Source organism: Cylas formicarius, unplaced genomic scaffold, assembly GCF_029955315.1.
Source record: "Cylas formicarius isolate icCylForm1 unplaced genomic scaffold, icCylForm1.1 PGA_scaffold_10__41_contigs__length_53128322, whole genome shotgun sequence".
Lineage (NCBI taxonomy): Eukaryota > Metazoa > Arthropoda > Insecta > Coleoptera > Brentidae > Cylas > Cylas formicarius.
In genome coordinates this window covers 19,226,335-19,370,513 of record NW_026844214.1, presented here as the reverse complement: position 1 = coordinate 19,370,513, position 144,179 = coordinate 19,226,335, and the positions used below count along the sequence as shown (strand labels likewise).

Genomic DNA, 144,179 nt, shown 5'->3' with positions numbered 1-144,179 from the left:
ACCCTAATTATGAGCTACCTTCGCGATAGAAAAGGCTACGCAAGAGATGCTTAAAGTAACAGATTACATTGCTTTGACAACAGACTTGTGGACCTCCGATAGCAGCAAAAGCTACATGACCCTGACAATTCATTTCATTTATGACGGCAAGTCTAAAACTTTAACGTCATCCGCCAGGGAAGTTAAGGATGCCCATACGTCAGAAAATTTAGCTCGAGAAATGAAAGATATATATACTGCATCATACCTCTTATTCGAGGAGTACAAACGGCACTAGGAAGTTGCAGTTCCAATTCCGAAGTCGCCAGCAGATTAAACATAAAATTACTGGATGTTTTCGATAGAAGATTTGGCGGTCATGAGATCAATAAAACTGTTGCTGAAGCAACATTCATGGATCGAAGATTTAAAAAAGCTGCTTTTGGCGTCGAGACAAATGCAGATAATGCTCAAAAATTTGTTATCGACGAGTTGATGATGTTGGAAACACAGGAATATCAAGCTCGATTCCAGGTACCGAAAGATCTCTACTGTCATCGACCTCACGTCTCGAAACACGTACAACTTCATCTTTAGATTCCCAGCAGATAACTTCAGAGGGGACTGGCGAGAATTTATGGGAGCATATAGATAAAAAGGTATTGGAATTTTCGAGCATGGAAAACCCCACATCAGCAATCGTCAAGGTGAAACAGTACGTGGAGCCACCGTATTTGGATAGAAAAGCCAATCCACTTACATTTTGGGAACTTGGCAAAATCACCAACAGCGGCCTTTATAAAATTGCTTTAAAGTATTTATGCATCCCAGCCACTTCCGTTCCTTCGGAACGAGTTTTCTCTACGACTGGACTTTTATGCAACCAACGCCGCAATAGACTGGAGCCCAAGAAGGTTTGTTTTTCATATTCATTTAGTTTTGTACTGTATTCTGGGTTCGGTTTAGGTAGTTTAGGTGGATACCTTACCAAACTTTGTGTTCTAAGCTATTGAATTAAGTGTGCCTACTTAATGTAAAGTTAAAAAATTTTTTGATTATAATGCTTACTATATCTAGTATTAAAAGAATTATTTAAAGCTGTCTCAAATTAATAGAATATTATCTAGACTCTAAGTTGAGAATTTTTTGTTTGCTCTTTGTTTTTATTTAATGTTTATCATTATCTTTCATTAAAAATATTGATTTACCCATTATTATTGTGTCAATGCTTAACCCTCTGGACTAGAACTTCCAGACTCGAATTTTGGACTCGAATTCTGGACTCGGATTTCCAGACTCGAGTTACTAGTCTCTAGTCCGCCCGCACTCGAGTCATATTCGAATACTAAACATAGAATTCGAGTACTGGACTCGAATCAGGGAATCGAGTCATGATTCGAGTACTATATAAACTGACTCGGGTCGACTCGATTCACCGAAACAGCGACTCGGCACAATTCTAGTTCGTTTACGTTTATCTGTTATATCTTCTACAGTTTTCTCAATCTTCATTAAATTTGTGTGATAATTTTTTCCATTCCATTTTTGTAGTTAGTTCAAGCATTAAAACAGGAAATGCACTTTCAAACTCAGACCTAGTCGATGATAGTGTTGTAACATATTTTGAACAATACTTTCGTAGTTTTCATCCGTAGAGTTCCCAACAAATTTCTCAATACTTCTTTAAATAAAACCCAGGCGTTTTTCTCGACATTGGTGATTGTGTTTTGAAAATCCTTGTCTTTCCACAATCTTCTTATCTGCGGCCCAATAAAAATACCTTCTTTTACCACAGCATCTGATGTGGCTGGAAATTTCTTGCCCAAATATTTGAAGCACAAACAAACTGCTTCATCAAGTCAAGTTTGATATGAAGAGGAAAACTTTTTTGGGGCCAACTAAGCTACCTTTTAATACATTTTTGCTACCAGGTGTAAGGCTTGTTCTAGAGGGCCAGTCTTTTTGAGGCCAATTTCTATCTCTTGAGCGACTATCCATCCTACTCAGAAATAAATCGCTGTTCTTGGTAGCTTATTTTCTTCAAAAGAAGTCCTAAATTTTAATCCCTTTCTTTTAAATATACCAAATGTGCAACAGCAACTGAGGCCAGTTGGCTACCATTGTGCAATAAAACACGCCTTTTAAACTACGGTTACTTGAATCAATAAACGCTTCTTTTATGTACCGCACATTTCCTAATTTTGAAACTAAGTCAGGAATATTGTTGCAATACACTAGCGGCCCTTCCTGAGTAAAATATTGACATAACTCATTTTCGCGATTCCGGTAAAAACTTGATGTGTCGAGAGTACAAGGCTGCCACGAAGTCTGGACACTAACAATTCGGATGCATCTTTTGAAAGGTGCATATCTCTAATTAAATCATTTAATTAGCTCTGGTTAAACACTTCGGACTCACTCAAATCTGAGTCATCTGGGTTGGAATTAGATTCTTCAGATTGGGATACGCAATTTGTTTCTAATTTGTTTCTAATGTTTAATCCTTGAACATGACACGAACAAAAATAACAATCGTCACTGTAACTCCTAGGCTCGCGCCATACCATAGGAACGCCAAAGGTTAAACATTTTTTCCTACCTTTTTGCGAGTTCCTTAATGCTTCAACGCAAACGGAACAAACAGCATAAGGCGCCCAGGACTCGTCTTTGTCGCCAATTTTTACACCAAAATAAGCGTGGTATACATTTTTCACACAAGAAGTAATAGTTTGTCTTTGCTTTACTACGACATATTTACAACAGATATAACAAAAGTTTGTTCACACAATGTCTTCTTTTCATATCTATACGCTCTAGAGCACTAGAAATACGCAACAAGGAAGACCACAGCCGTGAACACAGTAGCAGCAGGTTACAACGCTGTATGGACGCTTGCAGATAAATGTAGTATTATCCAAATTATCTTTACACGGACATCAATTTATTGACTTAGTGGTGATGCATTGGGGTGATTTATACTGCTGTTTAGTCACAACCAAGACTACCCTGGTGCTTGGTTATTTGTGAGAAATTTTAATGACGAAGGTGAAATAAATGTTAATAAAATAAATTCGTTCTAGTAACTAAGTATGTCAAATATTGCGTAATAAATTGGTTAGTTTCCATTAAACTAAATAAGTGTATACTTACCTCTACTATACGGAACCTTCATTTATGGCAGTTGCAGCGTCACAATAATAATATCAATCTCCGGTAACCATTTTTTTATAGCTTTTCGAGCTCTTTTCTCAAACAAGTATGCAATGATTGGATTATTTTTTAATTTTTCTGTAAGTATCTCATTGGCTGATTTTTTTTGTCTGGATATTCATTGGATTTTACCTTAAAAATTCTTCAGAAAGGCATAAACAAATCGAAGTGAATTGACTTGAATTGAATTCAATTTTAATTATTGTGGACAACTATCTGACAATGATAGAAAGAGAATTCTAAGAGTTTTCGCCACGTCATAAGACCCGAAGGCATTGTAGAGATGGTTATGGTTATCCAGTAAAGGCTTTCACAGACGTCTCAATAGCGAAGATGAAGAACAGTAAACGAAAGGAAAGCCGAAAATGTGGGGTGTTATGGTTTGCAGTGTCATAACAGTTCGAAGCAGGTCAGCTCTAGTTTTTTTGGACAGAAACATTAACTTTAAGCAAACTACAAAATATGTCATTCAATTTTAAACTAAAAAAATTAAATTATATAATATATTTGCTAATAAAAAACATCCGTACCTGCTTTCCATGCTATTCCAATCCGCATAAAATATTCGCTGCAAATTATGTTTATTTTAAATATGTAATATATTAACAGGCTTCAGCTTCTTCGCGATTAAATATCCTAATTATATTGATATCTTTACTCTAGTCTTATAGTTGTTCTTACTGCGCTTGATTTGCTTTGCTCGCTTTGATTTTATGTTTTCAATCGTGCTTTCGTATTTGTCAAATGTTGCGAATTATTTCAATTTCTTTATCCTCTTAGTATAAATCAGCACAAAGTTAGAATAATTATAGGAGACGATCCCGATGGATAAAATAGCGACGAATTCCACTCCCATTAAGTACAGACCATTTCATGGAGGTAGCACATTACTCTGCACAACTAGGTATAATTAGATTTGTGCGGAAGTTATTAAAAAGGAGTTCATGCGAGAAATGCAAATGTCATGAAACGACAACACACATAACAGTCAAAAACCACCTGGCTGTTTAGAGAGCAAGAAAAGCAGTAAACCTATGAGCGACAACAAAGTGTTCCAATTACATAGCTATTAGGTAATATAGGGTCCGTAATTATCGTAAAATTGATACGCTTCGGGCGGCAATAGAAGGGCGTGATTTTCTGCGCATGCCCCTAAATTTCACATACTGAGCTGCTAGTTGGGCCGTTTTCTTTCTAAGCATTAATCTTCATACACTTAACCCGTTTTTTGCTTGAAAATTTTATGAGGTCTGGGCTGGCCCAGTGTGATTCACTGACAGTTAGGTTTCAATTTTTTAGAAATAGCTTAACATCAAATAAATACTACCTTTAGTTGAGTGGAGTGGAGGAAATTACAAAGTTATTTGCGAATTACTTTTTACAAAACTTCTGGATTCCCCCTGCGTCGGTTTTTGCTGAGTCGAACATGCTGACGTTTCGCCAATCATCCTGTTAGCTTCTAGCTGTTAGCAAATACGAGCCAGTTTCAGTCAAGCTTTGAAGAAGCCAACAGAATGATTGGCGAAACGTCAGCAAGTTCGACGCAGGAGGAATCCAGAAGTTTTGTAAAAAATATTACCGTAGCCTGTGGAAGTTTCTTTGAAAAATTATTTGCAAATTCTTCAGCGAATTATTTGCGATTTTTTTCCTTGGAAGGGTTTGTTGAGTAATGCTCTTACATTTAAGCGTTACATTAAATTGAGAATTGACACCCTTATTACCCAATACACCATCACCAAAAACATGTCCGTTCAGGGTATCGTATTTTCGAAATTTGTGCGGGTTATTCATTAATTTTTAAGGAAGAAGAGATGCGTTAAAGAGAGGAGCAAAATAAATATCTGTCGGTTATCGCCAAAAATTTTTGATTAGGATCTTTTTTGACCCCTTGTTTTCCCAAACTTTCTATTTTTTTATTGATTTTTGAGTTTTGGTTAGTTTTGGAATTTTAGTTGGTTTTTGGAATTTTTGTACAAAACAAGATGTACACACTTACGATTATGTAGCGGAACTTCAATAAATCCTGGTTCCTTTCTTGATCCATACGTTTTTTACCTGCATACGAAAAATAAATGCTGCCTGCAGCGCATCAATTTTTACCATGGTAGGGCCACTATATTATCTAACAGCCATATTGCAGGCACGCTCTGATGCATACCCAAAATTCTTAGGACATAAACAAGGCCAAGCCCAATTCATTCGGGTCGTTCATCGCAATAGCTTGACTATCAAGTGCCGATGTATAAGTGGTTCTATCGTCTGATTTTGAAACTTCTAGTAGTATCTTAGTAATACTTCTCGATTATTTCTAGCTTTTTAGTAAATTGGTGATTTATTTTTTCCACTCAATGTTTCCTTTAGTCGTTTTTCCAATATTCACGTTTAATATTTAGTCGAAATTAATAGAACCATAAGACCTTGCGACTTCCAGCAAACAATATGGCCTCTGACAGATGTCGATGTCGAAATTCTATTAAGTTTTCACGAAAAAAAGGGGTTAAGCTGCGAAAAAGAAGTTTTTAAAGAATAGCTGTGTTTATAGTATGCAGAATTACAGCACCCTCATTGGCGTCAGTATAATTCTGCTAGGCAATTGGCGTTTTTGTTGTTTAAACCCTGTAAATACGACGCAATTTTTACATGTATTTTTTCATGTAAGCCTATTTTTGCTAAGTTTCCTTTTTGGGTACAATTTTAGATGCATTTTCAGTTTTTAAAATTTGTATTAGCTATTTCAGAAAAATGTACATAATGTCCTTTTCCGAAAAATTTCGGTGTCAATCATGGGCGCAAGTAAACGACATGAATCCGGATGGTTCTGCAGACTATAAAGAGGGAACTAATTTCATACAGTTAACTTACACAAACACTATTTTATGAAATTCGCCGCGGGAATGTGCAAGACAAAACACGATTATCAATACGAAAGACCTTAAGCTAGCGGTTGATCAAACTATTGAGTAAACGACACCAGAGGACTGGCGAAAAGTCAATCTCGACTACTTAGTCGATCAGAACGTCGCACAGAGGTCATTTTATTTTTTTTAGGAATAGAGTATTTTATGATGTAATGTTCAAGAAAACAGGAATAATATTTTTGTACGTTTGTTTTATGATAGTATTTGGCCATGACCTATAGAAAACTTTAGCTTTTTTTTGTAAACATGCAAATTAAAAATGTCATGTTAAACTTTTAATTTAAATACGCTATTGATAATATATGGTTAAAAATAAAATGGATAACATTATCATTGATTTGAAGACAAATTAAAAAAAAATATGTTGCTGTCGAACAATCGGAAATATTTAAGCTTATCAAATATGTAGCTATAGCTAGTTCCACAACTAGTTAAAACCTAAGATTTATTACCGCCTGAATTAGCATAAATGACCCTATACGTCGACCTGTTAATTGACAGTTTAATGACTGTATAATGTATTTTTTGCATAACGTTTAATAAAAAGTACTAGTACCTAATTATGGATACATTGATAAAAATCGGCAAAAATTGACGCAAGTCTGGGTACTACCTGCACTCGATTAGAAAAAGGAATTTTGCAATGAAATCAATGCCAATCAATGAAATTGAAATAAGTATTCGTTGAGTTTCCTAATGAAGTTCTATTACTCTACACCTTTCCGAATAAACTTCAGCTGTTTCAGTGTTAATTACGACTTGAACATTTTTAGTTTTATTATTTTTTATTTATTTCAACATGTCTTCTATTTCACCTTACCATATTCATAGGCTATTTTCCTTTTTATCTAAAAATGGTCTCTACTAGTTTTTTCTTATCAATTTTTTTAGCATTATTGAGAATTTCATTAAATTTTAAAACGGGTTCCTTAAATAAGTCGGTCCTCCAATGTAACATTTTTAAATAGTCTGAAATCGAGATTTCAATAACTCTTCATCAAATGATGTCGTCGAACTTAACGTTTTTACTAAATAATGGGAAAAGGCCTAGACACGGTGGAACCTCTGTACGTTGATCTCACTCTAGTATCGGCTAAAATAAAAGCGCAGCCAGGAGCCCGCCCGATTAATAAAACGCTAATTTTCGCAAAAAAAAATTGGACCGATTAATCAATAAAAAACGCATTCTCTCGTCAAAAACGAAAATTTTGTAATTTAAAAATAGAGGCCGAAAACTGCAAGAATAACCTTTTTAATTATTGCGACGCGTATATGGGTTTACTTTTCTGTACTTTGTTAGGTGTACCTGATACGACATAGAGGAAAATAACTTTATGGTCAAAAATTTTTATAAATATAATGATATCCTAAATGTCATAATTTCTTTGTCTGCGTCAAAAACAATCTTTCAGCAACCTTTAATTGGTAAGAGCGTTAATTAGTAGTATATTACGCAAGAAGTCTGACAAACGCGATTTTAGTCACTGCATGCTAGGTTATTAACATGTTGGGCATACTATATATTTTCTGTTTTTGTTTGTTGTTACTTGGCCGTCAGAATTGACAAACGTCAAAAAAAAATTCGTTGCTAAAATCTACCAAAAAGTTAGCTCGCTGGCAAATCTGTGATTAAAGCACCGGAAATTTCCGAAATGTGACCTTGAGTAACGAAGCAGAAATCTTGTATTGGCACTTTCGGCGCGGCACGGCAAAAATAAATCAAATTCCTCTAATTTCTCTCTTACCATGACAGACTAATAGAAACGCTCAACCAACCAATCTAAAATGCCGACTAATGAGTAAGCCAGTTCGTCTACACGTTTTAGCCATTTCTACTGTTGTCTAGTACAAATGATATACGAGTACAATGACATCATCACAGCGATCTGCCCTGCCAAGCCCTCTTCGCTTTCCTGGCATAACGAAGTATTTCCAAAACGAAGCGTACTATTGTGTACGTTTGCAAAAAGTACTCAACGAAACATTTATTATCCAGTTAATTAAGGTGATTACACTAGCAAACTAATAAAGGTTTTATTATGCTCGTTCACTCGTTTAGCTTTGCTAGTTTAGAATTTAAAAACCACAATACCTATGCTAATAAACAATCCAGATTTAAACCAGAAAATTAACTCCGAATACACGAAATGTTAAAAATTATTCACGAATATTTTTTTTTAACTTCAAGAATTATAACTTGGGAATTACTATACTGTACTTTTGTTGTCAATTGCTATTAGGTCTTAAAAGTGCAGTCCAGTATTATTTTCTGAAGTTCAAAAACAATTTCGTAAACAATATTTAACATTTTGCACCTTCTGACAAAAATATATCAAAGGTTTTGTTATTTTGTACTTTTAATATGCAAACGTAAGACAGACAGCAAAAACAGCCAATAAAATATTTATTACATTGTTATTATTATACTATATTCATTGCATTTAAACTTTTTGTTTGAGATTTGTGTCTGCATTTGAAGCAAAACTTTTAGTGGGTCTAAAATGGATCTCTGTATGCGTCTACGTCTAACTGATATTGCAGTCCAAAGTTTTCTCCTATGCTTCACTATCTGTGCTCTGATAATTGCTTTGTTCGTTTTTCCAGTCATCGAATCTTACCATTATTGTTTTATATTAAATATATTAATAGATCGCTTCCACTTCATAGATCGTACCATATTTAAAAGATTCATGAATGTTCATTGAAATGTTAAGTATAATATGTTTGAAGAATTTTTATATACAAAAGACATAGGGGACTATTTTCTTTTAATAATAATACAACAGAAGAAAATGAATTGCACAATGTCATAATGTTGTATATAACATTGAGTACCTTTTAATTTGAAAAAATGTTCGTGGTTTTAAGAAAATTAACTTTGACTATATTATCTTCAGTCGTTTTTCCAATATTCGCGTTTAATATTGATATCTATATAGATATATGAAGCCTATGCTGTCTATGGAACTCAAAAAAAAATTGAGCAGGTCCTTTCAACGTGCGCATGCGTGAGATTGAAATTTTCGATTTTAACCAATGGCGGCTCTAATTGCAAATTCTGACTTTCAACCCATAAGACCTTGCGACTTCCAGCAAACAATATGGGCTCTGACAGATGTCGATGTCGAAATCCTATTAAATTTTCACGAAAAAAAGGGGTTAAGCTGCGAAAAAGAAGCTGTTAAAGAATAGCTGGGTTTATAGTATGCGGAATTACAGCACCTTCATTGGCGTCAGTATAATTCTGTTAGGAAATTGGCGTTTTTGTTGTTTAAACCCTGTAAATACGACGCAATTTTTACATGTATTTTTTCATGTAAGCCTATTTTTTCCGAATGTGTGAGTGTAAATCTGCGTGAGTTTGCATAAAGTTATAGGCTATTTCAAATATAAATAAACTTCAAATCACGAAAGATATCTCTTAAAAGTCTAAATATAACTTTGAGATATTAGATATCGCACAGGAAACGTCAAGTGGAAGGTAGAAAAACGCTCATTCTTTTTTCGCAAGTCTAGTAGTTGCAAATGAAAGATGACAATTTGTTTAAATTAATATTGTTACAATATTTTATTCAGTACTCAAAGAAACATTTCTTATATACCAACGAAACATATGTGTGGTAAAAATATTTTTCTCCCGACTGTAAAATACCTAATTACACACCGACCTAGCGTGCGGGAAGCGTCACTTTACCACGACAGTTTCGTTTCCCACGGATCCGAGTCACTTCGGACATTTGCGCGATGTTACCGCACGAGTTTGAGAGCAATCGGATGTTTTCGAAAATATTTCCCACGCCTTGAATTTTGACGTTTGTCAATTCTGACGGCCATGTCAGTGAATGTATTCGTGTTGTTTTGCGAAAATGTCCCCAAAAACTAACGGTAGTAGAAAAATTATAGTAGGCAACATGTTCGGTTAACTTTTTAATTCACTGTTTATTAAAATAAACTCGTGAGTCAAATGCCGTTTACCGCACTTATTGCATAATATACTATTTTGCAAAAAGTTTAGCCATTTAAAATAACGGTACAAGGTATTGTTTATTTTATCAAAATTCCTTCAAAATAAGCAAGCCCATTTTGCTCGTGTCTTCCATAGAAAATTGCCAGTTAAAAATACATGCATTTTTAACAGCAATTGTGATCTGCTAAAAATACATACCGAAATATATGTAGAAATTGCACAGTGTCTACCGGCATTTACATCTTAATATCAATTCACACAATAATTTAGCTACAGTTTATTGTAATCTCGATTCAAATGTAGATGGGAAGATGGTTTGCAGGAATGCTTTAAAAGTGTAGACTCACCTGGAACATACTAAAAGCTGTCATAAAAATATTTTGTTTTCAGACGCACACTTTGTAGACATGACTGTGAATTACTAGCTACCATTGATTATAATTGCATTTTATAGGGTGTTTTATTAACTCGTTTTGAAGTTCACAGAAGATACAGTGCCACAATAAATACATAAATTAATTTTTACAAAACTTCTGGATTCCTCCTTCGTCGGTTTTTGCTTAGTCGAAGTTGCTGACGTTTCGCCAATCATCCTGTTGGCTTCTTCAGAGCTTGACTAAAACTGCAATAAAAACAATAAAATAAAAGCAGAATCCAGAAGTTTTGTAGTAGCACAGTAGCCTGTGGAAGTTTCTTTGAAAAAAAAATAAGATGGTTCAGTGTTACTCTATTAAAGGAACTCTTATAATACCTGATTTGAGAAAATTACAAAAATTCTTCATTTATAATAGATTAAACTATTGTTAATTATTATTAGAATAACTGAAGCAAAAATTTCGTTAGTTGTAAATTCGAAACAAAATTTAAATCAGCTGCGCTTTTAATATGTTACTGTGCCTTAAATTATTTTTACAAGCTGATAACCGATGGTTGTTTTGTGCCAAATCTCCCTGTAACTTGTCATCTTGTTTTGACTACCACTAACGACTAAAGATCTGCTGGTGTCTGTTCTAGTTTTACCTAGGAAAGACATTATTCTTATGAGTTATTGTGTGTCAAGATGGGAAGATATGCAAGACAATTTTCACATTGTCAACTTAAGTGTGGAACTATCAAAATTTTGCGAAACACATTATTTTAGACTGAAAAAAGTTGGTAACATATTACCAACAAAATAATATTTTTGAGTCGTCGGGGATGTGAAATTATTTGATAAATTTCTATCAGTCTTGTTAGATGTACACCGGAAATGAAGCAGTTAAATAAATATAAAAAAATAGAAAAGAAAGGCACCTTGGTAAATATGGACCGTCAAGTACCATCGCCAACCAGAATGAACAAGTAACCCGATGTACCACTGATAACAATATCTACCTAAAAGACACGGCACTGCCTAATTATGCAAGCGTTTAACACCTCTCCTGTAGCTTAAAGGAGTGAAGTGATCCCCGCATATAGATGCTCTTCCTTACAATTTCATCTTTTATTAAACTAAAAAATAAAATGTAATTTTTTTATTATTATTACATCAAAAACAGGAAACAGACATAGATGGGGGTTTCGAAAAAGCATGAGACTTGAAATGTAACCCCAAAACTTGTACTAAATCGTTATTTACACAAGGGAGGTAGGTGCTACTCACGAGTCAAGGACATAGTTTACTCTCGAGTCAAGCAAGGGTTGGGAAAATAGACAGAGACTAATCAAGATCTCTTCTTCGCAAGTTGTGCATATTTTTCGTACTCAAGTTGTCCCCCGAATCGACCAAGCAGATGTACAAAATTATTATTTATTGATAGGACTGTTTCAATTTAATCCGTGTAAAATTGTGTCTGTATATCTGCATTATTCCCTAAGGAAGTAGTTGACCTATCAATGAAATACCCTTCAGGAAATTGACTTGTAAACATTTATGTAAATCTATTTTCCAGTTTGGTAAATGAAAAATAAATAGACATCACTCATATTTCTCTAAGATCCTATATTGCCACATATGCTGTAATTTCGTGCAGGAGCAAAGTATTGAAAGTTTTTATAAATACTTCAAATTGACTTTTACATATGGCAACACTTACCTGTGTATCATCGCATTCTTTTTATTACAATTTTGACCACAAATTTTCAGGTGAGTCGACATTTTTATTAAAAAACACGAAAAAGGTACGGAGATAATAATAATTTCAGATTTCAGTAACGGATGTTATGGTCTTATAAAAATTAATCAATTTTCCATAAAAATTACGGCAATGTCACATAACTGTCAGCTAGAGAGGAATTCATGGATGCGCCAACCCATTCTCTTCGGAAATATAGCCACCTGCGGCGCATCAAGTTTTACAGTAATAGGACCACTATATTATTTTATAGCTATATGACTAAAACCTAAATAAAATCTGTTTAAAAACTGGATTCCGTTAATATTCATTTATTTGCAAATTAACATAACATATCCATGGGTATAATAACTTATTTACTGATACGATCGCGTATTCAGAGGAAGAAAAAGCTAATATTATGCTACTTTATTACTCTAATTTTACTAACGTATCATAAATTTTGCGAAAAATAAAGTACGGAAGCTATATCACTTTTTAAGTAATTAATATAAATAAAAAGTTATTTATGGACACATGGATTTACAAAAAATGTATTCGTCCAAATTACTATCAAAATGAAAACACTAATAGATAATAATTGCTTTATAATTATATTTATTTCTGAACATTATTAATAAAATTTGGATTAGTATTATTAAAGTAAACATGAACAATATTTTAAAACAATTTTCATAACTAAGCCTACTAAATGATATATGGTATTGTAATTAATCATAATTCCGCCATCAACGCAGATTACCAGCACAAGAGTCTTGTGTGTTTTACCGTTTACAATAAATTATCAGTTATACAGGGAACACAACGCTTTTGAAAAAAATAAGACGTGAAAGGTTCATCACAATGAAAATAAATAAGTATTTTAGTTTCTAGGAATATATCGATACTGGATCGACCTGAAGTGGATTAGTTACATACAGTCGATATCAACGAAATTCCAATACAAATATTAATTCATACAGTTGACATTTTTGATGGCAAGGAATTAATTTTAGATGGTATAATAATTTTTCTTTTCTTTGGAGTAAAAAATAGACTTACATAGCCACACACTATTGTAATGCTTTTTCGCCCAATAACGGTTTTTTTTTTGTTTTTAAGTAATCCAACATGAACACCAAATAAAAGTCCAAAATGAATAAAGTTTGGGGTATTAAAATAATTATAACAGAAACTTTACTTTTAACCTTCTGGTATCGCATCGGTGATATCTAAGTTCTTGAATATCGCTCTTCTTGTAGATAGTCTTCATTTTAACTAAGCACAACGATGACCTAATCGATCACTAATAAAAACAATAACAGCACTACCTCTGATTATGTACAATATTTTCACAACAAAAGTTTGTATTGTATGGGGTAAGTAGTGTAGTTAAAAAGAATTGTAACACATGTCATTTGAGAAACAAAACTTTGCAGTTTAACTAGACTTTGTAGACTAACCTCTGACTAAACTAACCAAATTCAATCAAATCTTACAAACGGTTATTTGACGTTTAAAAGAATACCTTCTAACCATATAAGTGGCCCACATATCTTAGAAGTGAAACTTTTTAAAAGCCTCGTATCATATAATCATTAATACTCCATGTAGTTAAGACTTCATCAGATATGGTGGTTACGTTGTTGGCGTATCAGAGAATTAACGTAAAACTTTAACTGCAACGGAGGAATTATTGAAGTATATCGAACAGAGTGATACTGATTGAAAGCATACGAGAAGACAAGCGTGAAATAAGAAACGTCGCTTCCAGTATGGAAAAGTGGGAACCATTATAGAAAATGAGAATCGACTAGCGTTCTTGCATAAGTAACTATTTATCAATCAATACCCAAAAATATTATTTTTTACGTTTTTTCATTTTTTATGGCCATGATTAAATTTGACCAACAAACTGTTATTCAAATAAGTTAATAATTGCGAAAGTACTTTATAGAAAATGGGAAGCCACTAGCCTTTTTGCGGAAGTAACTATTTATCACTCAACTCTCTAAAACATTATTTTCACGTTTTCTCATTTTTTAATGGCCCTGATTAAATTCGACCAAATCAAAATAACTACAAAATGACTTGTTGTGGGATGAATACATTATTTTATTAATTTATTTCTTGATTCTGCATAGCGTGCTCCAATTAAAAAAAGAGCCTCTTATATCGCAGTTGTGAATATTGGACCCTTTTTTGAGACATTCAGCAATAACATTTTGGTCATTGAAAAATACTAAAGGTGGTAAATTTATCATACTGGTTGCACATTTTTCTACTCGTCATTGCATTGCTTTATTAGTTATTTAAGAGGAACTATAGTAACATTTTCGATACAATTTGTATGCTTTATATGCATTTCCTATTCCTGTTCCTATTTCTCATACCATGGATGATTCGTTCCTTCGTTGTACATTATATGCTTAAAACAGAATATTGACAATTTATATACTAGAGTGCAGATATAACTTTTTAATTTTTCTGTCTTAAAAATGTTCCAGTATGTTCTATCTGACGAAAATCATTTTTCATTACAAATTACATTTAATATAATTAATTTTCGTACATACATATCTCTACCTAAAGACGTAGACTTCAACAAAAAACGCATAAACCTACATTAACGTTAACGTGCCCGACATTTCGAAGTTCAATAAATTCCCGTTTCAGTGAAAGCGATACAAAATTACTACGCACGCATTTAAAACTTTTAAAAACAGACGATACTTTTTTAAATTCAAACTTTCACATTTTTTTGCCCTCAACATTTAATCGGTCACATGTTGCGCTTTGTTTTCCCGCGTTTTTTTTTTTTTTTCATTTTTTATACGTTTCTGCATCGTATAAATAAAATTAAATTAGGTCCCGATAATCAATAAAAACTTTCGTTTTTATGCGCCGCTCTCGACCAATGTTTACCGATTTATTTTGTTTTATATGTGTGATAAACGGTGCTCCAAAATGATTTATTTCATTTATTTATGTTATTGAATTTGTAACAGTTTTTTTCGCGCGGGGTTAATGCCACACACTTTCTCCGTCCAAATTAATTTATTTAAAATGTATCGATTTTACGTTAACTGGTGCATCTCATTCATTATATTGTGGAATTAGAATGGACGTATTGCGATGTTTTCAGGCAGCAACAGTTATTAGGAAATACTCGCTCTTGTTTAATAATCACCGATAATTTTTTGATTTTGAACCAAATATTATGAGCATTTGTGCATACATTTGCCCTTGAATAATTGTTTGCTTTACTTATCAAAGAAATACTGCTCCATCAGTTCATCGAGTTAACCTTATTGCCGCCATTCTGGTGGGAAGAATTGGATATGGTCAATCTAAATTTAATCAGTTCAAAATATTTAAAAATTTAAGTGTTTTCCGGCTGTTTATTTTTTGCCGGTAACCAGGCCGAATGAGATTCACCGTATGTTAGGATCGCAAGAGCAGTTCCAGTTCCAGTTCTCTTTTGTTCCAGTCACCAGCTTGTAGATATCTTTCGGACATAGCTTTTTGCACTCTTTTCATCCACGAGTTCTTAGGTCTATTCCGTTAATCTGTTGGCATCCATCTCATTACCATGTCATTAATTCTCTCTGGTGTCATTCTTTCAAGGTGACCATACCCCCGAAGTTGATTTTTTTACTTTTTTCAACGATGTCCTCTTTTACATTCGTGACTTTTTGTATACATGGTCTAACTGCTATACTCTGTGGCCACTAGTTTCCTCTGTGGATTCTGTTTTATTAGCCAGACATCGGATCAGTACAGTATAGTGCTTTCAAAAAAGCCGTTATATAATAGTTGTTTCCTCTGTGTAGTCATGTCTATCGACCACAGAATCGAGTTTAAGGCAGTCGTTATTCTTTTTCCTTTATTTACGCTTTCTTCAATTTGCATCTCGTATCATCCATTACCTTTCCCCATTCGTCTATTTTTTATGGTCATCCAACACTAAGTCTTCCTCTTATCCTCCAATACAACATATATTTAATTTTTGACATGTTCACTTTAAGGTCCCATTTCTCATATTCCTCCATCAGTCTCCTAGTCATATAGTCTCAGTCTTCGTCTTCTTTGTCACGTGCAATAACTATCTGGTCGTCTGTGTGAAATGTAGAGTGTATAATGAGTAGCCTTGCGATACTTGTACACTTACAGGGCCATTGAAGTCTAAGTAAATCTTAAACAGTGTCGGTTACAGACGACAACCCTGTTTTAAACTCTTTATTGTGGCTAGAACTTGGTCAATTTTAATTCTTGCGTTGGCCCCTGAATACATTTGTTTTAGAGCTTCGATGGTCATGATGTTGATTGATATTGTAGCCATAAGCACAGAGCTAGTGTCACGTGCTTTCTTGGCTTCAACAAATAGTACATGGTTTATTCGTTATTCTTTGCCATCTTTTTCTCAATTATTTGGGTTGAAGCAAATGTCTTGTCGATACATCAGCGGCCCGCTCTAAAACCTCCCTGTTCCTCAATTTCGAAGCGTCCATTTTCTTCTTCAAACATGATATTCAATATCTTACTATATCACCTGTTGAATGTGCTAGTTTCTTCCCTTCTTATTAATAGGGTAATCCACCCAGTTTTTAAGGTGTCGAGTATAGTTTGATCGTTGCTATATGTCATCATAAGGAGTGATATTATAGATTTAAGTTTGGAGGGCTATAATTAAGAAGCTCGGCTGGTATTCCTTCAGTGTCATTGACTATTATTTTTTATTGATTTACTAGCTTTTTTTGTTTGTTCTTCTATGCCTTCGATAAATGTTGCTTCCACTAGGCATGCTTTGGGAGAGAGTATTTAGAGTACATAGGTTTTTCTTCATTAAGTTGTTTCTCGTAATACTCTCGCCTTTTTTTACTAATTATTGGAAAGTGTACCCTACTTTTAATCCTATATTTTGATGATCTAGAAACTCCTATTTAGGCGTTAATATCCTACATGGTTTATCTCGCCAACTCTTTCTAGTTTGTCGCTGAATTTGCTTAAATATTCCAAGTTCCCGTTTGTATTCGTCTCTGTCTGTGATTTAGTACTCAAAAATTTGCGATATGCTTTTTGTTCCTTTCTTTTTTTTTCCAAACTATGATTCCAGACATCGCGACATTCTTTTTTACTGTTTTCTTTCTCTCCTAGAGTTTATTTTGCTGCACTTCTGACCATATTATTTGGGTGATCGTATATTTCATTTGCGGTTACGGCATTGGTTTTTAAATTGAGTTGCTGGTCTAGACATTTTTGTTACAGACACTTAATACTACCTTCCTGTAGTAGTCCACACCTTATACTGGCGGAAAATTGTTTGTCATATGGAATTTTGTTTTTACTAAACAGTGACCGCTTCCATATTCGCTTACCCTTACGTCTTCCTATATTAGTTTGTTGTTTTTGAAAAAGGATTAGATAGTTGTTGGTTTATTATAATTTTTATATAGTTGTCTGGTTTCTTCATGCCAGATGTATTTGTAGAAATATTCATGTTCAAAGAATACAATCATAATTTTCAAGTCATTCTGCTGGCAGAGGTTGATCTCAACCTTTCACCATTCTCTTTTATTTTTATTTTCTCCAAATCTGCCTACTATTGGTTCATGCTTCTTTCTATCCTTCCGGCTGTTCAGATCTCAGGATTATTACTCTCTGTGTCCCGTTTGAACTAAGGATGTATCATTCACTGTCTTCTATTATGGTAATTTTGTATCCTTTGTGCTTAATGTTGGTACTAATGATTCGGTCATTTATTGATTCCCAACTTGTTATTTTGGTCCTAAACTTTTTCTTAATTAAGCGGGATACAGCCTTGGTAGCTCTTTGTTCTTTTTTTACTCCATTATATATGTGAATATAGTTGCCGTTTTGCTCGATGCCTGATCCTTTCTTTTTTTGATTTAAAGTAGGACTTCTTTCATTTTAACTTTGCAGCTTTGTACGCTCGAGGTTCCCAAGTTGATGTCCGGTATTCATTGCCAAAGTCGTCGTTTAGAAATTTAGTTCTGATTCCGAGGCCGAATTTTATGATTATTTGCATTTGATTGTTTTCTATGGAATGGGTCACAAGGCTAAAACCTAGACCGCCAGCCGGGAGGACCAGGTCATTTTTGTTCGAGGTCTCCATCCTTTACATAAATTGCGTTTCCGGACTAAAGAAATCGGTCGTCCTTGTGCTCTGTTGGTTCTTACTTCTGGACCATTGAAGTTTGAATATCTTCTGCTGCTTCTCCATTTGTCCAACTTCGCCGTTCTCTAGCAGGTCTCCTAACAGAGTACTATCGTCCGGGCCAGATGAACCCTGCATTTTAAATACGGTTGTTACTCCTCCCCCTCACCTTTATTTCAACCTGGCTTTAAATTCCACCGGATTTAAATCAAATATGTATAAATAATATTATTTATAAATATATTAATATTCCTTATATAATTTTACTGTTGGGAAGCTCTCTTTCTTTAATTGTGCTAGATTGATAGGTTAGTTTGGTGGTTGATGAATATAAAGGTATTACTATTAACTAAAATTAAGTGATCTGTAATTTACTACCTCCCGTCTATTGTAATAGATAAGCGCGGTAATACAAGTCTCAGGGATGTCATTATTGAATGACTAAATGAATCAATAAAACCTGAGAAGGTATTTTTGTGGCAGACCGAGACCTGATTTCACGTATATGCGATTCTAAATCATCAATGTTATGCTCTGTTTCTTACCGAGAGAGAGTTATAAATAATTATTTAATTGTAAAATTTAGTTCTTAGCCGAATTCCATAGGCCTAATATTGTACTTATCATGATTGTCATTGGCCCTAGAATGGCAAGTAGACGGTCAGGTAGTTGATCTACCTGTACCTTAGAGTTTAAAATTAGAATTATAGATACTTTCACGCAGTTGTTGCCAAAGTTAGTTCTTGTATGTTCTAGTATTATTGAATTTGTAGCTGAGAAACTGCGCTTTCTAAAAATGAGAAAATTATTATTCTCAATTTGTTCAAAGAGAAGTACAGGAAGGAAAAAAATGTAATAAATGAGAAGAAAAATGTTGCGATCATGATTATACAGTTTGATAAATGGCATGTGAATCAAGAGTTAATAAATGAGTCAGTTAAAATCTGAATTACGGAATTAATAGAAATTTAACCTAATAAACTTTAAGTTGTCAACCCTGTTTAGTGATCCCTGTTATTGCAAATGTCCATTTTATTACTTTCTCGTATTAAGAAACGAAAACTACCATTTTGTTTCACGTTTTGTCGAATTTCCCAATATTTTCCGTAATGTTTTCCAGAAATTTGCAGCATTGTTCAAAAATATAACTTTATATGCTCACAGGTCGACACGTTTGTATTGGTTTACATTGGAATTGTTTCTTAACGTTTCGCTAGAAGGACTGGAATCTCTTAACACTCGTGCTAGTGAAACGTTAGGAAACAATTTCAACCGAAGACTGACTTCAGGCCCGAATCAGTACAACAGTTCTTCAGCTGGTCGCGAAAGCCTTAACGAATTGGCATGTTTTTTGTTTTATTGTTCTTTGCCTTATGGAGTTATGTCCAATTCTAGTCAGCTCTTTCTTTTAGTGTCAGTTTATTGTCTTTATAAATATTTACGGAGTAAAGGTTTTAAAAATATTTATCTAATCATAATTTTTAGAAATTTTTTAATACTACACCACTGCTGAATTGGTTTAGGAATTTTTAAAAACTGTTCCATAAAAAGCAGAACAGTTGAGCACCCTCATGTGTGTAGGTATATACAATATTTTGGAAGAAAACTGAAAGCCCGTTTCTCTCTTGAAACTTTTTTGAAATACAATGAAACGACATAATCAATGGTAAATTAAAATTGCAGCTTATAGTTGGATCAGATTTATACAAGGAATTACATCAGGTTATCCAACTTTGGATAAAACAAGAATTTTTTAAGAGATATTTTTGGATCTCTGATGTTAATTCTTGACTACGTTACGTCCGGAGTGATGAAAATGTAGTCAAAGAAAAGTAAAAGTAGGTCTATTGAATACAGCAATAACATTAATAACATTCGACTTTCTCGAACTTTTCAAGTTATGTGTTTAAAACTATGGTAAAAAAAAGAATAAAAAAAAATTTTTAGTGCGCTACATATATTTCAGAGCAAGTAATAAATTTGACTTGTCGAGTCTACTTTGGCTATAATGGCATTGGTTGCATATATTTTAATATAGCTTTCACATATTTTTATTAAAACAACGATAAGATGCTTTTTTTCTGAATTCAGAAACTCGGCAAGTCGTGGAGAAACACATTTACGTAATTCACTGCGGTTCCTAACTAAAACTTTGCGCACACCTCTTTAAGTTTATAACGATTTTTTTTTCATCGTAGTTTCAACGCCGTAAGCCGGTCCGGAGTTTACCGCAATCCTCCAGCCCCGAGGTCATCCATCAAGGCTCCCCCGGACCACAGAGTACCTCACACTAAAGACCGACCCGGGTGGTTGCTGCCACCCTTCCAAGGGGGAAAAATGGCCTCCCAGCCTCCCACTCCTCATCCTTCGCGTTACGCGGCGCCCAGATGCGGGAGCGAATTATGCAGGGGTGAAGTCGGCAGGCGAACAGGGAGGAATACATTAAAAAGTATGGGTCCGGAGGAAGAAGGGTGTCGGCTGTCTGTTTCAAATCTCTCGGTAGAAAACGGGCCCGAACTTTGGACGTTGACGAAATAGGGTCAATATATATTCGTACGTGGAGGCGGACGAAGGGGGGAGGTTTGTTTGATGATGGAGTTTGGCCCTTAATCTTGCTTTTTATACACATTCCCTGATTAATTAGCCCAATTCAATTTCCCGCTAATTGATACGCGAAGGGTTTTGGTTTGCAGTAAAAGCAAAATTTTAGTCTGGTTTTAAATAAATCTGAACTGAGTATGTTTAAAATCTTCTAGGATAGCGGAAGTAATTAGTAATAAGTAATTTGATGAAGTATCTACGAAAGGTCCTAGGTATCACAATTGAAAGTACAACCAGTTCTCAAACATATTGAGAAATGCCAACTACGATGATACGAACATTTAAAAAGAATGGAGAAAAGGAGACCAACAAAACTGATCTGGGGAGTGAGAAGATTCAGCCGAAGAAATAGAGGAAGACCGCAACTAACATGGGATCAGAACATAGCGAATATACTAAGAGAAAGAGGACTGGGGATAATGGAAGCAGCTAAAATGGCACTAGATAAGAAAAGATGAAGAAAATTTATAGACGAGTTGTAAACATTATTCAACCTTACACCTTAGGGTAGTTGTTCGAAATGTTTTCGGAGCGCGAGCACTGAAGATGCCAAGTGAGATCTTGGCGAAACGTATGCAACATTTCAGTCGGATGCAGGACTCCAGTCGGAGTTCAACAAGCAGAATATTTTTTTTTATATTATATATATATATATATATATATATATATATATATATATATATATATATATATATATATATATATATATATATATATATATATATATATATTTGATTAAGTGATAAAATTTTGCAATAATTAATTTGCTCCGAAAAATGTTTTTTTCTTTCTTTCCTATTCAGGGTAACTCCAGGTTTGTTTGAGGAATTATTTATTTTTGAGGTTATTCACGAATGTGAATTAAGTATAACGCGTTCAAATTCAGGAAAACGTCAAATAGAAAAATGGGCCACACTGAATGTATTTTATAACGCCACTTTCAATTCCAGCGTCATAAATTACTATTTGAACTTAATTAGTCCGTCGGATCTATCAAGGTCAGTTGAAGTTTTGCCCAACTCATTTTATCGGGCTTTTCGGTTAATTAATCAGGCATCCTTTTGAAGCAGCACGACCGACTTATACTGACGCGCCAGCATTCAAAAACTATCCCCCGTACGAACTTCCTTTTTTTTTTAATTCGGACGCTTTTAACGTATACTGTGTATAAGATCCCAAAACGTGGTTTTTAGTTTGTTTAAACAGCGGTCCCGAGTATTAATTACTCTCATATTTTTTTACGGCATCGTCCGAAGCCGACCGTTTAAAAAATACACCGAAAACAGAGAAAGAGATAAAAAGTGTCCCGGCGGTGGCAGCGGCGGCGACGAGCGGGACCGCTCGGGGCGTGGCCAACGTGAACTTTTCATTGGCCGAAAATGCCGAAAAAATCTGCTCGCAACTCCCTCTAGAGGCGAACGCGCGGCCGGAGCCAACATTATTTTTGAATGCCGTAAATTTGTGGGTTAAAATAAATATTTTCGGAAGAGCAGAATGTTAAGGACTTTTCATTATGCTGCGGAATATATAAAGTTTTAGGGCTATTATGCATGGGGCGGGGACGGGGACCATATTAGCATAAAAGAATATTTTAGTTAATTGACGCCGACGTCGGTCGGCGCCCCGGGTCGGGATATATATCAGAAAATGCTCCGCTATTATGTTGGTTTTATGCAAAACAAAGTTTTTCGCTGGTAACCTTATCCCCAAGGGAATGTTTGATAATTTCATCTCGTAGGCGGGTGAAGACGGCTGGTTTTTGCACCCCGTTCTTTTACCCGCAAATAAGCCCTTATTCTCAAACATTGGTCAACAACGCTGGTTATTATAATTTTATTTTAAAAAATGTGTTGGATGTTACTGAAAGCTAAAACTTTAATTACTTAATTATTACACCATTTTGATGTTATACAACTTCCAAATATATTGCCGATATGCAGTACCAACATGTCAAATAGCGAAAAGATTTGCAAAAAAATGTCAACCGACGTTGCACGTTTTTAAATCTAGGATAAAGCTGTACTTTATTTACCACGAATTGCAATTTTTGTTTTTCCTATTTCGGTCGTTGTGTTCACGGTTTGTATTAATACTAAAAACTTCTAGTGAGGATTAAATAGATTTGTATATTATTGTATATTATGGTTTATGAAAATGGTAATACGGAACCATCATACCTATATAATAATATACTCAATAATAAACTCAACAAACAAAAGTAAATTTTGGTTATCTGTTCAGTTTCCTAAATTTCTTTCACGTATTCAATTTAATCAATTACAAGATTTTAAATGATCTGAAAACCGTACTGCAAAAAAATTTAAGTTTATTAAGTTAATAATTAATTTCATTTATTAAATTACAACCACAAATCATAAGAAATTATTTAGTATGGGTATAACAACCTATATTTTATTGCGTAGATTGTAAATTAAAAATTTATCATCATATATCATTTTGCATCATCTTAACATAAAAACGGTAAATATTGATAAATATTGATAAAAGCCGTCAATTTGTTGAAAAACAGTGAATTATGCCATATGCAGATGAAAAAATGAAAGAAATACATTGACTATTGCAACGAATGAATGTTAATGTAAAAAGGAAAAATATGAATATTCAATTCATTATATTACGAACCCAACTTTAGAGGTTTACAGCATACAGACCGATACCATTTTCACATCAACATCCAGCCAAAAATCTTCAGTTATCAACTCTTGTGTTTATAGAACTGTAAACCTATCTCAACCCGAATCACAGGACCCAAAATTCAAACACCTAACATCTGCTCTTCTCTCAAATAATTTCCACATATCCTTAAATTCAAAACGTTACTGAAAACATATCAATAGTTCTTCAGAAATACAATTTGACCAAATTTATCATTGGTCTAAAATCTCTCAAATCTTCTAAGAATTCCATACATAAGCTGCAAAGAATACGCAACTAAGCCAAAATAATATGGAAAACCTTTAAAATTACAACAAATAACCCTAACAGCAGTTGCCGAACATAATCATTAATTTCTAGCTGAGAAAAATCTGAGAATCCTTAGAAATCTCTAAACAATTCTCTCTTAATCGCAACTCAGGCGCAATAGAGGAATCCGGTCATCCAAGACAATGTCCCTCCTTTATCTCTGCCTCCGTCAGACAGTATATACGCAGGTATGGAGTAGAATGCAAAGCAATGTCAATTCCGCTCTGAAGAAGCCTACAGGATAATTGGCGAAACATCAGTAAGTTTAATTTATCAAAAATCGATCCAGGAGGAGCCCAGACGATTTGTAAATAGTATTACGGTACCATCTAAAATTATTTTGAAAAATATTTTTTTTGATTTTTTTGTAAAAATCTTAATAAATAACAAAGAGAAAGTAAGGAAATGCACCAACACCACCAAATGGCATTGTTTTATAAGGAACTCCGACAAAAAATATATTCGGTTCTACCGTGCTGTTTATCTAGTATCTGTCAAGGTAGGTGGCAGGATATTTAGGTTTATCTTAAATCTAGTCGAGAACTAATTCCAGTGCGTTCCACTTAAGAACTGTAAACCTTTTTAAAATCACTGTTTGGGAATCTATTTGGATTATTTTTTTGTTGGATCTCCTCAAAAATGCACTAAAATTTTATTTTGCTAATTGCTTTGATTATATCAAAGACAAGTCAAGGAAGTAATTACTAACTCCACTCTATTTAGTGACAAAGACAAATAATTTTTAACAATTAGGAATTCACAACCGCCGAAATTATATTCTTTAGTTAAATTACATAAACAAGATGTGCCCATTAGACCAGTCGTGTCTTATGTAACAGCTCCAACAGTTACACTTTCAACAAAATTAGTAAATATTTTAAAGTTCCACACAGATTTTAAACCAAAATTTGCAATAAAAAATTCTAACGCAACATTATTGTCTTTTGATGTACAAAACTTATTTCCCAGTATTCCACCTATGGATGTGATAGATTTAGTAGATTTCACCCTAACTGGGAAACAGGTTAACCCATTGGTGAAAGAAGATTTATTAGATTGCTTAATAGTATCTTTAGACCAAAATTATTTTGAATTTAATTGACAGATTTACATTTCTAAAGGTTTGATTATGAGAAACCCACTTAGTCTTTTGTTAGCCGAGATTTTTATGGATAATTTGGAAAATATCATACTAGAACATTCTTTAATTGAAAGTTTTCTATGGTGGTATAGATACGTGGATGACGTCTTTGCTGCAACGGACAGACAATTGAATTCTTTTTTAAACTACATTAACTCATTACATAATAGTATAAAATTCACTATCGAGATTGAACAGGATACCTATATTATTTTTTTAGAGTTCACTGTTACAAAAACGCAAAACAAATTAGATTTTTTCATTTATCATAAACCTTCACACACGGCCACAGTCATACATAACAGCTCAAATCACAAAATGCCAGCATTACACTCTTTTATACACAGACTTCTTAATACGCCATTCTCAACAGAAAATTACAACAAATAACTTAATATCACTAAACAAATTGCACTGAACAACAGCTACAATCTGTCCATTATAGATAAAATTATAAGTAAAAATCAAATCCAGACAACAGTAAATTATATTTATCCGAAACCTAATACAGAACACGAACAATTTAAAACAATTACGTACATAGGAAAACCCAGTGAAAAAGTTTCAAAACATTTGTCAAAATGTGGTTTAAAAATAGCTTTCAGAACTAACAACACAATAGGAAAAATTTTAAAAAACAATAAAACGAAATGTCCAAAATCTCAAAAAGCAGGTGTCTACAGGTTGAAATGCGGATCCTGTCCTAAAATTTATATTGGACAGACAGGTAGATTCTTCAAGAAACGCATTAACGAACGTAAAAGAGCGTTTAAAAACAATAGTCTAGATTCTAATTATGCTACACACTTAAACACAGAAAAACACATTTTTGAGGAAAATTTTGATATTTTATATACAGCTACAAAAAGTAGAAAATTAAATTTATTGGAAGCCATAGAGATTTACAAAATGAGACATTCAAATGTATTACTTAACGATCAATTAGATTCAAATAGTTTATTAAAGTTAAATTCTCACAACATTAATTAAGGTTTTATTGTCATTTTTCGGTATATATAGTAAGAGGTAGTTTGTCAATATTACATTTGATAAAGCCATGGTGTTGTCGAAAGAATTGTCATGTAAAAATATATAAGTTCTTTTTTTTTTTGTTGGATAGATCCCTCAAAAACGAACTAATACCTTATGTTGCTTATTACATTACCCTGAAGCTATGGCTAAGTGTTGGGGAAGTATTGGGGATTTGTTTAAGATTAACCTAGCTATACTCGTTTAAATATTAATCACAGTACACTTGCGAATATAAATAGACATTTTGATCCGAACTGAACTGTCAAAAAACTCGCCAAACAACATCGCAATCGTGTTCTTCCGCTAAGTAATAGTTCTTGCATATTTGAATGAAAATCCCCGTTCTAATATCAGAAAGTGCAAACATGGATATTAAGTGTAAAAAAGGCCTTTAAAGGACAATGGAGTTTTGTCCATGGTTTATTTTCAATTTTTTATTTTCCGAATTTTGCGAATGCCAAAAAGTCCTGAGCGTGCGAAATCGACTTTTCATCTTTTCAGTAGCCCATCATCTTCATATCATTAAATATGCTTTGGTTGCTTTTTTTGCTACATTAGAATGTAGAAAATGTTTCTCATGTTGAATAAATAAAAAAAAAAGAAAAATTTTTTTTGAATAGTTTATATATCAATATCATGGACACTTTTTCGAAATTCATTATTCATTCCTTAGTCGTTTACGAGAATTAGTATCTACATTATACTTTTCGAATACAATCGATTTATTAATGATGTTGTTTTAAGATAATACTAAAAAAATAACTACTAAAAAATTAAAAATTATTTGTAATCTTTATTACAATTAATTTGTATATTTAAAATTTGTTTGTAAGATATTAAAATCATACACAAGTAATCACTAAATAGGTAAATATATTTTTTAAATACATTCAAAACTTTGGTCATTGGTCTAGTTACTTTCAGGATTTCCTGAATACGAATCTGTTGACATTTTCAATTTGAAAAAGATAAAAGTACTTCTCGATTTTCCGCTTAAAAAAACTTTTTCAGTTTACGTTTAGTCGACCCTATATGGAAAAGCCGGTTTCAATGCCTATTAGTAAGATCTGGTTTTAGGTAATTCTGAATAAGAATTAGTTGACACTTTACACGTAATAGTTCTCCTCGATATTTAGCGTAACAAAATAGTCCCAGTTGGCCATGACTTTAAGTTGATACAATAAGTCACATAAGGTTTTACTGCATATTTGAAAGATCCATAAACCAAAAAAAAAGGTCAAAATCGAACAATAAACAAAGATTTTCCAAGGGTGTGCAATTCTTAAGTTGGACACGCTGTATAACATTTGCCCATAAACTGTGGACCTTTCAGGAACCAAATTATATCGTCATTATGGAAGATTATGTATGGATTTTGGATAATATATCTCTGATCGTGCCGTGTATAGGTCTGATTTAAAACATGAGGTACTCTCTCTAGCTCTCCTATTTCTTCTGGTATAGTTATCCCAACATTATCTAATTTAAATTACATGAAAAAATGCAAAATGTAGCTAAGCGGTTCTCCAAAGTAACATCCTTCAACTTTTAAAAATTTCTTTTTTGCATGTTCTTCTACCCCACATCTGAGATTTATATTCTATATGCACCAAATCAGAAGGCGAATTCGGGAAATTTTTAAATTCGATTTCCCGTACGTTAGGGACCACAATTTAACACAGCAGAGAACAGCTTTGGGTGGCATGAATAAAATTTAGTACAATGACATTTAAATTAATACTCTGAAATTAGTACATTTATACAGCTGTTCACAATCGAATGAAATTAATTGGTAACCCAGTTATTTTAAAAGTTATGACTGCAAAACATATTTCGAGAACAACGCCTTTTTTAAACCCAAAGTCAACTTTTTCTTAATACTTAATACGGCAAAATTATAAAAATTCAATGTTAGGGTTTCATCAGCCTGTGTCAACACAGCCACTATTCGAATTATACGGTCCATTTTCGATGTAAGGCACGTTTAACTTTGGTGTTTTATACAGTATTGGGCATATAGATTTGCTTTTTTCAAACTCCGTTATCCGTGGCAGATCAAATGTAGTAGAATAAGATAGATGACATTGCATAAATTTTTCAGGACGACATGCAAAATGGTTATCCCATTCCGGTAACCAACGAAACTTCTTGTACTTTTATTGGTATGTCGTATTTCGGATCCAACCCTGCTCGCGTACATTTAGAAGGGATGGATATATTACCGCGATCCGTAGGACCGGCCTCTGCTACCAAGTGTTAATTAAAGACTACAATGGGAGCAATTTATTTGAGCGGACGGGGAAAAGTAGCTAGGAGTTTCCAATTTCGCAAGGGATAATGAAATTTTGGACAGAATGAGGCAATTGGTCAATGTCAATGCATCCAAGATACACTCCTGCAAACAATGGCGATGGGTTCGACGCTAATGACACTGAAGGATCGAGTTTTTGCGAGAAAATACAAACGATGTATTTTCTTGGCAGTTCCGTAACACAAAACAACTTCGTTATAATTTAATCACCGACCAAATTCGACGAGAAAAAATGATTTCATGCAATTTAAATGCTATTTAATTTTAATTTATAAATAAGTAGCAAATTGGAATCAACGATAACTGGGCACTAACTTTACCATGGTTTTAGTTTAACTACCCTTTGGGAGTACTTATATTTATTTATTAATTTTACTAACTTAAAGATATTTGTTTTTGTATATATATTGTATGTATGTATATATTGTATGTAGTATATTGATTATTGATTAATTTACATATAGTGTTAAAATAATTGCCTAAAACAAAATAGCAAACAAGTTTTAACTTATGAAATAGACACCAATACAATGTCACTGACCAGAAGCCAACTGCAGAATTAGTGCTTGATGTCAGAAAACACAATGGGGCAATAACGCTTGGGTCAGTGGCCGTTTCAACACTCTCCTTCAACTTCTTCTTTTTTATACGCTCCTGATAAAGGTCCGTAAACTATAAAGACCTTTTGCACTATTACCCAAATCTAAATCCATGATTTCCTTTACTATTTACAAATCTTCTGAAATGGTCCTGGATAGGTTGTTGGTTGATCGAACTTGCTGATATTTCACCATTCATCATGTTGGCTTCTTAAGAGCTTAACTGAATCTAGTTCGCATTCTACTCTATACATGCTTATATATTGTTTGAGGGATAAAAGGCAAAGACCTGTGTCTCGATAAAGATTGTTTGGTTGCTTATAGATTTCTATGGATTCAGGTATTTTAACACTATATCTAAATTACTCAATATATTACATGCAATATGTACATTTTGAAGGATAAAAATATTTCCTGCTAATTAAAAAAATGCCCAGCTTATTGTCATAAATATCACGTACTCATCATCTTTTCCAAATACTATTGTGAGTAAATTGTCATTTATTAACAAATCTCCAAAGTTCATAAACCTAACGTCGTTTTCGACGTTCTACCTAACAGCAATGAGACGCAGCTTTTAATATTTGGTAAGTAAGAAATCTTGATCGGGACATTTCAAAATTTATTTGCATAATATTCTTTTCAGCTGAAAAATTTCATAAAAAATATTCTGTATTATTATTATTACGTCATTTCAGAATCATGTTAAATGTTTTAACACCCAAATAATATATCTTTACCAGGTGGCAAATTTAAAATGATAAAAAGCAATTTTTGTTAGATAACTCATCGTATGTGATATTTAGAGCTGGAGCAAATTTCATAATTTACCTATTTATTTATTATTTGTTGACTTAGCATCTGTTGTTTTGTAAAACTTATATAAATGGTTAATGAAGTTCTTTCTTTCATTCCGTTTCTTTCTATCGTTTGTTTTGAGCGGTAAAATTACAATCAAACATAATATATACAACTAAATATTAAACTAAGTTATTCTTCCACTTGACCTATGATATTTATTTACTATCTTGTAACGTACATGAAAAACTTTTTTTACAAATAGGGGAAGTAATATTTGAAAAAAGAAACTTTTGCAAATTTTCCTTTTCGTATGCGGAAACGCGATCGTGTAAAACCAGCTTTGTCAATGGATACCCGAAAGCATTGACGCCTTCGATGAAAATCTATCAAACTAAACTCAACCGCTGACACATGAGGTTAAAAAATTCCTTAAAACCGTGTCAGTAACCGGAGAGCGTTTTGCGCCAAACAGAGTCTGCTGATCGATTGACAATGGAGTTCGTAGTCTCTTTTTATCCCGTACCAATACCTCAATTTCAGTTATAAAACTCTTTGTTCAGTCGCTCGTTCGCCATTAATTAGAAAACCTTAAGCGGTTTTAAACTTTCGTTCGGGTTGAGGTTAAATTTTTTTTGTGCTTGTTAATAACACTTTCTAACTCAAGAGGTGCTTTACATTTTTTTTTGCCGATTTAAAATGTCGTCTAACTAACCTACTGAAGAGTGTTTTCGGTTAGTCCGTAATGTTTCATTGAATTAAACAATTATAATAATGTCACTTTTTGTTTTTTGTATTTGTATGTTTTCCTCTTACTCTTTCTCTGCAACTTTTCTATCTTATACTGACTTCGATGCATCCACGTCCATGGTTGATACCACGCTGAATTTGCAATCACATTTAACTTATACTGTGCCCTTCAGGAAGAGCAGTACCTCTTTCATAGAGGTTTAGCGGTTTCGATGAATTTAGCTTCCACTATTTCCGTCTAATAGTGAGCATTTAGATAGGATTCCACCTACTTTATAGAAGTATCTTCTTAGCTTGCTGTGTTCTGTCAGTGTATAAAACTCAAGCGCACTTTTGTTCATGCGACATGGAGGATTTCCCGGTGGGCTCTCCCATTACAGACAGATTGTCCGATGAGTCCGGTCCGGTCCCAGGTTCTGAAACCTATAACCCAACCCAAATATTTAATTGGAACAACAGAATATTTATCGAGTGATAACATACTGTTTCAAACTAAATCTTGGATATGATAATTTTTGGTTTTGAAAAAACGCTCATTAAATGAAGGATTTTCTTGTTACTTAAGTTTATAGCATACAATTTTACAAATACAAATACAATTTTATCGAGTCGGACTCCGCAGATCGCACTGCACCTTTGGCAACCATTGCTTTCTAACAGTTATCCTCTCTCTCTATAGGTCTCACCTGTGCTAATAACACGAGCACCTTTTATCCTGTGTTCGCTGAATTTCATTTCTAATCAGGGATACATTCCACATTATGCGGTCACTATTTCTCACTTTGGTGACGTTATTTTCGCCGATGAATAACCAGTTCAAGAACACAAAATAACATTTAACAGGTGAAACAAATTCAGTTTAAGTAGTCGAGAAAGTATGTTCGACGCATCACAAACAAAATCAAAACTGTCCAAAACTCCCAGCAAATTATTTTGTTTTGGTTTGGAGGGGTAGATTCACAGGAGCAAAATGAAAGACACAGAAATTTGAGAATATACTGAACCGATAAAAATAAAAAAAACTTATACTCCATTGCAAACTGCTTTTCACTATCGTCGATTGGTCGCAGATAGAAAGCTTAATTTTTCATGTAAACGAATCTATATAAAACATTTTCTTCTAGGAAACAGTAAATGATCCAATATTTATTTAAGTATTATTAGTATTTTTGAGTATTAAAATTAATATCGTAAAATTTTCTAAACGTTCAATCCAATTGATTGACATTTCATTTCAACCTAAAAGCAAATATGTCAAATAATCCAATTTTTTCAGAAACTTCCTTTTATTTCGGAGTCCTTAATATAAGGAATGCGAATATATCATTTGCAACTTTCTCTATTTTTGTTTGCCTACAAAAAACTTGTGCATGGAACTTTTGTAAGCTGTGGCCAAATTTCTACCAGTTTTCTACGACTCTCTACGATTATGACTACAATAAAAGATTAATTGGATATATGTTTAGAAAAAAAATATTTTGTGATTTTTTACTTGCGGTTTTCGAGAAATTAATTATTTTGTGATTTACAATTTCTCCGACAAAGATCGATACGGGGAAATACTATACAAGAAAACCGGAATAACATACATGGAGTACCATAATTAAATATAAAGCACGAGTTTGAGGACTGCGCAGAAAATTGTGCATGAAAACTAAACTTACGCTTCCGGTGTTGAAAAAAAAGTGTTTTGGATATTTCACTTGAATCCTTACTAAAATTAATAAGAATGATAAGTTTTCGGTTCAATTTGTAAAGAAATATAGTGAAAATTACCTATAGAATCCAAAATTCAAAATCTTGACAAGATGACTATGTAAAAATGTTAGCAGAGGCCGATGGGGCACGGATTCATTACTTTGCATTGTTGTTGCTTTAAAAAAAACTGATACCAAATTATCGTACCGTAGCGTATCATTCAAGATTTTGAAATAAAGTATCAACTTCCGCTTGACAAAAATATAATATTTATGAAAATTGAAAAACAGAATCAAAATCCTTTACCAAATAAAATCTGAAATCTGAACTCCTTTCAATTGCAAATTTATTTGTCTATGACTTTAAACGGTTTTTTTCGTTTACACTTTTTAGTAGTCTTACTAATATATAATTATTTTATACATAATTTCCACTGGGCAATCCTTAACCTGGCTCCCACTGTTTTCGCTACTAATTGAATTGTTTATTAAACACTCGCTGCCGTTTACCGCACTTGTTGTATAATATACTATTTTTAACACCTATTGTAATACAATTTTTGTAAAAATATTGTTGCTGTTGCTATGACTACTATTCTTTGTTCGGGTACATTTGCAATTGCACAACATTTTGGTAGTCTCAGTGTTTTGTGATTTCATTTATATAATTAGTGACCTTTGGACCCTTACGATAAGACTGCATTTGACTATATATTATAGATACACTGTTCTCGCTTATGTAAACGTCCAAATTGTCAGGTCCAGCATAATATATACCATATTTAGCATATATACCCTAAAGCCCGTCGGTGCTCTTGATAATTTTGTTGTTCTACTAGATGTGCCATTCATCATTTTCGGTGCGTCCTGTATTATTCAAGTAACAAAATTTCAATTGGTCAAAGTAGCCTTGATAAAAATAATTATTCCCTAGAAGCCTCAGTAATATCATCGCCTGGTTTAAGTCCAGTTTTTCAGGGCTCAGCAATAAAAATGTAAATTTTGTTTTGTTTTCAGTAGCCGCCCATAAAACCTCGCAAGTTACGATTTAATTCTTGCGGCTTGTCAGATTTAATTTTTAAATGTACATTTCCACGTTTTATATATCGACCCGGCAACCCCGGGGATATTTTAAATTGGCTTTGCGGACTTTATAAAATTAAATTTAATCTACAAATCTTCCTCCAAGATCGAAAATCTGTTAATTGAGTTACCGACGAAATCGCAATAATTCAGACGTTAATCAGGTTTATCCGCAAAAGTGGTTTTTGCGGCCAATTCGGCAGGTTTTAATATTAAATGGTTTTCAAGAGCTTTACGGTCTAGCACTTCTTGGATTTAAGATTCTACTCAATTATCCTAAATGATAATTATCGTTGGTTCGTTTTACTTGTATTCTCGACCTGACAGGAACTGATTGAAATACTGAACCGCCGTTTTGTGTAATCATCAATATTAATTTGTAATAGTAATACTTGAAATCAGGACATATCGGACAATTTGTTTTATATCTCATAAATTAATGGAAGTTGTTCGAAATTGCGATATTAAATTTGGAAATATTTCTGTTAAATTTCATAACTCTAAAGATATGTAGCAAATAACTATTAAGACTGGCGGAATATAATTATCTTATATTGAAGGTAATAAGATGGTGTAATGCTGCACCTTGGTTCATGGATTTGTAGAGTAGCGGACATTGTAATGCTGAAGAGCGAGCTGAATAATGGCTCGGGAGACAGTTCGTTCTTTATTGGAAGAATGTACCGCCACTGAGGCAATCGAGGGCAATGTAGTTCTCCAACAATAAAACGTTTTTACGACATTATCCGATATTTAACTTTGGTGAATTTTTATGAAGGTCTAACCGCAGGCCTATCTCACTTGGGTTTTTCTTCGTGACCCTCAATAAGTATATTCGCAATTCCACAATGGCGTTCCAGAACCGAACTTTCGTACTTCGTGCATACAAATGCTGAAAGCTAACGGATTTGTGTAGAGTTTCATAGGTGAGATTCCTCGTTATTATTAGTCCATGCAGTGAAAAATCCATTCTTACTTTAAAATGTTTATTATAAATATAAATGAAAGAGTAAATTCCAATGTATCACAATGTTAAAATATTATATATTAATAATTATTTCTGGCACTAATCGATTTTTGTAAACATTTTCTTCTTCGATGACATATTCTAAACATTTCTTCCAACTAGAAGCAGATATTTTTTCTAATTCACTTCCAATACATTCTATTACCTCAGAACTAAATTTCGGCGAGGTGTTGTTTCTTCTTAACCTGGGTTTCAGCTATCCCCATACCACTATCGAATTAAAATTACAGTGATATGATGGAAGACGAACAACTTGGAATCCCCGCTCCATATTCAACTTGTCCATATTATACCTCTTATCAAACGTTCCCGTCTCAGGAACTTCTACTAACTGTTTCATTGTGTAGGAATTTTCAAAATACATACCATTTTCAAGCCAAAAAATTTGAATGACTTCTTTAATTGATGAATTCGGTATTTTCTCCGCTTGTGCTGAATGGTAGCTGGCGTTGTCCATCACGACAACTCTGTCATGTTTTCGTGGTAGTCAACCCTTGCTTCTTTGACATCTTTTGCAGAAAGCAAAAAAGCGTTATCTACCCAATCAGCTTCAAAGGCCGTATGTAGTATGATAATTCGTTTGCCCCGCGAAACTGGCACATCCAACGAATATTTCCTGCACTTACCATAAGTCTATCCTTTCTTGACGATATCGTGGCCATTAGACCGGATTTCATCTAAATATCTGATGGTGACATTTTAGTACGAATTTCTTGGATTTCTGTCAAATATCTTATCTTTCATTCCGCAATTCTTCGTAATTCCATCAAAACTTGTCTCTTGAAGATGCCAAGTGAGATTTTGGAGAAACGTCTGCAGGATTCCAGTCGGAGTTCAACAAGCGAACGGATGATATCCCGGAATATAGTGTCATCACATTTTTCCATCCGTGAATCAATACATGAGAATATATATATATATATATATATATATATATATATATATATATATATATATGTGTGTGTGTGTGTGTGTGTGTGTGTGTGTGTTTTCGGAGCGCGAGCATTGAAGATGCCAAGTGAAATTTTGGAGAAACGTCTGCAGGATTCCAGTCGGAGTTCAACAAGCGAACGGATGATATCCCGGAATATAGTGTCATCACATTTTTCCACATAATAATATCACATAATATCGCTATTCCGGCATGGTGCATGTCAAGTAGACTTTTTGGGATCCTACGATCTTTCCGCGTTTTTATTTCTTGGACACCATTCACAACTATGTTACGTAATGTGGCATACGGTGTTTTAGTTATCTCGGACCTTAATTTTATGGCTCCACTTTCCCCAGGTGTCGATTTTATAAACACATATAAAATTAAAATTTTTACAGCGACCGGGAAATGTGTCCCAGTCTTTGATCCATTTGAATTTGACGTTTGTCCATTATCAACGAATGTTACGTCATCCACCACAATCTCAACTTCTTTGCCGCTGAATATCGCAAATGACTAACAAAATTGAATAATGTTAGTAGATGGTAAGAAATAAATTGTAATAAAATGTATATGATACCTCAATAAAAATGGCACACTGAGTCTTGAAAAACAATTGAATAACAGTAAGTTGGTAATTACTAATTACAAACACAAGACGGAATAGAAATAACTCCAAAGCTTCGACTGCTAAGATAATATAACCAATAGAAAACTGGGAAATCATCTATTATAAATCAATTAACTACATTAGATGTTGTATGTTCCTAAGAAAAGCTTTCTAATGTTATTTAATATACGAGATCAATCTATCTAATGGGCAAATTCAATTAGAGATCGAGCTACCTCAAATTTTCCTACTCTTAAAACAAATTCTGTACGGCACTATTCTTGTCGACTAATATATTAAATACGGCCCTAGCTTGTGGTATGCGTGGTGAAAAGAATGATCTCTTCTGCTTTACATCAGGCCGATCTTAAACCCATTTCCGAATTTTAAGTGCATCAATAGTGAGCTCTCAGTCTGAGTCGCACGTGACTACGAACTTTAAACAGGTAGGAAACCTGACAAAACATTGCCACCGTTCCATTGGTGGTGGTTGATGGCGATGACGATCTTAAGAATTTGTTCAAGAACCCCCATATCCCGTAAAGAAGGAATTACGGCGTAGACCCGTACCTCTGAGGTTTACGTATCTGGTTTTGGTTACAGTATTTGTATACTTTTTTCTTTCTTTGTTCTGGTTTACTAATTTTATTATTGTCTATTCTCACACACACACAGATTCACACACAGTCCCAAACCAAGTGGGCGATATAATAATTTTAGAGACCTTGAATTTGGAGTGTGTTTGAATTTTTATTGTAATTTCATTTTTGCCAGCTATTTGTTTATATGTTTCTACTTAAATATGTTTTATATTGTTCCCATCTGAAACCAATTAGATATTTTCAGTAGCAGTTAAATTGGGAACAAAATTATTCAAAGTAAGAGAGCAAACTATTTTATAAAAAAAGTTTGCCATATTCTACAGAAAACTCTGCTTTTATGGATTAATCCTTGTCTGATTTTAATTGGTTGACTTCTATTAAAATAATATTCATTAGTCTATTACCCAACATATTTTACTTCATATCGTGATATCATTTCTATCTTTCGAGTTTTTTGAAAATTCGTCTTTGAAAGATTCAAATCAAATACAAAGATTTTTAATAAGATCGCCTTCATAATATACAATAAAAAATGTGTTTTAAACATTTGGTATTTGTCTGGTATGCTTTGCCGGATATAGAGTTATTGAAAAAAAAAATGTTTTTTCAATAAACTCGCGGTTAAACGTTTTGGTGGCAATAACCACCCCTCTCGTTGTAACCAAAGTAAATACTAATTAGACCTGAGATATGGCACGTCACATAAATAATAAATGTTCCCAACATTAAAAAATACACATAATTGTTCCAGAATTTATACAGAAACCACAAAGCATTGAAGCTTGCTTAGAATTCCTTACCTTAGGACTTGGTTAAAAGTTCGTCATTGGAAAAACCCATGATTTATGAAATAAACAGTTATTAATGAATTTAACTATATTATGATCCATTTCTAATATTGAAAAAGCAACAGATTGAAATAAAATATGAAACTTGTTTTAATCTATTTTTTCCCAATAAGTTGACAACGTCGCATTAAAATTCAAAAACAATCACATCATATAAACATTTATTTGCAAAACTATATAAGATGCCCCATTCCAGAAATCATATTATCGTATTGCCCCAATTAAATCAAACACCCTATAAGATTAAGAATATTTTTAAAATGTTGGGCTTTTGATTTTAGGGAATATCTATTTGAATATAAATGTCAAAATAGTAATAAATACGGCAAGGAAGATATATTATTTTGCAACAATATTGGGCCACCCTGTACATAATGTAAAAAGAATATATAATCGATGTTTTAAGTAAAATTATGAAATCGTTTAAATCATTCTATGGATAATCAAACGTCAATTGATGACTATAATACTAACAGAGTTAAATGTGATAAATATTATGTGGAGAATGTGTAAATTTATTCAAATTTTAAAGTGCTATATTTAACGAAATGAATCGTTTAATATTTGTATGATTGGGAGGAGCAAATATGGTTGTTAAATGGCAAGAATAAAGCTATATTTTGAGAAATCCAAAAAAATGAAGAGGGGATGAGCTCACCAAGTTAGGATATTTCAATTTTTTCGCAAACTGACTACTGTGCGCCCCCTTTAGCTATTTATGGTATAGATTGAAGCAATTTTTATCAATGGAAAAATGTTACCATAACCATTAATTTGAGAGCGTTAACTCAAATATTTTTACTGTTTCCGTAACGTGGATCGGCTTAAAAATAAATTATCCTTAGAAATATATAGCTCCCATCCTGACCTATACGATTTATTGGCGTATTTTGAGCATGTTCCGCATTAAAAACCCAGTCGTACACATATTTTTCCGAATATATGCTGTTCCGGTCGTAGGCAATTCGGAATACAAATCACAATTTGATGGGTAAGGATCTACCTGGATTAAGGAGTCCGCCGGTCCAGGCACGTACTGACGTTATTGGCTCAAAGCCGCGCAACCATTGGTTGTCCGTTCGACGACCCGCGATAGGCCGGGCTTTTTATTACCTATAAAGATCTACGTCTGTAAAACTACCAGTTACCTACTTGTTTGCCTTAGTTAAATGTCAAGTCAAACGATGTCTATGCCCCTGCATAAAAAGTAATTAGTTGTGGATCAGTTTGTTCACTAATAGAATTTAAAAGCTTTTTGGTTTTCAAGTTGGAAACTTCAGGAATACACATAAGATGACACATATAAATTTCTCCAAAGCTCTAATAGTAATCAATATATTTTAAATAAAATTGAAGTAAGTATTTTTAAATTACACACTTTTAAGGTTTTTGTCCTAATTCGTTGATATCGAGATTAATTTTGGAGTTTTAAATGGAACTCTCGATATTTTATTGCATTTTTGGATTTATCTGTACAAATAGAGCTGCCTATTTGATTTCGGCACGGTTTCATAAATATGTAGTCAAAGTAGTCATATTTGTAAAATTAATATTACAGACAAGACTTATTGGATAATTTGAAATTTTAAATGGAACACGCTATATTTTATTGCGTTTTTGGAATTCTTTTGTCAGTTCCATCTATTGATGTACCAAATAAAACGATCCACTAAACGAGCCGGCAACCCATAGGAGATACAAAAAAAAGTTTCGTATAAAAATTTCTTAGACTCCACTGTAAATTTAAAATATTATAATTTTGTTGATACGGGGTGTCCTAAATGTAACCCCCCCCCCCTCCCCGACATCAACTTTGTTATTTTGAACTGAACAGCTTGTATATTTCGACATTTTTTGAATCGTTCACTTGTTTCAGAAATTCCTATTCGAATTTTGCATAGTTCAGGTAGAAATTGAGTTTGTTTTTTTTATATGTTGATTGACCCATATAAAATTGTCTTGTGGCGCTACTGATACAGGTATTGCAACGAAAATTTAACCACAGACTAAGAAAATGATGCACTACTCAATCAGCTTATACAGGGTGTCCCAAATAGGTGGTGCCGTTTTGGCGAATTCAATTAACAAAATCTCAACATAATGGAACACCCCATATATTTATTCAGATGTCAATTCTGGGACAAAAAATAAGCTAAGTTTGTAATTTATCTTATATTTAAATTTTACTTACTTTTTGAGATATTCGAGGTTTAAAATAACACCCGTATAAAATCTTGTTGAATTTAAAGCTGCCTACATTACTACTAAATATAATACTCCAGATATACGAATAAAACCTATTGTTAACAATATAACATTAATACGTGGAAATAGGAAATTGGAATTTCTAAAGCAAGTGACCTTTCTTTTTTCCAAAGATTCAAAAAATGTTGAAATATACAGGGTGTTTCCTTTAAAATAACAAAGAGATGATGTCGGGGGAGACATTATATGAGAAACAGTTATTAGTTTTATTTATTACTTTATAATTTTTTAAAATTTGTTTTATTTAGTTTTTGTTTATTTAATTGTTATTTGTTATATTTTTTCACTAATATTAATTATCAAAAGGAAAAGACACAGTGGGTACCTTAAAAAAATTTTCAAAAGCCCTGTAGCTCACGAACAATTGTGAGACACATTCCGCTAGTTATATATACCCATAACAGCAGACGAAGCTCCCAGTTAACTGAAGATAACACTTCGCTGACTTCGCGCTAAAGCATTATATATACGCTTGTTATATGGTAAAAGCGCTCTTAATTATTCCAGCCTCTGTATTGGCTAGTCCAAATAAAACTTTATTTCGCTTTCTGTGTTAATAAATATTTTTAAAAATGCTCTGTGCACATGGACAATTAACCAGAATTTTCCGGGAGTTTCTGTGAAATCGCCAATCGTGAACAATGTGAAACCATGTATAAAACCTCAATTTTTCCTAACCAATATATGAATTTGAAAGAAAAAACTTTACTTATAAAATTGTGTCAAGAATTTTCGGATATTTTCAATAATCCAGGAGACAAATTATCATTTACCTCGAGAATTAAACACAAGATTAGGACAACGGATGAAATACCAGTGCATTCGTCCACAAGGAAGAACTAAAACGACAAACAGATGAAATCCTCGATAAAAGAATAATAAGAAAATCAAGCAGCCCATGGTCAAGCAGTTATATGGATAGTGCGAAAGAAAAATAGGGAATCTAAAAATGGAGAATAATCGTATATATCCAATCTTTAACGTAACGGATATTCTAGATAAATTGGAATGTCTACAGTATTTTTCTAGACTGTGCCTTACGGCATTTAACGTAGATAATTTATATTTTGAATGTACCATCAACCTTTCAACGTGTTATGGACAAGGTTTTGAAAGACGTTCAAAATAAAGTATGTATGGTGTTTATGCGTGACTTAATCGTAATGAGTAAATGACTACCAGAACATATTCAAAATCTGAGATTAATATTTCAAATATTACGAGAAGCGAACCTGAAAAAACAAGTGCTTATTTTTAAGGCGATAAGTAAAATTTTTGACATATTCGGGTAGAATGGTATAAAACCAAGTGAAAAGAAAATTGAAGCGATCAAAAAATATCCTTTGTATTCTTATGTTTAATTGGGTATTTTCGAAAAATTAAAAAAACTATAAGAAGGTAATCAATGACACAAGGCTGGAAAAAGAATAAGAAGGTCAAACACAAAAGAATTCATTGATTCTTTGAACACGTACAAAAATATACTAACTTGGGAGTCAGTATTCTATACAAAGATGTTTGAATTAACGGCTGGCGCATCAAAATATGCCATCTCAGGAAATTTATCTCAAGACGGACACGCAATATGTTACGCATCAAGAACGCTGAACCCGACAGAAATAAACTACTCGACAATTGAAAAGCAACTTTTAGCAGTTGTTTGGAGCTGCAAGTATCCTATCTATTCGGACTCCAATTCGATAGTTAATATCTTAATTCCAATTTCGGAAAAACCATTAAATCATTTTAAAAATCAAATAGTATTAACAACAGGAGAAGTAGGAAAATTCTTAATAAGAAAGGAAAATGTGTTTAACAATAATCGATTTTACATATTATACAGATCATAAGGGAATTCTGTAAACCAAAAACTACTTATGCAATTTACTTTCAAGTAGAAAAATTAAATAGAATTTTCGCTGTAACATTGCTGCACTTTAAAAAATTCAGCATTTAAAATAATTTATTGTAATGTAGTTCTCGAAGACATTTACGCAAGATGGCCAACAAGAAAAACTAAGTATATACCATACGATAAAAACAATCGTGGAATAGATAAAATGAAGAAATACCTTTATAAAAAATATTATTTAGAATGAATATTAAGCCTACTTTACGATCATCGACGCATTTTCGCGCTATGGACAAGCGTATCTATGAAAAAGTATAACAGGAGCCGAGGTTTTTAGTTTAACAACGCATCATGGGTCCATTGAAAAGGACCTCGTCGGGGAACGGAATTCAAAAACAAAGACCTCAAAGAATTTTGTAAGTTATACCGAATAGAACTACAGTATTATTAAAAATCTAATTACAGATCAACTAATAAAGAGAGCAGCTCTATACACACAGTGACAAAGTTTACACCTATTTGATCTAAATGACAACGCTATTATTTCTTCTTATGTTCAATCGCATAAAGAAAAAAAATGAAAGTAAATTGTATCAAAAAATAAAAGAATTAAATGATTAAATTAAAGTAATTAAATAAAACAAACGAAGGCATTATTTTAAAGAGAAGAGATTTTACTGATCAACAAGTTATCAAACTAGTAAATCCCATACTTCCTATCCAGATGGATATCGCAAGGCTAATTTATAACAAAAGCATATTTATTTATTATGTAGATTTAAGTCAAATAATTAATCACTTAGAAAGCATAATTAAATTAAATAATTAAAAATAAGTTTAACGTTGAAAATATATCTAATTATATTTCTTATTATGAACTTGCCGAAAATTTACTTTTAAAAACTGAATACCTAATACAAATTACAGTGGCCAAACTTGAGAATTTACACCCACATGTAAAGAACGAGGACTAATTAACGCGGTTGATAACATGGCTAAAATAACTCTCGATGCTGACGACGAAAATTATTATAAAGCAGCAATAAATATATTAGAGTAAAACCAAAATAATTTAGCAAACGAAGTAGAACTACAAGTATCTTGATCAAAGGGTATAATTAATAATTATTATGAAAACATTGCAAAATTAAATGAAAACCAACGAAAAGTTCGAATTGGTCTAAAAATATTCCAAAGTGCAGTATTGACGACGAATTTCTTTACAAGGCTATATTCGTTTTCACGGAATTATAACGCATAGAATTAATCTACTTTTGCAAAGAAGAAACTCTTATTTGACGATATTGGAATAGAAAATTTCCCTATTACGAAAATGAATCTGTAAGAAGCAGTTGTAGAACAAATCATTCAAGGTTCAGTTCTTGCTTGCTTTACCACAGAATTCTGGAACACTGCTAATTAAATGTAATTCCGATGGGTATATGCAAATCGAAGTATCATTGTTGATCAAGATACCAGAATCCTGTCAAATCGAAATAAACGAAGAAAAAATTTTGAATTATGTTATAATCTAATACGGAAAACTTCTCGTTTTACCGAAAATCCAGTTAACGGAAATGAACTCAAGGTCCTGGATACTCCAAATATATCAAAAATTATATTCAACGACACATACCTGCCGAGGGACTTAAACGAATTCATTCCAAATAATTGTTATTGTTTTCGGCATAATCATGGTTCTAATCGTCTACAAACCAGAGAAGGCCACCAATAAGAAAATTTTGAAACGTTTTCGAAAAAACGTCCCGTTATTTAGTTTAGGAGGGAGTTATATATACACATAAATAACAGACGAATCCCATAACTAAGTCAAGATAATACGTCGCTCACTGCGCGCTAAAAGCATTAGATATTCGCTTGTTATATTGCAAAAGCACCCTCAATTATTCCAGCATTTATATCGGCTAGTCCAATCAAAACTTTCTTTCGCTTTCAAATTCCGAACATTTAAGTCGTTTCACTTTCTTTCATTTCGCAGAATCGTATTGTAAAAACCAATCTTTTTTATCATTAATTATCTATTAATCATTATCTACTGAAATAAAATGAAATAAGAAATTGTTTTGATCTCTTTTTGGTAAGTACATAATTTGTTCTTTGTAAGTAAATTGATGACTACAATTTGAAAATTACATAAGATAATTTAAATTGTTAATTATAGGACACGAATAATGTGGTTTTCATATATCATTAAATATATTTCCTGTATTAAAGAGACAAAGCAACCCCTGCATTTAGTTTTAATAGAAGAAATTAAATTAAAAGTATAGGAATTAAAAGTACATTAGCCGGATATATCGAAATTTTCATATAAATTTTTTACCAGATTTAAAGTGACCCAGGAACGAAATTAATTAAAAACTTGCCCCCTCCCAATAATTTTTTTATAATTATGAAATGGATAGACTGTGTTTTCGGTCGGTGAGTTTCTCCTGATAAAGCAAAAACAACAAGTTGCGACCGTATAATTAATGACGAAATTCATTTTAAAGTAACTAAAACAATATCATTGGCCATATAAATTTAAACAGTTTGTTGCAACACTTGAATACTTTCGATCCGCCCGAAATAACGAATGGCGATTCTTGATATAGGTTCGATTCAACGCGGTTTTGCTGAAACTAACAAATACAAACGCGCATATGAATAAAATATGGCAAATTTAGTTTCCCGAAACCGAATTCAAACATCCATCGTATTATTGATAACTATATATGTTTATTATCAGTCGATCAAATATATGAGCAAAATGTATCTAATTTGCAAGACAATTTTAATGAAACTACACAATATTATTAGCAACTCGCAAGTTCAGCCACCAGGAAATGACGAGTGTTGAATGAAAAAGCTTTCTTACACTTCCAGTGCTCCTATCGTTAAGCACCTCCATCTGAATAATAAGTTAACTTGGTGGAGTAACGATCGCCTAATCTAATAAACAACTTTATTTTACTTATTTGAAAGGTTTACTAAAGCAACTGCTGCCTCTTTGAAATTGCTCATCCGCCTGTGATGCTCCCTGTGTCGAGCCTGTGACAATTTCATATTACATCTATGCGTCCAAGTTTCAGTGTTTAACTTTAACATTTGAATCACCACTCACGACATGGTATCTCGTAAATACAGTTCTTGATTTCCTTCTGGTTAGAAAGAGTCGTCCTAACGAGGTAGCCTCTAAAGAGTTGTTTGAACTAAAGAGGGTGCTTATTTAATAGTATCTGCCAATCTTTCTTATCTTTTCAGAGAGATTTTGGATGTAGGGAATATTGGAGTGTAATATAACTTTCAATTTCTTTGGCGTCCATCTCTCCTAGATGAATCTTGCATTGTGGCAAAGGTTTAGCGTTTCTTCCGGGAATGTGTGTTTACGTAGATGGGCGAGAAATTTACTGTCTACTTTGTGTGGGTTTTCGGTATACAGAGGTAAAAATCGGGTAATTGCTTTTAGGTACCTACTAAAATATCTAGAAAGGAAAGAGGCAACTTTCTTGTTTTAGTATATCAAATTTGATAAATGGTCGTGTAGAGATATGGCACAGGTATCCACAGATTGGGCTTCGCCTTCGCAATCATTCTATGTAAAAAAAAATCTTTCTTTTGAAAATTTTTCACGCAGATCCATTATATTTTCTTTGGGTACATATGTTCGTCCTTTCAGGTAGAGTAAGATATTCGTATACAAACTTTACATGTCAAGCATCTGGTTTGGTCATTTTTCAAGTCAGTTTTGCAGACAATAATTGGTTCGATAATAACCAAAATTTCGAAAGCAATATTATAAACCTTAACTTAATGTTTTCAATATTATTCTAAAGTTTGAGTGTAAATAGACGGGTGGGGGATAAGGAAAACTTCTTTCTTAATTTTTCAATCCATGTGTGCTCCTAGTATTTTAATTTAAAGAACAATTTCGTGTATAATGCTTTGCCGATCAAACATCAAACACTTTAGGAAAACAAAAAAAATAAGTTTTGATATTGCAATTTGTTTTCAGCAAAAAATGAAAAACTGCCGATACTAGAAAAACTCATATCGAAAAATCAAATGCAAAATATTGTTTTTCAGTTTTTTAAACACTATAGGCCTTTTACAATGGGCTGTAGCCAACGCTCTCTATAATCAATATACCATATATAATATACCAGAAGACATAAAATGATTAAATTTCAAATGATAAAATTTTTTGGCCGGTCTAGTTAACAATTGATGCTATTAAAATATATTTTTGTTATTCTAAAATAAACCAATTTTTGTTAACCCAGCGGGAAACGCATAACGCATCTGAATCGTCAGCCGAATAGTGCGTTATAGTTTTCGAACTTTTTTAAACGCCGACACCTCAAACAACCGAAAGATTTATCGAAACGCATCCCTCACAATCATTTAACATCAATCGCACAAACGAAATCCTAGCGGAACGGGTCATAAATTTCGCAAAGTCGATCGAACGATACGTTAAAAAAAAGCGAAGTGAAAAAAAAAATAAATAACTGCAAGCGCGCGAACGTAAAAAAAGACAACAACAAAGGCAATACGTCACACGGGCGCACGTGAGCCTCTGTATGCATGTTTGTTCAGAGTTTTAAAAACGCGCATTCCAAAACAATAATACTCAATCAATGATAGCTATGAGCCAATAACCAAATGGTACGGGGGCTCCACGTTCGGGGGTAGGGGGATACGTGACAACCCTGTTTACAAATGTAACGATTGATTCTTCAATGTTGTTTTGAACCGCACCGATATGTCCACACGCTGCCGCATCTAGAGTGCTTTTGTGTCTGGTGATGGTTTTAAAGTGCGTCGACGGATTTGTCTTGAAGATCCGCCCGAAAATAACTTCAAGCATGCTCCGAAAAAAGAGGTACGTTCGTAACGATCGTTGTGCGTTGTTAACGTATTTCGCATTTTGAGCACGCTTTTTGCGATATTGATTTTTCGCCCGCGTCAAAATGCGTAGGCCTCGGATTTTCGCCTCGCTTTTTCGACCTACCGTCCGACATTTTCTTACATAACGCTTGCGTAGGTACGAGACTTTGAATTATCCTCAAATGCAGTATAACTTATTTTGTTAAGGGATATTTTTCATAGCTTTTCCGAAAATTTTGTAACATGTATTTCGTAAAGCACTTGGTTAAATTAACGTTAAAACCATCAGGTTAAAATAAGTGGGAATCTCTTTACATTTTTAGTAAATATGAGAAATACTGAGAAATCAATATTGTTTGGAATTGGTGTTTTTAATAATTTTTGTTTTCCGAATTTCTACCAAAATGTCTTTAATTAATTTTTTCCTCTGGCGCTTATAATATCTAGATATGTACGCACCTAAACATTTTAATACTTAGTTCATGGTTTTTGATGACTTCCCTAGAAATTCTTAGCGCTAATATCGTTCGAACAAAACGGTTTTTCGCTGTTTTCTGTGCTAAAATTTCATTTTTTCGTTATTATAAGATGTGTAAAATTATGAGAAAAACTACACGAATATTGAGCATTATAATTAGGATAATTAAGAAATATATCAGTAAAAAAAATTAGAATCACTATAATCATCATCATCAAAATATTTGATGTCTACCCTGATGTGCCTAACCTCCTAAATTAAATAAATTCGCATCTAGTTTTATTCATTTGAAGGTGTTTCCAAATTTTAACAAAAAAAAAACTTTAATAATAATATATAAACTTTTTTGTCGATAATTTTATTGTAGTGGTATAGCTGCATGATATGTCGATCTTAACCCAATTTGTTTGCGTTTATGTTTAATTTATACCTCAGGAAACGCCAGGTGTCCTATATACTACGAAGAAAGCCTGTGGTAAATTAAAAAAAAAAATAACAATAACGAATCCTTAATATCTTTTCCAAAACAACGCATTTTGTATAAAACCTAGATATTCTATAGAATGACTAACGATTCCGACAATGTATGAAATAATTTTTTATATATGTAATACCTACACATTTCAAAGAATACTTATTAGTCATAGAATTATGGAATGCCTATGTAAAACTTAGGAAATGTCAGAAATAAGAGTCGCCTTCGCAGGTGCATTCAAATTAATGAATAAATTGCTCGTGAACAAAAAATCGAAGCTAGATCTAACAAAAATTGATTCACCTTTGCCGGTGGATATGTTACTAGTCAAACTCCATTCTCATACCAAACTAGTTTTGTTGAGTTAGTGAAAAGAGCAAAAAGTAACCAAACTTGTTATAGTGTTTAAATTTCGCCCAAGATAAGCCCCTTTGGTCAGAAAAAATACTACTTTTTAGTTTTATGAAAAAGTATTTATTTATTTATCAAAATTAATGTTGTTCCCTTCAAAGTAATCCCCGCCAGATATAATGCACCTGTTCCAACGTTTCTTCCAATCCACGAAGCACTTCTGGTGAGCACTTTATTTATCCTGATGCAAAATCTATGAATTGTTTTCCCACAATTCCGGACATTTTCTTCGTATTGCTTCTTGCAAACGGGGCATAACCTCTAGGTTATACTCTTGATTGCCCGTACGACCTTGTGGTAAGAACTCTTGATGTACTACCCCATAGTTAAAGAAAACAGTAACCAAAACCTTGACAATTGATCGAACTTGGCGTGCTTTTTTCAGTCTTGGCTTGGTCTTGTATTGGGGTGATTGGGCTCTGGTTTCGACTTGATAACCATATCAAACTGGATTCACCATATGCCGTTGTGAACATTTCAAGCGTTTTGCTGCACTGTATTCCATTTTTTATATAAAATTTTATCAAATTCTTCGATCCATTTTTTTTGACCGCCGGAAAATCGCTCAACACAAAGAACACATCTAACGCTTCTATTTCACAAAAACAAGCAAACGTGCAAACCGACTGAAACTGTGAACATATGATTGGGACCTGTGTACCAACATAATATACTTTTTGAACACACATCACATTGTAGAATTTCAGGGAAACAGCCTTTGTGGAAACATGACTAGCATGAAAAGATAGGTTTGTTTAAAAAAAGGGCAAAAATCACAACACAAGGTTGCAATTACAAAGTTTGAAGGGACCCAATATACATCTATGGCACTGCCAATAGGATAGGCTTGGGTAGGTACAGGGTTAGTTTTTATAGGATCATCGATAAAATGAATTGAAAACTTATGAAATAAACGTATGCATTTTTTTTTATCAGACTAGTAATACATATATTTTTTTAATCTTTATTTTCTCTGCGTACCACCCTAAATTTCATAAAATTGCACAACCAACTGTAAGGTATGAAAATTTGTATTTACTTTTCGCAAAAACAAAAAGAAATCTGCCTACTTCACTATACTTATGCAAAATAGACACTTATCTAAGTCAATTAAAAAAAACTGTATAGTGGTCACCACATTATGTCAATCAAAGATCGAGAAATCAATTATTAAGTCTTTAAATTTGGATAACACGCAAACTATTCAATCACCGATAAGTAAATACCGCTTTTTAAATGAAAATTGCAAATACACAGAGCTGCAACAGCGTTGGTTTTTTTTGTATTTCTAGAATAAACTATAACATTTTCCATCTCGATTCCTTTCTTTAAAATTTCGGAGTAACTTTCTCACGCTTGATGTGAGATGTACAGTGTGACAAAATTTGTCATTATCTGTATACGTAAGTATTTATTTGTAAATATTTTCGTCTTTTCTTTGCCTTAGAGTTGCAACATTTTATACAAAACAAAACGTTTTATTTTTGTGCATTAGTCTATCCTCTGCCATTAGTAATTACTGTTTCATATGTGACTTTTGTCATGTTGCATATATAAAAACAACGATCCTAGCGTCAGACAGGACAGGCAGCACACAGTAAAAGTGCAGATTCCTTGTTTAAAAATTTAGTTCAATCTAAAAGTTAATAAAACATTTTGCAGGAAATATTGGGATTCCATTTTATTTGCGGCAAATAATTTTTCGAGAATCGAGAATCTCTATAGTACTTTGACTAAATAAAAGCAATATTAACTTTTGTGTAGTGTGTTTTTAACTTTTCTCATTACTTCTGCGCAAAAAAAAATACACACTGTAAATATTGCTCAGTGCAAATGTTTTAGAAAATTTTGCATTTACAGTTTATAATAATGCATTTAGATTTGCAACGATTATAGCTAAATATTAGTCAAAAATGTAATGAAGTCGAAAAATCAAAATTACTCTTGAACTAGATAGATGAAAGGATTATTTATTTGACTGTATTAATGTACAAAGCATATTTACAGCATGTCCATGTACAAAAAAAATGTATACAACTAGATAAAATCTACATTAACTAGGTATAAAATCATAATACATTACATACAAAACAAACAGGCATTAAAAAACAAAAAAATTGGAAGATATCGATCACAATCAAATAGTGACCGCCATTAAGAATCAAACAAAATTCTTATCACTTGTTTGTATTTTCTATAGAATAAAAACAATGTTGCATAAAAAATGTTTTTATTTTGGCTTTAATATTTGTCAGAGCTGTGTTTCGAGTATGAATTTCTTCATTAGGTCTGTTGTCTGTTGGGTTTCTCCACAGGATAAAAGCATATGCCAAAATTGAATGAAAAAGAAAATAGTAGCTCGAGACTAGATAATCTTTTCTAATTAATTTTTTTTTTCGTCGAAGTAAAAATTGTACACTTACCAAATAACCAATATGGTCCCTTTCAAGAAAGCCCGGAGTAACTCGGTTATATATTATTAGCATTTAAACTAAACTAAATTTGGGCAAATTTTCTTCGCCCAAGGATTCTGTAGTTTGACTGCATATCATTAATTATGTAATAATTATATACCGGGTGGAACAGCGGACCTTTGTCGTCTCCCAGTTTTTTGCGAAATAATTACCAGCAGATGGAATTCTCTTTCCAACAATATGCCAGTGTTAAAATTTATTTTCAATGTAGTTTAATAACCAAAACCAACCAAAACAGATTTTTTTCCTATATTCTGTGGCAAATGGATCAGATGGAAACGTAATATTATTTTGCAAACAAAATGTATTTACGTTTTATTGAGTGTTGATGAAAATAGATAGTAAACAAACATTTACTACAAATTAAATCTTTCGCTACAGCGGTTGATCAAATAAATTTGGTTATGATATTACTAAGTCGTCAGATAATTCTTCCGTTTGTAGCATATATATTTCTATAATAAATAAATTAATAAACAATATTATCATTTCAGTCTTGCTCGATGGAGTTCTATATGGAGATTATACAAGGTAATTTTTTTTCTCTAAAATGAAAAAAATCCTGATAGTTAGAGTGCACTGAGACCTACTAACATACTACCAATCCTTTCAAAAATTGTGGAAAAAATTATGAATCTCCAAATTTGGGAGCAGAGTTGGATAGGTTCACCAGAGCATCAATTTGCCTTTTGGTCAGGCTATTTTTGTTTCGCTGTTAGGATTAACTTGTGCTTCCAAAGCTTTTGACAAATTAAGTCATCAGGTACTTCACAACTAGTTAAGATTTCATTTTTGAGCCACTTGTTTTTTGTACTTGTACTTGTAAAATGAGTTGCCTTTCTGCGTTACTGTGCTACCTATATGCAGAAGAAACACAGCTTTATCTTTCTTTCCCTCCCAATGAGACAGCAAGTGCCCAAGGGATGTTAAACGAGATCTACATTAATTTAATCTAAATTAAGTACTTCACAAGTCGCAGTATCCAGTTAAATGCAACCACAACACCGCGTATAATATTTGGCAAGAACAGGGACACCATTAAACCTGGATTTAATGTTACAATTGGAGATGACTTAATGAGTTGTAATGTTGCATTTCTGTACACTCCTTCGGTAAAAGTCACATATCAACAAATGCATACAAAAAGCAAACGGTAATCTAAGATCTTTATTTGCAAGTCGTAAAGTACTTCCAAAAAACTAGAAACACCCTAATATGATATTTTAGTTTTGTGCCAATTTAATTTTGTGATGTGGCGGCCCATGACAATCTTGCCTTGGATTTGGTGGTATACGTAGAAGGATGATAGTTTAACACAAATCACAAGAAAACAGATGATCAGCAATGAGAAATCACTATTGTTTCATAGTTTTATATACAAGCAAGCACTTATCTAGTAAGAAAGATTAAGTTTAGGACCGATATTTATCATTTGAATTTAAGGTTTCTGTGTTACATCTCACCTGCGTTGCGCTATACCTCAGTTCGAAGGATGGTTTTCATATTAGGTGTATACAATAAACAATTCCTCACAATCGAAAAACTGTGAAAATAAATTCTTTCAAAAAAAACGGCACTCTATGGGCGTTGAGAATATTTTATTCCTGCTTTATACCTGGTGCATATACCCATATTCTTAACTTTATATTATTCGTTTACACTACTGCTGTTGTTTGATGCGGACCCCTTTTTCATCTACTATTGTAGGTATTTTCGGAACTACTCTTTGATCAATTTTAATTATTATTATAAACTAGTTTTATAAAAATAAATCGCCTTTTCTTTACTAATTTTAAATTTTTGTTCGAACTTGCGTTTAATGATTTTTTAGGGTTATGCAATATATCACCCTAGACCTTGCTTTAAGCAGATCCTCGTACAATACGAAGTTTCTCCATGAAACATGATTAGTCAGTTTCATACACTATTTTTGCATGGCACCGTAATTAGATATCTACTTGGAATTATCTCCTTTGAAATGCGGACGAATGAAACGGCTGGCGCAACAATTTTCCAAACCGCCAGAAGGCCCGGGCATGCTCAGTATGCGTTTTCGGGAAAATTGATTTTTTACTGCCCTTCCCAAACGTGCAATTCTTTGCAAAAACCAGCACGTTGTCCCGATAACAGGTTTCATAATGACGCTATCATTTATTATTCAAAGCTCGTTATTTATGACCTCGCATTGACCAGACTTCATATTCTCTGGTGATGCCAGACCGGAGCGGCGGCGGGAGGCGGTTGTTTTAGATTTTTGCTGCAAATTTGGTTATTGTTTTCGGGCGGGTTTTTGAATGCGCGTCCCGCACACAAAAGACTATAATGTATAATGATAAATAGAGCTGGAAACTTTTAAGCTTTTTGCCCGGTTGGTCTGAGAGGATACATAGAGTTATTCGCGTGGACTGCACTATTCAAAATTTTGGAGAACTAAAAATTGAAATCTTTTCAAATTTCACAATCTAAGTTTTAGATATATTTTGGTAGCAGTGTGTTGCCAGTTTTACCCAACAATAGAATTTAAAATAAAACACAATATTTAATTGAATATGCATCTTAGCATCTACGCATTTTGCGGGAAAAAATAATATTTTTTTAGAAAATTAGTTAATTTAGGGCCATAAGTGAAGAAACATCATCTATCAGGTTAGAATGTATGCATAAAACATCGTATGTTAAATACAGCATGTGTGTGTTATGTTACAACGGAGATATATGATAAGTATATGAATGTCCCAAAATAGTGCATGTTATCATACCTTCCACTAAGTTATTGATTAAATTGATTGCTTCTATTATATACACTCGGAGAAAAAACGATGAAGATTTGAACGATTTGATTCAAATTAAATATCATCTTGCTCCATTGGTGCTCTTTAATAAATCAGTAGGACCCATATGATTCTATAATGTCTTCTTGAAACTAATATGTGCATTAAAACTAAAGTATTTTCTGCGTTTGAATTGAAATGGAAACCATTGAAATTATAATAACTCAGATAATAAAATAAGCATCACCAAATATTATTTAAAAGCAAGAAAACTCACTTTATATATATATATATATATATATATATATATATATATATATATATATATATATATATATATATATATATATATATATATATATATATATATATATATATGATGACACCATATTCCGGGATATCATCCGTTCGCTCGTTGGACTCCGACTGGAATCCTGCAAATCCTGTTATATCTATATCTAATGCCTGTGTTAAAAACGAAACTAATTTTTGCCGTGTCCAATGTTGTATGGTTGGAACCATAATATAAATCTGACCTAATCTAAATCTGGATTAGGTCCTATATTTGGTTTGCCCATTCTTGAACGATTCTTAATACGCACATACGTATGAATTCAATAAAACGGAGCTAAAATTGGAAAATTACTGATTCGTCTTTGACGATAGTACGTAACGTATAGAACGTATAGAATGACGATGCAAACTTTGGGTTCGAACACTTCGGAGCGCGAGCATTGAAGATGCCAAGTGAGATTTTGGCGAAACGTCTGCAGGATTCCAGTCGGAGTTCAACGAGCGAACGGATGATATCCCGGAATATAGTGTCATCACATTTTTCCATCCGTGAATCAATACGTGAGAATATATATATATATATATATATATATATATATATATATATATATATATATATATATATATATATATATATATATATATGCTTTTGTTGAAGGCACCCATGTAGCACAGACTAACCAAAACTAACCGTAAACATACATAGCTCACAAACCCATGGCCAAAGAACCGGAAAAGTCCGAAATGGCTGGTATTTTAGAGTTTAGAGTATAGTTCTGCTCTCCGAAAGAAAAAGTAGACTGATAAATATAAAATAAGATTCTTTAATTAATTTAAAATTAAATAACCATAAATAAATTAAGCGGTATGAGAGATCCAGAAAGTACAGGTTATGTTAATGTAGAATAATTGATATGTAGTTACATTTTTGAATATTTTTATACTTTTCGAAATGACTGAATGATTGACATTGACTACGCCAAGAGTTTAAAGGCTGCTATCTAAACTTTAACCATAACTCTAGCCAGAAATTCTAAGGACAAGTTGAAATATCTAACAAATCTACGTAGCCCTCCTGATCTACCTTCATTTTTTCCACCAAATTTATTGCCACGTACTGTAATGTTCCATATCCATGTAAACAAAGTCGTAAATTGATGGACACCATGGTACACAAAATCGGGTTATGCCAATAACGTGTTGGAACTTTTTTAATTTCCCAAACAATTTTTGAAAGCCGGTTCTCGTTTAATCTGAGAACTATCTCGAAACTTCATTTAAAACTTTGGTAATTTAACTCGACCAGTCAATAAAAGTGACACGGAGTGATATATTTTAAATCACGAAACACAATTAAACTTGCAAAACCACCGGATAAGCAATAATGAAGCTTTAAGTAAATTGGAAAAAGTTAAAATAGTCGCCTCACGAAAATGTCTAGACGCTCCTAAGGAAAACAATTTTAACTAATATGTTTCATATTTTTCGCAAAAAGTTTGAAACAAACCTAAGTCAATTAGAAACAAATAGTTAAGTAACAGAAAAAAACTTTTGATATTAGAGACACCCCATTTCGGGCAACGTAATTTTCAGGTAATTAGACACAGTGATAATATTTTTCAGAAGCTTTTTTGGAAGCATAAGCACTTGATCCAATTACAAGGTGTGAAAAACAAGATCGCCTGAATTGTACTGTTAGTTCGCTCGAAACACTATATTATGCAACAATTGTGGTCAACTGCATTTGAGTCACCAATTTATTGGACACGAGCGAAGCGATAATATTTTTGGCATGACGACGGCTACAACTTAATAATGAATTCAAACAGAAGCATAGGACAAAAAACCTATACTATGATTATTCTGTTTGGGGAAATGCTTGCTTGCCGTATCACTAAATCTATGATAAATATATTTTTGACAGCTGTCAATGTGACATATTTTAATGGTTGTCAGTTTGACAAATACGTCATTTTTACATGCAATGCGCGAGTATTTTCCACACCGTGCGAGAAATATTTCTCGCATTGTTTATATTCGTAGGGAAATAGTAGTGTAAAATTCTTCTTCACTATTGTCCGTCCATTAACAACAATAACAACATGGTATTTCCATAGAAACAGAAATATAGAAGCTATTTAGCAACATGACGTTTAAATGGATAATAATGTGTATACGAATAGTATATGATGCAACAAGTGCGGTAAACGGCATTTGACTCATGAGTCATGAGCGCATTTTTAATAAACAAGTGCGTTAAAAAGTTTACCGAACGTGTTACATACTATACTTTTTGTACAACCGTTAGTTTTTGGGCACATTTTCGCAAAACAACACGAATACATTCACTGACATGACCGTCAGAATTGACAAACGTCAAAATTCAAAGCGTGGGAAATATCTCCGAAAATATCCGATTGCTCCCAAATCCGTGCGGTAAAATCCCGGAAATGTCCGAAGTGGCTCGGATTGGTGGGAAACGAGACTGACGTGCTAAAATGACGTTTCCCGTCGTCTAGATCGATGTGTAATTATGTAATTTACAGACGGAAGTAGAAAAAGATATTTTAAGGAGTTACAACTTCAATTCACGAATTGTATATTATATAATTATAAAGCCGTCCTTCATATATCTTTGCAAAAGCAACGGCGATCCCTGCATCACGATATTAATGTAAAACCCAAATAGCTACTAGGCACATAGAGGCCCTGCCGATGCTCATAGTACAGATATTCATGAAGCAACTATGTTAGAAAATTTTGAGAAGATCCATTCATCATGTGCATGTGCATACGACCACCAACCTGGCCACTTACAGATCGTCAATAAGTTTGGATGCGGTATTCTTGATGCAGTATTTTGTTAAAATTTGCCTAGATCTCGTTAAATATTCTTGAAAACCGAGTTAAAGGTTTGGAAATCGCTGTTTAACACACAGCCACATCGACGCGTGACATGTATGATCTAAGTGGCTTTCCACCCAGCCAACCCTAGTCAATTAAGGCAAAAAAGGCGAAGATGCAAGATATGGTTTAGGGAGTTGTTTCTGACCAGTGAGGAGAATAGAACTCTATCCAAAAATTTTAAACGTATGGATAGACAGGATTTTGATTGCGTCCTAAATTTGATATCTCCTCTGATTCAAATTTTCGGTTCTGTCTACCGGCTAAAATTAAATTGTTTTGCACTCTCAAATTATTGCCAACTGGTGATAACTATCCTTCGCTCATGTACCTTTTCAGAATATAAGACTCGACAATTTCTTCTTTTATTCCAGAAGTCTGTCAAGCCATAATTCAGATTTTAAAAGAATTTATTGAGGAAAGTAAATTTACACGTTCATTTGTATGAATTACAGATATTACAGATGTAGTAAATCAGTAATATCATGAAATCGTGTTCCATCGGTTGAAGACGTATTCGTTACGAAGCGGCAATTCACTTTAAGAAAGTGGTCGTACAGGGTCACTGTGTAGGAACTGGAGTCCAAAAAGTTTGAATGGAATTGGATGCTGACGTTCACGCCGACGACAGGGTGAAACAGCCGCTTGTTCCAACTTTCAGCATAAACACCTTTATAACAAAGGCAGAATATCGCATTTTAAGCAATATTCCTTAAAACTTAAAGTCATATTTCTTTAAAAATATGAGATTAAAAATCTTCTGCATTTTAATTGCAAAAAAAAATCATGAAACATAATTATAACTTCAAGGTTTTAATCAAAATTATGTTTTAAAGTGCTCAAAGCGAGAGCGGTTTAGGAAGTGTAAACTATAAAATTATTCCTAGTCTTTGAGATGAGTTGAGTTATTATATTTAATAAGGCATTTTCATAATAATGTCAAAGAACAAATCCATTGCTATCGACGTCAGAGTAAATCAAAATACAGTGACAAGAACGCGAAATAAAATATATATTTGTAAAAAAATGATCTTGAAAAAGATGAAGCAAAAGGGATTGTTTTTTATTTGGTGTTTTCTAAACACTGTAGGTCTGTTACATATAAATAGGAAGTAAAAGTTTTATATTTGGCTAAAATGTGGTCACTGTTACTTAAGATTCTTATGCTCTAAAGATTTTATAAGAAAATCGAGAACGTTTTGCGAATAATTCGTAGGTTCACAGGTATTATAAGAACAGGTATTCTAAACTCAACTGTTATCATTTTAAAACAAAAAACGCAAGTTGGGTTTTATGGTGTGTACTTTCTACGCATTCGCAACTCTCTGTAGGAACATTTACCAACATTTAATATTTGTAGTACCAAAACGCTAGAATATCGAAGTCCTCATGTAGGTTACAGAACAGAGATTATGATACTGTGACAAAATCTATTTCTAATTTAGTTCTCGGACGAGACCCCATTACTAAAGTTATTCTGTATGCCTCACCTATATTATAATATAGATATGTTAATTTAAATTTTAGAAATGTATATTATTCAACAAATGCATTCTCGTCTCTCGCGTGCCAACCAATTTTAAATCAACTCGTTGGGACATTTTTGATGATTGGCCATATGCGGATCGTCAAAAACTAACAAACCAATTTAATCTTGCACAAAATAAACGCATCGCGCGAAAACTTCGCCCAGTTGAATTTTCTCCTTTTCATTAAAATGAATTCCCGAGCTCCCATTGTCCTTCCATTTCTCCTTTGCACTAATGCATTAAAATTTTCATAGTATTGTGCCACGTCCGAGCAATAAAGGGCACAAACAACTTTTTTTTGCAATCAGCGACGCATTGTTACACCTGGACCGCTTTTCACCCTTTTCGCGGGTTCCTTTTAACGAATTTCGAAAGGGTTGCGTCTCACAATTTTGCATAGCGATAAAAAAAGGGGTTAACCGTTCGCCAATAGTACGAATATTAAAAAAAGCAAAGGGATCGCAACTATCTCGTGTGTAAGGATAATGCAGAAAACTGGTTCGTTCGTGAAAAGCGGCGGCGATCTTTTTGTGCCGTTTTTTGAACGGCAACACGTGTTTCGGAGCTATTGACCTTTTGCTTGGGAGCAGATGATTTTTTTGCGCGCGATGTCCGGCAAACGGGTTTATAGATTCGGAATGCATGTTGACGATATGGGTCAGTTTAAAGAGATATCGGATCTGCACGAGATTAGCAATTGCAAAAACCCTTCTTGCACGTGTGTGGTTTGAACCTCGCACTTCGTTTTAAGCCGACTTTTTAAAGGTTTGTTTCAATCAGCCATTTCTGTGTCGCTCTATAAAGGCTTGTTCGCATAAATAAGAACTTTGTGTTCCTACTTTGATTAATACACGTTTCGCTAAAAGCGAAGTATATTTATTATTATTATACGATTAAATTTAATTAGGCAAATTTTTGAGGAATCTTAGAATTTGTAACATAAGTTAGAATTTCTGGAAAATAAGTTGCAATTTCTGGAAAACACCATATTATTAGGTAAATCGACTCATATTTTTTTATCTGTCGAGTTCTGATTGAAACGTCTAAAATCTGAAAGAATTTTCAATTTTTCATATTTATCAACAATTTTGGTAAAAGTAATAAAAAACCTCAAACAAATTTTGTAATTGTTAAATGTAATTTCATAATATTTTGATGTCTCGTACCTCCAGAGTTGCCCATTCTTTATATCTGCATATCTGATGTTTCGATTCGCAATGTCCCGTACGAGAGACTTTTGTCAGAAATTAAAATTTGTTTTCAAGAAATTTTGATTTATTTTTCAGAAATTTGCCTTAATTTTTGAAGAAATTCTGAACATATTCCTCAAAAATTTGGCTTATTAAACTAAAGCCTACATTTTATGTTTGTTGACCTATCAGCGCTTTCGTAGTCTTTTTCAGAAAAGTTTAGGGTAATAAAACCACATTTGTTATGCAAATGGAGTACAAAGTGACCGAACCCACTTTCATTGTTTTGCATTGATTTCATCGCGCATCACTTCTTCGATGGCTTTATTAAACAGTAGTTTAAGGCATTTCATTTTAAATGTGGTGTTGTGTCTTGCTACAAATTCTTTTAGATGCCCTCATAGAAGTTCTAAAGCATTTCTTTAGTTTAGTTAATCAGTTAGATTTCATAAAACTATATGTAAATTTGTATTAGTTCCTTGTTTATCAAATTATCTTCAAATTCAATATTTTTGGTGAATAGCCGGTCTTGTTTTCCCCAAGATAAAGTTGGATTCTTTTCTATCCGTCTTGAATGATAGCTTCCATTGCCAATAACTTACTACTGAATCAAATAAATCAAAATAATCGAAACAGAATTCAAGTCCTCGTGGTAATCTGACGTATGGACAATTATTAGTATCTTCACTTTCCCTAAAGAAACCTTAATACTCGTTGACAGGTCTTCCATGAAAGTACTCGGTATATTTTTGTATTGCCACATTTTTACACCCAAGTTTTCCTACGCGTATGACCGAATTTGAGCTCAACTATAGTGGATATTTATTGCACGGCTACGCTTTGTTTCTCATTTCTTCATTATTATTACTCAAATACTCAAGGCTTAAGACCAACCGAATAAGTCCGCCTTAGTACACTTTGTACCAGCCATATATATATATATATATATATATATATATATATATATATATATATATATATATATATATATATATATATATATATATATATATATATATATATATATATAAAGAAAATTTAAAATAAATAACATTTTTTTAAAATTTGTGAAAAAAAGTTTCCTTTTTTCCTTTTAAAACAGTTCTTTTTTGTTTTGCAGTTTTTTTCTTAGCTTTCAAGTATTTTTTCTGGAACTATTAGCAATATTAATATTGCATTTTTAATATTATCCCTAGCGTGAAATGCTGTTTAATTATTTCCGCAGTACATTTTGTATTAGCATGTAACAAATGCTAATATCTGAAAGAATTATACTTAATTCGTTTCTGTAGACTTTTCACGTTCAAGAATAATTTTGTTCGTAAAAATGTGTATACCTCAAAAGGACTAGGAATAGGGAATGTTTAATAAAATTGAAAAATTATTAATTAATTAAAATTAATATACTTCACGAAAAGGATAGGATAAGTGACTGCACCACTTTATAAATTTGTTTGCATAATAAAATTGCAGCTGTCGGAAACGACGTCAAAAGTATAGAGTATTAAACACAATCCGAAAACACTCAGTATAGACGATAACAACCCTACATTGGTGATTGACTTAACTTAATAACTTTTGTATTTAACATTTTTCTATAAAACAAATAATAAACGAGATATACTATTTTCACCCCCTATTTGAAGAGAAAGAGAAATAAATAACAAAAAAAATTGGAAGCGATTTAAGCGGTCAAGAATGAAAATATCACCAATTTATTTTTCAGATTATCAAATTTTACATTATCATAAATCTGACGCACTGTAACTTATTTACTATCCAATTAGATAAAAATACAAAAAAACACATTCTAGTATCCCGAAAATTACAATCTACAACTTTAATAGGCAATATTTCCAACTCTGGACCCTTCAATTGAGGACACTGAGTATCACATCTATATTTTTTTTTAACCTGAGTGAGTTCAACTCACCACTCAACCGATACAAAGCATATGGATTTTGGATCATACTCTCCTAAATTCAAACTGGTCCGTACAAAGCCATCCGATTTTAATCATTTTGATTAGTTCGTTTATGGGAATCCTCGACGTGTAGCTTTAATAGTTTTGAAATAGAGAGAATTTACTCCTTACACCGCGAAGTATTTTAGTGTGCAGGGGAATTTCGAGAATTCAATTAGGAGTACAATGTAAATATATGAAAATTATGTAATAAACGTTGTTCATAAGAAATATGGCAGTAGGTGCTTTAGGTTTCGCCCATCTTTCTTTTAAATAGCATAAAATAAAACCCAAAGGGATAAATATATCTATTTAGAACTCGTATAACTTTCAGTAATAAATAACGTTTCTGTCGAAATGAATATCTTTATAGCTTCATAACTGTCTGACTCCTGCAACCTTAAAGTCTTCCTCTTCAATGATATTCTCTATTCTTTTCTCTTCTTCCTTGCTTTGAGTTGTCTTTTTTAAAAATGTGAAAGTTCAGTGCTATTATGAAACGTTTTCGGAGAATCATAAAATAAAGATTAGCAACAATTACTGTCGATTGTGAGCCAATAGGCAAAAATTTAATATAAGCTTTATATGTTTTTTATTCCTGTAAATCGCCTACTCAGGATTGCACAAAAAGTTAGGTTAAATGTTGGGAGAAATTAATTACGAAATATTATACATTTTTTTCGATTTCGATTTCGATTTTCGATAGAGTCTTAAGAGACATTGAAGATGAAATCAAAATCAACGGACAGACTGTTAATAATCTTCGCTATGCTGATGATACAGTAATAAAAATACTGAAGGAGAACGACTGGGGCTGAAGATCAATATAGACAAGACGAAGGTAACGGTCGTTAGCAGAACACGAAACATGCAATTAAATATAAGAGTAGAAAACAAGGACATCCAAAAGGTCACCAAGTCCAGATATTTGGATAACTGAAGATCTAGCAACAGCATTCATTAATATGAGAACCTTGCTAAGCAACAGTGGACTTAACGCTTCGATATCGCTTTGTAAAATGTTACATTTGCTCCCTACTGCTATATGGTGTAGACACCTGGACCATAAAGGCCAATGTGATGAATCAATTGGAGAACTCTGAAATGTGGATATTTAGAAGATTACTCAAAATTCCATCGACAGATCACACAACAAATGTTTAAGTATTAAATCGAATGACAAGAGAAAGACAACTGTTGCCAATAATAAAAAGAACTGCCTATCTGGGTCATATATTTCGAAATTCCAAGTACCAGTTCTTAAAACTTAAACTTAAAAAACACTCACGCACGCACTCTTTAGAGAAGATCGAGAGGAGTATGCTAGAATTGTCGCCAACGTCCACTAATTGGATAAGGCACGTTAAGAAAAAGATATTCTACATAAAACAGATAGTACAAACAAAACTTTTGGAAATGTTGACTGTTGGTCATTTCTTCTTGAATTGGCTATACTAAGTTAAAATTTTAATAAATAAAAATAAAAAGCCTATTGTACTAGAAAGGTCCTACCATTTATTTTTTGTAATTTGTTACGTTTGACATTAAATTCTTAATTTCATCTAATAAGTGAGATATGTGAATAAAAAATATAAAAATAAACATCCGTTTTGTGCTTTTGTTTACAATTTCTATGTCTGCTGATTATCTTAATTTGTTGATTTGTTTTTTGTTTTCTATTCAAAAAATAATGGTGGTAGAACAGGTACAGTACGCAACTCGTTAATAAAATTAAAAAAAAAATACGTTTTGGTTAAATATTTTTTTACTTTCATACATATATTTACATATACATTGACATATAGTTACTAATACGAAATATTGCTTGTTACGCTGGAATTGAACCGGAAATTTTGAAGAACGGTTTGGGTATCTTTTGGCAAACTGAAAAAAGTTTTCGATTATTTCGATTAATTTCGGAGAAGTTTGAAAAATTAGGGGTCATTCACAAAGGGAATTTCGGTGGGTAGAGTGGTTCAGTGATTTACCTCTCGCTCACTTTACCGCGAAATATAATATTTTACTGGTTTTCGGAGATTCTGCCACGTCGAAATGTAAATTTCAGCGCCCGATGTCGAAACAGACGTTTCGGCATCAACAATTTTAAGCTTCGCACGGTCCGGCGAAATTCAGTTTTAATAAAAACGACATGGCGCGCGTGATACCAAACAATGAAACGAAGACGGGGGCCCCGCGCAGCTGTTTAAATAAATTCAAGTCTGCTAAATCATATTTACGATCCGAAACAAAGCGGGCCCCGTGCTAGGAAAACAGCAATTCATAAAAGTTTTCCCGCCGTGCACGAGTGGAAAACAAAAGTTTAGCCGCCTCGTCGCCGCACTCCTTCTTTTATCATAATTATTAATTTAATTTATTTATGCGTTAATTCGCAGAAACTTTACAACATTTATTTTATTTACCGGACGGCGTTTCGGGGTCGGAAAGTTGGCGGTAGAACGGGATGCGGCGGCGGCGGCGGCGGCGAGCGGCGGCGGGTGTGGTTCAAAGAATAACTTATGCAAAGTGAAAATGGCCGTCGAGAGAGTGGTGTGCTAGTCGTTAAAAACAGTGGGAGGAGCTTAACCGGTGGGCCTAAGCCGCAAAAGTTGTGCGGGCCCGGGTCTAAAAACTTCGTCCCCGAAGGGGAGAGGGAGCCTGTCGCCCTCCCTACAAACAAAACCGGGCTTTATCTCTGCCAACTTTAGGGGAAGTTTTCGTACGAGCGCCGCGTATCTGTTGTATAATTAACTTGCCTTTTATGCCATTTTGGGTCTTATTTGGGATCCGCGTACGTGCCGACAATCGTCGCTTCTAAAGGCGCCTTCATGCGTACGTGGATTATCTAACTTTTTAAGGGGCGATTTACGCGCCGCCGGTAACATTCGTTTTGATGAAGAAGATTTATCGCGGTTTTTGCGTTGGACTTTGTACAAATTTGTTCTGCCGAAAGTCTGACAAGCAAAAAGTGGTAAAGCCGAGATATATCACGGTGTTTAATGAAGGAGAATAAATCTTGGCCGGATCTGCGGCGGTTGAGGGCGGAAATAAATACGTTGTCCGTTGGAACGTACGAGTTTGGTTTTGAAATAGATTTGGTTTGCGTCCTGGCTCTTCTGGACATCGGGTTCAGCTACGCCTTTATAGACGAATAGACGCAATTTATTTTTTAAAATAATTTTGTCATTTTTAACTTTCATTTTTCAGCTTTATTATATCAGAAATATTTCATTATTTATTTATTTATTTGAAGTAACTATTGTAAGTTACAACAGGCGAAGTCTAGTCTTGCGACTACTCACACTTAATCGTATTTGATAACTTACTAAATATAGAAATTACAAAAAGAAATAAAACGGAAATTTTAACAACAATCGAGGTTAATGATGCAAAGATTAACGTTAGAATTTTATTAATTATATACATTATATATAGTATATATATTAGTATCTTACACGATTAGTATGCAAGGGATTTTACAACATTGGAAAGTATTTCGGGAACACATTAAAAACATGTGACGAAACGTGTGCGTTCATATATAATATGATATAAAAAGTTGAAAAAATTGAAACTGATTTTTTTAAAATTAAAATAAAAGTTTCTGTGAATGTTCAATTCTTCATTTGACATACAGCCTGAGATCTCAAGTAATGTACCTGTATCCCAATTACTACGTAATAATAATTTATAAAAGTTGGTAGAAAAACGGCAAAGTGGCATTTTTGTTACGTTAAACATTCCAAAAAAATGAAAGCAATTTTAATATGTATTATTTTTACAATATATTTTATACCATAATTCCATTCCTTAAATACAGAAAAAGTTATTTTTAGTAAAAAAATATCCTATTAGTTTAACTAACTTTTTGTGAGGCGAACTGTTGAACATAATTAGTTTTTTCACGGAAAAATTCATTTATGATAGTCAAATGTTAATTTTAAATCGGTGCAAATTTTCTTGCACGACAAGCATTCCCTACGATCACATACTCCAGTCACAGCAGTTGAACAGTTACGTCTCCTGTAGTGACGTAATCAAAAATGATCCGTCCGTCTTAGCTATATTGCTACCATTTTTTAGAACAGTAACAAACAAAATTAAAGTAAAATCTGACTTATAAAATTGTTACTCTATGATCTTAGTTTAGGTCACTAAACTCTAATTTGCCTGGTTTTAAGAGAAAAACAAACGTTTGAGATATTAGCCCATTATAAAAGTAAATTAAGTGAGAGAAGAATCTGCTATTTGCTGATTTATGCTCTTAAAGTTTCTTTTTCTCTTGTACAGAGGTTCCAGAGTTAGTGCTACTTTTCTGTTGAAATAGATATAATTATAGTTAAATTCACACTAACTGGAAACAGTGTTAGTATTTTTTTTTACACTAATATAATTTATTATTATTGTTAATATTATATGGGTAAATAAGTATAATACAGTCTTATATTTTCTCTTCTCGATTATTTATTATTTAATATCTAATCTAAGTAATCACATTACCTATAATTAGATACATATTACTTCAAGAGAAAATTTTTCTGACACTTCTAAAAAGAATATTGACATTTCCAACCGTTTGTTTTCAGTTGATACTATAGGTACGATCTTTTTTTAATTGTGACACAAAAGCTACTTTTTAAACTGCCACAAAATTTTCTGTTTGTTTTTTTTCTTATTATAAATTATACATTTTAAAGAATATTAAAATTAAATAGTAATTAATATTTATTTAAGGTGAGATAACTTTAGTCAATAATATATCATAATAATAATATTAAAATTCTCTAAAAGTCAATTAGCTTCAAAAATATTTTTTTGTAAAGTGACCGCCAGGACAAATTCTTCCACAGACTAAAGGTTAGTTGGCTCAAGGATGTGTGTTATTGCCTAATCCGTTTTTATGACATTATTTTGCCGCATATTTTTAAGCAGTATATAGTATTTGGTCTACTCATCGTAATAACATTATATTTTTCACGACACCCCAGGCTGTCTGTCTTCTTCTTCTTGCCTATCATCAACACCGCACTTGAAATATCGCCATTTCTTCTTGCTTTGGGTCGTCTATCTAGGAGAGATGGTACACCAGATATCGCGAAAGTTTAGTGCAATTATGAACCACGAAATAAAGATTAACAACAATTATAAGGAAAAATTTAAAGGTTAGTAAGTAAAATTTATTAAGTTTCAAATAGGTTGTATGCTTGTGAATTGCTATTTTTAACATAACTTACTCAAAATTGCATAAAAATTTAGGGGACGGTATATACGACATGTGTAAAACAGAGATATTGAAAAAGGTCATCACACTCACTTGGATTTCGGTCCCCGAATTGTAATTGCCAAATATAATAAATCACTATCAGTCTGTGACATACATACATTTCTAATACACTCCAAATCGCCATATTTTCACTTTGACGTAATCTGAGAAAATATTTTTTTTCTTCAAAAAGATATAAGGAACGCAAAACAGTAAACCTATTAGATATAATATTAAAAGGAACATAACCTACGATAGAGTATAGTTTGTCGAGACCTAGCCCGTTTGTGACATTTTCTTAGACATTTTTTTAAGATAGCTGCAGTGTTTTATATTGTCTCGTCGCTGCAGGTATTAATATATGGGCGTTTTATTTGCAATTTGGTCGAGTTTAGAGCCTTATACATGCGGCACGATTTCTAACATCAGTATTATACATTATTTGTTGATTTTTTAAACTGTAGGAAGCGATACATCTTTTACAACCTAATAATATGCTATTGCACTAATTGATAGGGATAAAAAATTTACTCTTTCTTATAGCCGCATTTCCTCCTTCTATAAGTGGATTTTTCCTCGACGTAATAATTTGTTGACATCCAAATGTTACATTTGGACAATTGACAATTTGTTTCTATACATTTACATTCCGATAACAAATATATTTTTAAATTTTATATTTTTTTTATTATATGTTTATATTTCTAGGTAAGGGTATACTGTACAAAGTTACACCCAACAATTTTTTTTGCACTTTAATATTATATAATTTACTTGTGCGTATATTATATAATTGATTTGTGCGTTAAATGAAAATGGACTTATTCACAAATTTATTTTTCCAAAATACAAAGGAACAAAAGCCAACACGAGATTTTGCAAAACATGTAGAAGGACCCGAGCATAAACGATGTGGCGTGATTATGAAGTCCCTAATATTTTCCTGTTGCGCAAAAGAAAAAATAAATGTTTCCGTGACGTTATAATAAAAAACAAACTTTAAAGGCGATATAGAAAATACAAAAAAGCAAAAAATACAATACATATATTTTTTTAACTGTACGTACCTATTCGAATTTTCATCTCAGGCCACGTTTCATTTTAATTCATCCTCGAGCTTTATATGTGTGTACTTAGTTTTCGTCCTTTACGAAAATTGAGTGTGGGATGGTCATGATTGTATATATTCATCTTCTTGTAAGATGTACGCTTCTTAGGAAGTGTTTTAGATATTTCAAAGCCACATAACATAAACATAAGAATAGAATGACTGCAGTTCGGACACTTTATATCTAATATTTGTCAATCTAATATTTAGTCAAAAAATGCCAAAAAAAGGACAAACCATAGAACACATTAGTTACAGGTTTTTAAAAAAAATCATTCCTTAGCAAAGAAATCAACCCCTCTAAGCTGTTGCGAACAACCACCAGCTGGAACACTCGTAGGAAACTACATCTAATATTCCGCAATTGAGTTACCCCTCGGTCTCAGTCGAAATTATTCGGTTTCTATTCACCAGAGTGCAGCAGCGCTCGCTTCACTTGCGACCGATCGATTGTTATATTCACCCTTATCCTTCTGCTTATACGATATTCGACAAACTGAAAACATCTGAATATTGGACCTATTTGCAATTTAACTGCATCCGTTGCTAATTTCTTTAATTTAGTTTTCAGTTAAAAACTTGTCCGTGCTCCCTACTCTGACACTCATAGTCAGTACTGAATTCCAAAATATTGTAGTCGTCGTAATGGTTTTGTTAGGATCAAACTGATGTCAATGTCCCTGTTATCGTATTAAATTTTAATTTCTCTCTTCGACTATTTTGCGTGACACCATTGCCAAGATTCGCCATTTTCACCTGGCAGACACTTTATACTACCAGTGTTTATGCTTACCGCTTATAGGTTTTCTAATAAGACATGTATTATGGCATATAATATATTCCATGGTGCGGACAGCGATACTTTTCTGCAAGCAATTGTAGGTGACTGAAGTTGTATTCTACAAGCGTGCGTAAAACATAAAAAAAACGGTAAACTTGACGTTTGTTAATTTGTTTTGCAATAAACTAACCTACTCCTAGATCTTTTGAAGTAGATGTTAGCCATGGCACTTGACTTCCTTGAATAGCCCGAAGTAGTTTCCATCTATTGATTTTGAAGACATATAGCAAATTTCTCGCTTAAAGGAGTAAACTGTTCTTTGGACCCTTTCAAAAAACTTGTCAGCTATAAATTAGTGTAAACGCGGACTTGGTTATTTTTGGTCAGCTCACTCTGGTTGAAATAAAATCATTATAAGTATCAAATAAGCCATAATTGTTTAACTTTATATATATTAGGGGCAGTTTGATTACTTAGGGCAATATTCACCATGCCTATGATTTTGAGTAATGACCATTAAAATTGGGCAATTTAATATATTTACATAACTATAATTTTTCATATTGCGTTGCACTGCAGATTGCTTTCAGTTCTCTGCCTCCTCATTCATTCATGCGATGTCACGTCTCTTACGTTGTAGAGTTTTTTTTTTTTTTGTTATTTAGCTTTTAAGTTGAGTTTTCGTATTTGTTTTTAAAATTATGATAATTTTGTATAAAATAAAATGCAAGGACCTTTATTAACAAAAGTTCTTAATTATGTCAATTAAAAGCTCAGATACGTATTTCTTTATTTAAGCCTAAGTATTTGTACTTATTATTTTAGGTTTGTATATTTGTTAGTTTTGTAAAGTTTTGTTTCTAAGCTTTTTTGTGAATAGAAATAGTATATTATGCAACAAGTGCGGAGCGAGTGTTTAATAAACGAGTGAGTTAAAAAGTTTACCGAACGTGTTACATACTTTTTCTACGACCGTTTGCTTTTGGGTACATTTTCGTAAAACAACACGAATACATTCACTGACATGACCGTCAGAATTGACAAATGTCGAAATTCAAAGCGTGGGAAATATCTCCGAAAACATCCGGTTGCTCCCAAATCCGTGCGGTAAAATCCCGGAAATGTCCGAAGTGGCTCGAATTCGTGGGAAAGAAAACTGACATGGTAAAGTGACGCTTCCCGCACGCTAGATCGGTGGGTAATTAGGTATTTTACAGACGGGAGTAGAAAAATGTTATTAATTTGCCCGCTTGTTTTTTAGCATTATTAATAATATGAGCACTTTTTAAACTGCCAAGGCATTTGAGTTTGACACTTGTGGCAGTTTGAGTCACAATTTATTATTTGCAAAATTGAAATATTTTGGATTCCCAAATAATTTTTTTCTTATGAAAGATGTTTTAATAGGTAGATACAGTCGAGTTAAGGTTACTAAAAGTGCAAAAACGGAGTTTTTGATATCGGTAATTTCACAAATTCTGTTTTCTTTATATGTGTCTGATGTGAGTCATTGACATACTTTAAAATCAAACAATGTGTTAACGAATCTAAAATTCACTTACCAATCAATATCCAGTCTATGAAAGAACTTCAAAAAAAAAACTTAATGGAACAATTTAAATTTATTTGCAACAAATCAAAACCTGAAAGTTAATCCTCAAAAATCTCGAATTATTATTGTCAAAAAATAAGTTATCCGAGAAAACATTGAACGAAATACATATTTACATTCAGATTAAAAATAACGTCATTCCAGCTGCAAATGAAAAAAACGGTTTGACGTTTGACAACTCGCTATGTGTGAATGACAAAAACTGTTGCCCTTAAAACTAGTGACGGTAGTACGAAGTTATTAGTTTCAAATATTTTGTTCTTTAAGGACTTCTTAATCAAAATAAATAATTATTATTTTCCAGCATCCATAAATTATTATTTGTGGAAGCGATATTACTTTCATTGTATTAGTCGCATAAAGGACATTGAGTCTGTACCAAACTCTCTTATATGGTCAACCCTTTCTTATTAGCGGAATGAACACATCGAAAGAATTCCCACGATAACCCCAGCATCTCGGATGGACCGAACTGACCAAACCTGTCGCATATAGTTTCATCTTTGACCTTCGCGCTTTGGTTCAAGACCAGTGTAAAAGAATTAGAATCATAAAAGGAATATTTGAATTTCTAATTTTGTAAACAGATCTTTAGTATTTAGGGGCAAAGTACCGACTAACGGAATTATTAGCCAGTATTGACGCGTATGTCGGGCGCGAACCATATACCTTGTTTGGATGTGAAAGTATTTGTCGGAAAATATGAAATAAAATCTTTGTGTATCGCTCCGGCGTTTTTTAGTAACGCACAGAAATAATGAAGTGGGATAGAAAGTTTGGTAAAATGTCAGGCGGCAAGGTATGCTATTTATGCTTTAAAATATTTAGTAAAATGTATAAATGTAGTTATCAAATTTGTTTTAAAAAAATCGTTTTCAAAGAAATCCACTAATTGATTGTTTAATTGTATAGCTTAATTATAATGTGGACAGTTTACACACCTAGTATTTTTTCCTTTAAACTAAAACACAATATTGACTAGTTTTGATTTTTATCGATATATCGATATATATTAATTCGCATTAATTCATTTTGGGGTTTCGTGGGTATGATCCACATTTCTCTGGCGGTTACCTGACATACGTTAAAACTTACACGTAAATTTCGAGTCATAAAGTCTATAAAAATCAAATACATTCCTTTTACACCCCTTTGTAAATTTCTGCCGTTGAAAGTTTCTTTAACCTTGAAATCAAGTGAAGCAAAACCATTCTAATCGACCGAAACTCTAGTTCTAACTCTAAATCTAAACAAGTATTTTAGTTATTTCAGAGATAATTCTACAAAATTAAGTTCAAGGGTGAATTGTCCTAAATGATGAACCAAATAAGCTGGTATTTGTACACCAGTTTTTTTTTTTAATGAGAAAACGTGTTCTATAAGAATCTTTTAAGTTACGGTGGGCTAAAAAAGTTATTTTCTTAATTGTTTTCAAACATGAACATTTGTTTAAATTGATATATTACGGCAAAAGATGAAGTTCGAGTCATATGTGAAAGTTTATAAAATTTAACGAAAAAACAATGTTGCATTTAACTTTATAATGAAAGGTCCTCTTTCTTCAACTCATTATGTAAGTAAAAAAAAACGGATGTATGAATTTTTTGCCTGAAAAAACGACCAATATTTTTAAAGAAGGCCCGCTTGCCTGAGGTAGTTACGTAAAAGAAAAGCGGATGTATAAATTTTTTGCATGAGAAGAATACTATTTTCCAACTAACCAAAATAATTTTTCAAAGACACGGACGGCGACATAAATGAGAAATATTTAGTAAAACTATTGGATGAAATTTTATTCTCTATGCATAACCCTCAGATTTGTACGGAATATGTATACCGGAAAACATAAATAAAATTTGATTGATTTAACAATGTCATGTGTCATATTTTGTTTAAAATTTAGTTTTCGTTAGATTTAATTAATACAATCTAAAGTTGACAATGTTGACAAGAATTTTGAGCACTCCAGATTTTTGAAATCGTGTGCTCTCTCTCCAGTTGCAGGTAATTACAGATAATTCTATTCAATTTCACTAGTATTTTCGCCAGTCGTTAACAATACACAGGGCGTTTAAGGTGAAACTAAAGATGCCCATTGAAGACATGAATTACAATAACATCAATCGCCATCAAAAAATTCATGGCACACATTCCAAAATATATATTCTTAGTCTATATAATACAATCAGTGGGATGTTCAAAGAACCATATTTCCGAAATTGTGTGGGACATCAATATTAACCAAGAGTCTGTTTTTTTACTTAGTATGATATTAAAATCATCTTAGCTTTATCTGATAAAAAATTGTAAACAAAAATAATCATGGTATGAGAACGCCCTGTATATTGGTTAACGAATATTGAATTCAGACTTCTCACCTTAGTAAACTGTAGTATACTAATTTTGAGTTTAATACTGGATTTAAGATCTTTACCCTTTTTGTAATCATTGTAATTTATAGCGAATATCTAATAAATATAAGTAATTCTCATTTTTCTAAGCAATCCCCAAATTTGTCGAATTTACATAACGTTTCCAACGCGATGCCATACACTCCCTTCCCACGTTTAATATCGACGAAATTCACACAACATGGGGGCCGACAAAGACGTCGGGCGCTTAGATGGCCGGAGCATCGCAGGGGTGCTGGCAATTGCCAGACAAAATGAGTCCCGATAAGAGTATAGGGTTATGTGTGTAAACTATGGCTAATCTAAGTCAATAAAGTTTATAGTTGGCTTGAATGGACCCGGTGATAACGACAGGGCCTCTAATCTAGGTTACTAACTTACCGGTAATGGCATCTATGAGAATGCTGCAGGAAACAGCGGTCGATTGCAGATAGATAAAGCCAAATATGTAAAATTATGAAATCAGTCTTCAGATTAATGAGATGAATAACACTTACCCAAGAAAGCGTGATCATATTATTGTTTATGTATATTCTTGTTCAGTTAGTTCCTGTTTTATTGAAGTAAGTATGCTAACAAAAGAGAATTGTAAATTAAAGACCATTTCTAAATGATGCGTAATGAGTAATAAAACTGCGGGCTCCGTTCAGTACAAACAAATTTAAGGGTCGTCCTACAACAAATATCTGCGTTTGTGTTTTAAATTTCTACCGAAAACATTCTTTCTCTCCCAACTCATTACTAAAGTATGGGAAAGCTCGAATTGCCTCGCTACTGTGTTTGATGTAGTTGAAGTTTTCAATTGCCACCTTGCGCATGCCTGATCAATGCGTAATTGGATATTTCATAGTATAGGGAGTAGAAAAATTTAATATATAATTGTTTCAAATTCAACTTCCAATATCTGGGATATATGAAACAGGAATAGCAAACAAGATATATTTCAACCCAAAGAAACTAGAATAATTATCAGTGAACAAAGTCCAAACTAACCAAAACTGTTTTTTGCGAAGAAAATGTTTTAAAAAAGTAAAAGCCTGGAATATTTTTTTATTTTGACGAGACATGGATTAATGAGCCAAATAAAAAAAATTCTATAGAGTTCGTAAAGCTTTCATGGAAAGCTGGTCGATTGATATTAATTGTACACTTTGTAACATAAGGTGGATTCCTAAAAGAAGACATGAAAGAAGATGATTTCGAACATTACCCTGAATAATATAAATTTATATGATTAATTTAATAATAATTAATAATATAACAAATAATTCATTAAGGCTATATTGGAAGTAAAAACAGCAACAAATTTTACAATTAATGATTAGCTACAGCAGCTAAGGATAAATTCTCGTATACCAGTTCTTACTGGGTGTGCTACCTCATTTCAATACCAATTCTACCCTCAACATCGGAACGTCGGAAAGGGTGCAAGATAGGTACAGATATAAATAAAAATAATAAAAAAGGCAATCATACTCTAAAACTGTATTCGTGAATCTCCATTTTATTTAATAATTAAGAAAATATCCTCAACGATATTCTCATTTCAACTTTTTGCTTTTCTTAAACCGTGGTCAATTTTAAATTTAAATCCTCATTGACCCCTTATTTGAATTTTGTAGTTTTTAATAATTTAGAAATTTGAGATAAAAAAATGTAAATAATATACATATTTCTTTTAAACAAACCGATCTCGGTCAAATTTATGTCAAAAAAGTAGAACAGAGCTCGTCTTTGGCATTCTTGTTTAAATACATTTCCAGTGTCTTGACACCTTTTCCATCGCTGTGTTGAACACATTTAAAGATCAACTATCATACAGTCGTAGAAGAAATGTGATGTTGGTGTCTAGGCCTTCACCTTTCATAAAAACCATATTGGTTAAAACCGTACATAAGATATCTGCTACCACGATGGGTTTTCCGAAAAACTGCAGTTTGACTGTTGTCTTGGCAGTAAAATCGCGTACTCACTGGCAAAATTCATGCGGAAATCAAAATGTAGGTCGCATGACGTCAATTCTTGTCAGTTCTATTGTCTTTACCTTTCAGATTGACGTTGTAGGAATATTTTGAACAATTCCTAAAACCATTGTATCTTGTATATCCCCTATTTAATGTATACTCTCTTTTTTTCTCAAATTGACCACTTGTTTCCTGTTAATATATTGAGCGTGATACAAATTGCTTGCTGCCTCTGTATCCAACTACGTCACTCAACTATATCGATATGGCTTTTATTTGAATGACTTAACCTAACCTCAACGTATTAATTGAGTAAGATAAGATGAAAACCTTATAATTCTTATAACTTCATATCTCCTTTAGACACGTTTCCCGTTAAAAGTCTGGCCTACAAACATTTTTACAACTGAGTTATTCACACGGTATCCAAGTTTATCATTTACATAGGATAGATCGAAAACACCACAAACGTCTAACTTAAGGAGACCGCATAAAATTCTTTTTGTTGTGGCGCCAATATAGGCATGTAGAGAAGGCACGAGTGGAGCGAGAAGTGTTGCCTAAAACCGAAGGGTTGCTTAGTAACTACCTATGGTGGGAGAAAATAATTCCGGGAAGGCAATAAATAATTGGCGTTTGAGATTGAAATATAACAATATTTAATTATTCATAATTACATTATAAATATTCAAATTTAAAAAATTTGACACATTTTTGGAGATAATGCAAACTACAACCGATGCCGAGCGTTTGAAAATCTACAATAGATAATACTAAGCACAAATACATAAAACAAGAAAATAAGTACACCCGCTTATGAAACATGTCTTCGATTTGTTTACTTACATATGAAATGAATTCAGAGTATCAAGTTGTTCGCAAACTTTATAGTATTGCGGCATTTTTGCTATCAGTTTTTGGGATAGCAATATCCAAAACATCTTTTTTCTTTCCAAAAGTTTCTTTTGTCGCAAAAAATTCAGAAAGTGCTGATGCAGCCGCAGCTGCACAGTATACTTTAAACACCTGCTGTACAGGAAGTTTATTAATAACCGAACAAATAGAGAACAGAAAGGAAGAGTGTACCTAAAGATTCCACGGCCTAAAGAAGTTTCTATGAAAAATTATCGAAAAAACTTTAGAACTAACCGCCTTTCGATAAATTTTGTAATATTGGATCCACGGCCTAAAGAAGTTTCTATGAAAAATTACCGAAGATACTTTAGAACTAACCGCTTTGGCTTGGGAGCTATCCTGTATGTCTTACAGTTTCCCAGATCTCAATTTTGAGAGTCACATTTATGTTCATAAAGGCAAATTTCCGATCGCTGCATACAGCACTAATATGTCAAGCGCGTAGAGCAATCGGTTTCGGTTATCACAAACTGTGGAACTTTCCAACTTGGACGTGGTCGGGATTGGTACATGGGACGGATGTAAGCCGGACTGTGGCAATGTTCGGTGTTGAACAAGAGTAACTCCTTTCTAGTTATTAATGAAGGCTGCAAACTCCTTTAATTAATTTCTCACTGTTCTGCCTCGCATATTAATCAATACTCTGTCCGCTCGTCTGACCGACGACCGACGGTCTCAAGTTATATAGTTTAAGTTGAACCGCTAGGGACAGGTTTAGAATTTGTGTGATGATCGATGTGCGATGGATTAGAGTGCCATTTCCATTTCGCAGTTATTTTCCAAGGCGCTTAAGATATTATGACCAGAGTTCAGAGAGAACGAAAATTATCTTTACGGACTCAAAAATTGGCCAATTATCCACATAGTAGGAAATTCTTGGTCGAGGTGCCTTCTTAAATTAAAAGATACTTTGATAATATAATATTTTTCGCTGCTTTTGGTATTATTATAAGTTAACTGATATTTAAGAGGCTTATAAGAAATCTTAGCTTTTCTAACTGTATTTATAGTGCTATGAGAAAATCATTGGTGAAGTCCAATAAATACCAAAACTCGATAAATTTTGTAATATTGGATCCAGAACATTTCCGTTACTTTATCCATAAAAACTTTGATGTTGGTTGCTTCATGTTTTTTAAATAGTGTTATATAACACCTAAGTTAGTTTTATTAAGGATTCTAAGGTATTAATTAATTAACGAACCTGGCGAACATGGCGGCCATTGCTATGTTATTACGAATCGACGTAAATGCCTTTCCAGTGCATTTTCAGTAATCAGGAAGACATATTTCTTCAAAAATATGCGACTAAAACTGTTATATTTTGTAAGTTGCGTTAGCGAGAAGATATTGCTTTACGTTTTAAAACTTATTGACGGTTTATAAAGGGAACGGTAACCTCTTAGTTAAAAATAAATGGGGAGTAAAAGCTTTACATGCGACTAAAATTGGGTCACCGATATCTATATAAAATTTTCCATTTAGGGCGCTATAGACAAATTATAAGAGGAACGAAGAAAAATCACTTCCGTTTTGACCACAAACGATTGCAAATTCCTATTCCTATTGACATTTTCATTTAAAATGGCGGCGCTATTTGAAATCTCCTTGTAAACCAAGGAAGCACAAGAAAATAATCTACTTACTAATCATATTATCCTAAAGATTAATTTGTAATATATTATCAAAATAATTTAACGTAAAAATAATATGGTGCTAAGGAATGCACAGGGTTGTATTTAAGATCTTTTAGAAAAACGACCGTAGATAATTAAAATATAGAGATGAAATTCCTTGCTAAAATTAGAAGTAGGTGACAGGTCTTTTTTAACTCTATAATATTTGTTTTGATATTCTTTTATTTTCTTGTGAACTACCGGGATAACTTTATTTATTAGAATATTGCCAATAAGTTTGAAGACAACTGTCGAGTTGTGTATCATCAAGAAAAAAAGAATATATATATATAAACAAAAGTAGTAAGAAAACCAACACATGGGTCATCAACTAAATATACAAAATTCAAATTTAATAATTCGAATCTACATATTTTGAAACAATATAGTACAATTTTTTACGCATTACGATTTTGAAAGGAACTAGGTCGTGTGTTTCACGTATTGATCCACGGATGAAAAAATGTGTTGTCAATATATTGCGGGATGTCATCCGTTCGTTTGTTGAACTCGGAATGGAATCCTGCAGACGCTTCGCCAAGATCTCACTTGGCATCTTCAATGCTCACTCTCCGAAAACACTTCGAATGCTCGACGTAGTTCCTTCCAAAATCGTAATGTGTAAAAAATCGTCCTATATTGTTTCAAAATACGTAGGTTTGAATTATTAAATTTGAATTTTGTATATTTAGTTGATGACCCGTGTGTTGATTTTCTTACTACTTTTTTTGTTATGATCAAAACAAGCTGATAGTAGTCATTCTCAATATGGATGTAACGCCAACAAAAACAAAAAAATTATATACTTTTATATTCTTTTTTTTTTCAAAATTGTAAGAGAAAATTTAAAAAAGCAAAAAAATATTTAAAATGTTTGACACCCGAAATTGACTCACGAATATAAAACCTTCTTCTGTAAACTGTTGTGATGTTTTATGTTCAATCATTAAATTGCTGCTTGTTCAATTAGTAAATTTTTAATAACTTTATAACACAATGAAAACATATAATACTCGTACGTATACGAGCTTTGGTTTGAGGCCGTTTTCAAGCTCAAAGTTTGGTCGAAGCACTTATATTAACGACATGGAGTTGTTCTGGAATTGTGTACGTTGTTATTCCTCGACCCCTCTCGTGTTTTTTACCGTCGCAGTTGTAAATGTATATAATTTCGTAAACTACCTCAAAACTAGTTGGCAAATTAAATTAGTTAATCAATAAACCCTTCATAGATTACTTCGACCGATTTAATGAATAACCAAAACTAACTTGCAAGTATTAGCAAAACCGAGCTAAATTACAAGGCATAAACCCCGGGGGTATTCCTTTAGACCGATGGGTGGAGGGCAGCGGGGGAGTACGGGGGCGCGCAGAGAAGGGACCGACCACCGGTTCAAGGGGCAACGTAAGGGATGCTTCTTATATCCTGCAGCCCAGATCAATACAGATCAGGAGACGCCCTTATTCATGTCAGCGGCCATCGTCTAACCCTACTACTACTTGCATCCACCCTCTTCCTTCGGCCGTGTTGCGTTTTAGGTCCGTCTTAACCCCAACTCTGTTACTGGAAACGCTTTTATACGTGTAAAAGAGGAGAGGGAATAAATTTGATTAATCGCGCCTCGGACGGGAGGAAAATTTAATTTGAGCTAATGGTCGATGATTATGTACACATAGAGAATGAGCGTTGAATTGTTTTGCAAAAAATGTATTTTGTATTGTTTTACAAGGAACTAATTTTTCACAAATAACTAAAAACTGACCACATTCACATCGCATCTCGGATATTAGTGAAGAGTCTAACATATTCTAATAATGTTGTTTTGGAAACAAAATCGTGTACTTTCTTCTCATCAGGGGATAATATTGTAAATTAAGATGCTTTATGTTTTAACTTTTTTTTAATAAAATCAGCTAACTCTGTTTAATAAGTAAACTTTTATTAATAAAAATGTAGCAATGAAGTTTATTTTCATTTCATTACATTTATTTTTAAAATTAAAACTAGAACGTCGGTAAAATCTACTTAGAACTTCTTTTACCAAATTGCAAAATGTCCACAATATATAATTGAAACAAACATTACTTAATATATTTCTGAATGTTATTGTTTGGTCACATCTTATAGGTACTATATTATTTGTTTACTAATAAATGTTAACATTTTTTTTAATTAAAATATATTATCCTACTATTAGGTACATGATCAAAATGTTTTTAAAAGAAACGAAGCTAAAGTAATTTAAACCTATAATACATTATCATAATATGACAATGTACAGAATGCCTAATGTCGAATCGCTCGAATTGAAAAATGTATCCGCGTTTATGCACATATCGAAAGTTTAAATGTTGAAATTTCGAAATTTTTCCATGCGTTTTAAAAAACAGACGGGAATATCAAAAATTTCGCGCAGGAGGGATGCAAATGTTTTGTAAATAATAAGGTGAAAATTCTACAAAATAAAATCTTAAAAATCCTATTTGGTTGTGACCGATTTATATAGGATAAATTTAAACAGAACAACTCTACAAGGATTTAAGTAAATTTTATTTGCCAACGCTAATGAAGTTTAAACAGGGCCAATTTTTGTATTTAATCTTAAATAAAACAAAAATATGAATTCAATTCATATGTGGATAATATAAATAGCAATTAAGACTTACACATCTCCATTTCTCAGGTATCCACCCTGTATAACAATCTACCTGTAAATATCAAAAATATTACGAGTTAAATTAGGAAACTAAAACTGCATATCAGTGACTAGTAATATAAATAATATTAAACTTTTGCTTAAAAGGCAAGAATTCGCAAGTTTGATCTGACAGTACTCAATCCAAATAATATGAGAAAGGTTTAATTAATATTAAAAATAATAATAAATTTTATGATATTTCATAGACGGTTAGGATTATTCAAGATATGCTGTCATAATTACATATATAATACACCAAACACCAAATATATGTTATTTATTTAATTTAATTTAACCAAAAAAGAGAAGAAGAAACAACAAAGAAAAACTTCTTCCCCATCCATCGTTGATTCCACAAAAACGCTCTAAGCTGAAAATTGTTGTCATATAGTAATAAACAGTTGTTTAGTTTTTTTGATGTTGAGTAAAGATGCCTTAAAAGTTGAAATATCTGTAAAATCGGAGGATCGGTCACATATCAATTGATTTGAGAATTTATTTTAAAAGGTTAATTAGAGATAAACTTGTTGCTTGTTCTTAAGTGAGCCACTAATCTGTCAATATATATCGGGTTATAAACCCTCAATATTCTGCCGTTGAAGAAATTCGATGAGTAAAAGTCGCGAGTTTTCTATTTTGAAAATTTTAATAAGAAAATTAAGAACCATTCTTAATGCAATAAATAAATGGGCCTCGTCTCGGGCCTGGTATACAATCTATATAAAAAAAAATTAGAGAGATTGCTTAAACCTGATTAAAGCAACCTCTTTATCTCTGGTTTTATTCCGCTATAATAGTTTTATAGCACATTTCTGTTTATTGCGCAACATTCTTCTAATGCAATACACTAGCACATAATCGGCATGGCGAGCTGTTCGTGCGGGGTTGTGCACAGTTTTATTGTTTTCGACGCAAAGGACTAATCCAGGAATCACATTTGCATATATTTAATTACTAATTTAATGGACGACCGACACCGAGAGATCTCCCCTGCTATACGTTAAGATATTCGGCATCTCTCGCTTTCAGCCATCTTAATGTTAAATCGATACCGTAAACGATCCCTTGCAATGCCACACTATCTTGCATTTAATTTTTTCATTTTTAATTATTATAGTGGGAGGATAATGTTGAATGCACAGTGAAATATAATAGTATGACCTAAAGTAAAACATGTTTGATATATTAATTTTAGGGATCTGAGTTGATCATTACCTTTGTCCAAGAATCGTAATCTTGATTCACGTTTCGTTCTTTTACATTTGACTTTAAATAATTCCCAAAATCTTATTTTTCAATCATTAAAAATGATTCTGTCCAAATATTGGTACAATAATTATAGATATAGTATTGTGCGTTTTGAGTAGTAAAGAACAACTTTTTCCAATAAGGACAAAAAAATTCTTTTTGGATATAGGAAAAGACTTACTGTCACTACGGTTAAAAATTATCTGCTCTGCAGTTGCTTCAGATCTTTGATATTGATTTGATATATTAGTGATTTTTACTTCCCTGTTACTTACCTTATACGTGGATATCGGCGTCCTTATTGGGTGCTAGTCTCTATAGGTAAATTCAACATTTGCGATGACTGTTTCCCTTCCAGCACAGCATTTATTTTTTAATTTGCTTATAATATAATTTCTACGTATGTGCACAAAATAAAACCTGATTGACAACAAATTGAATATCCATTGCATTCTAAAATATTTGAATCCTTCGAAAAATAGTAGGTGCGTATTCTTCCGATAGTGCGAATATATAGTTGCGTATTCTCTACAAAATTAACTGGGTCAAAAGACGAATGAATTAATCCCAGAGACAACTCGAAACAACCGGCAAATGAACGTACACTAATATATTATAAAGGCTTTGGTCTCGTGGGAATTATTGCATAATGAAGTATTGTTTTCGCGAGCTGTATGTTATTCGCTGCCGTTTTGCTAATAAACAATATATTTTACAAGTTCATTTTGTGTTATCTTCATTATTGTTTGCGTTTATGGATATGTGAAGTCCATACTGATACAAAATATTCATAGCGAAAAAGTCTTTCAAGCTATAAAAAAAACGTTTTGGTTTACTAATTGGAATTATGTATGAATGTATGTATGTACAATATGAATAAGAGCTTAATATCTGCGGATATAGGAAGGGTATAATATAAATCATGGAGTCGGTATTAGGGAATTACAATATCAAAGGTTCTTTATCTAGGAATTCAGCGTGTAAGGGTTCGACGATAAGGCCCAAGGCAAATATATTCCACATGAATAGGAATTGGAATTTCGATATTTGGATATATTCGACACCGATTATATTATGTTTTCAGCTTTAGTTTATCGATCCGGTGCGTTAATTCGTATTTGCTTGAAATCTGCTTATTTTTTAATTGATTTACAATTTAATGTGCTAGTGTAGTCTTGTAACTTGCCAGGAGATAAACATTTGCTTTTATAACTATCCTTAAGAAGCAATTAGATAATAGCTTATGACTTATGAGAGACTTTTTATCGATTAAATATACAATACAATGTAAATAAAACACATGACTATAAAATATTTCCACTTAAATTGCCTTACATTAAAACTACTAATAACATATTATCAAATTCACATATAATGTAAACTTAGAAACTTACTTATTCGCAATTATTAAATTTTTCATAAATAAAAATATCGTATCAGGTATATGCGAGCTGCATAAACTATGAGATATAGATAAAATATGAAAAACTATTATGACCATTTTGACAAAAATTTCTCCGAGGTTAATGAGCAAAGCATAACTCCTTCACGTCAGGAGATTTTTTTTTGAAAAATTGTGACATCGAATTTACTATTCCATATACAACCTTGTATATTATTTTATTCTGCATTGAATTGGTTCGTGATCATAACACATTAGCATTCAACATAGCGCTATTTGCAGCAACAATTATTACCAAAGGAATACCAAAACGAATTTTTTTAAAGGATTAAAAGAGGCATTTTCTTTTATGTTGCTGCAGATAAAAGTCTTGACTAAAATTGCGTTTAACTATCGTAGCGGAGAGGAGCGAGTGCTTAAAGCGCCTGCCAACGCAAGCTCATGACTAAAGTGGTGTTGCATATTATACTACTTGCCATCGAGCAGAGTTAGTTAATGTTTCATTAAATACACCTGTAACTCAGTCAGTTATTACTCTTTTTATCATTAAAATAGTTCATTCTGATATCTTAAGGTTAGGTAGTTAAGTAAGGTAAGTAGAGCTTCATAAGCACTTTAATATTAACTGCATTATTTTAGCTTTATTGATTTCTTGATTTCCAAAAGAGAACTCATAGAGATGTTAAAAATCAAATTTGTAGAATGCCTTAAAAATTTGACAGCTGCAAAAGTGGACCTTAAATTAAGCGTCTTGTTTGAACTAACTCGTTTTATCTTATGATTTCAATTTTACAGCATCCTTTCCCATAGCCGCAAACGAAACAAGGTCGATAGGTCACTCTCTTGGTTCAGTTGTCGTTTCTTTAACGCGAACCTCGCGTCTAAAGGGTGCATACTTAATAACTCTGAGATCAAGTGAGTGAGAAACAGAACCTGTTTTAACTCTAGACAGGTTTGTCCTATTCGTTAATAAGATGAATAAAATCATTAACAAAAATATATTAATGTAACCTTGGTTACCTTCCTGTATATATTATTGCAAAGCATTTTCGGTATAGATGAAATCTATCAATAATCGATAACATTATTGTAGGTTACATATAACCAATGACATTTTTACGTAAAAATACATAAGTTTAATAAATTGGTAAACAAACCTGCAATAAAATCCGTGGTTATCTAAAAAAGGAAAATTTATATTGGTCTTTTGTTCTCTGTATTTCTTATATAATTTAATTAATAAGAATGAGGATTGAGAGCTATGATTTGTTAATGCACTAAGATTCAGTTTTTAAAGTTTTTTTTCCCAGAATGATGCGAATAATTCTGAATCTGATTTGGAATTGTATGCCTTTGTCATGTTATATATGTAAGGCATTTCTACTAACGAATTGCTTTCCAATATCTAAAATTTACAATAAATAACTAAAACTTAAAACTAAATAAAGGTTATCTTTTTTTTAAACAAAAAAAAATTATTTTACATTAAATTTGAAAAGTAAACCAGCTCAGGCGACTTTACCAACGTTAAATAAATCTCAGTTTAAAAAGAATTCGCCTCATTCAAAAGTCTGAAAAACAAGCTTCAAAACACAGAATCGCACAAACAAATACATAATAAATAAACCCGTTAAAGTTCCATCATTTTTGTGTCAGGCTTAACTGCTTAACTGTACTAGAGTTAAAATCCCTAACGATACCACAAAAAGTTCTAAGGCACACATTCCGCTAATAAAATAGCATCAGCCTAGGAAGTAAGATGTCGATGTTTTTATGATCTTACTCTTTACTCATAACTTTTTCAGATGGTCCAGTAGTTGTTTTCGGAGCTGACCTTTAATCAAATTATTTGTATTTAGTTTGAATTCAGCCCCTTGTAACAATTTGTTTTATTTCTGCAAATTAACCTTATTATTATTATTATTATTATTATTATTATTATTATTATTATTATTATTTCCTTATAACATGTATTAGAATTTAGTACCTACAAATGTATATCAACAATCCAAGTTTGCATAATATATTTATTAATATAAAAGTATTTTAGTTAAGTTGTTGATCAGTTGACCAGTATAATAAAATACTATGTAAAATGCAAATTTTTGAACACACTGTATGGTATCGCCCAGTTTCAGAATTAGATTTTAAACTTTATAATAAAATAATATTAATTTCATTTTTTGAGACGAGACGTTAACAACGTTTCCTTAAAATTTTGTGTAGTATCCGAAAGTGTAATGAAATAGTATGTGCTTTCTAAGATTCCAAAGCTGTATACAAAATGTGGCAAAGTTTCCTTTGTTCTCGAAAACCTATGATGGAATACACCTGGTGATCCATCCTACATGAAAAATTAAAAATTTCCTTTAAATATCTGTAAATCAATTTGTTGAGCAAAATATATACTGGGTTATTCACACTCTGCAGCACTGAATATTGTGGTCAAAATTCAAGGTTTTCAAAAAGCTTAGCTTTTGGGATGTGTAAAGTGTTCTATGATACCTTCTAATACTCTTTACTTCCATACTCTACATTTTTTCCAAAAGTGTGTTATTTTTAAATAGAACTAGCTGTATATTATAGCATTTTTAGATTCTACTGCCAAAATATTCTCAAAATACATAAGAAGTATATAAGGTATAAAAGCGAAATGTACAGTTAATTATTATCATACACCATATGTTATATTTCAATTATCGAAATCAAATACACGGTGGCCAAAAATGTATTCTAATCTAACGACAATTTTAAAAGCCTATAACTTGAATAATTTAAATGGAACGCCATTCTTTTACCTTACCAGGGTATGTACTTTTCAATTACCTGTCGAAAATGCCTAATTATATTATTATATTATATTATATTATATTGGGAGCAATCGGATGTTTTCGAAGATATTACCGCACGACTTACATTTTGACGTTTGTCAATTCTGACTGTCATATCAGTGAATGTATTTGTGTTGTTTTGTGCAAAAATGTACCCAAAAACTAACTGTCGTAGAAAACGTATAGTATGCAACAGGTTAGGCAAATATTTTAAGTACCGTGTTACTATTTCAGACGCTTTATCTCGACTTGTCATTTGTGGTTTGTTTAAAAACCCCCGAGTGCAATAACTAGATATGGGGTACAAACATTAACATGGATAATAATAATTATAATGTATAATATTTTATAAAACTTGAACAGTAATTTAGTATCCTGGATATAACGCCAACTAACTTATGAAAACTAACTATAGATAAAATACAAAAGAATAGCATGTAAATTTTACAAATGCCGACCGTCCACGACACTTACGTAATTTTTTCTCGAGACTATTACTAACTCTGGACAACATTTACGGGGTTGCACTGTTAAAAGCGTCTCTAATACGCATTTTCATGTGTGCCTGAAACGGAAAACAAAAAAAAATAATTAAATTACTACTTCGCAATCTCCAAAAAATGAGACGTTCAACCAGACCAGTAAAGAGCCACTTAGGAGAGCTCCAAAATGATGTATTACTCAACCAGCTTGAAACCGTATGGAAGATATAAAACTACCCCTAATAATGAAATTCCCAAATATTCGATATATTCATTTTGCAATCTCCAAAAAATCTGACGTCCCAGATATTGAATTAGTTTAATGGTTCGATTCAATATTGCGAAATAGTTATTAAATTATTTTTTGGGGTGATGCGAGAGGAAAAGGAGTTATTTTGTATATGATTCTGGATATGGTTTTTGTGAGTTCTCTTACAATATTTCCGTGCTTTCTTACCCACCATTTCCACAGGAATCTGTTTTTTAAATTAAGATAAGTAACGAACTCGTCCACTGCAGTATTTGCAAATCCGATTCCAAATCCATATCTAACTTCAGCCACATAATTTTCGTATTATCTGTAGTAGTTGGAAGAGCGTTGTAAACTTTTGCTTTTAGATATCCTCATAAAAACTCTAGTGTCGTTAAGTGTGCTGATCTATTTTCATAATTTTCATATAAAAACTGCCGAACTTCGCGATGATAATGTGGCGGACCTCCATCCAGTTGAACCCACATCATTATGCTAATGTTTAAATCAAGCAATGCAGGAACTTCACATTACAAAAAAATAATACCCTTACATTGAATTTTGGTCACAATATTCCATGCCGCATAGCCAATGATACAAAGTTACTCAACGATGATAACCCGTTATTGTTTACATAACACCGTGGCGAAAAGAAGAACAGTTCGAACGAGGCAAAAGGAAAAGGCAGCCGATAAATAACGGCGCGAAAGGGACGGGTGGAAGTGGACAACAGAGAGGCCGGCGTTTGTCCAAGGGAATTCATTTCCTGATTTCATTTGTACAAGAACCCATAACTCGGCTGCCGCGCGGGATTAAACTACTTTGTCTTTGTTGTTGCTAACAACATAGTCATAAACTTCCCGTTTTAAGTTTTACGGGAATTTATTGCCGGTGTAACTGAAAGTCCCGCTTCCCGCAAAAAGATAACGACGACTAATTTGTATTCGTTTCTGAATACTCGATTCCGTGAAATTAATTTAAACCAGGAGGTCCGTACGCGGCGTGGAAATTTAAATGCGATACGTAAAACTGAATAGTTATTAATGAATGGTTCGTCAATTATAAAAGACCAATGATGTACTGCTCAGGAATTTTGTGGAAAACATCTATTACACCTATACAAATATAACGGTTAACAATAGATATACTGAGAAGGTATTTTACCTTATATATATATATAGATCTTATAATAGTATATTATGCAACAAGTGCGGTAAACTGTATTTGACTCACGAGTTTATTTGACACGGAGCGAGTGTTTAATAAACGAGTGAGTTAAAAAAATTACCGAACGTGTATCATTATATACTTTTTCTACGACCGTTAGTTTTTGGGTACATTTTCGCAAAACAACACGAATACATTCATTGACATAACTGTCAGAATTGGCAAATGTCAAAATTAAAAGCGTGGGAAATATCTCCGAAAACATCCGATTGCTCCCAAACCCGTGCGGTAAAATCCCGGAAATGTCCGAAGTGATGGGAAACGAAACTGACGTGGTAAAGTGACGCTTCCCGCACGCTCGGTGCGTAATTAGGTATTTTACAGACGAGAGTAGAAAAAAGAGTTTACCAAACGTGTTGCATACTATACTTTTTCTACGACCGTCACGAAAAAATCACAATTTAACAAATTAAAAATAATAACAGATTATCGCATTACTAAATTTCGTACCATTCAAAAAATATATTTACTAGTTGCCATTAAACCTATTTGTTTACCGTTCCGATCGGTTCTGTTATTGTTGTCTCTTTTTTAACTGTGTACGTTAGATAGATAGAGATGTATTATTGGATATGTCATATAAACAACGGAATAAACACGATTTTAAAACGTTACTTTGTTTATTTTACTTTTGTAATTGATCATTATGTAGTTTATTTAAAGAAAATGACTGTAATTGGAAGAACAATCGTCCAAGGATAGAGCTCTTAAGAGGATTAAATTTTTAAGATCGTATAGGCAAGAAAAAGCAGGTCCCAACCTTCAATTTTGTTTTCTTTGGACTGATGAGACATGGATATTTGGAAATGATACAATTGGCCTTGGCAAGAGCTTAATATAAAAACTGTAAAAACCACCAAAGTTCATGCGAACGGTATGTAAAATTTCTGAGGAAACTTAAATTATAAATGTCACTTTACTTACCGAATAGTCCACTAGATTTGAATTGTAGTTTATTGCATGTAATAAACATTTTTCTGTATATTATTTTTTGGGGACTTTTTTGCAAAACAACACGAATACATTCACTGTCAGATTTGACAAACGTCAAAATTCAAACCGTGTGGTAAAATCTCCAAAAACATCCGATTGCTCCCAAGGCCATGGGAAACGATACTGAAGAGGTGGGTAATTAGGTATTTTACAGACGGGAGTAGAAAAATAATATATTATGCAACAAGTACGGTAAACGGCATTTGACTCACGAGTTTATTTGACAAGAGCGGAGCGACTGAGTTAAAAAGTTTTTCTACTCCCGTCTGTAAAATACTTAATTACCCACCGATCTAGCGTGCGGGAAGCGTCACTTTACTACGTCAGTTTCGTTTCCCACGGATCCGAGCCACTTCGGACATTTCCGGGATTTTACCGCACGGATTTGGGAGCAATCGGATGTTTTTGGAGATATTTCCCGCGCTTTGAATTTTGACGTTTGTCAATTCTGACGGTCATGTCAGTCAATGTATTCGTGTTGTTTTACGAAAATGTATCCAAAAACTAACGGTCGTAGAAAGAGTATAGTATGCAACACGTTCGGTAAACTTTTTGACTCACTCGTTTATTAAAAACTCGCTCCGCTCGTGTCAAATCAACTCGTGAGTCAAATACTATTACCGACCGTGTTGCATACTATACTTTTTCTACAACCGTTAGTTTTTGGATACATTTTCGTAAAACAACACGAATACATTGACTGACATGACCGTCAGAATTGAAAAACGTCAACATTCAAAGCGCGGGAAATATCTCCAAAAACATCCGATTGCTCCCAAACCCGTGCGGTAAAATCCCGGAAATGTCCGAAGTGCCTCGGTTCCGTGGAATAATGCACGACACTGGTTGAAAAGAAATAATCGAATCACTTAATCGATTATTCAAGGAAAACGAACGACCCGCTAGATCAACCACAAAATAACTAATCAAAAATCAGCTACAGAGCTACTCAAAATCCGACCTAACCAGTGCTTCCAAACAATCTTCGCATGGTCGTGTTCCATTCGTTCACTTCGGAAAAATACAAATGTGAACTACAAAATGATAACTGTTTAGGTTTGACAGATAAATAATATGAGTTAAAAATGATGCATGCGACCGTCTAGACTAAATTATATAATTCTTGGGAAGTATTTGGCAAAAATATTCGGTTTATTTGAAGATCTAGACACAATTCTTTAACTAAATATGAGTTCAGAACAGGTCGCAGCTCGGGAAAACAAAATAATACAGCAATAGTACCTCAAAGCTCAATTATTTTCGTTATTTTACAGTTTCACGTTTCTACCTGCAAATGCAGAGCTCCGTATACCATCTATTAATGCTAAGCATAAGTCTATGTCGACATGCATTCATGCAGTGAAGTCAACTTGGGTGGATATGTATTTAATACTAAAATGACATTGTCTGCTCTCTTGTATTTTTTTCTTTTGCTAGCTTATGATGTGATATTTTAATCATTATTCTCTTATTAGCAATTAATGTCACAGTTAAATTCTATTCCATAATTCCTTTTGGAAGTTGTATCCATGCTACGAATTGCAAAAGTGGCAATGCCATTTGAATTGACCTAATAATAAAAGCCGTTTCCTCAGACCATGCATCATTTTTTGTCTTGAATTACTTAAGCTATGCAAACAAATTCAAACTAGGTTTAAACAATTAACTGTTGTACTGAAATAATAACTAAATAGATCCAAAAGGCTCGAGGACTTGAAAACATCCAGTTAAATACGACACGGAAAAACCAATTTACTTCTATAATCCAGATTTAGAATTTTACTTTTTAGAAGTGATAACAGTTATTATATTTTCACATGAAACCAGTAAAATTTTTAATCAGTAATGCCATTTACTCTTTATTATTAACACACAAAGTTTATTGAAAGCACCTGGGATTTATTTCTAGAAATGTTATTCTAATATGAAGAAGTTCCTCTTTCTTAAAAGAGAATCTCTTGTATTCGCATTTAATTAATGAAATGTTAATTCAAGATAACAATTTTCAGAATTAAGGGACCGGATTTCTCAATGCAAAATTGTCGTGTGTTTTGTTAACTTAATATACAGGTGTTAAAAAGGCAGATTTTCGCAACAAATGTATTTTATTTCAAACATAAAACGAAAAATAAACATAAAATAAATATATCAACTGAAAAATATTCTTTGAGAAAACCGATAAAAATATCTTATGATAAATAAATAAAATATTTATTGTTTATATAGCGTACCTTTGTTACATAGTGATTTTCAAAATCGGTTAACTTGCCGGTATCCTCCAAAACGATCATCATATCACTAGTACGCGTTGCTTCATTCTGAAATCATTAATAATGTCTGAAAGCTAATCTGCAAACTACTCTTATTTTACCACAACCTGCGTGCTGGAGATGCTGTATTTTTATTATTTTTCATGATAAAAATTTGGTTAAACACTTAACTTTTTATTTTTGCCTTTAATTTTTAGAGCTTTGTCTCTCACATTTCTTAACAAAACAAATGAAATTTGTTAATAATCGTTATTACTGCAAAATATTATCAACGTCAATGGTAAACTAAAAAACGCAGGTACTTGAAATATTAGTAAGCTACCAGACGCATTCCATTTTTTATAATATTAAATATCTACTGAATAGGTAAAGATGCATATAAACATATTTTTTAAAATACAGCTAGAGGAGAGGGAAATTATAATCAGTTCAAGATTATATATTACTCAGATATACCTTATCTTTCAGCCATTGAAAAAATTATTTTCGATATTTATCGGCATATAGCTTCGATATATGTTCAATTTCAATTTTGTTAGCTGGAAAAAGATGAGTATTTTAGTCATTGTATGTGATATCCACAGTTGGAACAATACATTTTATAAGCTCAAATACGCATGCTATATTTGAAGGCATAATCAAAATGAGTGACCTGGACAGCATTTTTATACATCGCGAGCAAACTCACGTCGGCACTATTGCTAACTTCTTCATTAACGAAGTATATTTGTATACCAATCGATTCGCACCTCTTTTTCAATATAAATGGGTATTACAAATTTTTATATAAAACCGAAAGTAAAGTACTTTTATCTAATTTGGCATGAAATTTAACAAAAGAACCAAATAAGACAAATTAGTGACATTATTTATTCTAAAACCTACTTTTCAAGTTTACATAAATATGAGATTCGTTACCGCCATCTGAAGAACTTCATTATTATCATTACAATTTTTACACATTAACGAATCATGCATTTAAAAAGTTTAATAAATCAGAAACGTGATGCTCGATTATTGTTTTTTCGATACAATCATTTTATTCAGGAGAAAAATGCTACAACTTGAGTAACCTACCTCGTAGCTTCAATAATACCTGCAAGAAATAGCAATAGTGTCGAATTGAATTTGTTCTGGTAGGTAGTAAGTAATTTATGAGCTATTGTACTGTATTGTACTTACGTGTTTTAAATCATAAAAAAACGGTTTACTGTCTACTATAGATATATACTTACCGATAAAATTAAAATGTTTGTATATTTTTTAAAAATATTCCAAAAAGCTTTTCCGAATACCTACATAATAATAAGTTCAGTCAAGTTTGAAAGACGTAAACGCTTTTTGCGAAATTAACCTAAGGCCAATTGGTCTGCTAGAGTATTGGTTGCTGGTTGCTAAGAATAGGGTATTTTCCTATAAAAATTTGTTTCGTTGAGTATATCTTTGTTTTTATAATATAACGAAATTTATCTCCACTTTAATTAATTCGCTCTCCAAGATTTAGATACAAATAATTATGTTCTATATTAAAAATGATTTAAATTTACGAATTAAGAAAATATTAACTTGTAGTATATCGATAAATTAGTCTATTTGATATTGTGAATGAGAAATTGTGTTTTCAATTGAATCTAAAACTTTTGATCCCAACAGAAAATTTCAAACAAATATGATTTTATGAATTATCTAGGCGGAGAATCCAACATAATAGTATATTATGCAACAAGTGGGGTAAACGACATTTGACTCACGAGTTTGTTTGACACGAGCGGAGCGCATCGGAGCGAGTTTTTAATAAACGAGTGAGTTAAAAAGTTTACCGAACGTGTTGCATACTATACATTTCCTACGACCGTTAGTTTTTGGGTAAATTTCGCAAAACACGAATACATTCACTGACATGACCGTCAGAAGTGACAAACGTCAAAATTCAAAGCGTGGGAAGCATCTCCGAAAACATCCGATTGCTCCCAAATCCGTGCGGTAAAATCCCGGAAATGTCCGAAGTGGCTCGGATTCATGGGAAACGAAACTGACGTGGTAAAGTGACGGTTCCCGTACGCTAGATCGGTGAGTAATTAGGTATTTTACAGACGGGACTAGCAAAAATAATTTTGAGGAGATACGTTCCATAGGATCAGTTTTCAATTTTCGTATAGCACTTCAACCAAAATGAAATAAATATTTAACGCCATAGCCTAGACTTATAGGAAATAAATGGTTCGTTTTTGTGGAATAAAAATAGTTTATCCCTGAAGAACAAAGTAACCCCACAATATATCTTTGTGTCTTATATCTCTAGGCCAGCAGAGACAAAACAAGCCACTGGAGTAGGATATAGAAAACATGGTCATTGGAAAAAAAATCTTTACTAACTTAAAGCTTAGCTGAAGAGTTCCAGTTAAGCTCTCAAGAAGCCACCAGGATGATTTTTTGTAAATAGTATAACAGTAGCCTGTGGAAGCTTCTTGAAAAATTTAATACGCTATTTAGATTGCCACTTGGACTGTTTTCTTCAAAATTTGGGAAATGATGGTATGTTTATTGATGTGTTCTTTACCTATCTTTTTGTATTTGCTACATTGATATAATATAAAACGTTAAAACATTGCTATATTCAAAAATCACCGAATCATTTTGGTATGTGTTATATAAAATGGAAATATTTTATTTATTCCACATGTCGTACAAAAAGGGTAAAATTGACAGTTTAAAAAAATAAATATTTAGTATGATTTATGGTTTAATATTAAAATACGATTTATGCTAATTAATGGATAATTTTGCGTGTTAGTAAACGTCAAATGGTCTAAGGCTTTGTGTTAGGTTTTCTTAATTTTCGAGGGTCAGGCAGTTAGGTAACCGCATAACCACCGACTCCGCCACCATTTTGAGCAATGTACTAACCCTCGGATTCCTTTGCGACACCTTAAACCTCCGTACGCTCGCAGCACAATCCATTCGCACAATGCCTAGAATTCACGTGTCACTTATAATTTACATGAGAAATTCCTGTAATTAATGGTCTTGCGTTAATTGTTTCCCCTAATGGGTCTGGTTAGATTGTTTTCTCGAGTTCAATTGCGCGAACAAGATATTTTATTTCGCGGTTTCACCCGAAGCATGTTTTCGGTTGTTTTTAGCCACGGTATTTCGACGTTAGTCAGTCACGTGACGTCACAGGTCACTGACTGAATTTATTCGTGCTGTTTTGAACGATATACCCAAAAGCGGCGGTCGTAGAAAAAGTATAGTGTGCCAACACGTTGAAAAACTTCTTTAATCACCCGTTTATTAAACACTCGCTCCCCTTGGGCCAACTTATAATCGAAATTTTTAATTTTTCGTGAGGGTACCCTGCTTCTGCATCGTCACAGCGCTGCCTAAACTTAGTTTTGGTCAGTTCAAACTAGTTTCCGATTACTATCTAAAACTTGACAGTTCTAACAGAAAACTAGTTTCAGACAGTCTTCTAAACAAGCAATTAGTTTGACGAAACACCAAAATACCAGCGGCAAGGAAACCCGATATAGCAGTAATCCAGTAGCAGTGTACTGCCAAATTCCACAGCCTATGGAAGTTTCTTCGACAAAAAATCGTATATCATCTGTTAAATTTTGCTGTGAAAAGGCAAACTATAAGTTGCTAAACTAAAACACATGTTTTTGCTTGTAGTAACTAACTACTGAAATTAAATTTATCGCTCTTGTCTAGCTTTTTTCAGACTTCACCTATACCTCGACGACTCGTGACGTCTTTGTTTAACTTGCTAAAAACAGATCCGCACCTAACCTCAGTATTTTATGCCTGCACCTATTATATTTGATTTTAAATGGCGACGACGGATCTTCTTTTTTGGAATATTTTTGATGATTTCATACTTTATTTATTCCTTGCGTAGTTTCTAAAAATCAAATGATTTGCAGGGGGTGCCATTTAAAATAAGCGCGATGTTGCACAATTTATATAGTGCAGCAACATTGTATAAATGAAAATATTGTCGAGAGTCAAGCATACGTTTATCGCTTTGCTTGCAGTTGTAGAGTTGGTTTGTCGAGAAAGTTGCAAGTAAATTGCTGCAGTTCTTCTAAAGTGTGCCTAGGAAAGAATACAATTTTTACTTCAAAGGCCCTTATTTCTTGACTAATAATCCAACAGAACAATTTGTGTTGTGTCTGGATTTTAAACCAGTTAGATTTTTCATTAATGTTCAATACACCATGAATCCATAAAGGCACTGAATCGCAAGCTATATCGAACCAATTATTTTTTAAGCAATATCGATATAAACCAGGTAATCATGAAACTAAGATTAAAATGTAATTTAACAATTTGCGCCAGAGGTCAAATATGCCAGAGTTTGCTTCCAAGTTAAAATCCAATCTGGGTTTACGTGCAGATCACAAGATCACTTAGTCTTCGTTAGATCTTCAAGGGTAAGAACATTGATTTATAGACGTTTTCAAAAGTAGTCAAATTCTTTTGAAAAGCAGTTTTCTTGAAGAAATAAAAACAAACTGAAATAATTATAATGAGTTTGCTGCTCCGTTTATACTAATTACGCACTGGGCTGTAAAGGTTGATTTACACTACAATCGGTAGCCGTGAATTATACGTGTAGCCTATTTTAAAATTTTATATTCTGCTATTTTTTACAGGTACTGAAACTTTACCTTTTGCCTTGTTATACTTGTAACCTGCTTCGAGACTATAGAAAAACTCGATTACAGCAATAACCCCTCTAATAGTGAATTATCATTGGGATAATTTTCCTCTAATCGTTGTGCAGAGGTATTTTCCATATATTCGCCTCGCTAATGCAACATTTTTGAATTAAAATTCGACGTTAGGCCGCGCAGACCTATTAGCGAGCAGTTTATTATCATAAAATTTCATTCTAACTGACGAATACCGTAATTAAACGTTCTCACAAAACTTCTCCCCCTTTCCAGGCATTCAAGAATCCAAAGTAATACGTTACAATCCCCGTCTCGACGCCCGCAGACCCTCTCCACATCATTGGGATTCCCGTTTCGAATTCTTACAGCATTGAGAGGCCGTTCTCTGCAGAATATCGACTCAAGCAAGTAGGACGGAGTCTGAAGGAGAACGACAAAGAGGAGACGAGATTTTAGTGTGGGCCCGGCTGTATTTTACGTAAGAAATTGTAACACCTTAATTTAATTTAAAATTAAACAGTTCGTTAATTAAATATTGGATGGAATGAATGCGCATTGCGATCGCAGCGCTTTGCCGAAACATATTTTCGCATTGTCACTTTAAATATATTAAATGTTTTTCTCAATAACACTGGTAATCAATTAAATAACTTTAATAAAAAATTTGGAGAAAATTTAATTACTCGAGGTCAGTAATCGAGCATGAGAAAATCATATGTGAATAGGAAGTTGTCCCCAACCCTGGGAAGGGCATGATTTGTTGAATTTCACACAAATTGGCCTAATATCAGTACACATCTTAATAGCCTAAACTGATACGGGATTTAGTTATTAATATTGTTGTTAATAATGGCTTTCTTCTGTTGCCATGAAATATAAAATTAGGTTACTTGGATTCGACTTTATCTTGGTATTGGTATAATCGTCGTTTGTCGCTGCCAAAGACATTGGAGTATTTAGTATTTCTATTACTGGAATTTTAGTTTTATCCGAGGTCTAGAAATTAATAAGCAAATATATCGTTTTATTACTTACTATTAATACTAATAATAAAATTATTTTCATCTGGGGTGATAATTTATTTTTATATCTATTATTTCGTCGTAGCTGTAGATGATACCAACTAACTTCAATATTAGTGTTTCCTTGCCTTTCGTCTTTTAGGATTTGGATGAGAGTTTTTCTCTGATATATCACCTCGTCTGATAGATCCTCGTAATGTCAATATTTGTCCTCTTGTCCGCTTACTAAGAATCTTCTTCTTTTTAAAGACCGATAGTAATCCTAATAAAATCGGGCGTGATTTTTGACCTTTTTGTTCCAGGATATAGCAGTCCTGTATATCTGCTGTAGTGATCTAAATTCCCAATTTATTCGTGACAAATTCTATGACGTAGTTTTCCGCGAAGGAAAAGTTATTTTCCTCCAGTACGTACAAAAAGAGGATTTTTTCCTTTTCACCTGGCATTCGATGCTCTTGATCCTCTCTTTAAGCTCTACGTTCTCCTGTTTCAGTGATTCAATCATTTCTTGCACTACCGTAAGATTGCTGTTGTGCTCTCTGACCTCTGTTTTAACTTTCTGAACCTCACTAACTAGAGTTTTTTGTGCATTTATAATTACATCGTCTATATTTTTTAGTGATATTTCTCCATTTCTTTAACTAAATAAATCTCCACGATAATATGCTGCACGTGGCAGCGTCGCGTTTTGGTGTGGTACTGCCAGCGCAGTGCAGTTATGGATATAATAATAAATGTTCGATATTTCGACCTTCGACCTTTGACTAATAAGGTGATTAAAGTCGTGAAATTCGTGCAAAATAATTATTTCTCTCGGGGCTTCTTAACTTACCCAGATAATTTGGCCCGTAATGTTTTTATTATCATTATTTCTTGCAAAGATGACTTTAACTAGCCAGAGCGTTTTTACTGTTGATATTCACGGTCGAAGGCAACGTTGCCATTTTTGCCAACTTCACTGGTATCCCTGAAGTATTTACGCAGTTAAATGCTCTAACGAAAATTTAAGATGATATTCTTCAATATTTACCATCTGTGACAAATCCTCCTTCCAACAATATCAGCGAACCCAACCCATATGGAGATTTTAACTGAATCCCTGTCGCTCTTTTTAAAAATAATCAAAATGCTACCAGGCAATATGGATCCCGGAGGTTCGTAGTTTTAAGCTAAACATCGAATTCAGGCCCTACGCGAATAAGAAAGGAGAGGGTCTGGAGGATTTGAACAAAGACGGCAGCACTTAAAATAAGGTAAGAGGTATTGAAAGGCAAGATGGCGTCGTCCGGTCGGGCGCGGTCCCTTGGCTTACCACTGGCAATAAGATTTGCCGCCCGTACGGTCTAGTCATTAATATACATGAGTTTGGGACGAGGCTGGTTCCGAATCGAACACTGGGCAGATTATGTATAGATCTGCGAAATTTCTGACCGCGATAGCGTCTCAATTATATTAGACGTTGTAATTAATTGATTCATTGCTTAGGGGGAGCGACGGAATTGTGTTAAGGACAATATTTTCTGTTTGCCAGTGCTATAAATAAACAACATGAGCTACTGATCTAAACGAATATTAAAGCTAAAGTTAACCAACTCATACTCGCAAGAAGTAAAAAATTTTATTTTAGCTAGATTATAAAAATTCGTGGTCATCAATATTTTCTTTTCTTCTTGATTGACATGCAGGACTGCTTTTCGCCAGTTCTCTGGTGTCACTTCCTCAATGACTTGATTAAACATTTTGAATATCGTATTGTATCTTGCCGCATATCATTTCAGTTGCCTCCATACAAGTTCTATGGTACAGTTACACTATGCTTTTCTGTGTCTAAATTTGCTATATATCTCAAATTATCTTCAGATTCAATATTTTTGGTCTGTGCGTTGTGGATAATTACTTGCGTTCTCCTATAAATACTACTCCCATAAATACTACTGAAGGTACGGAATCCGTTGAAGAACCGGGTATATATCTTGAGCGCTATTGGAGTAAAACAAGATAACATTCGCAGCCACGACGAAAAATTCTAATGGCCAGTATTTCAATTGGAAAATTCCTTTCCACTCTATCTAAATGGATATAAAGTGTGAAATAGTCTGAACTGAACGTTCTCTTCGTGGTTTTGAATAATTATTAACGAATTATTTCGAACATATTCTGATAAATATACAAATATCAAATAAATTATTAAATAATCCTAGTTTATGTTGAAGTGTCCAAAACACTGAACTGAACTGAACTGAACTATGATTTATATTGTGCACAAACTCTTAATAAGTCGATACCAAAATCTAATTGCGAAATTAAAAATAGGGAAGAATAAAGTTAGTGTAAGGCTAAGGACAAAGTAAAATTAAAAATGCGGGTATATCAATAACATGAAGTATTTGATTACAATCCAGTCATTGCGGAAAAGTTTCATTTTTTTGAGTGGACGTGTTAAATTTGCTATTTAAACGTTCTAGGATGTAGGTAAAGGTAGGTGGGCCTTTCAAGGGGTCTAATTTATGCAAATAAATTGCATAATGGAATTATGTCCTATACGTATTATAGTCTGTCGCAATCTTCATCGTGTTGGCTTTGGACGGACCCTCCCCAATAAAACTTTATCGATGTTATTACCTATTATTATTGGATAAAGCCATTAACAAAAAAATTATTCTTACTTGAGTGACAAGACAGGAGTGGACCAGGCATATTTCTTTATTTCTGATATCTTTCTTGAGTGTTGACCATTTGTGGCAGTGTTGAATAAGGGTTTTTACTATGGGAAAAAGTTATTTTACAAGAATATAACAATATCGCGTCGAAATCATTTGATGCAAAACAGGTTGTGAAAAATATGTATGATCATTAATCAGTAGAGGACTTATTCAACAAGAAGCTTTAAAAGAAACCAGTCTACTTACAAAAACGCCAATATCGTTGATAAGGGATATTATTAATAGTGGAGAATTGAAGAAAAGCAATAAACGTAATGATTTTCAAACTCATAGACAATAGTGATCAGGACCTAATAAGAATGAAAATATCTTGTCCTTATCAAAGCGAAGTTTTTCCTACCTTGGATAAACTGAAAAAGAAGCTAGAACAAGATGAAACCAATATAATATAAGCCGTGCTACGGTTCATAGACTTCGCAAAATGGGGTTTAAGTATAGTAGAATAAACAAAAGGCAAATAGTAAAGGAATCACACACACTTGAAGATTTAATTACCAACAAGAAATTAAAAGATATAGATTAGATAACAGATCCATAATTTACCTTGATCAAGCATGGTTCGATACACACTGTATCCAAAGGATGGGTTGATTTCACTCAAAACTGTCAAACGAAAACACCTTCAAATAAAGGAAGACGCATCACCATAACACACGCTGGGTCAGAAGACGGATTTGTGTCAAACTGCTTGCTGTTGTCTGCCAAGCATATTAAGGATTCTTGCTTGGATTATCATGAGGATACAAGTGAAGAGCCTTTTTGAAAATTGGCTTCAACACAGTCTTTAAAAAAATATTCCCAATAACCACAGCCGTCTGCTACGTATAGCACCAGACTCGTCAAGTTCAAATATTTAGATTTATTTTAAATTCAGTTACAAAAAAGCACAACTTTTAGAAGTCTCAAATTTACATGCAATTAAAAACAGTATGTATGCAATAATTTGACTGAACAAGCTGGGCATACTGTTTTAGGTCTTCCTTCATATCATTCCATGTTTATAAAGCATTTGTGGAAGTAAAATCAAAGGTCAGTTTAAATCCCAGTGTTATAGATGTGAAAAAAAATTTAATTAATAACATAGCAATTGGGCGCCAGAAGAATTCAGAGCAGCACATTATAAAATAAAAATATTATAATTATTATAAAAATGTAATTATGTATATAGTTGTTCCTAGCTACGAATTTATTGTGTATATTTAATGTCATTATTTTCTTATTGTAATTTAATAAGAATATACTCAGCTAAATAAATAAAAAAAATATTATTACCAAAACTTTTGAGAGTTGGTCTCTAATGTTCTGTCCTTCAATACCTACCGAATGAAGATTAAAACTGCAACTGACTATACAAGTGACAATATTTTGAAGGACTGGTTAGTTCGCTTTTTATCATCGTTATCAATGGTTTAAGATAGACATTTTGAAGTGTATAGATTCCTAAGTAGTACAAAGTTGTCAGTCAGTCACTTTTGGTTAGCAGTACCATATGACGGTATTTTTAATGCACTCCTACGAAACCTATTCATCGAACAATATGAACACAAGCTCATGGTATATGCTTGAACTTAAAAAAAGTGCGACTACGAGTAGCTCTACAGGTTATTCTAGTGCCATTGCGGCATTTGTCACCTGTTGAGTCGTGTAATGTTACAACTCTAAACTCGTAGTTTAATTTTTTGTTGACCTTTCAAGAATAATTCTTGACAATATATGGGCATGAACCCAGGTCGAACACAGAACCTAAAAATTAGACAGCTCATTCTCAGCTGTAATGCTGCGGTGTCGGTTGTATGGGACGTTGCCGGAACGTGCGATTTGTCCCTAACATGTCGGCCCCCTTGACAGCCGCTAGGCTTCAACGGATGTTTCATTGTTATCATTCGGAAGGAGACAAAGTTTGACTGCTGGTCGCTTTATGTTGTGGATGGTGTTTTTACAGTTGCTACGCGAACTATTCCGTCACTTCCTGCATGAACATCTTGAACGATTTCAAGCTTCCATTTCAATGGAGTAAATTATCCTTCTTGACGATAACTAAGGAACCTGGCTTTAGCAAGTTAGGATAGCACTTAGTCCACTTCTGCCTTTGCTGCACTTCCGACACAAATCCAACGCTTCCAGAAGTGTTGTGCTAGACGTTGGCATCTTTGAAACTTCGATAAACGGTTTTCTGGTATTGGTGTGAAGTCCAGTTCGGGAATTTTTATCAGCCATTCTCCAATTAGGGAGTGCGAAGGTGTCAAGGGTTGAGGATCATTGGGGTCTGAACTGACAGGAGTTAATGGCCCAGGAATTTAAACAAGCTTCGATTTGGCATAACATCGTTGAAAATCCTTCATAAGTTAAAGCGGTCGTTTTAAATGGTATTTTGTTAAACGAACTCCAGCCTCCCACCGAAGTGAGGTGCTTTGGGGGGGATAAAATGCCAGGTAGTTTCGTTAACACTTTGAATTTGAATTTCGTCTTGATTTTGAATGATTAATTTTTCTAATTCATTTTTTGCTCCTACAAATTATATCGCCACAGCGAGAACAAAAATCTTTGCAAGGCAGCAAGAAAACAGTTGGTTGACAATTCTGTAACTAGTTCTAAGTGTGGACAAACAGACAAAGAAGCAAATCCAAGATGTAATTACTTTCAAATATTTTTGTTTGTTCCGTCCTTTAACAAAAATGGACCACAATAATCTACGCCACTGTTTTGAAAAGGCCTGCTTGGTGTTAACGGAATTTGCGGTAAATTGCCCATCAAATATTGGGTTGGAATTGGATTATTTCGAAAGCATTGAATACATTCTCGTATTACCCCCTTTACAATGTTTTTTTCCGAATATGGGCGAAAATTTGTCTCGAAGTGATGCTAGTAGTTACTGTTTGCGGACCAGTATGAATTGAATGAATGACTGAATGAAAAGGACCGAGTTTTATCAGTTTGTTACGTGCTTTAATTTGTCTTGATTTGGAAAGATCCTTAATCTCAGCTGCAAATTCTTGAGATTGTGACAACTCAATGAATATCATTAGCACCTTATTTAATTCAGATGTTTAACGAGATGCGTAATTCCGTTGATTTTGAGGAAGACGACAATTCTGATTGGATCTTAGACAATAACAAGACGCCATCTCACTGGCATCAGAAAAACTGTGAATTTCAATGGAAACTGAATGGGGTGAAAACATAGTCTTCGAAATTTAATTTCATTTAAAAGGTGAATTTGATCTTGAAGCTGCTTCCATTTTGTAAATAAGTCTAGTGGTATGGACGAATCTCAGTCGATTTTGCATTGCCACAATTTTTGAATAATATCTTTAGTGACTATGACAACAGGTGCCAGAAGACCAAGTGAGTCATACATGAAATACCACTTTTAGTTGAATGATGATGTGTGAATATATTCATGCAAAAACGTAAAATGGCTTGCCGTGAATCCCACAATAGACCCAAAGTTTTGTTTTGTGATTCTCCAATTGATAGAAATTCCATTTGAGTACCATTTTCAATTCTTCCATTTTGTTTGACATAAGTTTTCAAAGTTCAAAGTTTTCAAAGTTTGAGTATGTCAATTATTTGATTCTTGCGTTCTTCCTTCTTCGATAGAATTTACGCCGGTAAAAAGATAGTCAACATAGAAATTCGGGGAATTGATCGAACTTGCCTTTGGATGTAATTGAGAATTGAGTTTTGACAATTCGTTTAGATAGCGAGTTGATACAAAGACTGCTGCGGTAACATAAGTTAGTGTATTGAGCTTAAAATACTCGATGTCAGATGATGGATTTGTTCTCTAAAGAGTAAGCTGTAGAAGTTGTTGATGATCAGAGACTAAGATTTGGCTATGTCGCCCGCCAGTATAACAGCGTGCTTATGTGATCTCAAAAGAACCGAAAATAAGTCATCCTGGACATGTGGATCCAACATAAGAATGTCATTTAGAGAATAGCCACTGGATGTTTTGCAAGAGCCGTCGAAAACAACTCTGAGTTTCGTGGTAGTGCTAGACTCCTTGTAAACGCAGTGATGAGGTAAGAAAAAAGTCTCAGGAAAGTTGATTTTATCGGGATTAATGTTGGTCAGATGTGACATTTGGTGTATTTTGCTTTTTTATTCGAGCCTTGTTGGGATTTTCTTTCAAGAGATAAAAATCTATTCAGAGCATTTTTTCTTGATTCATCAAGAAATTAAACTGGATGATTAAGTGGTGATGTAACCACAAATATATCCTCAAAAATTTGTTGTTCGGGTGATAGAATCCTTTGATCATTATTAATCTCTTCTAGTTGTCAAAACCTTGTCATCTGATAATATAGATCATGTGCAATACTAAGATTGCAAGAAATTTCAGTGTAAGTAGAAGAATGTTTTTGAGGAAACACTGTTCCAGAAGCTATCCAACCTAAAGATGTTTTTTGTACTGTTGGTAGTTTTTTCCCAAGCTTAATTTGTCCTACACATATGTTCCCAAAAATGATCAGCCCCTAGGTCAGTTTCACTAGACCTGTTGTCAGCTAACACAAAATTTGGAGGAATTTGTAGGAAAGATGTGTCAATAGTGACAGCTGACAAGTTGCACAAGTTGTGATTTTGGGTACTACAAAACAGTTCAGTTGTATATTGAATGAATTTTGACGTGACTGAATCTTGAGTGATGTTGATTCTAATTCTAATTTTGTTGACCAATGCCTTGATTCGCCTGCATTGTCTAGAAATACTCGAATTTGATGTGAATTTCCAAGTTTGTCAAATGTATTCACTAACACAGTAGAAAGTAGTACTGTACCTAAACTAACATTGCTAAAATGGCTTGACTTAATGTTGTCATTTTGATTGCTTTGTGAAATTTTTTAGTGTACTAACTATCGGCAATGGTTTAGTTGGTGTGTTCTCATCTTTGTTATTTTCAATATGTAGTAAAGTGTTGTGTCTCTTTTCGCATTTTTTACAAAGCATAGACCTACATTTATCAGATGTATGATTGTTACGCTAATAATATAGACATAGCTTTAGTTGTTTAGCTTCAGTGTACCTCGCATTTGGATTTAGCGCGATAAAAATAGGACAATTAAAAATTAAATGATGCTTACTGCAAAAGATACAGATTGGTGTTTAGAATGCCACATAAACCTTTACTAATTTTTGAGGTTTTAATTTAGTTTCATGATTATTGTTTCCAAAATCTAAATTTTCAAGGACCTTACATTTTTCTTCCACAAAATTTGTAAAAATGTCTTTAGTTACCTTGTCATGTTTTATGCATTCATTGTAACACTGACGCAGAGTTGATGTGTCAAGTATTTATTTGGTGGCCTTGTGCCTCTAACGCTCGTAAATGCCGTGTCATACCGTCAAGTAATTATCTTCAATTTGTATGATTTTCCTTAGTTAGAGTTTCAAGTTCAAGAATCGCATTAATGTGGTTTCTGACTAAAATTTGTTTATTTTCATATCTGTCACACAAATGTTTCCACGCTACTGTGTAATTTTGTGAAGATGTTTCGAGAGAGCTTAAAAGTGAAGCCGCTTGGCCTTGAAGCGATAAACGTAAATAATGAAATTTTTATATTTTCGGTATTGACTCATTATCACATATAAGAGAAGAAAATCTCTGAAAAATGGGCATTGTTCGTATTCTCCCTCAAAACAGGCAAGACGTATATTATAGCATTGTAGCCGATTTGAGAATTTGGTGCCATGTTACTGTGTACCCCTCCTGAGGCATTTTCAATATCTGGATGGTTAATTTTCTATTTATTTGATAAAAATGCCTTAGCCGGACTAATTATACTGTAATAAGAGTTCTCGAAATTTGCTCTTTCCTGATCATGTACTTCAAAACGTGTTTCATGGACACAATTTTCAATTTCAGGTTGAATTTGACAAAAATTATCCAGAATGACTTTAATGTCTGTAAAGCGAAATTCAAATTCAACTAAATTTGGCGGTACCTTGATTTTTGTCCTTTTAAAAAATGTTTTGAATCGTGTTAATTGCTATTTGAAATTTCGACGATGTTTGGAGACTTGTTTGATTTTCATTGGACAAGCTTGCTCACTGGTAATCGACTAAAACGTTTGAAGGAACACACTAACCTGAATGGATTAAGCTTCGTATTCCCTCAGATGTACATACGAGATCTTCGGAATCGCCTGTTTGTTGGCTTCGCTTGTTGATTGTTTTTGATGAATTTCTTGCTCCACTGATATCTGCAATCGAAGGACCAATGTTGAATCGTTTAATGTTACAACCCAACAAATTCGTAGCTTAGCATCCCTAACAAAATTTCTATTTTCAAAACTATACTGCATCCAATACTTACTTCTGGCTCCTCCGTATTCGGCAAAATTTCATATAAATAGTCACAGGCACGCCCTTACAACGAATACAAAATAAAAGTCTCAGACAAACCACGAACCGAGGACGATTCGCATATAGAGGCAGGCTGCAAGCTGCAAACGCACCCTACATACATGACTTCATCGCACAAACTGCAACGCATATTTATATCTGTAAACGTCCCTATAACATAAAATTCAAAATATATCAGAACAGTAAAACAAACATTGTTTAATATTAACAGTGGTCTATTTTAAAAATAGAGAAAATTACCTGCTTGTATATATACTAATAGAATGTATTAATTTTTTTCTTTAAGTTTTTTGATATTCTTCAAGATTGTGAGATTAGGTCTAATTCCATAACAAACGGGTTACCCAGTGCAACTGGGTAGGGCTAAATATGACAAATATATGCAATTTTGTATTTTGAAGTACCGATTTCATACGATAAAATCGAAAGATATGCACTTACAAACATATATACTTTTGGACACCAACATTATTTTCATTCATCATTTACCTCCTCTTTGAAGTTGGTTGACATAATTGAATGATGCACGGACAGCGTCGAGAGAAAATGACATGGCGGCTCATCAATTCCCAATTATCGAAAAGTAATAACTTCTTAGAACAGAGTGAGCCCTTGTGATTCCCTATTCCAATTACCGAAGTGTTTCTCTGAATCGCATATCTGATGAAGTTAACTCGAAGTTAATGAAAACGTAAATGATTGGTTCGAGTAGGTATACGTTTCTATCGGAAAGTTCTAAAACTCTAAATTGCATCCCATCGTCTTCATTTCATCTCCAATTTTGCACCGGGAATACAAAAGTACTCGACTGTTCCGTCGACCAATGCCCAATTAGAACTAAAGTTGACTTTAATTACTCAATTTGTCGTATGAAATAAAACGGGAGGTTAATGCAGTTTCTATGAGAAGCAGCCGCGGACTATGGCGAGTGTAGGTAAACCACTTTGTCGTCGCGCCTATCTGGTTAATTATGATTTTTCTTCGTTCGCACGCCACTAATCATCACACGTGCACTGCCAAAGATTGAATTAGGCCGAGTTTATTTCTGGCAAACAGAGAAGTTAAGACCTTGATACACACTTGATCACCTACATTGGGAATAAAATGAGGATGTAGACAGCAGGGTACAATTCACCGATGTTTCATTTCGTTGAAATTTATTGAAAATTAAATAAACAAGAAATAATGCGAATAATATCTCAATAATAATACATAGTAAATCAAATAACATTAAAGAAGAAAAAAGGGAGAATGCTAATGCAATTGAAACGTCAAGTGTTTAACTCCTGCAAGTAAATTTTAAATGCATATAAACTGCTACACATTTCCTTAGTAAATTATAAATAAGAACATGAAATAATTATTGAGTTTTGTGGGAATACGGTCGTATTTATGGGAAGCAACAACAAATTTACATATATACTAATATACAGCATTGATAAGATATTTTAATATTTGTCGCCTATTTACGGAAAACACCAAAATACTGAACTATCAATCGGATTCGGTACTCGTCTCAGCATATTCCAAAGGGAAGTGCAGGTATATTTAGTTCCGGAAAAGAAAACAGAACCAAACACGTCTGCATTGAATTAACAATAATATTCACGTTTGTTTGGTACTGCATCAATTGGATCAGGCACCCGCAGTTGTCATAGTCTTCATCGAATCGAATAGTAGTCGCACATGTCTGAAAGCACATCCTGTATACTCAGACCTGGATGTAGCTGTCTGGTTTAATATTAGGAAATCGCAAATAAGGGAATGTTGATATAAAGGTTTGGATATAATGACTGGAGGGCCTCCTCCTGGCAAAGAATAGAGACGTCGGCTGCAGATTCACAACGTGTGTTGACTGTATCTCGTCTTTGAAAGCCTAGTAGCAGAGGAAACTAACTCATACTAGTCAGGATTACCCGGTCTACCCATTCGAGATAGAGTTTCCTACAAAGAAACGTACGACACCCTGTCTAAAAAGCGATAGCGATGTACAGGATGTCCATTTTTAATAAACATATAGTTCCGCTGGTCGCTGGGGCTTTTTTCTGAGCTTTTAAGCTTTTAAGACACCGCTCTGTATCTCCATAATATTTGAGCGTGAACAGCAGTGTTTGCTTTAGTGTGAGCGACCACGTTGAGGATTTACCAACGTACAACATTTTTCTATGGATTTTTTTTATATTAGATATAGATATACGCGTATTGGGTTAGTGAATAACTTATCAGGGATTAACTAAAACCCACCTAGTTTCAAATGCACGGTGTGCGACAAAAAATATAATAGATAATCGCAATTAAAAATTGAATTTATTTTAATTAAGTAGAAGAAAGCACTAATGATAAAAAAAATCCTAAATGTATTTGAAGCTTTAATTCCAAAATTTAACACCAGACGTATTGTGCTTAATCAGAACTTTAATTTTATTTACATTTAGGCCGTAGTATAAGACTGAAACGTAAGAGCAAGTCCTTAAAAATTAAAATATTATTTATTTTGATTAATCCACTGAATTTCCTTATACACTTTTTAAGACGTCTACAGCTTTCCATAACGCGATCACAAAGCTCTCATCCCACTTATCTGAGGCCGTGTAGCATTATTCTTATTTTTTATTGTAAACGTTGCAATTTTTTTTCCTTAAAAAAAAATCTTTAGAATATGTGTAGAAAATCCATTTTTTTTCTCTGACACCCTGTACCTTCGAGTAATGAAAATTTGTATAAATATGTTTTAAGTGATAAAACTCCGCCATGGCCTTTTTTCTAAAAAAATCCTTAATTACTTTTTAAAATTTCACCCAATAAAAGTTTTCAACAGTTGATCATGATTACAGTCGAAAAGTAATCTCGTAGAATATACAACAGAACTTCAATTTTTAATAATAAAAAGTAATAAATATTTTTATACTGATAAATTATTTTTTATCAATATTCAGTGCGTAATTACAAAATTCATGAATGAAAATTAGTACTGCACGTGTTGAATTTGAAGTTGAAGATATCTGTGAATGAAAAACGAAAATAACAAAATTAACCACAATGTAGTGGCTACCCTTGTAGTTTTGTTCGTATAACGAAAAGAATTTCATTTATATGTAATACGAAAAATAATTTTGAAAATGTTACAAGAAAATAGCTTTTAAATGTGTTGACAATAATTACCATGTATTCTAAAAAAGCTTAAAATGAGGCCACTTTCTTTTGAAGAAAAGGAAATATTGGTGTGTTTCGGTTCGGTTTAATTTGGCAAATTAATTGATTTATAGCTATAACTATAGAGATCTAAGCATTAGTAACCAAATATGTTTTTCAGCACTTGCTATTGTCTATCTTGCGTGAAGCAATCTAATATCGTGAGGAGCAACATATTTAAATGTGTTGTATGCAAAAGATTCAACTGACCCTAGGAATAAAAATAGGAAATATATATAATACATAAGTTTTTATGTTTAAGAAAGCCTACTATTTTTTTTAAATCCTTTAAATGCACAGTACAATTACATGTAGATGTAGTGAATGCAACAAAATATTTTGCCCACAAAGAATAGAACAAAAACTTGAAATATTTACAAAAAGATACCAAATAGATTTAGCAACACAAATTAAAACAAATTTGAAATAGTGAAAAGAAAAGTCTGCAAGATTTATAAATACCAGTACCGTGCTTAATACTTTACTGTTTTAGGCAATATTTTGCCTTGACTCGATTTTATTTTTAATTGGCCTCCCTTAAAATTTATTATAATTGTTTGTGCACTTAAAACAGTAGCAAATAATAAAATAAAATTGCAAATTACTTTACTAAAAATACAAGCAGTTAAAAATAGTTTTACAATAAAAGCAGAATTTTTTAATTTAAATATTTAAGCAGTAAGTAGGTAAGGGTAAGTATTAAGTTATTTTTACAAGCATGTTGTACTGAAAAACCTACTTTCTTAAAAATATATTATTAATAATTTTATACATTAAACTAAAATTAAAGTTATTAGAATTAAAATCACATTAGTTGTAGTTGGAACACTATTCTTTTTCAGTAATCTAACTTTTGTTAACTTTCACTTCTTCCCATTTTACCAAATTTTCAATGTTCGTTCTCATTCAATTCCATTTTTTAATATTATTTTTTATTTTATTAGAGATAAAAGTTTTATTTTAAGAATGATTTAATGTAGGCTCACCTGAGTATTCTTTTGCTTGTTTTGTGCTGTTTTGTAGCTTCGATCAATTAAAATCGAAAGAAGTAATTGTGAAAAATATACCTGTCTAAACTATGTACATTCTAGTAAATAATAAAAATAAAAAATTTAAATATAAATAATACATGGTGTAAGTAACGGGCGGAAGAAGCGTCTATAAACTTCGAAAATTGTCAGCTTTTTCCCTCCCGGAAACAACAGGTTAGCGGTGGAACGCGTGTTCCTTTCAGCGCAAACGTATTAAATTTTATAAAACCACGTGCTCGGATGTCAGTACACGTGCAAAAATCGAAAAAGTCCCCACAACGTAAGAACGAGCCGAGTAAAGAGAAACGCTCCCGCACTATACAAGGAGAAGTTAGGGGTAAATTTCTGGCGGGGTCTAACTCCGCCTTTAAGCCAATAGAAACAGTTTCCGTACGATCAATGCAAGAAAATGTTCTCAGAACATAAAAAGACGTTTCGTTTCGTAACTTACACGGGCCCCCCGGCGGCGGTACGAGGGGCGGTGGGTTAAGACAAAACACCAGGATCATTATTCACTCTGAACAGCACGGATATTAGCGCTATGTGTACCCGGACCAGTAACAAAAATCCTATCCCAGTCATAAATAATTTTGACATAGGACTAAAGTGCTGCTTGGATATAATCTAGTTTAACTATTCGGAGGTCCATTGTTTCAAGACATTAAGTAAAGGTTTGTGTTTATGTTTATGGCCCGAGACCAGATATATCGTGTATCTGAGTTAAATTACCGTAAAATGAACCTTAGGTTTCTGCTGACGTGAATAGTTTCGTAGTTCTTTTACAGTGTGGTTTAATTTTTTACTAGTGTAGTAATTTTTGAGATTGACAGGAATTGAGCTTTTGCTAATGGGGTTCAAATGGAATATATCGAAGGGTAAAAATACTAAAAGCATGTCGAACTTCCGTTGTCTTTTTTTTTTAACTTACACAACGTTTCGGACAGTTGTATCACTACCCGTTATCAAGTGTAAACTCAGTAGTGATACAAACTCAGGTAGTGATATAACTGTCCGAAAGACAATGGAAGTTCGATATCCGTTTAATATTTCTACTGAATCAGTGTCTACCACCTTCAAGCAAACATATTGAAGGGTAATTCCTGCAAGCACACGTATTTTTGGAACGACACATTTTTTCAAATTTCGAGGATTGATGATTAATTCTGACAAAAAACACGCTTTACGCTGGGGTATATGACGTATCACCCTAGCTTGTTAAAGGATATAAAAATATTCGATGGCTTCTAAGAAAAACCAATGCATTTTTCAATTAAAGAAAAAAAAAGAAAAGTCTAACAAAGTGCCTTCCTAAACTGTAGCTTTCAAATAGGCCACAAGTTTATCAGAATCCTAGATATATAATCAATTGAGTTTTCTTATTTTAACGTGATGCAAAAATGATCGTAAGACAAAATAATATTTTTATATATTCAAAAGCATCGGTAACTGAGAAATTTAACTTAATACGCATTAATAAAATGTCTCATAAAACCAAGAAGACATTTAAAACACTAATAGTACTTTAACGTTTGTCAGTTTGGATGGTTCTGCAGGTGTTTTAAATTCAACACGTCAATCACGTCAATATATTAATATCTTCATTTCATTTTCAATAAATAAATTGTGATTCTATGGGAAATTCTTTTATTTAGTTTTCTTCATTCATAAATTTTATTGATTAAAATGATGGAGGCTGGTAAAAACAAAATTCATCGTTGGTTTGAAAATTTGCCCAAAATTCAAAGTTGCCATTCTACCCAGAATTTTAAAGCAGAGTTTTAAATATTTATTGGTCAATTTATTAGCAACACAGTAACCAACAAAAAAAAAACATGGAACGTGTAATATCTGTAGCATATTGAAAAAGCTCACCTATGACTACAGTCTATTTGAAAAGAGAAAATAACTACAATCTCAACTGAAAATGTCTAGTGGTTGTATACGTGTATATTATAGAAACTTGTATTATTCAATTATTTCTCGAAATCTTTGGACGGTGTTTTTGGTTTACCCTAAATTTCTCAACTGCTAAATTTTAGTGGACAATGAAGTAAATATCTAGTGAACGTCCTTCTAAATATAACATTAATTTTTATTTACACAGTGTGGTCACTTAAGTGTGCAACATATGGAATATTTTTTTTTACTAATCGAGCCACCAATCTGCAATTATTGTTATTGCATGTTGGACAACTATTTTAGGTGTATTATTTCTAGCCAAATGTTAAACATTGTAGGTCATAAACTATAAAAATTGTAAAAGAAACGTATTTTATTGTCTTCTAATTTATGTAAATTTGGAATTTTTTAATATGCCTTTTAGTATTAATTTTACCTACCTTGTTAAGAAGAATTGTTTCGAAATTTAAAAGTTCTACGCTTAATATCGTTATAACAAACATGAATTTGGTGTTTGCCTCAAATATTAATAAATAAATATTGATTTTAATAAATTTGTCAACCTCTTATAAAAATAGGAAAGCTTGCTTGTATTTGGGCATCACATTTAATTCAGAACAACTTTTCCTAATACCATTTTGCTAATTTTTTAAAATAAGTGTTACTTTGCTTGTGCAATTTATATATTCTCTGGCCTACCCTGTATACCGTTTAACTTAAAACTGTTGTCCTCCTGAAATGGTTGTCTAACAATTCTCTTTCTTCTTCAAACATAAATATAAATTTCCACACTTACTTGACTACAATGTATAATTTTTCATTGGTTTCTTTTTGATTTTTAATTTCAAATTATAATTATATAAATATAAACTGAGGTTTACTCGGGTCAAGCCCTCGATTGAAAATAATATCCATGTCAAAAATTGTAATTAATACACTTTATTACATATTTTAATTGGTTTTTGACGAGAACCTGGAAGTTTAACAAAATGTAGTTTACACAAGGTTTAAGTTTCGTTTTCATTTAAATGAAGTGAAAGTAAAATAATTAAACATCTCAAACAAATACCTACCGGTCAATAATATTTATGACCAGAATCTAAACGATACAAGTCTGTTAATGAGTCGAGAAAAAGAATAAGGAAAATACAATCAATCGATAAAAGTAACGTGTGGTCGCAAACTAATCGTTAATGAATATAATGTATGGATAACTGACAATACAACACTGAATAATATACAATATTCAGCCATTCTTAGTTTTCCTTTTCCGTTAGTAGGTGGGACAAGAACAAAAACTATCTGGTGTTGTTACTCTGTCGGTGTGAGTTCATATTGGTAATATCAGATTATTTTTGTTTTTGTCCCACTTACAGACGAAAAACGAAAAATTAAATCCCTATATACACTCACTGGCACGAAAAACAGAGCGCTTGACTATTTTATACATAACATACATTATGTACCCAATTTTTTTTAAAAAACGTCCAAATTTTTATTGTGCCAATGTGCCAACCGTTATTGTGGTGGTGGTCCGGTTGTCTCGACTTATCAGTAAACTAATGCTCCTCGATTCATTTTAACCCTTGTGTTCATGATTCCTGGAAAACCTGCGGCAAGACGATCTCTCAGACTTTGAAAGCTGATAGAGCGATCATCATGTCGTCTAGTGTAACCTCCAGTTTCCTAAAGACCTCTATAAATACGGTGCATAGTGCTACTTGATAAGGGGTGATAAAATTGGACAACATGTCGCTCGCTTATTCCGTCTTAAATCAACACAAACTTTGCAGCCGCAATTTCAGTACTAACAGCAGGCATTTTAATAATAATAATAAATAAAGCCTATGGCCTACCATCCAGTTTTAAGTGACAATATTTTTTTTTATTTTACAACATTTTAATTGAAATCCAAATAGCATTATTCAGCAGATAAAAATAACTAAAAAAATGCTTATAAACTTACGTGTGTATAAAATATTACTTATTTTTAAGAATGCTCTTCTAGATTTTCCACTATGTTTTTCTGCTATATCTTTCGCGGCGATGTTTTTGTTAATTTGTTATATCTTCTTTACCAAATTATCTTCAAATTTAAGTCATTTTATGTGTCTTGAATGATAGTTTGCAATATCCATACCTACTACTGAATCGGCTGGACGATATTTTTGTCACTTCACCAAAATAGTCTTCAAAAACATCAGAATTCGTAAGCTCGTGGCAATCTCGCGTATGGCACGATGGTAAAGTTAGCCAACTCTCATTTAAAAATCCCTCTTCGCTTGCAATACGGATGATTGTTAGTGTCTACCATTTTCATCAAGGCACATTAATATCTGTTAAAAATAAGACTTTCTTCCCATAAACATAGGTCCCAACTTGATTTGTTTTCGAGATACAGGTTGCTGAAGTTTCTAGAAAAAATCTGCTTTTTCCTAATAATTCAAAAACCTTTTTTTATATTTTGATTAAAACCGGCATGATTTGCGGTAACGCAATTAGAATAAAAGTGTTAATCCCAGTGGCGTCACAGAAGGAAATCTAATTGATATTTGCATTAAATAAAATTATTTAATTAAATTAAAGTTCACTGTTTGTTTGTATGCTTTTTTAGATTAACCTATTTATAATACTTTTTTTTGCATTTTCTAGTTTTTTCGTAACGCCTTTTGTTTTTGTGAAAACTAAATGAAAACGGTTTCCGTACGTGTCCCTAGATGATTTAAAACAATAACTAAAAACTCCAGCAAAAGATTACATATCTTTACTAAAATGCCCTACTACGTTAATAGTATATTATGTTTGTCAAACTTGTTAAGTCACTTGTTTTTATTATTTAAATTAATTAAAACGATTTCACAAACGCCAGTGGTAAAACAATAATTCAAAAAATGTGTGTTTAAGTGGCAATACTTATATCAAGTCTCATAATATGAGTACATTTTTATGAAATCGAAATTAAAGTTTCTTAATTATAATTCGGTTTGCCCCTTTTTGCTGTTTCGCTTTTGTAATGCTCGCCTACCGCGTGGTCAGTTTTTGTAAATATAAGCGAAAAATCGTGGTCGATTTTGGGGTCGGTGCGTTTGGTAGTCTGAAGCCGAAGTTACTCAGGAGAACTTAATACCGCGTAAAAGAGCACATTTTGAATAGTTTAGAGTGAAGTTGTAAAACCGGCGGCTCAGCCCGTTGTTGTTGGGCGGACGCGCCTTTATGGCGCTCTCGGGTCATTTGCGACGCGTCAGCTTGGAACTGACGACGACGACGACGAGGTTCTTCTGCATCATTTGCTTTGCGCTCGACTCAAAAACTATTCACCTCCATCGCTTTTAGCGTTCTGCGCGAAAAATATCACCTGGATCTAATAACGCTTATCGTTTCGCATGATTATGGAATCTCAAAACAATGATTAATATTTAATATCGCCATGTATATTTAGATATAAGTATCAAAAAGTTGTGCTGCAATGCCAAATCGGAATGGGACGGAAAAATATTTTTGATTCCTATTTTAAGTCCCATGCTAAACAATAGACTTTTTAACCACAAACCATCTCACCTGCTATGTTGCCGCACATAATTCCTTAGTGAAGGTACCTTTTCTCTGATTTTATTAATTTAACATTTTCATTTACGTTAATAAGGGACTTCTTTTAATGTAATTAAAAAAAGTATTAATTTCAGAGAGGCCACAGGCGATCCTTTCCTTGGCCTGGGAAATGATTGTTCAAGCAGCCCAAGGGAGTGTCGTGCAGCTATACAATCTATCTTCCGTAGGTGCCAACTTTGTTTTGAAAAATTTGTGAATTTTTCTTCCTATTTTCTAAAAAAAAAAATACCATGAATAGAGAAGCATTTTTTCCTATGTTAAACGTGGACAGCCAACATTTTATTTTTTCTACTCCCTCCTGTAAAATACCTAATTATACACCGATCTAGCGTGCGGGAAGCGTCACTTTACCACATGACTTTTTTGTCCCACGGATCCCACTTCGGACATTTCCGGGATATTACCGCACGGGTTTGGAAGCAATCGGATGATTTAGTAGATTTTGCAGTATATCATTGAATGTATTCGTGTTATTTTGCAAAAATATATCCAAAAGCAAACTGTAAACGGCACTTGAGTCACAAGCTTATTTGGAAAGAGCGGAGCGCAGCGAAGCGAGTGTTAAAAACGAGTGACTTAAGAAGTTTACCAAACATAATATACTATTAACGTAGTATGGCATTTTCGTAACGATATGAAATCCAAGATATGTTTACCAAACAAAATATACTATTAACGTTGTATTGTATTTTAGTAAAGTTTGTAATCTTTAGCTGAAATTTTTGGTTATAATTTTAAGTGTTGTAGGAACATGTTAAAAACCTAAAAAACCGAAAGTCCGCTGGTCCAGGAGAAATACCAGGAGAACTAATAAAATACGGGACGGAGAATCTATATCGCCATCTAACAAAATTGTTTCAGATGTGCATAGACGGGGCTGATATACCAAGTGACTGGAAAGGCTCTTATATCACAACTATTTTTAAGAAAGGAAGTAGGGACAGTTGCTCAAACTATAGAGGACTAGCAGTAACGAGCACACTAAGTAGAGTATATGGTAAAATATTGAAAAAAAAATTGAAGCTGAATATAAGGAGATAGAAATAGAGGAACAAGCGGGATTTAGAGCTGGGAGATCAACAGTAGACCATTTGTATACAGTAACACAGGTTTTAGAGAAAAAAACAGCCAAAGATCAGGAGGTACATCTCCTCTACATAGACCTTCAAAAGGCTTATGACAGCATACCTCTAGAGAAACTATGGGAGGCTTTAGAAAAAACGAACATTAATTCAAATGCGATAAAAGCGGTCAAAAATCTATATAAAGATATAACAGCTAAAGTCAAAATACAGGACACTTTTTCTGAGCCCATACCAATTACAAAGGGCCTCAAACAAGGATGCTGCCTGTCTCCTGTATTATTCAAAATATACCTACAACAAGCCTTACAAAAATGGATGAACAAATGCAGAGGAATGGGAATCCCACTATTAAATGAAACAACATTATATACCCTTTTCTTTGCGGATGATCAAATACTCTTAGCACAAGATCATGATGATCTAGAATATATGGCACGAAAGTTAGTAGAAGAGTATGGAAAATGGGGATTAGAAGTTAACATCACAAAAACTGAAAGTATGACTGTAGGAGGAACATCTGGAAATATAACATTGGAAGACGGACGCCTAATAAAAGACTGCCAGGAGTATAAATATCTAGGACTAAAAATAACGCAGGACGGAAGATTAGATGAGGGAATAAAAGAAAGAATAATACAAGGAAGAAAAGCAATAGCCATGCTGAATGGGATCTTGTGGGACCAAAGTATATCCAAAACTAATAAAAAAACCATATATAATACAATAATAAAAAGTATCATCACATACGGAAGTGAGGTATGGCAGCTAAAGAACAAAACAGAAAAATGTTACTAGCAACCGAGATGGACTTCTGGAGGAGATCGGCTGGAAGATCAAAAAAAGAAAAATTAACAAATAAAAAGATAAGAGAGATCATGGGAATAAAACATACAATAGTAGACGACATAAAAACAAAACAACTTATATGGTTTGGAAACGTACAGCGCATGCCCGAAAACCGAATCCCGAAACAAATACTATTGTGGACACCGCAAGGGAAAAATAAAAGGGGAAGGCCTAGAAAAAGTTGGAAGGAGGGAATAGAAAAGGAACTAATAGAAAGAGAATTACCAGACCAGCTATGGTTAAATAGAGAAGAGTGGAGGTTAGGTGTCGGAAAACGGCGTAGAACGTTCTAGACCGACATATATATATATATATATATATATATATATATATATATATATATATATATATATATATATATATAGGAACATGTACGGAAATCGTTTTCATTTATTTTTCTTAAAAACAAGAGGTGCAACAAAAAAAAAACAAAAAAATGCAAAAAAAGCGTATCAAGTCATAAGCGAGATTACTACGAGCTTATGAATTCTGATATTATTGCAGAATATTTTGGTAAAGTGATAAAATATCGTCCAACCGATTCAGTACCAGTAGATATGGATAGTGCAAACTATCATTCAAGACCCACAGAATGACTTCATCTTTCTGAAAACAAGAAACTGGATAATCACAAAATAATATTGAATTTGAAGATAATTTGATAAAGGGGATATAATAAATTTACACAAACATCGCCGCGAAAGATATGGCAGGAAAACAGAGTGTAAATGTGTTGCCGACAACGCCATATCATTGCGAATCAAAGCCTTAAGCTACAGTTTGATCGAGTCAGTGACACTAGACAACTGGTAAAAAACAACCCTGCTTAGTATTACAAAAGAGCAGAGAATGTAGGATCTTGACTACTTGATGGATCAGGCTGTCAATCGGTGAATTGTAACATCAAGAGATGACAGTTCCTCAGTGACCAAAGTTTTGTAGAGTTTTATTTTCAAATCGAAAAAGAACTCACAGAGTAAATCCATAACTATACAAACTTCGATGTATTTTTTATGTTGTGAGCAAAGAAGACAAAGTAGATTACCAATAAATTTGTTGAGCTATGGTTGTATGTGTGTATGTGATATGTCAACTCTAATAAATAATAAATTATTAGATAATATTCTCTATTCTTCTTGAATTCTTTTGAACCCTATAATGGGCATTTTCTTTGAACCCAGGTCTTTTTTGGATTTAGTTACGTTCCCCCGTCCTTGGTTACTTAAATTCAGTTACTTGTTAAAATAATTTAAAGAGAAAAACCGACAGCTAACATGCCACCATACTCAAGCATGTTTTTATTTTCACACAATTTTTTTCCAATATAGAGGTTCCAGACAGTATAGGTATATGTTTTTATCCACAATTGATATGGGTAACCATATTGATAAATCCACCCGAGAATTGATATACATTCTATGTCGATTTATAAGTTATAATTAAAGTCGAAAAATTCAATAGACCAGTCGAACAGAGATTTAGATATTGTCTAATTTTCTTTTTCTAATCTCTATTTCCCTCACCCACTGATCAAGCACCAAACGGTGCGTCAGGTTTATGTTGTGTTTTCCAGAATTAAAAGAACAGAACTTCTCCATTAACTCATGCTATGAAGTTAAAACATGTTTAGAGAAGAACATTGTATTATTCTTAGTCGGGGTTAGTTTATGTACTTTGCCGCAAAAGACATCTAAATATTAAGTAGCATTTTAGCATTCTACAATGATTCCATGTAATCTAGGAAAACAAATCTGCTTATAATGTGTACACTCATTAACTGCCAGACAATCGAAAGAAACGAAAGTTGCGTACTTTTTAAAAACTTCATATTTATACAACTAAAAATGATATTCAGACAAGATTTAAGGTAAAGAGAATATGCTCAACATAACATAATCTTTTCTCTATCGAAGATTGAACATCTCAATACCGATTTACTTATTTTATTGTGCTTTGAAACTGAAAATATGTTTTAATATTATTTTGTTTCATAAGGGGATATTGACGAAATTGAAAGTCGACCTCTCTGAACCGAGTTAGACCAAAGCTCATACAACAAAACAAGAAACCTAGGTAATCGGTGATCGTACTATTTTGAATATGTTACAGTACCAAAGTTACGAGGTAATTGGATTATTTTAGAAGAAAACCATAGTAAAATAGTCAATGTTTTGTTTGTTTGTATTTCTGTTGAATATGTAAGGTCTGTTTAAACTAGAATCTTTTTTTTCTTTGGAAACCCTTATCTGCGTCATTATTAAATACATGAAACCTGAATTAATGGGATCGAAGATTTGAGATTGCCCAAAGTAGACACCAAATTATATAGTATGGTATGAATGTGTTGTAAAATTAATTTACAGCAGATTATATTTTGCATCTTCTCAGTGGAAATTGAGGTTCTTGGACGCAATAAACAATTACGTTCAGATGAATTAAAAAATATTAGTCGATTAAAACCAAATATGGCTTTGGTTTTAGGTCAATATTTTTTTTTTATCTTGAGCGTTCAGTTATTGTTATATTAAACTTCTAAATCACTTCAAAGCAAACTCTGACTGGAATCCTGCATCCGACTGGAATCCTGCAGACGTTTCGCCAAAATCTCACTTGGCATCTTTAATGCTTGCTCCGAAGTGTTCGAAGGGTGTAGGTGGTCAATTTTCTTTGTACTCTGATCATCATATTGACATACTTTCTGAATCTCAATATACCTGATCAAGAAAGGGCAGCATATAACATGATAGAGTGGGTCACGGTGCTCAGCAGTCTTTGTTTAGCTGAGGTTGGTCCGTCAAGTTTAGGCATTAATAATAGTATATCCTATAGTATAATATATAGTAGTAATACTAGTAAAAAAAATCACTATCCAAATAATGGAGACGCAGCAAGAAAAGCCGTTTCATCTAGAGTCGATTTTCAAAATTTATCCAAAATTTTTTAAAAGTTAACCAACAATTGTTTTGTTATAATCGACCCAAATTCGTGTTTCGTTTATTTAGCACAAAAATCATAAGACTCGTGAAATAAACCTTAACATAATCCATCCACGCAATGAAGCTGATTATTCATAATATACAAACTTTTTCAGTTGAGCTATCGATCAATCGACCTTATTGAAAGCATCAAACGGAACCCAAACAGAATGTGACCCCGCAGACGACGACGACGTCGACGACGTCGGTGTTCGTGAAAGTAGAAAAAACCGTGACAGATGATCAGAACTGTTACTTTCGTTTGTGGTTAAAATTAAACCGCGGCAAATCGATGGCGTCTTAAAAAGACGAAAGCACACGGCCGTGGACCGACACAAAAGGTACAGCGTAGAAAGTTTGCCGGTTTTGTTTCTGTGATCATAGGGGAATTTCCGCTCTGACGCCCCGGAGATCTCACATGAGCGCGCCCTTAGGAATCTTTGCTACCGGCGGCTGGCGACCTGTTCGGCATAAGCTGATTACATACTTTGTGCAACCATTCTCGCATGGTCAGCCTCTTTGGTCCAAAGAATAAACATTTCGACATCGCTCCGTTGAGCTTTACCGACTATAGTTTTTTTAATTCGTCTAAAGGGTAAAGGAAATTTCGAAGACGACTAATTTGCGCGATTATGAATGGTTTATATGAAGTTTCGTTTAATTTGTTACGCATATCCCTTCGAGGTCCGTTAGAACTATTGATATAGATCGTAAAATTGTAATGATTTGCCTCACCTATCATAAACGGAAAGCCCTTTGCCCTCAATAAACCGAGCGATACCAATAAAAATCCGATTTACTAGCGTCTATCAGTAGAGGGAGGTATTTTTATTTTAGTAGTGTCGAAACATTGAAATTTTAAAATATTTTTCGCTTTGCCATTATTGGTGTTAGAGTCATTATTTGTTATGTTTAAACCGTGGATTGAAGAGAATTTCGACGACACAATAGAGCAGAGTGACGAACCAAAAAGAAAGTGTCATTTGAATATGTGATCATGTTACGAGCATAATAATAATAATAATAATAATAATAATAATAATAATAATAATAACAATAATAATAATAAATTATCTTTACTTCAAAGCATAATTACATTGAAAAAGTGTGATTTACAGAGGTTGTTTGTTGTTGTTTTCAATAAATCCATAGTATTCTTCTACACTATATGGTTCTATTTCTATGAGAAAATTAAAAATTATCTTTAACATTTTCAAATCTCTAATTGTATTTATGTTGTTCAGCGAACTATTATAAAGCCGAACACACTGATAATATGCACCCTTCTCATTCATGGTCAGTCTGTGCATGTGTAATTCATGGTTCTTGTACTATGAACTTCCTTTTTCAACAAAGGTTCTGTTTTTTTAAGACAATCAGTATCGGCTAAGGTTAAAATTTTGTTTTTTTTTTAATTTTCCCCCACAAGACTCTCGAAAATTTTGCTGCGGTATAGTTTGCAGGGCTCTCTTTTGGATTTTTTTTTCCATGTCTCTGCAGTTTCCATATATAACAAGACCGTATCTCATATGTGATAGATACCTAATACTCTAAGACTATATATTACATTACATTACATTAGTTTTTCAAAGAAACTTCTACAGGCTACTGTAATACTTTTTACAAAACTTCTGGATTCCTCAGTACAGAAAACCTACGCACACACCGATACCTTAATGCATGATCACACCACCATCCGACCCAAAAATCATCTTTTATCAACTCTCTTGTTTACAGAGCCGTAAAACTATCTCAGCCCAAGTCACTGAAAACAGAATTAAAAAACCTTACCTCTGCTCTTCCCTCTAATAATTTCCATATTAACGATATTAAGCGTTCCATCAAAAAATTCACTTTACTAAAACCTTCCAATAACAATGAGGCCGAAAGCAATCCTACACTTGCCGCTGTGCTCCTCCCTTACATTCAAAATATCACTGACCACATATCAAAAGTTCTAAAGAAGTATAATGTCAAAATCAGATTTACCACTTGTCCAAAAATCTCTCAACATCTGCGGTCCGTCAAAGACAAAATTCCATTTGAGATGCCAGAAGTTTATAACATTCCATGCATATGCGGCAAAGAATACATTGGGGAGACCGGACGAAAAATATCAACTAGGCTTAAAGAACACGAAGGAGCCTTTCGACTAAGAAAAATAAACTCATCAGCTGTTGCCCAACACACTCATGAAACTTGGACATAAAATTTTATTCGATAAAACTAAAATTCTTGCATGTAATCAGTTCTTCTACCAACGAAAAATCCGACAGTCTATAGAAATCTATAAACAATCTTAACCGCGACTCAGGTTTCCACCTGTCACCAATTTGGGAATCAGTCATCCGAGACTGTGTTTATACCCCTCATTAGCGCCCCCTCAAACAATATATAAGCAGGTACAGAGTAAAATACGAGCCAGTTTCAGTCAAGCTCTGAAGAAGCCAACAGGATGATTGGCGAAGCGTCAGCAATTTCGACTCAGCAAAAACCAACGCAGGAGGAATCCAGAAGTTTTATAAAAAGTATATATTACATTATTTAATTTATCTACAACATTATTTACATGATTTTCAAATGATAACGTGCTATCCCAAAACACCCAAAATCATTGTGCAATCGCTTAAAACAATATCAAAGTTGTTTAAATTTAACGTCCGCAGTAGTTCCATTCCTGATCGATTTGTTCGAAACATCATTACAGCTTATAGTCTTATAAATAATTAATTTATTCTTAGTAAACCAACTATCCGCTCCCATCATGAATCTCTCAGCATCTTTTTTGAGATTTGCGGTATCTTTGGTATACATTGGTATCATCGGGTTAGCTAGTGATTTTACAATTTTGAGCAATCGCATAAAATTCTATAATATTGTTAATAAACAAAAGAAATAGTATTGGCCCTATTACACTGCCCTGCGGTATACCTGCTGCAATATTTTTGCTTTCTGATACTACTCGATTTTCACCCTCGCCCATTACAACTTGCTACTTTTTTTTAATGGTATAATTCCACCTACCTTAAACTCACTCCTCTTATTCCAAACATATGTAATTTATACAAAAGTATGTTATAGTTTAGGCTTTTGACAAATCAATGAACAAGGGGATTTCACCACTACCTAAAACATCAAGTAGGTATATGTTGTAGAAAGGTAAATACTGTTGTTTGAGTTATCTTGCCTGGAAAGTATTCATGCTGTAAATTATTCGGTTCAATTTTTGTCGATCCTGAAGTTTAAAATTTGATGACACATCACATTTTCGAAAACTTTCGAGAAAGATGGGAGCAGACTTATTGGGCGATAATTTTTTATGTCGTTCAGATAACCTTATTCTTTAATTTTTTAGCTATAACCCAAATTTCTTGTTCATTGTAGAACTTTTGCGATTTGATTAAATGCAACGTTCGAACTAAAAGGTACATTTTCTAATTCTTTTACTAAGTTTGGTGCAACATTAATTTATAATTCATTGAAATTATTTACAAAAATCTCTTTATTACCTTCAATTTCTACATCTTTATTACCATGTTTCCCTTTAATTTCATTTATTATAGACCAGGCACATTTGTTTTTGTTATCTGATTTTTTTAATCCATCCGCATAATTCTGTTTTTTATATTTTATTAGAAGGCTATCATCATCCTTCTTTTTCGTAGAGCTCGTTATATATAGTATTTTGCATCACGTAAAGAATATCCAAATGTCTTTTAAATTCATTGATTTCAGGGTGTTTTATGCATTTAGTTTTTTTAAAGTTTCTAGAAGGCACTTTAGAAACTTGTCTAAGAAGCAATTCATAAAAGTCGACCACTGATTATTAACCAGATTTTTATCTAGTCTATAAAGTACTTACCAAATTATTTCTTGCAATACTGTTTTAAATTTTATTTTATTGGCTATATTAAAATTTCTTTTTTTTTACATAGTCAAGTGTCTGTATTTCCGTATATAATACTAAGTTCTGAGCAGTGTGATCTGAAATCAATGCATGTAAAACTTGGTGTGTCATATTGCCATCGAAATTTGTTAATATATTATCAATACAGCTACTAGTTTTACTTATTATACGAGTGTCACTAGAAATAGTGTGCTTTACATTATATGACACAATGATTATTGTTTTATTTGCGTTTTGCACCTCAAATCCACAGCATTCAGCAATAAACTCCTCACTTAAGTTATTAATGTCTGTTCTTGCATTAAATTTAATATTGTTTCTCAGAAATATTGCACTTCTACCATGTTTTTTTTTCTAATTGTCTATAAAAACTAGTTGCCAGTGTAAATCCTTTAATTCCATAATTTTGAAGTTGGATTTTAGTTTTCCAGTGTTCAGTAAAACATAAAACTTCACCTTCGTTGTTCGAAAATAAGAAGTCTTCTATTGGGTCTACAGAATTACCTATGGATTGAAGACTTTGATGTATTACACAGAATTTGTGTTTATATTAAGTATATTCAACGATTGTTTATCGTTTATAAAAAAGTAACAGCATTTTTGGGCTTACTCGATTACTCAGTAGACTGTCGATATTGTTCTATTTTGTTTAAATATGCTGGGAATTAGGATCTCCAGTTTTAGTCGTTTACAGTTTGGGCGATCCAAAGGTATATTTTCAGAACAATCTTTACATTCATGCATTCCAACTCATTTTTGGCAATACAGCACACCTTTGCAATGCTTAGCCACATGTCCAAACAGCTTTTACAGCACATTGATATGCTATAGTATTCCTCACCATATACTCTTTTCAGATCAAAATTTACTTTTTTATTCTGTATTTGTAGTTTTCCTTAAGTTTATTTCTACAATCCTTCTTGTGTTAAAAACTTGATCATTTTAGTTGCTTCTTGTCCTAAAAGTTTTTGTAATTCTAGGTGGTCTTCCATTTCTTCCCATTTAGCTCACATCCTTTTTCGATACCAGTTATCATAATGTAGGGATTCGTATTCTGGGCTTCTTCCATCACAAAGCTTTTATCCTTTTCCAACTTTTCTTTTAGTTTACTTTGATGAACATCGTTATCACATTCCACCAACACAGCTCCGCTTCGTAGCTTTTTTACACTTGGAAACACTTCTGGGCATTGCTTTGATTAATGAGATTTTGTTTAATTTCTTTCAATACTATTTTTGGGTCAATTTGCTGATTTATTCTTATAATGGTCTAGTTACCATCATATGAAATGTGCTCGAAACGTCTTGAATATTTTTACCAGTATCTGTAGCTTTGTTTATACCTTCAGAATAATGTTGCATCATTGCTAATGCTTGTTGGGTTATCTCTAATATCTCATTAGTTGGAAGTTCCGCAACTTGCTTTCTGGTTTCTGTTTGAGAAACGCTATTTTTTTCCTTCAAATTCTTTGCGAATTTTTTATCGTTCTTACAAGCTCGGACTAGGGTCAGTCCTCTGCCTTTTCTGACCGGTCAATTGACACAAAAAAATTTGACCGGTCAATTCCAAAACCCTAAGTTAGAGTCACTTATTAAAACACAGATTAAACGGTTTAATTATCGCAGCGATTTAAAACACGTCCGCACTGCACGACTAAATGAAGCATTATGATTGGAAAATTAATATAATACTTATTTATTTTTATCTTTATCTTTATTATCGGACAATTGCACATACAGTTTCTAAATATTGAAATTAAAAAAAAAAACTGTTTGAAGAGATCACTCAACGTTTACTATAATATTTCTGAAACTTTAATATAGCAAATAAAAAAATCTCCTAATAATCTACAATTTCAATGCAAAATTTGTGTACAGTTCTTCTAAAGACGCCGGGGGGCATGAAAGTTGCCATTAGGAGTTAAATGGCATTCCAAGATCAACCTTGCGTCGATTCCTTGATAATAATTCTCTAGAAAGCAAGAAACTAACCATGAAATTGTTTCAGAATTCCAAAAATGATACAATATGCCAGGTGTTCCATTTAAAATAAGGAAGTGAGATTTTATTCGATACCTATGAGATTGGAAATATAGTCATCACATGCAACACATCCCATCGAGCAACTTTTATATTTAAAAACTGTTCATAAAATAAAGTATTATTTAAATATAAAATATACAGAGTATTTCATAAAACATGAGCCAACGCAACGGCTGGAGATTTAAGTTTATGTAAACGTAAGTCCGGAAATACTTGGTCTTAAATATTTACTCTCAAACAGTCAGCAAAGACTTGTAAGAGACTTGAAATTCTCAACACCATTGAACCGCATTTAAGCCAAATTGGAATTTGCTTTACAAAATATCAACTTTTGTATTGGTCGCTCAGCATCCCGTTACGTTACATTTTTCCATCTAGTCAATATATTTTAAAAATTCGTAAACAAATGGACTTCTTTGTTATAACTATTTATGATTGATTAACCTTAAAGGTAAAACTTAATAAAACTAACTAAACTAAATAAAATAATAAAGTAGATAAAAGCTACCAAATGGTAAACACACTGACTTCAATTCAATTCAATTATGCGTTTCACAAAAAATGTTGGGCTCGACTGCTAGGATCATTCGCCCATTGCCGACTTCCGTCGAGGATCTTCGCTTTTGGTCATGGACCAACACGTACAAAGAAGACATATAACCAATATTTGCACAACTAGCAAAAAACAAATTTGACCGATACCAAAAAAAACCGACACCCCCCGCTACCGCCGCGGACCATCCGGGTCAATCCGGCCTCCATAACGGCGTGAACCGGGAAAAACGAAGGGATCGGCGACGATTATCACTTTACAACGTTCACAAAACACTGAAAACACTAAATCCACTCAGTGGAGACCGATTTCAAAATTTTTGGACGATTACAAAGGATTCTGTAGGGAACGAACGGAGGTTAAACCGCCGCGTGCAATGTTTCACCACAGAATCAACACACTGACTTATGTTTCTCGTGAAATATGTCAATATTTATGTCTATAACGACAGCCCACCGAAGTTTTTGTTCATCTGAAATCATGTTGTCCATTTTCATATATAGGGTGTTCAAATAGTCTGTTTAAGAATATATCTCATTTAATATTTGTTTTAGAAAAAAATGTTAAATATTAATATAAGACTAGAATAAAGAATTTAAAATTATTTTCAAATATACAGGGCGATTCATAAATATATGCAAAAGCTAAGTTATATTCTTTTATTGCAATGCTCCGTTTTATACTCAATCACACAATGTTAGGTTGTTATGGCCTATACTGAGTGTTTTCTGATTAATCGTCATTTTTTCGTCAAAAATGCCCTGTATTTAATACCCTACATTTTTGACGCCGTTTCCGACAGATGTAATTTTATTATGCCAACAATTTTATAAAGTGGTACAATTAATTATTCTATACTTCTTGAAGTTAGTTCGAATCGTTTATATAATGTGAGTCAAAATGCAAAATATTAATTTTCGTGGAGAACCAAATGATACACCCTGTATATTATACTTCCATTAATTACTCCTAATAATGCTCTTTTGCTCTTTTTACGAACAAAACCAAGTGTTCTTAGATTTATAGCTTTTTTTTGTCAATTACTCCCATTAATGCTCTTTCAATTTTATTGAGCATTCTCTGTAATTCGAAAATTTGTCAAATTATGACAAAATATCACAATAAGCCAAGAAAAATAAAAATAAATAGATACATTTTTAATTTTCTGAAAAAAAATTTTCATTTTGTTTCCATTAATTTAGAAATTTTGCCTTTCTTAAAGCACAAAATATTATTCTATAAACTAAATGTTTTCAGATCCCGTCTTTAAGTGCAAATGTCAGTAAGTTTGCAATGCATATGCTTTATGACTATTATTATTATTATTATTATTATTACATCTCTCAATCGTTTAAAGCCCTTGTTAGAGGGTGTATCGAAGTCGATGGGAGACATAAATAAATTGACACTTAAGTAAATGGTCCTTTTTTGCGATTCCAATTTTGTTCTTAGTTTTTGTGTTAGTGTGTTTTATTCTTGTTTTTTGTTGTTTTAAGTATCTTCTCTGGAACTATTAGCATTATTATTATTATCGCTAGCGTAAAATACTGTTTAAATTGTTTTTCCAAAGTTGCGCAGTTTTTATTTTTGTTTAAATCTCGGATTTAATAAGTTTTTTCCGCATTAAATTTTGTATTATCATGTAACGAATGCAATTATCTGAAGGAGTTCGGCTCTGTAGAATTTTGATGTTCAAATAATATTTATTTTGTTTTCATCTTTTGTGAAAATTTTTATTATTTTGTTCGTAAAAATGCATTTACTTCAAGAAATACTAAGGTTACGTATATGGAATGCTTAATAAAATTGAAAGAACATTAATAAGAGAATTAATATACAGGGTGTTCCGTTTGATTGTTTCACGAAAATTGATATTTTTTCTTTTGACTTACCCTGTATAAACGATTCGAATTCAATAATGAATTCAATAATGACGGTATCACTTTATAAAATTGTTGGCATCGTAAAATTACAGCTGTCGGAAAGGGCGTCAAAAATATGTTATATTAAACACAGGGCACATTTTATCTATTAATGTCATAATATAAATTCAAAAAATATAAGTTGAATTTTCCGCATATTTATAAATTACTCTGCATATTAGAAAATAATTATAAATTGTTTCTTTTAGTCTCATCTATAACTTTTGTATTTGACATTTATTTATCTATCTAAGCAACAGACATATTTTTATTTGTTCTTTGAAGTTACTTTTAATTGATTTCCTTATTTCTAACTACTTTTTTGTCCTTCCAAATGTTGGTAATTAGATTTTTCAATTATTTCACATAGGTAGTTGTACAACACTTCGTTCGCTCTCCCTGTTTTGATAAATTGATTGAGTGACAACTCACTGCAGCAATTAAAATTAATAATCAAAATACACATTCGAGTATGAATATATGAATCTTAAGCTTTGGAGCAGCCTTTCGTTCAAATTGCAGGCTTTTCCATTTACCTGTCAATTTCACTATATGAGGTTCAAAGTTAAATTGACTCGCACACAGTTTGGAACTAGAAATTTCAGACTCGGTTGTCTTTGTTTGCCTTCAACTTGCCCTAAAAATCTCTTGCGTAAACGATGTCGTAACTAATTTGCGTTGCTATATTAGTTATAAAATTACTATTATTATTATTATTGTTATTATTATTATTACTATTATTAATAGCATTGTTATTATTATTATTATTAAATTTACAAGGTAACTGAAATTGTTCATCGATGAATCACTTTCCCTAAACTTTGTGACCCTTTGTTATCTGCCAAATGGAACGTTAAAAAACACCCCCATGCGTTTAAGCGAACGGATGATATCCCGGAATATAGTGTCATCATATATATATATATATATATATATATATATATATATATATATATATATATATATATATATATATATATATATATATATATATATATATATATATATATATATATATATATATATATATATATATATATATATATATATATATATATATATATATATATATATATATATATATATATATATATATATATTTATATATATATATATATATATATATATATATATATATATATATATATATATAAATATATGGTTCGTCTTATATATATATATATATATATATATATATATATATATATATAAGACGAACCAAAACAATAATGCGAAGCACGGATGTACGTTTCTTCACGGTAGGACAACGGAGTTTTTTTTTTTCTAAAGCGTTTTTTTTTTGGTTTGTGTGAGATTCACGGGTTAATTTGTCTTTTTATTTAATTAAGTTGTGATAAATTTTGCTGAGATTTTTTGTGTCAGTCTTAGAATTTATGGCGTTTGGATTTTTTTGGATCTCAATCATTTCATAAAATTTCCGTCTTTCTGTGTGGCTTTCTGAGCGTAAAATTTTCACACTTTGTGAATCAATGTGGCTTGTCGATTTACATATTCGATGTGGCTGTTGTGAATGTTGTAAAACTGTAAATTACCAAACAACTTTATAGTGAACCGTTGATTTTTGGCTTATGGTATGTAATCGTAATATAAAAAATTATGTATGTTTTATTGTTGTGCATCTATTTTTATATTATTTTTAATCACTTTGTATGTTCTATTGACTTGCACTAGTAATTTTTAATCATTTCAATCTATTTTTCTGACTCCTATACAAATTTTTATCTATGTTTTAATTATGACCAGGAAAACAATGCTATACATAATTTTATTCAAAAATACATTTTTGTAGGTTAAAATGAAATGTCTGAAGAAGGTCTTGAAGGCCGAAACGTCACAAAAAATAAAATGTTTCACAAGTAACGGAAACTTATTTTAATTTCACTAAAAAAGGACCAAAAAAAACCCAAGAACAATTTCTTAAGAATATATAAAATCAAAAGCATCCAAGAACTCACAAACTAGAAAAATATGCCAAGCATGGGTGAAAATATGCTCCATTTTCCAACCGTCAGAGAAGAGTATGGAGAGACGGTGGCAACCAACCTAAAAGCGTACTCAAAACTTAATCTATAATTGTGTAAACAGAAAAACCGTAGAATCTTTCTTTTGCGTTGTAAGGATGACAATCTAACACCCACATTTTTAAGAATTAAAGTTGCACATACCAATTTTTCATGTAAATACCTCGGACGAAAATTCAACGAAATAATTTTAAAAACATTTGTTCGAAAAACCCTAAACCTACTAATTACTGAGACGACCCATACGATAAACCATTTAACATCGGAAATCGAAAAAATTGAAATATTTTTGAAAACTCTTTTAGAACCGAATATTTTTAACAACTATGCAACTATTGTAAAAATTAAAACCGAAAATTTATTTAAAAACATTAATGAAAAAAATGTAAACAAAATTAGAAAAATAAACCCTGAGCTAAACACGCAGACAAACGGTGTTGATTCCTCCAAATGGATCGAAAACCTTACAGATACTGAAATCCCCAACTACGTGAATGACATATTAGCCCTAGGCCCAAACTTTGCAGTCCCAGTAGAAAAACCTGAAGAAATACCCATCACCGGTATTATTTGTAACATTGAAACTGTATTACACAACACTCTAGTGGAAGGGATGAAATAAGGGCCAAGTCCTGTAACATAATTACAAACTTTAAAAATAACTTTGTTAAACAAAAAAGTAACCAAACAAACAAAAAAATCTTTACTAGCAAATTGAAAAAGACAAAAGCTTTCCTAAAAAGAAATAAAACTTTAAAAATATTAAAACCAGATAAATCAAACAAAACCGTAATTATGCACGAAAATGACTACAACACAAAAATGTATGACCTTCTAAACGATGACAAAACATATAAACAAATAAATAATGATCCTACAAACATTTTCCAAAAAAGAAATAACGATCTGGTATCAAAATGGGAAAAAGAACTTTTTATTTCACCGAATGTAGCCAAAAATCTTAAAATACAGAATGCACTACCTCCTAGAATCTATGGATTGCCTAAACTGGATAAACCTGGCGTACCTCTAAGACCCATAGTGTCATGCATTCAATCCCCTTGTGAAAAATTATCAAAGTTCCTTAAAAATATACTACAAAACGTTATAAATCAAAATCAATATTACATCAAAAACTCTTTCGATTTTAAAGAAAAAATAAAAAATGTCAGGATACCTGAAAACTATGTTTTGATCTCGTTAGATGTCATCAAAAATTAAATATTTCACAGACATTCTGTTAAATCACTTTCTTGAAGCTGTAGAATTAACATTAACATCAACCTATTTCTTATTCAATGACAAATATTACAGGCAGGTCGATGGTTGTGCAATGGGAGCATCGATTTCCAGTGTTATTGCACAGTTAGTAATGGAAGATTTGGAAGAATCCGTACTAAAAAATATAAATCTTCATATCCCCCTATTTTATCGTTATGTCGATGACTGCGTAAGTGCTGTCCCAAAAACTGAAATCGATGATATTCTAGAGAATTTTAATTCATACAACGACAAACTTCAATTTTTAATAGAGATCGAAAAAAATAACGTCATTAACTTTCTAGACCTGACTCTATACCACAGCAAAGACCAGATCAAAACCAAATAGTACACCAAAGATACTTGGACATCTAGGTATGTAAGTTTCAACTCCCAACATCCCATCACCCAAAAAAAATCCGTAATAATAGGTTTAGGCGACCGCGCTATTAAACTGTCCGATCCTGAGTACAGACAGCAAGCTAGTAAAAAAGCAAAACAAGCCCTAAAATTAAACTGTTATCCGGATGTATTAATAAATAAAATTTTCAATAAACGGATACACAAATTTTACAATCAAAATGCTGGTAACAAATCCGAAAAGAAAAATACTCAAAAACAATATCTCCCATTACCGTAGGTTCCAGGGCTATCGGAAAATTTGTGTAATGTGTTCAAACAACACGACATTACTGTGGCACACAAAGGTTATAACCTATTAGAACAAAACTTTAGTAAATTAAAATAAAAAATCCCTGACGAGAAAAAAAGCCACGTTGTGTATCAAATACCATGCCAAAATTGTAACGGTGTCTACATCGGACAAACTAGTCAATACTTAAAAAGTCGCTTAAACGGCCATAAATATGACAAAAAAAATAACACTGCTCTTTCGAGCCATTCCAGTGTTCGAACACAGTGTTCGAAGTGTTTTCGGAGCGCGAGCATTGAAGATGCCAAGTGAGATTTTGGCGAAACGTCTGCAGGATTCCAGTTGGAGTTCAACAAGCGAACGGATGATATCCCGCTGCGCTCCGCTCGTGTAAAATAAACTCGTGACTCAAATGCCGTTTGCCTCACTTGTTGCATAATATACTATTTTCTAAATGTTTTGTCCAATTTTTTGATTTTTTTAGCCAAGCATCGGATAACACTGACTTTAACTTACATATCCTAGCATTTCGTTAAATGATGACTGGCGTTTTAGGTATTATATGGGGTTAATATAAGAGTTATGCGTACAATAATTTTAAAATGTGGAATCATTTCGCAATCAACTTTTCTTTAAAAACGAATTTTTGTTAAAAATCATTCCTTCCATACGTTTTGTTTTTCGATTTGTGTATTGCACCGCATTGGATTCTTTAACAGTCTAAATCAGTTTCTGGCTGAGAGCGAATTTACTTTAAGAAACATGTTACTTTTTGTGGCTTTACTCGTTGCTGCCCTGAAATTACTGTGTGTGGTTCATGCGTCTAGCAAGTTTAGCCTAATCTAATTTCTCCAGGTTTTCCCAAAACGGTCAACGATCATTAATAATTCTTGCAAGGTATTCAAGTATTACGTCTATGTTCAACAATGAGACCTTTTACGTAATTTTCAGCACTTCAAACTATGATAGTACTATAGATCTTGCTTTCAAAACGTACTGGCAAACTAACATGAGAGCAACAAGTAACAACCATATATATAACTGAGTTTGCCAATTTTACCAGACATTCATTTATCGCGTTTCTTTTGCACCGTAGTGTATATTGGCAACATGAATAAGTATACTTCCAGCAGGAGGTACGTTTATATATCAATTTTCCCTCGTATTATTTTTAACTTACATAGCTACACAGTAAGGAATGACTTCTTATTATAAAATGATATATTAACTTGACTGTTAAATATGTTCATCTAAGTATATTTATTTAGTTGAAACTCATATATTCTTGTCAAAAGAGATTTCATATTCTTCGCAATTTTTCCTTATCTTGACTAATGAAATTCTTGTTTTGAGGCAACGAATTAAATTTTCAGTTTATCGATTTTGTTCATCATGCTTGCAGTCAACTTAAATAAGTGAAGTCATCCAGGCGTAAAGCTCGGTTTTAAATAATACATGTATATGACAAGCTGTAAATTGCTGTCATTTTTGTGAATAGCAACAATAATGAAAAGGGAGGATATTCGTGTTCAAATATGTTTTTATTTCGTTTTTCAGAAGATGAATTTCAAATTCTTCCATCCTGAACCAAATTACATACATCAACAATAGTCTAGAAAAAACGGCGATACCATGGCAATTGGAGATCAGATAATATCTTAAATCTGTTACAATTACAAAGATCTCATGCAACTAGATCAGAATGGTAAGTTTTTTCCAATGTCCTAAAATAAAATGTTGACTAAAACATTTTTCCTTTTTGTGTACGAATTAAATAAATTTTGTTGTATTTTCTGCTAAATATACAAACTTTGTCTCCTATACCCTGTACTTTTTTTTGACAAAAAACCTTACCTGTCTTATGCCCGAATACATACAGCATGTGCTTGATCAAAGATTTGAAGCTGAGGCAAAAAAGTTGTACTTTACTGCTAAACATATTATTCTATTTTAATTATTGAAAAATCAAAATAAATAAGAACTAAAAGTTCAGATTTTCACGAAATTATATATTATGACATGACAATTGTTTCGACAACACCGTGTCTTTATCAAATGTTGAAAATCTGAACTTTTAGTTCTTATTTATTTTGATAAATGGATTTTCATCAAGTAAAAGCCACCTCAGTTCAATTATTGAAAAATCAAATTTTAGTTATGTACGAGAATATTTTTGTTAAACCCAGATCAAGCCAAAATAGGGACGTTTCTGTGCTGTTTTATTTTCGCCACGTTGCGTCCTTAAAGTATTTTTATAATCGTGCGGATTGCAGTTTTGTTAAATGAAAATGTGTAATTTTTTCTTCGTCGGATATTGTTTAGTGATATAGCTACGTTTTGTTTCAATACTGTAAATAACCGAAATTGTAAGTATTGCAGTACAAATAATCCCCGATGGATAAGAAAAAAATCATACACATCCACAAAAATTAACAAAATTATTGGACCTTATATCTCTAATAACTTAATTCCTACTCTCGCAGTCTATTTACCAAATCCAAATCTGCCCGATATGCCAGATAGATTTGGTTTCAACAGGATGGTGCTCCGCCACATTTTGCTCGTAAGTATTTAAATATATAAATACGATATTCCCCGGATCGATATAACGGTCTGCAAGATCTCCAGATATTACTCCACTGGATTTATATGATTCTAAATTATGAATTACATACGATATAACACAAATTAATGACAATATCCTGACCACTTAATGTTTTGCAACGGTTTTTAAACCGGTTAACATATTGTTGACAAGTTATTGGTTGGCATTTTCAACACCTAATCCAATAATTTCCTTGACATACCCTGTTTATATAAATTTTCTCTCAATTTTACTCAATCTTGTAATGGATATTTTGCGTTAAACAAATTACAAACTTCTTGAGTTCTCGTTTTCCGCCACATCCAATAAAAATTAAAATTTCAACATTTGGATGCACTATATTCAAGTTCTTTACTATCCGAAATGCTATTATTACAATTTCTATTATTCATTTCAAAATGAAATTACTGTTTTTTATTCTTTTGCTCATACTACTTGAATTATGCGTGAAATTTGACGCAGAATTGGAAAATAGATTCAAAAAAATGGTGTTCCATTAAAAAAAAGGACTTGGTATGTACTTAGGCTAAGGCTTAGATTTTATTTCAAATATATAAAGTTCAGAGAAATAAGTGAATCCAATCAACCTTGTACATTTAAAAAGATCATACTCCTTTTCGATTCTTGGACCAAAGTAATGATTACTTTCAGATCAAGAAATTGATATAATTTCTCATCTTAAGTGAAGATAACAAACTAAATGAATCTAAGAATTAGGGCATATATTAGTGATTGAAATTTCACTTATCGATAGGAAACCTAGGTTCAATTTTGCCAAACGCACTGGGTATTCTAGCGACATGCGGGCCACACTTCAGGTTGCCTGCCACTTCTGCGACATTCGGTGGCAGTCGTTTCGAAATTTTACGTTTGGCGATGTAATCAGAGTTGCGGTTGGGATAGTTCATTTCCACAAAGCCAACGACAAAATGACCCATAAACGAAATAGCTGGACGTATAACGGAGGTGGACTCGAGTCGGTGGCGGAATATTATCAGATACTGCAAGGGTCGAAATCGCTTAGCTCGAAAGCCCGACCTAAGAGTGTAATGAGGCGAAGGGGTCGGAATTAAGCAACGGGGCCGCGGGGCCCGGGGCCGAGAGGGGGGGTAAGAAGAGTGAAGAAGGTGTCCGATCAATACTAGCCAGGCTTCGTTCCTCCTCCATTCGACTGCTTAAGAATTCTCGTAGGGACGGGTTTAGCTGCCGTCGTGGCGTCGAGTTTCAAGAAGAGAATTCATTTCTTTTCTACTAAATGTTTGCATAAATAAACGATGAATTATTTTAATGCCTTGTAAACGAAAAATCGACATCGGACGCGAAATGTTTTGTACATATACAAACGAAGAAAGAGATTTCTTGAAAGTTTTGATAGTACATACACTTTCATCGAAGTTTCCATAATAACCCAACAATTTCAGATGTCCCCATGTGTTTTAACCTACAATATTGAGAACAATTTTAACTTTATAAGGCTATTAGGATTTTCTCTAACACTTGAATTAACTTGCTTATTTTTTCTTTGAGTTTGCGAATAATTTCACAATTGATGACGTAGTACATTGAAATGTTTTGTAATTTCGGTTAGTTAATTAGCGGAAAACGCGAATATATAACTAGCGTATACATAATTTTTTGCTATGATTCTGCTGTCCATTACAACCTGGACATAGATATTTATTTAGAAAATGTCCAAAGTCGTGGTAAAATGAAAGGCGGCTCCCCTTGGGGAAGGAGGCTCACCTCAAAAATTAATTTTTTCTCCTAATAATTATAAATTCTGGTTAACTGTTTGTACATTTTTAGCCGTTTGGGTAATACCAAGGGTAAAATTAACCGCTTAAAAATTTAAAAAAAAAAAAAAACTATTCGATATTGAAAGTATTATTTTTTGGACAATTCTATGGATTTAGCCTAAAGCCGGAGCTTTCGAAAATCGTATAAATACCAATAACAAATTTTTTAATCCACAGAAAAATAGTTATTAATCGGAAATGTTTTTTTTATTAAATACTTTTCAATAAGTAATTATAATTATTATATATAAAATTGTAAAAAGGGGAGAGTGTGGCACGACGACCAGAAGCTTCGGCAAAGTTTGGGTTTAGTTAAAATTAGTCAAAAATAAATCGACTTGATGGTTAAAAGCTACAAAAAATAATAAAAAGCTTAAGTGGGCCGCCTTGCCCTCCCTCCTCTAATTAGATATTTTACAGAAGGGAGTAGAAAAAACCTTTTTCTCTTCTTTTTAAACTTTGGGACACCCACTGTATCTTTGAAATGGCATTATAATATTCGCACTCATTAATGATGATTAATGATTTAATTATCGTTATCCACCTCTGCTTCCATTCTTATGTATAATGAGTGTTAAAGAGATTAGTCAAGGCGCCAGTTTACATCAAAAGTTTTTTTGTAAAATTTGTAGTACATATGGTGCAAGAGAGTTTGAACCCAACCTTTTATTTGAATTTCCTTTTTAACGATAAATGGCAATTTGACATTTGCATTCAAAATGGCTGCGCTATTTTCTTTGTAGGTAATCCACAAGAACCCATTTCAAAACAGATATATGACGTCATGTTCCTTTGAAAATTTGGTTTTTACAATATCTCAGATATCAGAATCAAAAGATACGTCATACGGCATAATCAAAGAAATTATCAATTTCAAATGGGTTACTAAAATGGTGATTTAGAAAAAGTTGAAGATAGAGAATATATGTTATTATGTTACTGCTATTTTGGTTACTTCATACTTACCTTCCCAGTAGATGTAAAGTATAAAAACAAGTTTGTTTTTGGTTATTGGTTTTTATTTCTCAAATATCTAGTTAATATTAATGACAAATCTGTACATTAGCAATCCAAATTAAAAATTTGCATACTACCCAGCTAGTTTCTAAAGCATCGGTTGTTTGGTGGGAACCGCTAGTTCCTCCAAAGAGGAATAGTTTGCCGATTAGCTGGTCAGTTTGAAAACAACCGGAGTAACCAAATTAACCATAACATGGTCGCATTGAAGATTTCAGATAAATATCAAGAATATTGAATTGAATTTAAATTGAAATCCGTTGCCAACAGGAATTCTTTGATCTTTACCATTCTGATGTATGTTTCCAGTTTGACCCGCAATACTCAACTTTTTTCTATAGTAACAGGGTATCCGTCGTCAATCATACATGTAGTCCGAATTGGAATTAAAAACCTTCCTACAATAACATCGAACATTTTTTCCATTTTAATTTTTTGCCTTTTGACGTTGTATACAAGTTAACTAACGAATGACTACAATTAGTGTCGCGCTATCGAGTTTAAAAAAATTACATTCGCAGCCCCATCTCTCCTGCGGTAACCAAACTATGAACTGCGCCGAAAAACGTATTCTTTTAAATCTTTCATCAAGGAATGCGTTATTCGTTTTTTCGCCCGTCCGCCGGTGGTAGCGCTGGCTACCTTCCCCCTTTGAAAAATACGTTCGAAGGAGCGGGGATTCGAAAGAGCCAGAGGGGAAGAGCACGCTCTGACAGGCCCCGCCCATAACATGGCCTCCTTTGATAGTAATCGCAAGGGATTCAGAAAGTTTGGTAATGTTGAGAAAGAGAGGACTCTGTAGAGGACGACGGAGTCGAGGGTTGCCGTGTATCGCTTGTGGTAATTTTACCTCCATCCCTCGGACAACCGACCTCGAAGTGAACTAAACTGCTTGCTGTTATAACTAAAACCATTGGCGTAGTCGTCAAAGGGATTATATTACCGGGCTTTGCAAGTAGTAAAAGCTTTGTAACCGGAAGTGGTGAGCGGCTTGGTTGCAGGTTTTTATAGTTATTTTTTATCTACCTCAAATTACTTCATAGCCTATCACGGTTCGAAATACATTGATAATCTGAAGTGTATCTGGCACTTTCGAAAATATATATTGTTATTTAATTTCGTAATAACTGGTAATAACTTCCGGGTCGTGCTTTTTGCAGTTTTCAATTTGAAACATTTAATGGCCTACCTCCACTAGCTATGAATTCTTACTAAAAACTTACTGGTTGGCACTGGCTGTCTCGAAGTTAGGTGGCTCCATTTCTACGCAGTTATCTATGTTAAAATAGAAATAAAAGTGTTTATTAAATATAATTATAACTAGAATTTTTTAGTTTTGATTAATTGACTAATCAAAAATTGTTGTGTGAGCTATCATTATTTAATAATAATATGCATTTTATAATAAATTATTATGCGTTTGTGATGTCCAATTTACCTATAACCCTCTTCAAGGAATACCCAATTACGATATTAAGCGATTCCGAAATCCCAATAATAATATCGACTCTATTTGACTTGACTGGTCAATTGACAAAAAAATTTGACCAGTCAATTCCACAACCCTAAATAATTAATAAAAACGAATATTACGGAAAACCAAAAATTTAGAAAAGGTATAGTAGATTCTTAAACAAAGGGACATGGAATATGGAAAATTAGATAGATCCGCATAGTGTTCCATTTGAAAAACCAGGCAAAAATTAAAAGTTCGTCAAGTTGGCAAAACTTTAGAAAATTCTGGATGTGAGATAATTACTTAAGAATTTTACTAATTTTTTTTTAAATATTTTTACTTTTTTTACTTTTTGAATAAAACAACTCAATTCAAAACAGTAAAAGTGTCCCTTTTGATAAACACTATATTATGTGTCAAGAAAGTCGAAATCTCATCTCACGGTTGTTTATATTTGCAGAATGTTTATTTCATAGTAATACCTAAAAAATATATTTAAAGTTTCTTGGTAAGTGCCTCACTATGAATTGAAGACTTGTGAAGACTTCTTGACGAATGTTGAGAAACAAAAGTTATAATTTATGAATCGGCAGTCAGAAAAAATCAAATTAAAATAAAATTGTGATCAATCAGAATATATGTTATGGAAACATTTTTATCATTAATGACACAGAAACAGACACAGTAGGACCATTTCTTCTTTTACTTAATAATTGATACTAATATATATTTCGGTAACGCAGTGACTATTTCAAGAAAATGTTCTCTTTTCATTCTAACAAGTGTAAAATAATTGATCCCACAGTTAGGTATATTGAATTTACTTATACGCTTTTTTTTTTCGTATTAACACTTTAAAATAACCAGCAGCATCTGTCCAATCGATTATAACATCCGTTCTGCACCTAATTCAAAAGAAAACGAGTTTTCGGAAGCAGATGGGATCCCGCTAAAACCAGCGAGATAGTTACGCGGCAAGCAGATGTGACTTTGTCGGAAGCTGAGCTACTGGAGCCGTCCGGCGAGCTGACCAGTGTCCAGTTTTTTCGTGGGGCGAGAACCAGTTTCGAAAAAAACCGTTAGAAGTCTGAAAAGAAATGATTTCGAGATTAGTCTTGAAGCGTGATGCTTTAGAAGTGTTGTGTATGATGCGGAACTGTGTCGTTTTTCAGATTTTCCAATTTTACAATTTGACTGAGAGGTACTTATTTACATATTTACTATTTATCGGCTATTTATAATATTCAATTATTATAAATCTGAGAAATATACTGACCTCCAAAGGTTCGATTAAATAGCCAAGTTAAATATATTGTTTTATTATATGTTTTTGTTGCATATTTTAAATTCAAGAAATTTTATTATTAATAATGATAATATTATGGGCTTACTTAATATTGCGATGATTGTTCAACCCTTCAACCATTATTAAAGAAAATATTTTAAATGGGTTCATTCTTGCATTCCTAGGAGGCTCTCATAAGGAGGAAATACTAAATTTATCGAAGTAGAATTTTATATACATTACATTTAGTTTACATAACGTCAATACAGATAGGGACAATAACAAATATAACACATTTAATTACATATTAAGTTAAATAAAACATATCTAAAATCAACGTAGCCTTGGCTATAATATAATTGTTTATTAATAATTTTTCATAAGAAACTGAAAACGCTAAATTAGGTACTTTTAATATCAAGTTATAAACCCTTCTATAAACTTATACCAGGTAATCCAAAAAAAACTGAAATTCGTATTTATAAGAGCCCAAACGGGCCTGGCATATTTTTATTTATATTTGTTTATTGACATTTACATATTTATATTTATTAATGTTTTAGTTTCTTTACAATTTAAGTAAAAGTTAAAAGTTAAAAATGCTATCTACGAATAGGTTCTCAAAGGTGTGTTTTGCAGTTGCATAAAATTCTGTAAGAAATGCATATTCACTTAAAAACCTTATATCATTAATCCTAAACATAATCCTTTTAAAATTTGAAATTTGCTTGAGATGTGCTGTGTGAATCTAGTCACAACGGAAAACATTCAACGTCGCCCAATGTTTTTTTCAACATATTGTTAGAAAAACTTGGCTAAAATTATGTTCTCAATGTTATTTATATTGTTGTTCAAAATTTTGCGACACCCTTCGGATTGTTGCATGGTTCGAATATGTTGCATCGATTATAACACACCTCCCAAATAGTAAAAAATAGTAAAATAACAATTAGGGAGCTCTCCGGCTCGACTAATCGAACATATTAGTAAGTATTCTGTTCTTGAAATTGATGCTAACTTTCCATGAACGGAATAAATCTAAAATCGGAATGTTAAGTTTTATATCATACTTCATGAACTTACCTAACGAAAAATTTTGAAGAAAAATAAACTACGGAAAGAATACTTCTCAAGTTCCGGTCGATGCCTTTACATATTTCATACTCGCAATGATAGATGTCGCGCTACCTTATGTAATTCCCTTGGTCGAAAATATTTTTGTCTTGCCGTCCATCTTAAACTAATTTAAAATTTTCAAAATACGGAACAAGCATCATTATAATAACAATAATATGGGCAAATTGAAAAAAAAATGCTTGGTAACAAATTATTCATATATTTTAAATATCACATTAGTGTATCTTTGCTGCCATCTGGATCTTGCAATACAGACTAATAAAAATGCTTAAAGATTTCTCCTCATAATGTCTCTGGTTTCCACAAAATCGATAAATTATTACCTATTGAAACAATGTACGTTTCATATCAAGGCAAAAAATAAAACCTTAATAAAATAGCTTACTTTTGTCTTTATTGTCTAAGAATTGGGAGCCTTTTTACATGACGTGAAAATTTTTGAACCTAAAAGTGCGTTGTTTAAGCGACCGAAAGCTATTTTTCAATTTTTGGACTACGTTGTTGAAAATCATTATAGAATAGGCTAGCAACAAAATCATCCTAATAAACAATTACATGTCACCTCTTTGAGCGGAGGTTAGATTCACAATGGCAATTCCTCTGTTACCGACTTTAGTGCTTTCCTCAGTCATGACAGTATGTTTTTCGTATTATAGATTTTCACATTTAAATAGTTCTCATTCTGTGTCTGACTGAGTATTCTTCAATTTATTGATACTTTGTGCTTTTTGAAATACAGATCAATAATTTTTGTATGGTTTTTAAGAACTGTTCGACCAGCCGACCGGGAAATTAAAAACTGACTATCTCATCCCAATAAGTTAAACTAAGCCAACTGAGTGATATTTGAGGCTTGCGTTCAGCAGCAGATTAAAAAACTACCTTAATAGTTAAAATTCGTTTCATTATCATCCGAGAAAAGTGATTAAGTTCTAAATTAAAGAATCGGTCATATTTCCTGATTTTTGTCGTTCTAGTTAGCCATGATGGATCTAGCAACAAAATTCGATTTCATTGTCTTTTTGTTGAATCTATCCAGTCAAAAATATTTTCAATACAATATGACGACCTTTAAACAATATTTAATTTATAGCTCTAACTTGGTATAAACACGAACGTTTAGGCTTAATGACGATAATAAGAATCAAAAGCCATTTTATTAAAAATATTAATGTTGTGCTTCAAGGAATAGTACAACGCATCCAAAGTAACGTGCTACTAAAATTTGAGTCAGTTTCAACGTAAATTTTCTCGCGAACTGCTGGCTCGATTTGAATATATATTATAGCTTAAATCTTCACGAAACGATATTCTGAAAAATATTTTTATTTAAATTGAAGTTTAGTTTAGTGTTTAAAGGAAGGCGTTTAATACCCAATATTTGTCACAGTCTGTCAACTCTATTAGTTATCTATTATATAAAATACTAAATTTAATATCAAACTTAACAATTACAGCTAATTACAGCTAATGACAAAAAAAATTGAAACCAAAGCATTAACATCAAGGAAATAAAAAATCAATATGTTACATAAACGCTCGATTGGGTTTAGGTCGGCACTGTATGGAGGCCAGTATATAGTCTCAATATTGCCCTTATTTAAATAATTTTGTACTATGTATGCGGTATGTCGCTGGTATTATCTTACATCAGTAAAAACTTTGTTCCATAATGTACTTTTTGCTATTTAAAGGTGCTCCGCCCAAACCATCACACATAACTAATTTTGGCAAATAATATATTGCATCGGAGTAACTTCCCTTTGGTTTTAAATAACTGATAACTGATTTTCCTTGCTATAGAGAGAAAAACTCGTCTCACTAACCAAAACTTGTTCCTAATCTTTAGCAGTCCAATTCACATTCACGTAGGGGAAATACGAACGCCTAAGGGAAAACTTAAATAAAACAGTGGAATTTAATCACAATACGAACTACCATTATTAATTACATAGATCACATTTAAAGCCCAACGATGTTGACTATCCGTCAGTACAATTCTCGTAAGTCCATTTTTTGCACACGTAGCAGACAATCCGGTCGTCGATCTATATACTTATCACTACAAAAAATACAAAAATCGTCTTTATTTTTCTTTTCGTCTTTTTCATTCTCTCTTTGTTCTTTCGTATTTTGACTAAAGTCACTAAAGTCTTCAATATTGTTGAAATTCTTCAATACTCCTTTAACCTTTTTGTTTAAAGGTTTCTTCTAACATTTCAATCTTCTTATTTTATTAGGTTGAATATGAAGTTTGTTTTGCATGGCCTTCAAATTATCATTAAATATATTAACGTCAGTTTCATTAAACGCATTGATACGACTTAGTGATAACGCCTCAGGAGTGCTCAGCGATATGCTGGGGTGTCTTTTCATGAAATTGCAGTCCCAGTGTTTTCCAGCCATCTGTTTTACTCCGTCGAAATTGTGAGGAAGTTTGTTTGTTAATAGAGTTTGTGGCATTTGATGATATAATCGAACAGCTGTATTTCCTCATCATCTGAAAATAAAGGTTTTCTTATAGAATTCGGCTGTTTTATCACTTCTTTCTTAAGGTGGTCAACGACAGTTGTTTTTGGAATATAAGTTTCTGCTGCTTTTCTAAAGGGTTAATTTTTTTGTTTTGACATAGTCAATGGCCTTTTCAAGATCTTATAAACTGTACTTGTGCTTGGTCATTCTTTTGTAAGTACGAGGCATCCAAAACATTAATTAAAAAAGTTAATCTACAAAAGAGAGTGAGGTAATGCTGAATGGGCCGAAAGTAAAAGTGAAAAAAACAAAATTGGTTATGTTTCTTTTACCAATTGCGTCATTGTTATTTAGCTGATTAATATGTGATTATTTCACCATGTTAAACCTAAATTACTAATGTAAATATTAAAAATATCATACCATGACAAGTACGTGCGTCCGCGTCTCTCCTATTTTTGACTAGCACTAGTAGTGACGTGATCTCCAGCATGACGGAAGGTAAAATATGGCTATCTCTTTCTAACATAGTAGAACCATTGAATTTGGCATTACCCCTCGTTCGCGTTTCCCTCACTCTTCCCTACGTGGATAGTGTGAGTCTTAATTAATTGAAAC

At 32.8% G+C, this 144,179-nt stretch overlaps 1 long non-coding RNA gene across 1 annotated transcript; it reads left to right on the top strand.

The window, feature by feature from the left end:
• The first annotated feature begins 46,174 nt into the window (after positions 1 to 46,174).
• On the top strand, positions 46,175 to 133,607 carry LOC132708004 (uncharacterized). The gene is made up of 3 exons (XR_009619808.1): positions 46,175 to 46,365; positions 94,941 to 95,145; positions 133,351 to 133,607. It is a non-coding gene; the product is annotated as an uncharacterized LOC132708004 (long non-coding RNA).
• Positions 133,608 to 144,179: the final 10,572 nt, after the last annotated feature.